The sequence below is a fragment of the Varroa jacobsoni genome, unplaced genomic scaffold (assembly GCF_002532875.2).
Source record: "Varroa jacobsoni isolate VJ856 unplaced genomic scaffold, vjacob_1.0 scaffold_1282, whole genome shotgun sequence".
NCBI classification, from domain to species: Eukaryota; Metazoa; Arthropoda; class Arachnida; order Mesostigmata; family Varroidae; genus Varroa; species Varroa jacobsoni.
Genome location: NW_019214184.1, coordinates 1 through 129,292, shown reverse-complemented (window position 1 = coordinate 129,292; position 129,292 = coordinate 1). Strand labels below are relative to the sequence as shown.

Genomic DNA, 129,292 nt, shown 5'->3' with positions numbered 1-129,292 from the left:
ATATATATATATATATATATAGCGTGCGTGCTTCCACTCAATGCATTTTCTAATGGACAATATAGGTATTCGATCCAATGCAGCAACAGTTTACTCTTCTGTGCGGAGATAACTTCACAGCAAGAATGAGCGACGCTGTCTGCCAAGAAATGGGATTTCAAAGAGCTGCTAATTACGAACAGGTACATTTTTGGGAAACCTATTTTCACTTTTTATGGGGCTAATGATTAAAGCTAGATGAGGCATTCCGACAATTATCAATTAGCATTTAGTTTTGCTTCTAAGCAAGTAGTGTCTGCCGGTCTCAATTCAAATGCTCTCGCCAGTCACCAGCTAGCCATCAGTCATTATCTCGCTTTGCTATCTTTGGCAAAAAGTGTATAAATGTGTACTTCGAAGTTTGTGGCTTGGTTTGTCACAACTGCGTTACCCAATAGCAGTTCTCTTAAATAAACACTTTTATCGAACCTTTTATGAACTAAAACGTGTTTATCCAGGTCAAATTGGAACTCAATGGCACGCAGTGGGCATCGTGGGATGAAAGTAAGACAGCTTCATCGGCACTATTTTCTGCTGGAGTCCAAGGAAACTCGTCCTGTAGTGGCTTAGCGGTTCGTCTGCAGTGCCAAGAAATCGGTAAATAGAAGCCACTTTGTTTTTTAAAGTGTGTAATTCTTAGGTTTTTGCTGCTTTTAGGGGGCGGGAGGATGAAAAGGCGGGGCGTAAGTTCTATTTCCTATATTTATTACACCTGTGTTATAGTGCAGCGCATGTCGTCCATAAAAGAATGGCGTGGGTACATGACCGAGCACATGCATATCATGGCTTTTACAGAAATTCCCTAAAAAAGTTAACCGAATCAGCAGCTTTGAGATAACCTAGGCCAAGGATCAGCCAGATGTAAATACAGATAAACCAAAGACTGTTAGTCTTAAAGACACGTTTTGGTCTAGGTTCATGCTGGGAGCATGCTGGGAGAATAGCTAACGGCGATACCGGACATAAAACCTGAAACATAGAGAGACAGACCAATTTATAGTATAGGAATTTGTTGATTGCGTAGCTTGAACATGGCTTAAGCGGAATATTGTAAGTTGAATATAATGAAATCTATCGTGTCACGCTGCAGCTTCAATACTTTAACTAACCTAATATAACTTACCACAGATATATATATTTGTGATCTAAGTCTATCTGATATGTTTTAGTTATACACTAGGTTCACGAACAACTGGACCTAAATTAGACAACAAGACATCGATTACGTTCCTGTGACATTCTACTTATATGATGATACTGTAACCTATTTGTATTATTTTCGATCTTTCAGAGTGCACGCATAAAGGTCAAATTGAATTCCTTCGCCGTAGGCGTGAGACAGGTGCTGTGGACAGTGACACTGACGAAACTCCCTGGTCATACCTCGTGCTTGTAGTAGGACCAAACAATTCGACTGCGTGCCATGGGCAGGTTATCACACCGCAACACCTTATTACATCGGCACTCTGCCTTAAAAGTATGTCTCATTCGTGGCGAATTTTCTAGTACCTTGTGTACCAAAGTGATTGATTGTTGGCAAATATTACACATGAATCCTACATAATACCTAGTATCAGTTCCTGAAACGTCAGTTATGCAATCAGCGAACTTACTATTTCAGTAACCAACAACTCTTCTGATCATGCCATAGGTCTAGAAGTAACAAATCCTGATCAGCTGAAAATCTATTCATCGCACTCGGGAGACAGACGACGCCAGGAGTTCACGGCCCGCAGTGCCTTCTATCATCCGCATTTCTCGCAATTTCGATCTAAGATCTTACCAGATTACGACGTTGCTGTGGTACGCTTAGGTCCCTTATAGCATTTTAGAACACGCGCGCGATTGCCGATAGCTTTGTGGTAACTTCTGCCACTAAATGCTTTGTTTAATATTCTACCTACGGAGCACCTGAAAACGACTTTAGTTATTTCTGTCACTGTTGTAAAGAGACTTCGACGACCTATTAGTACCGCGGTGATGTTCATCTTATCTCATCAGTTCTCACGAAATTTGCCACATATTGCTGGCCCTTACAAATTATAATATTATTAACATTGGAATTTTGGACAAAGTGAAGTACTATATAAGCACACCTGCTTTGCGGTATCAGATATTCATAAGCTTCCAGCACATAGATAGACGCTTCAATATCATTTCTGGCTACACATGCAATTGCGATAGGTTTGCGATCAAAAAATCTAACTTTGCTTTGAAATGATTGCTGTAGATTCGCGCTAAAATACCGATGACCATAGCTGACAAAAGAATTCGTCCCGTTTGCATCTATAAGGACGTCCTCGTTCCCGGAATAACGTGTTTCGTTGACTCATATGGTACGTCAATAGCGTGACATGCCTCATACCATCGGCATAATCGTACTGAATTTTTAAGGAGTCCTTATATTCAGCTATGCATCGTGCGTGCAAGTATTTATTTATCGAAAATTTCATTCACGATAAAGATATGGGAGCTGTGCAATTTGAGAGCACGAATCAGGCAGAATGTTTGTACGCGGCCGGTCAGAATGACCTTTTACATTTCGGTAAATTTATTAAAAATTAATGCATTATTAAAAATATCGGTACGCTTTGATTTAATGCTACCCACTTGTTTATAGGCAATGGAGTGGCTCGTTCACATAACTACACCACAACAGTCTCGAAAATGCCACTAGTTATTAACGATTCTGCGCAGTGCAATCAAGAGATGATCTACGATAAGCAAGTGTCCCAGCAGATGATTTGTGCCTCTGCCGACCTTAGCGGAAACGCAAACCGTCAGCCCTGCGATGTTCGTTGCGACCATTTGCTTAACATTTTAATTATTTGTTGTTTAGTGCACGGATTTACACCTTTCCTGTCTCATGTCCTATAAGCACTAAAAAATTTGACCCACAATGGTCACTGATAGACACTGAATACACTTGCTATTTATTGATACTAATTGATACGATTTCCAAGCATAAAAAAACGTAATGCGTGCTACTGATAATGCTAAGCGGTATATTGAACATTTGTCAACAGTACTTAGAACCCCAATTACAATGTAAAGGTATATTATCTTTAGAGAATAAAACTGGTCCTGACTTCTCGTTCTTATTCCCAATCTTTATGCACTGCAATGTCTTCGTCGACGCTTTACAGACTGATATTGGAGCGCCCTTAATGTGCCTATCTGCGGTCGACAAATGGAAGCTGGCGGGCCTACTCTCGTACCAAAGGTACTGTGGGCGATTTAATAAACAGCCAACGATCTTTGCCAGTGTTCATTCCATGCAGCCCTGGATCAATAAGGTAAGTAGCTTGCATTTTGTGCGGTGTTAATATTCCGCCGAAAAATAGGCGATGTAAAAGCTTTTCAATCGACACGACGTTTCAGTATAGCCCTAGGGCAGAGAAACAAAAAAAACGGGTATTTGATTTAATGATTTTCTAGGAGCTTTTCTCTTTCTTATTCTCGTATGATTATTTTATCAATAAAGAACTTGAATCGTTAATGCATTAAATATTTAAATAGACCAAAGGATTTCCGGTCACTGCTTAACTGGATGTAAAATAAATGCGAAGTGAAAATTCAAGAGCTAATTTAATTATTAGTTCTGGAATAAAAATTAACTTTCCGATCGTATGTCTTCAGCGCTACTTCATTGTTTAATAGACATTATTCGCGTATCGGTTAACTGACTTAATTTTGTTCAGGTTACGGGAATGTCTTTCTACAATGTGACCAAGTCACACGTGAAATATTATTTGCCTGCTGAACCCGAGACCACAATGGCGCCATCTACACCCCCCCCTGTCGAAGACAGATCAGACGGGGCACATTCGACGTTGTCGCCCCCGGCTGCAGACAGCGATGGGAGCGAAACAACGACTCTTAAACTGGTGGTTCGTATCAGATGTCTGATATAGTCTGCATTCGTGTTGAAAGACAGTTGCTCTGTTAATAGTAATTCTATTCGTTATCACTATTGGTTATTAGAATTTATAGTATATAAACAATTTTCATCTCCACAGACACCAACTTATATTCAAGCACGATACAAGTTTTGTCTGAAGTGAGAAAGTTAACTATTTGCTAATACTTTCAAAGGAAAGTGAACTAGGACGTGAGGACCAATCGAGGGATGGTGGAGAAATAACCACAGAGTCCGTACCAACCGTGATTCCGACAGAACAAGCAGCCGCGGTCGAAGACACAAGTGCCCCACCTAGTACGACGACGATAGCCCCACCCCAGCTGTATGCCGCTCAGACAGAGCCGCCCGTTATCGAAGTCCGAAAAGAAGGTGCCTCGGAGCGTCGAGTTGCTTTGAGTCGGTTTTCAACAGAATCCACCCAAGAACAGCCTTATCCTGCACTTGTTAGTAAGCCCTCCTCCACTACCGAGGCACCGGCGGCAAATAAAACAAATTTGTCTTCAGATGAAGTTTCGTCTGAGGTGACAGCTACCGTAACGACCTCAGACGTAAATCCATTACCGTCTTCATTGACTATCAACACTTCATTTGATACAAAGCCAATTGCACGGGCAGATGAAACTGCTACAGAATCAAATCAGTCTGTCGAACTAGATGTTACGGCCCACAGCGGAGCAACGAGCTCTGATGTGCCTGACGTGTCGGCAACAACCACGATATCGCTAACCTCCCCCGGAAACGTTTTGACACTACAATCGCTACGGTCCTCAACATCATCCGACGTTTCGCCTACCTCGACCGAAGTTTCACAGACCACGCAGCAGCAGCAGCAAGACACTCCAACAGCAGCAGGGGTAACAATGGTGGAATCTCCAACCTCGTTACCTTCTAACGCTGCGGAAATTACTAGCGTCAGTAGTACGACTGATGCCCTTATGGAACCAGTTAGTCTGTAGGCAAAACACAAACTAACAGCTTGAAAATAACAAAAATGTACTGCCTAAAAGCAATACGCGGGAGTTGGATGTAACAACGACTCTGCCGATGGATAAATTCGACATTTAGGTAACCGATTTGCAAATAATGTCTTTGTAGCGCACTTAATATTATGCGGAAATGCATTTACTTGTACAGCGAAAGGGAACATCGCTGAAAAACACAGGGAATCTAACAGTAGATATTGTGAGAATGAAGCCCTTCCAGTTAGAAAACGAAGGCTAGACAAGCGTCACCGAACTGAGCGGTGCTGTGCCAACTAGAACGGTAGATAAAAGTAGTCGAGTGATTATTTTAGTTCGCTTAAGGTAAATTCAGACGACCCACATGCAGGTGATATAAATGTTTGTGTGCGATCGTGAGTGTGTTCATAGTAAAAAAAAAAACAATTATCAACCTAATAATAATAAAGTAATTATACGTATAATTAGATAGTGTTACGTATAGATGATATTTACTCGGCACTTAGAAAACAAATGTGAGAGAAATTATATGTATCTATATACATATGATTATTATTTATGATGACTTTTCTGCTCGATTGGAGACAGCTATATCTGTACTGCATTTACTATATGGCTGTGTATAGAATAATTTGTTTTCTTCAACCCCCTGGAGAAATAGTGAGCCTCTTCCATAAGCCGCAGTGATACCTCGGTGACAATAAGGTAATTACTGAAGCTCAAGCGAGCCTCAGTACCGCATTGATATAAGTAGAATCAGTCTGCAGTTAAACGTAAAACATATTCGAGTCCTGAGTGTATGCATAGAATGAAACGCATCTTAATGCTTAATTCGATTTTTTTTTATGTGCCGCGAGAGAATTTCCCATGTATTCTAAGTACCAACAGTGTGAAAACTTAATGTAATCATAATAACAATAGTTAAACTGTATTTATAACTGTAGTACAACCAGCCCTAATAGGCTTTTAAGTTATAACAACATAACAATTATGTATCTAGTTAAACGTGATTCCGTTGCTCATTGGTTATGATCAGCCAATCAACGCCGCTGGATTCACCAAAAAGTTAATAAAAAAAAAATACATAGTTATTACGAACACGTTTTAGACCGCGCATGTCAAAAATGAAAATATAAGTGAACATATTATAGGGTATATTCAATACGTAGGCTATGAACGAGCAACAATTGATACGTGTCGACGAAGCTAAGCAGTATTTGATCTTGGTGCAACGACCCGGAGAGAATCGTTTTAAAAAATTCAAGGAGATGGCCGTTTCAACCCACATTACCATCGCCCGTGCCACATGGGGTTTAATGCCATCAGTGCGGAATAAACTGGGAACATGGTAGATCATTGATAGCTATTCGGCAATGAGCCGAGCTCATATGGACGATTTCTAGAGGTATCAACTATTACTGACTGACATTGGCAACGTGTGTATAATTACTCGGTACGGAAGGGCTAAAAATCTTGCGAATGTATAATAGATGAGTTATGTGCCTTACTTAGGTGAGATGGCTTAGGAGAATACTACTCATAATGATGGCAGTAATGATTAAAAAACGATATGATGATGATGATGATGCCGAAGTGTAAAAACTTCTTTTGTAACTATGTAGGTATCGTTATTTAATAATAAAAATAACATTAATAAATTACATATCTCCTCAAAGTGTATAGTTATTGACTTTCTTTTTTCTGATGTGACAGATGTCCAAGTGGATTCACAGTCGTCTTTGATCGGCAGTAACATGAACGTTTACGTTTATGATTTAGTGCAAACTCACGTATATAAGAAAATTATTTGGAAAGGGACGCGACAAAAAACGTACGAAGCTTATTTTCTATGTAAAGTCATATGCGTCGGTTTGAGAGTTGTTATGTTCGCGATGTGTTATTTCAGTGAATTTGTAAAATATGATCGTTCAAGCAAGATTGTGACAAGCGTTCACCTATTTTTCTGTCTGTTTCAACTACCTAGCTAATCAGATATATATATAGTCGCTAGATTTAGACAACCTATTTTTAAAATAGTACTTTAGAAGTAAAGAACTGTATTCAAGATTAGTAGCGGCTAACCTAACCTCACAATCACTCCACCTTTACCTCAGATCCTTTACCCTCAGTTCGTGCTCAGAACGCTGAGTACGTTTATGGCATCTAAAAGTAGCCATACATTATAGCTCATAGATAAGTGAAAGCTAAGCTTGAAAATATCGTAGAGCTTAACTAGCCGACCTTTTTTCCTTTATTAGAAACACGGTTTTTCATAAATTCGCCTTTTGCATAACCTAAACGCCTTAAACGTCTAGCCTGACAATTCTATATCGCCTCGGTTGGTATTCTAATGCAAACATCATTTTTAACGAATGAAAATATCAGACCAATTAAATTACATTTTTTCTATTTCACGCCGGCTGGCGCTAATAAAACTTGAAAAATACTACTTCAATAAAGTCAACTTATTGCTCCATTTTCGTTTATACGGTTTAATAGATGAAGCTTCAGGCTAGCGGCAAACGCCACAGGATGACATTTAGGTTAGCGTCGACAACTGCTAATGTTTTTTTTTAAATAATTTTTAATAAATTTCGTATTTGTTGTAAAAAAAGATTTAATTTTTTAAACAATACCTTACTGCAACTTAATCAGCTGAAGTGATCGAGCAGGTTGTGGTGAGAGATACAGGTAGCAAAAGGTTAAGCCAACGTTCAAATTCGCTAGGAAAACTCAATAGGTAGCAGTGGGCGTGTGTGCAAATAGATTAGAAGGAGAACAGCATATGCAGCAGGGTTGTATGTTATGTAAGATGTTACTGACCACCGATGTACGTTGCTGACTTCGGAGTGTGCAGCACGGGCAAACCGTCGTGTTGCGGATTTCGAGATGCCGCAGCTATGCCAGGCCGCTCTCACCAAGACCAAATTAGCAATACGATGATATGTTTTTGCTGAATTGGCCGTCACCAAACTGGACGAAGATCCCACCGACCGTACGAAACAGAACAGGTCCGTTTGAATCCCGTCCCGAAAGAGTGACCGCCGAAAAGATGACTCTGTATGACCACCCGTCAAGGTTATCCTCCGTAATTCGTCGAACTTGAGAAACACAACTGAAAAGCCAAAAACGATGGAGTACATAAAAATTATGTTATATATATATATATATGTATATATATATATATATATATATATATACACTGTGACTACCGCATATTACGAAATTATGATATTTAAAACGTATATGTGCCTGGACGTTGGACGGAACGCTTGATAATGATACAGGAATATAGGTCAGGATAGGATAGGATAGGATAGAGAAATACGGTCACTGTACTCTAAGACGAACGAAGAATAACATACAAGGATCAGTCTATGAATATTCCTCTGGACTATAATTATAACAGATGTTGCATTCGATAAATCACTATTAAGTAAATTGGGTCGTAGTGCCAGAGAGCCAAATGTAACAGGCGGATTTTAATAACCACTGGGCTACATGGGTACACATGATAAAAAATATATAGCAATAGCGATCGATTCTCTGATAAAGCACTTCACATGTAATTGACTGGAGGGCCATTATAGTTATCGTTATCAAAACCCTTAGAACAGCCACAGCCGTTCGTGATTTAAACGGAAAAAAAAGTTCAAGCAAACGTTTAACCGACAAAAACGATGATGCTCAATGTTCACCATCGGAACGCAATCTAAGGCATCTATGACGCTATCAAGATAATACGTCCATTCTAGCTTGATCGAACCCTGTTACTGCATAGGTATGCTGACCTACAATCACTCCCTAATCAGCCCATGGACTATTAAATGTAGCTATACAGTGATTACTGCTGTTTATTTTGAATACAGTCAAATTGAGGAAGAAAGGGACACGAGGGCCGGAATTTGTTACTGAACTCGTCCTGCTTTTTGCCGTTTCGAATACCTTTGAGGGGATAGGTAGCTAAACAGCCTTTATTCGTCTTGGATGAATTTTCTCTAAGTTGATGTTTTTTTTTAGCTTACTATGTCTTTCTAGTTGCGCATTTTCTGTTAAAAATTAAAATTCATTTTTCGAACCCCGACTACGATTATTACTATTATCGCAATAAAATTTCAAAATGTACCCGTTTCGCAGCGTTAGGTGCATTTAATAGCTTTTTGTATGTGTGTCTCGGAGTGGAAAAATCCTATGAGATTACTCGTAAGGGAAACAGATACTTTTTTCTGTTCCGTTTTATATATACGAAGGCCAATTGACAACACACTTGGCGTTCAAGAGCATTAATTTGCAACAACTGGAGTATTACGGTTATTCTGAATAATCTCTGTTTGTCTAGATACACATTTTATCGTCTAACATTTCTACATTGAGCAAAAAATTTTTCGAAGCTTAAAAAAATGTTTTTAAAGACATTCATAACAATATTACATACGTAACGTTACATGCCCCCGCCCCCCTCCCATTCTGCAGGCTAGATACCTACTTCGTATATAGATCTGTATTCACGAATTCCGGCATACGTCATTTTCTGGGCCTCCATCAACATAGCACAGCGTAAGCGTATTTTTACGTCAATAATATTAAAAATATCTTATTTACCTTCAAAATTTCCCTTGACGAGAACTCGAAAGAGCCTTTGTATCTATACAGTATTACAGAAAGTGACAAGTGCGATGAAAAACATCAGACCTCTGCGTAAATGTTTTCAGTATGCGTTTCAACGACAACGGTACGACAGCTCTACCTACCTATTTGGTTCTTGTCAAATAAATGTTACGCGTTTCCTAAGCAGACGATGATGATTCGGTGGAACGACACGTACAGGTAACAGGTGTTCCGCGTAATTTTTACGTCTAGCCGTGAAAGGCTTTTTGTGGAACAAAGCTGATCAATCTAATAGATATCGAAAGCATCTCGTTAGATAATATGTCGCTGTGTCGTTTGTATAATCGCGGCGGGCCATTCTTGACGAGAAGCGCCGCAGAATTTAAAAGTGGCCATGAGAGAGAAAAAAATAGACGTCTAGATATGAAATAACTTAAGGGTTACTAGCATAAAGCTTGACGGCTACAGAGCAAACCGAAAGGCAAATCTCGATTCAGCGTTGTTACGCAGTCGTCCGCTGTCTATGCTATAGTAGACATAACGGGTTGACTATACGGCAACACACGAGGTCGTATTATACCCATACACGCTCGCATAACGTTACGTGATGATTATTACATGATGGTGCCACTAGCTGCCATTGTTATCGCGACGCTTGTTGTTGTTTTATTACATTTATTAGACGATGAGTTGAATGGCCTTCGAAAGCCGACGGTGAATTGACTCGAGCTGATGGGCCCGAATGACTAAGACACTTTCTCATCAGTGTATCAATGGGTTGAAAACTGCAGGCAGGTATCTTTCAGTCGCACTCGGTGGCCGGCACAAGAACAACTCGTGTTAGATGGACCGCTCAAATTTGTAGGGCCGGCGAGCTACCCGCGCATGCATCTGCCTTTTTACCCAGTCGATCATTTAGCAAATTATCTGGGGGGGGGGGGGGGGGGGCAGAGCAGACAACGTTCAACGGCATAGTGTGCGGCTAGTCTTTGTTGATAACTGTCTGGATATCGATGAGTCTACGACAAAGCTCTTCGCGATGCGGCTTCGTATGTAACGCTGGCTTAGATCGAAATTCTGCTATTTAATCAAACAATATAAATATACAGGGATGAATTTGCATAACTAAAAATTCTGAGCGACGACTGACGCGGCCATCTATGATCATCAGTATAATAGGAAAACGGGCGGGACGGGGTAAGATCGCGTCCTGAATGTGTAGCCCTACGTCGGACGCGTTGTTATTGCGCAGAAATTCCGATTATCTATGGTATTTTTCATATAGACGACAAACTTCACAGGAGTGGTAGTATCAGTCACCGACGCTCTGTTTACGCGTATGCGTGCGCGTGTCTGTGTTTATCTATGCGTTTACATTGTATTTTGATTAGTTGGTTTGGGCAAATCGTAGGCGGATTTGAGTGCGACAGTAGAAGAGCAGGGAAGTTTTTGCTCCATTTTGTAAACATAGCGCATTGGTTTACTGCTTGATTACTTTGATTGGTTGTATTCACTGTAAAAGAAAACGATGATGGCATTATTATTGCTTTTACTAGTGGCGCAGCGGTAAAGATATTCTGAGATAGGCACAGATATTAAGTAGGGGGATGAGTAAAGAAAAAGCCACTGATGTAGCGTAATCAGTGGGATTCTTTAGATATATCTTTACACACTTAGATAACGATAGAGCAACGCAAAGTTTTTCTGCTCATTGCAAACTGTAATATACTATTGGACGTAGAAATAACGGCGTCGGTGTTCGATGAGGTGGGTCTTGTGAACGATTTACTCGCATTGTTCGATATAAAAAATGAGCAAAGTAACATCAACGTTGTGCCAATCTGTGCCTAAGTTTTATTTAGAGATATGAACTTTAAACGACTTGAAACAAATTATTGTGGAATATGTACAGAGAAACCCCTAGCCCTTTTAGGCAAGCGTTTTACTATAACATACACAACTGTGTACACCTCCCATTAGAGAAATCACTTATGCTACATTGTCATCTGTTAGTACGGGCGCTACTGACTAGCAGCACAATAGCAGGGTGGTGTCGCGTAAAAATCGAACACGAAGGTGCACAATCGAATCTCTGAAATTGTCAACCAAATTAAAATAAACTGTATAGTATAAGTTATTGTATGAAAGGTCCAGTACTTCGCACCTAGCTAGTAATAGTGCTCGACCTTTACTAACCCTTTGACGTAAATCCTACGTAACAACGACAATTGCCGTGTAAATCAAAGTTCGTATAGAGACTCGTAAGTTATGGATCAGCGTTTCCTCTGCGTTTCCCATCGCTCTTGTAAACTACGGGCCGTAAACTGTACTCTTATAGGCTATTTATATGTATCCGTAAGAGTCTCGTTTATGCTAACTCAAATAGTGAGATGTTCTGTGGTTATGACAATAGCAGATGAACATGATTCAAGGAACACTAAGAGCACTGCTTAGGGCACCTTATAGTATCACACATGAGCGTAGCGACATGTTTGATCGAATCGCAGGCCGTCACTTAAGTGGTAAATGTCTGGAACCGAAACGATCCAATGGTAACTAAAAGTAGCTTGCAGTAATTTTCTCACGATCCAGTAAAGCGGCGACGGCAGCGTTAGCATCACTGACTTAACGGACTCATTAGTAAAGAAGGGCTATTTACTGAATCCAATGAGGCCGACGGTTCCCTAGAGTCTTTGCAAGCACAGGCTATCAGAAGGCGTCAGTGACAGCTGATCTGGTCTTCTTGACCAGCAGCTCTGTTTTGCCATGTATATATTAGAACTTTCTACAGACAGTCATTATCGGGTCGCACTTATCGCTTTCGCCTTTCACTAACATTTTTTATGGGTGACGAGAAAAAAAATCCCAGTTTTGGAAACAGGTAATGCGTAGTTGCTGTATCATGTCTGATCTTGGAACATCGAAAGCTGACAACGCTCAGATTTGTCTCGAGCGTTTACCTGAATTGAAAACGGAAGCTTTTGAGTGAGTTTCCACAATATCTCATATAAAACAAGTATTGTGGTATCATAACGACTTTGCCAGACTTTCCAACTATCGGTCATTTTCTTCCCTTTCAAGCTTACATGACGGACGACACACGTCGCAAGTCGAAGGATTCACTGCATACGGATATGATGTATGCACTATTTTTGGTTTCAACGTTGTCGAACAGTGAACAACCTTCGCTAGCTCTGATCAAATAAAGATTACGTGAAGATTAAGCGCATATCTATTGACTAGCACCTGCTAATATCAGTACAAAACATTTTGAAGCCTAAATGACAAACAACATTTCTAAATTACTCGATAGACAAAGTAAATGAGTTCAGCGAGAAATTTCGCTAAGGCTTTATCAACACTACCCTGTCGGCCTTCATACCCTATACTAGAACCCCATCGCTATAAACATTAGATCCATTTAATGACAAAACGCAGCTGTGCCCTTCGAGATCGTCGTTGAACTTCTACTCCGACACAATGAGTCACATATTATCATTACTGTTATCAACAGTATTCTTATATGGTTTCATCCGTTTAGTGAATCTTATTTGCTATCAACCCCGCTGCTGTCTTCAAGTGAGTATGCCAATGAGTCGACGGAACCTGACAGTAACAAACGAGAAGCAATCGCTCTCGCCGGCAGCAGTACGTTTCGAAAGAGGCTAACAGTGCAAAATCACCCATAAAGTTGTGTGCGACACTTGAAATGATGGCAGCGTCGACGCCCAGACCCAGAGGCAAGATCGTGTTGGGTCCACTTGGACTCTGCGCGGAAGGTGAGAACTACTCCAACATGCAAACAGAGACTACTGGATGATGGCCTCGGACGGGTGTCCTCTTTCACTCGGCACTTTACGCTGCTGATCGTGTTATGGAGTTGGCTCTAGCAGAGGATGAGCCTCAGCTTAGATTAGATGATCACTGCTGTTATATAGAGTCATCTCGGACAAACAGCGGACGGTGATGTATCACTTAGTGCGTGTGGCTGCTGTGTGTATGCCAGCAAACCAGGCGAAAGGTCGAAGGCGGCGATCGTGGACAAAGCCAGCAAAAATATAACTCCTGCGACCTGAGTAGATTACTCGGCTGGGTAAAGGACGCAACCGCAGACGCTTCGAGACAACGAATATTGTCGTATGAGTACGCGTATGAACGAACTGTCATGCAATTATCAATGCTCTGTTTGAAAAACCTTATTTTTATTGACTAACCCTAAAAACCGGTCCACACATCAGATTCGGAAACATCTTTTTCTTTAGAAAAGCACGGCGATTCACGCGGCTTTTTCGCAGCTGAATTTCATTCTGTGCAAGTTTAATTTTACTGCACTGCCGATCTAATGAAGTATCCATAAATTAGCAAGTTTTTTTTTGTTATTTTTTATAAATTCGAAAAGAGGCGAGCGTTAATGCAATGCGATGTGTGACACGCCGTCTCCAAGTCTAACTATCGTGCGTCGTCACGGTTACCGGTAAAAAGGTCGTAGGTCTTTCCGCGGTCTTGGGCGTAGTGGCCGTGCTCGTGACCATCATATTCTGATATTGTATTCGTCGTAGCTAAGGTATCAGATTAGACTATAGTATCAGAGCCTTGGTTTAAGAGCAGAAATAAAAACCAGGCAGCGCCCAGCTCACGCGGCCACAAAAATACGTAAAAATGCACGCCACAAAAAACAAGAGCATGCGACAACCAAGAAATTCCATGCGGAGCACGGAGATCGCTCTTGATGGCTTGCTCCTTGGCTCGTTTGACGGTTGGTTAGTGGATAGTCGTACGGTCTTGACGGCAGACTCCTACTGCTGCCGCCGCCGTCGCTGCCGCCTCCGTCTCCCTATGATCTAGTCGCGCGACCGACTAGCGCGAAACTAGTTGTCGCCCACAAAGAACGAAACAGAGTGTGACCAACCGCACGAAGTTAGCCACATTCGTAAACTCATAGACGCTCACGCGCACATCGAGGCACAGCGACAACAGTATAAAAACGTCGTGCCATAGCGATACCAGCAACAGACACAGCCATTGCTGGCGCTGCCCCCATGGCCCCTTTAGAGATCAAAATACGACGTAGCGACCAACATCATCTATCCAATCCTCTGGCCAATGGTAAACTGAACTTGTCACCCTCAGACGGAAAAAGAAATCTTGGTGCTGCCAACTGATGGAGGCCATAGAACGACGTGCGAAACGCCTTGGTGTCGCACAGTGCCAGATTAGAGATACACTGCTGCGTCTACAGAAATACGCTAGATGCCGGTAATCGTTCACCGCTCTTGGTGGCATGACTGGGCAATATTATATTACTACAATTATGTCGTTATTATAATGGTAGTATAATAATGTTGGTATTAACGGCATGTATTATTGTTATCGAAATGATTAAGTAAAATCATCTAAAAGAAAGAAGAGACAGAGAGAGAGGGGGAGAGAGAGAGGGGGGGGATAGGCAACACGGCTCAAAAGGACCGTGTCGATGTTTAATGAGACTGTGATTGTTGGCAGAAACGACATTAATCACTCCACATTTGTCATAATTTTCGCTCACGCCGCTGTTTGTCATACTAAGGGACCTGCTAGTGTAAAACAAATAAACAACGAAAGGTAAATGACTTGTGGATTTGTAATTTCCAAAGTTTCCAAACCTGAATTAATTTTGTTCTTTTTATGAAGATCTATCTGCTCTTAAAAGGGGAAGCTCGACTTTTAGCGTCTCCTGTTTAGCCTCGCTCTCACTCTGTTAATCACTTCGAATTCATGAAAAATGAATTATAATCTAAGATAACCGTCAACATCTTAAGGAGCCATCACAAAACTAATGATTAGAAGTATCCTGTTCAAGTATCGTATAATCAAATTTCCTGCTGTTTTTTTTTCCAGAAAAGATAGCGTTAGATTTCCTACGAAGCGGCCTGAATGTCAAAAAAGAGAACGATGTAGGACAACATAGGACAGTGCTAGCTCGATACTTAAGTCGTTTTTGGCATGTCGGGCTTTTTCCTTGAATCGAAGTTGACCATTGTGTTCAAGCATAAACGTACCCGTCGACTGAAGCAAGCAGATCGAAAAGAGAACAAAATATTAGAAATCTTTAAGACTAATTCGTGTGGACTATATAGATGTTTTTTTTTGTTTTTTTTTTTCTAAACGGAACCATAGCATTACGGCTGTCAAAAGCTATAGCGTAATTTAGTGACAAACGGAACACGAATTCTATGAAAAAAATATTTGTGCATTTTTTCTAAGGGTACTTGAAGGGTGGCCATGCTTGAAGCAGTCACGAAAGGGCTCATCGACCCAGGCCAATCCCCTTTGTCTAGGGATTCGTAAGGAAAGCAGAATCATTGATTCTTTTCTATCTACAAGCGCAGTAGTTGACTGAAATGCCACTTCTCTATTGAAACTGATTCTAGCCCTTGATTGCACATCAGTGCATTGTGTTCGACAACTTTCAGGCCGTCTGTAGTGCGCTCTCGAGTTCATTCCAGGGTTTTATATTCATCATCATAATACGCATTATGAGTTTTCACCCCGTTAGGTACCCATTAGGCCTTCCATCAAACGGCTGGCCCTGCACCTATCCTCGGCGAAGCTAGACGTTCAGACATAAGATTAGCAGGTAAATACGCTACTCACTAAGCTATTACGGGGATTCAATAATGTTGTATATATCCGACAAACTATTCAAATGGGAAAACTTTAAGGTCTTGTAACAGTTTACAAAGAAAACAGACAACCATAGAGGAACTAAATGTGATGACCGTTGTACCAGATGAAGATGTTTATATTCATTTGAATTGTGGTCAAATATGCTGATAATATATACTTCTTCTTAGTTTAGCTGTACAAGTTTCAGACACTTGATTTAGGACATTTTGTTTCTAAGATTCAAAATATAGTTTACCATTACGATTATGTCCTGCCACTTTTTTAGATAAAGGCGAACGAAACAAAAAGATCTATGCGTTCAAGTTGGACGTTTCCCCCCTGTTCTTACGCTCAAATAGTACCAAACACACCCTCTTTATCGTCGACCATATCGCCCGGTATTCCGCCTCTGCGGCATTGGGGTTTTCAGCCCGAACGATTCATAAATTAACAATGGTGGAATATTGCATGTGTCTGGCTGTCAAAAACATTTCAATTAAATTGTTTTCACAGTCAAGTAAAACATTCTTAGAAGAAAGACCTTCTCCCTAGAAAGCTCGCATACTACAACATAATTGGCGTCGGCATCCAGACAAAGATGGATCTGTTTCCCTAAGCTGTTGGCCTTTGAAGACATTTTGGCTAGCCCTGATCAATGTTGCCTCAGACTATTGACCTATTCACTTACGAACATACTGATAATATGTAGAGTTTCTAAAATATAGTAATATCAATTTAAGGTTAAGTAATGTCAATTGAGACCAATGTTATGGCATCAAATATTGTTATGTATAAATGGGTTCTACTTAACAAATCTGACATAATATGAATGCAACATTGGGTAGATTTATTTTTCATCAAACGCACCCTTTTTTTATCGGTTATATATGCAAATATACAGGTCATATACAGGACAGCTATCTTCTATATGAGACATCTCACTTTTACCTGATTTAAAGGGACATTGTGAAAGAGTACGCTATTTCATGGTGATCCAGGAAACAAAAACACGACAAAATTCTGCTCTGCCACCCATTTTGTCAGTGGTTTAGCGTTTGGAAACTTTTGTATATACAGCACAGAATTTCGATACCAGCGACTTTTCATGTCATTCTCTGAGATTTGTCGAAACAAAACAGAACTATGCCAAATTAACTGCTCAAACATGAGGTGTACGAAAGTAAATCGCAGACTTACCCAACACTATCAGGCATTCTCTAAATGAAAAGCCGCATCGGTTATGAGGTTGCGCCCTATGCTGAACGATAGGCCATTTCGACGCCGATGTCGGAGAAGACCGATACTGGGCAGCAGAAAAGTCGATAACTCACGGTTTCTACTTTTAGACTGTTTTCAGTTTGCGTTCACTGATCGATGCTCTCCTTCATTTTCTTTCTGTGCACAGGGCAGCAGTGGATCTTTGACTTCAAGTATGGCCATCGCCACCGCCGCGACTCCGCTCCATTCACCCGGCCATCGTTACCATTTGTAGAGCGCACTGCTCGTTTTCTGACAGGAAAAGCTCGTCGACGCATACCGTGTATAGGGGATCCAACAATAATAATAATAGCGAGTAGCCGATGCAGTGAACTATAAGCGTGGCCAGGAGCACGAGTTGTAACCCATGGTGGGCCATCTGATGTCCACGAATTACGGTGGTTGTGGTCATCACCCCTACCAGGCCAGGCCGTTAGCGCCTCGAACACGCGGAGGAACAGGCCAACTGCGCGGACAGATACGGTATACCATCCTATTTTGTTTAGTGTGTAAGGAATATGTAAGGTCAGTTAATCGGACGCGTCAACTTCATCAGGGCAGATGTGATGGCTGTCACTACACCATCACACGAAACGATACGAGAACCACCGAGAGCTATGACATTATAAAGCGGTTTGGATGAGCACGCCATTCCGTCGTTCTCACTGACAGCCTCACAAGCTTGCTAGCTAGCTGGCTGGCTTCCTAATGAGGCATACTGCTGCGACACTCCATCTTGTTGCCAGTCGAAATAAAACGAACAAGAAAGAAAGATAGATAGTTCATAGGCCATATTGGAGATGCGACTAACCCCGACGCCCAAGGTTCGCTAAGGGCGACATTGTTAGTTGTTTGCAAAAGACAGCTGAGCTGCTTACTTTCGCGTTCACTTATCTAGCACGAGGCACGGCGCTGCCTCTCTCCCTGTTCCTCTGCACTTAACGCTGAGAAGAAGCTGCACGCGCGACTACCCTCAAAGACGCTTTTACGGCGTCGTTCCACTATAGAGATCTCAAGCTGTTGTTGTTACAAGCGTTGTAGTAAGATCACTCTAATCTATACCGGTACTATCTCCTCCGTTGCATCGACTTAGGCGTCTTGCTCCGACTGCGTGTTACTACGTAGAGACACGATGAAGAGGGTAGGTGCGCGTCGAGGAGCGTGAGCATTGCTAAACAGTGTTTCGCGAAAGCCGATGCAGGCAATGGTGGCTTGCCGTTCGTTGCTCGGTCATCTGGGGTTCAAAGGCGACAAGTGTCTGTGAATGTCGATGTATATTAGGAACAAGACATTCACCGAGATGCGCAACTGAAATGCTTCTTAGCAACAAACGCACTGATCATATGCGAGAGGAGACGTTAGGTGCTACCAAAACAATGGTGTTTTATAGAAGCTGCACGACGATTCTGCTGACTGGTAGCGGAGCACTGGCTGGCCAGCCATTTAGCTAGCCAGTGGAGTGCGGAAACAGCGAGACAGTTAGTCCGTTGTCGACAGTCGGCCCGGCAGTGGCAGTTTTTGTGTTGGTGTGTTGTGCTGGACTCCATCACTCGAGAGAACTTTCGCGCTCTCCGCGCCGCCTTTTCAGGGAGCTGCGAATTGTCCCTGATGGCGCACTCTTCCCGCTCGGTAGTTGCTTCCGAGGCTCTTCTCCACACTGGCCGCTGCAGCCCCCGTTGTAGATAAGATACCTGAACCGGCAATCAGCATTTCACCGGCATGGCTGGCAGCGACCATGTCGTCGTCGGCACTCTTCATTCGCCAGAGAGGCATAGTTACACAGACAAACTCAATACAGCCGCATAGGCTACCAGCAATAGATGAGTGCAAATGGGAACTAAGCTCGTTACAGTTCCCTCCATCCATCCATCCATAAACCACAAATTCACCATCCAACGCACGCTGATATCACTGAGACTGCAGCTCTCTTAAGAAGGAAAGAACTTTTTTTCTTGGTCTTACCTTTTGTTTCTCGTTGCCGCGAATACTCGTGCGGTAATGAACGAGATGGACTTGGCGAGCATAATACACAAGCTACCCGCAACGTGCCTTATGATCAACCTCCGTGCACGGTGTTAATAAATACTTTATAATGGATCAAAAAACAGATATTGCATAGCTAGCTATTGCCAGCAGAGCTATTATATGTGGTTGTTTTCGTCGCTCGTACACCGGGCCGTTCGTTTCATTCTCTATAAACTAGCTTTGATAAGCTTTCAGAAGAGCACAATTACCCGTGGATAGTGGTAATAGTATACGAATCACTGGTGTCATCTAATCATGAATAATTAACACATTAGAATAATACAGCAATGTGATATGAGGTGCATTTGATGGACTGCCAGCTTAACTTTTAGTCGGTTAGTTTTTTGCTCCGTTCAACAGGTCCACGGGTTCACGTAAGGTCCTTTCACGCGGACATTTAACTAGTCCACCGCATGGGCCAGTATAATTATCAATTTTCATAGTCGCAAGCTTATTTGTCACCATTTTATGCTCTCCCTAATATCTGCTGGTTATCGTCGGAGGCAAGGGGCATGTTCAAAAGGAGCTTCTGGCCGACGTCCTTTAGAAGACGTAGAAGGCATGAGCCAAAACACCATAGGTACACCAATTCACCAACGTGTTTTGAAATAACCACGCTACTGCGTTATCACTAGACAGGGTACACTGCCTCCACATGTAACTAACCCCTATACAAAATTCTTCGAAAAGATTTGCTTTTTTAATAGAAGTGCCATGGCTCCACGCGGGATTCGGTTCGTGAATTCGCATACAAGAGTTCAGTATCACGCGTATCTCCATTTGAAGAGTTCTATAGCCGCAGGATAAGTCCTGGTTTTGACACACATTTTACACCAAGACAGTAGGGTTTTCCTAGCTGAAAAATGAGAATCTGAACTAGAACTGGGCATAATTCGGTAGAAGGAATCGTTCTGAGTCTTTGGAGAATTCTCCCCTTGCCCCTCGATTTGCTACCTTCTACTCATTGTGTGTTTATTTTATAGTGATGCCCGCGTTTATAGCAGGCTTTTTAAAGTACCACATGGTCGAAATGGACATGCTCCGTTCGGTAGCAAAGTCTTTCTAATCGTATACATCGTCGCGTTACCATAGCTAAATATAGCACTGGATGGCAATGATAAAGAGACATTTTTGTTTAGTTGGTTAGTTCGAGCACTATGGTCGAAGGAGACCAGGGGGGTCGTTACTTCAATTCTCCCCAACAACATATGCCATACAACCTGTCTAAATAAAGACGGTCATTCTTTTATATAGGATGGCGCAAGTATGGAAAGTTATTATTGTGCGCTGAAGTCAATTTTAGTCAAAGGTCATAATCGTTGCCATTCCTTTTCTGGAATGCATAATTTGAGTAAAAGTTAATCATATAATTCTTCTCACTTCTCTCAAAGTTTATTATATCAAATTAGAAAAGAGACAATGTTACCTATTCACATTGTATCAGATTGTTACATCAACTTTTTACGTCCATGACTCAACGTAACGAAATAAAGCCAACGCTAGCAAACAACGAAGTCCCTGTTAAGCCTTATTTTTGTCAGTAGAATGCACAGTAGGTAGGTAGGACGTTGATATGGCTAACCCGAAGGACAGGGCTCGTTAGTTTTACATTTTATTTGGTGCAACATCCGGACATTTTAATTTATCTACATAACCGCTATAATTCAATTTATTCTTCAGTACTCTTTCCGGAAATTTCGCTTTCTTTAATAAAGCAGAACAAGAACCGCATGCCACCATTTCGCTTGGTCAGACATTTCTACATATCAAACTGATACGTTGATGGAAAGCTGAGACTCTATTATTTCCAGGTATGAAATCATGACGCTACATTTACAAGCTATTTATGTTGTCTCATCGATTGCAACGAAGAACACTATTCTCGAACCATCAATGAAATGGATCCAATAGGCAATGTTCCATATAGACATTTGTTTTTCTAACGATTTAGTAGTAATTATAGGTCGGCGTCGGAACAATTAACATTAGCTACATGTACCAAACGGATATAAGCACTGTGATAAATGCAAATGTCACCACTTTACGCCACGTAGATTGATCTTTTCTTCGGCCTATTTAGGTGGCTATCCATAATGAGTCAGGTTGGCATTAGTCACAGATGTCACGGGGCGCGCTAAGAATGCCAATGGAAGGATGAAAAAGGGAACCAAGTCACCCCAAGAAGGACTTCCTTTTCCTGTTGGCCGCATTGGCCCACCCATGCATAAAGGCTGCTATGCCGGTCGAATCGGAGCCGGTGCACCCGTGTACCTCGCCGCAACACCTTATGGCTGAGGGTGCGAAGCTTGCGAGTCAACAAAAAAGGTCCTGCAATTGCTAGTACGCAACGATGATCAGTTGAGCCAGTTGCTGACAGGGGTAACCACAGCACAGGGTGGTGTAATGTCAAATATCCATGCACAGCTCCTGTCGAAACGGCTACGACGGCAATGAGGAAATTAACAGCAATCCCAGTTAAAACGAAAATTTCATTGTTTGTATTTGAGTTTGTAGTGTACGTGCTTTAAGGGTTTGTGTTATCTTAATCAGTTTTCAATAAAGAAAATGTTGCAAACGAATATAACTAATGAGAGAGACATAAGAATGTGTTCAATCACTTTGAAACAAATCTAAAAAATAACATAATTATTGGACCTCTTGTAGTTTTACTCGTTCTTACCGACCAATATGCTTATTTGCAACTGCTATGCACCCAATATCGAGAGACCCAACAAGCCGATTCTCTCTTTGGCCGTAGAAATGGACAAAAACAGAGCAAATCGTATGCCCGAAATGCTCCTAGCTTTTGCGTACGATCTCTCATTTATTGGCGACAGTGATCATTGGCAGGTGTTCTTTCGGCGCACACGTATTAGATTTTTACTAATTTACTTTACACCTAATTTTTTAATACATTATGACTGACGCCTCGGTAATTTCGAGAGTCTACACATTTTTCTTGCGTGTATTGGATGGAACAATTAATCTAACAGTAATCAATAACTCGAGAAGATTAGTTGTCCATGTGCGTATAATCCTGTCGTTGTTTTTTAAGTCGTTGATATTCGCTAGGAAAACAATGGGCAATAGCGGGTTTTGCTGAATACAGGAAAGTTCAAATGCGGACGATTGGGCACCAAATGTCATGATACTTTAAAAAAAAGACCAGTTAGTGGTCAGACTCGGAAGGATGTCGCAGATCTAATCAGCCTATGAATTTTGGATACACACAGTTTGGACATAACGCAGAAACGATACACGATTACTATTGTTGATGTCGGCGATTCGTTACGCATAGCATCCGCTAAGCTAGCTGACAGGTGTGTTGGTGTAGGTTCGAATCCTGCTGCAGGCTTATTTCGTTTAATGTTGTCGTTGTAATTGTAGTTCTTCTCTTTTTCATTAGGATATTTTTATACCACTTGTTACTTTTAGCTCTAATACGATCCGCATAAAGATGCTGTTCATTGGCAGTTAGTGACTAATTGACCAAGCTATTTTTTGTAACTTAGTGGCATGCATTACGGATGATTCTTCAGTGAGTAGATTCAGCACTCATCTAAGGATCATCGGTAGGCTTTTCAAGTACTTTCTGCACATATTCCCCGGAAGTGAGATCATTGATTTTGCGCTTGAAATCGCTGAGACTAATATAGATACCACAAGATCTGCCAATGTTAATAAGCACACATTCAGCTTATAAAGAGAGGTTACGATAATCGGTGAATTTATTTTTTCACACCGTAAACACCAGGTAATCGGTAAACGCCGAATACTTTTTATGTTGAGCATTCAAAATGAGCGCCGTTCTTGCCCATTACGGTAACATTTACAGAATGACCCATTCACACCTGTAATTTGCTATTGATTTGTCCCGCCATCTCAGGGGTAACGGCAACGTGAGACGTGTACGAAGTTTTCGTTCATACTGTACGCCTTTCCACTAAAATAGAAAATGCATGCGGATCGCCAGATGCTCAAATAGCTTGGCAATTCTATATATAAGCAACTTTGTATAGGTCGTTCAGATAACGAGTGTTTTGGCGAGTGAATATTTTGTGAGCCGGCTTCTTTCCGGGAAAAGAAAAATCTATTTTTGTCAAAGTTCTCGATATTAATTCTGTCAGTCTAACGTCTGTAAGTTAAATTAGAAGTTAAGAATGTATTAGAAATTGTCTTAATGTTAAACAACTAAACAGGAATGACTCGATGGAATACCGGAGCTGTGAATCTATTGAACATAGAGAAGTTAGTAACGTTATACGAGATATGAAATTATGAATCATATTTTATTGCCAGTGTGCTCTAGACAAACCTGACCTAGTCCTGAGCACGTGTCCCCGTGATGGTGCGGTTGTAGGGCCTACAAGATTTGAGGACACGTAAGGTGGTCTAAGCTCAAAACTGGGCTTAGACATAGTTGTCCCCGTGCTGGAGGCTAACCATTTGGTACAATGCCAAACGGTTCTACCGGACGTCAAATTCAGAATATATGTCAGTAGCACGTTTCTGAACTGTTATATTGCGGTAATCATATCAGCAATTTTGTAAATGATTTTTACGCGCTTGATATATATCAGGCAGGCAGGCAGGCAGGCAGTTTGTTGCGGATCGGACGGGTTAGTCTATGGAGCAGAAATTGGAGATTTAACATTTGCGCCTCAATAAAATTATCTCTCAAGATTGGTCTAACGATGAGACAGTCAAGGTCTGATCCAGTGGGCATCATATCAACATTTTGCATCATTATGGTGCTATCAGTTTTGTCTAGTTATTGTTGTATCATTTGATGGGGTTTCGCAGAACACAGAAATACTTTACCATCTAGGTTCTGGTGGCAAAACAACAATACGCTTGGGTCAAGGTCGATAACACTCGAATTGGTTCGGTGTCAAACTGTACATAATATCCCACTTTATGTTGGAAAGTAAGATTTTTATAGAAACATTTCTAACAACCAGTTACCTAAATGCAGCCGTCTGTTACGCTTGGGAAGCTCTGTAAATTCATGAAAAAAAAATGTCTGTGCTTCATAAGCGGTTAACGTTTGGGCAGCCTTATTTCGGGTGCATGTATACGTTATGGTCACGTAAAGATCATGTATAATTTTTTCACTGGGATGACTCCGATATATAGTTCTAGAAGTTATCTATATTAGTAGCCTTTGTTTTACACCCAGGTGGGATCATACAGTATCAGGTGACGACTAGCCGTCGTCCTTTCAAACGTAAGGCTCCCTATGCGCTTCCCGTCGTTATTGTTCCTTTCGTCGTTTGTTTCCTGCTAAAAACTACGTTGCTGCCAACGCGATGAACGCACCCTGCAGAAAATTCTGTCGATATTTAATATACAGAAAGATTATAGAAAATAAAAGTATTCGTTCTATAAGACTGTTGCCATACTTTCATCTGTTTTATTTACAAGGAACGGGCGGCCAACGGGATAGAACCAGTGGACACATATGCCACTTTCGAGCGTCGTATCTCTGACACAAATCAAATTCAAATGGCGACGTTTCTTCCGTTCAAAGCGGAACCACACTGTCCATAATCAGCATTTAGCAACGTAAGTGTAAGAGCCTGAGGGGGATTCGATGAAAGTCCGACATATACTTTCCTTAGCCCCAGCAGGATCGAAACCTGTAACTGTACGCGTGCCCCACAGTTCCGCTTTCGGCTTTCATAGAATCTCTTTTAATAAGCACATTATAGCTGGGATGTACATAGACACAACATTTATAGCTTTAACATCTTTGCAGTATTTGATACCACGTGTATATTCATATTATTAAGCGTTACTAGATTAGAATAGGATTACTAAGTTCTGTACAAACGCAGCTTGTGGCTGGGTATGTGTACTATTTGAAAAATATGAGCTAATATAAATTAGTTAGTAGATTAACTTATTTGCCATTGATGGGTTATGGCCGCTGCTGTTATTATGATTATATCATTGTGCTCAGAGGGTCCTAATAGGACGATTTGATAATTTTATCGAAGACTTGCAGAAACATTTAAGGAGAACAAGGAAAATGGCATGCCAGATCAAGGGGCAAGCGAAGATAAAAAGGTAGTTAAATGATATCAATTGATTTATGAGCGCCCTGAATTGGTGGAATGAGAAGCCCTGATTAGGTGGTAAACCGTTAATCTTCTGTACGCTGTACGTAATGGCAATCTGGCTTGAGCAATATCTCTGGTTCAAGACCAGCTAACAAAGAGAATTTTTCTATCTAGTTCCAGTGTTGTCTCTAAGCATTATTGTAAAATGATGCAACTAGATGAATAACTTAATAGAACGACCCTGTTCAAATTGAAGTTCAGTTATTTCAAAAAGGAATATGGGCGTACTTTTGACTCACTTGCAATGTCCTGACAATGGTAAAAACGTTCCCAAGATCACTGTTCCAACAGCAAGTTGACATTGCTAAAGTTTGACGACGTCTGTTTACCTTCGCTGTTGGCTGATTCATAGAATAGAGCTTTTTTTATTCTACTATTCAAAAAAGCATAGCCTATTGGCATGATCTCGTGAGAAATCTAACATTCATAAGCCAGCATTGTATCCCTGCTTAGATTCATATCCTGCCCTCGGGAAGGTGATGCGATGGTGGTTGGCAGAAAAATCTGATGAAAATGGCTTCTGGATAAAAGAATTATGAAAAAAAGAAACATTTGGAATATTAATCAACTCATATATCTTATTAACAAATGTGAGCTCAATTAGGCCTGCTATTCCGAGATCATGAAAGGCTCACGAAAGCAGCAGCAGCAGCAACAACAGAGAGCAGATGTTCATGCATATAGACTGTTCCCCCTATCATAAACCATTCGAATTTTTCTTTCTTTTCCCTTATCTCCTATCTGAGATTATTCGTTATCCATTTCCTTGTTTTGCACTTGTTACCTCCATATCTGATCATCCAGGCGTACGAACTGGCACCGATGATCTTATCAGAGGCAATATTTACTGAAAAGAACGAGCGTTACACGGCATGGCCTTTTCCTTAACATGGAGGAAGTCATGCGTTAGGGGGAGGTTTTATTTGCTTGGCGAATCTTGTTGGACGCCTTAACTCATAAATTATATGTCAGCCATCTTTAAACGTATCCTATCGTTTAACGCTGTGCAGTGTATATTGAACAATGTCAGTTGTTTAGCTAGCTTAAAGATGTATTTTATACATATATAAAATGCGGCGTATAAGTTCGGAGCTTTTCTTCTAGCCCATCTATAAGACTGTAACTAAAAAAAAGGAAACCTTTTAACGATTTTTTTTTTCTAAAATTGATGGTCGTAACTATTTAGCATAATCGCCATTCACAGCTCCAATTTGGAGCCGAAACCACTTGCTAATAATTTTCGAAATAATTCTTTCTTGTATGACAAGTAACTTTGATATCGACAGGTGTAATCTCATTAAAGTATTGCTATATACAAAAACTTCAGCGGACTTGCTTTCGGCCGACAGCAAGCCGAATCTCCCAAAGATGTTAAAAGTGCAAGAGTCTTAAAGAACGGCCCTTAAATTCTGTAAACAAAATGGCTTTAATCGAACCCCCGTTGAGTGTCTTCTGGTTTACTTCATGGAAATCTTTAGTTTCGCCCATATTCTAAAAACAAGGTGCTGTTTGAAAAAACAGCCTTTGATACAAGGAGTTATGGATGAACGTAGGCCCGTTAAAAAAGCCAATCTGCTAAAACTTACTAGGATTTAAACAGCACATTATATACATCACAAAACACACATCACATGTGCCATAGATTTACAGCCATAAGAGTTTAATTGATGCAATAATTTGGGATCACTTGTATTACACACAACCAAAGACGCCCGGCTCATGATGTTAATTGTCTCTGACCGAATGATCCTTGCCTGGCCAAACTAGTCCCTGCTTCTGGGATCGCTTAACACTGTTAACAATTACAGCTATTTATGTCGCTAGGTCAGGATAGGATCTTAACGAGTTAACGTTAGATCAAAGACTCAACCGGTGACGATGGTCGCCGGCTTCAACAAAAACGGCTGAGGTAAGTGACACTGAACAGAATGGCGGTCAGTCGCATCGGAACGGTTTCTCTTCGATCCAATTGTTTGTACTATAAACGCGTCACAGGAACACTGTTCAAAGAGGGGTTGACGACGAACGTTCAACAAAACACCACTTCTTTCTTCATTCAGCTAAAGTAGTCGTTGCTACACACGGCTGGTGAGAGTTCGGATATCCTAATCCGGTGACGTTGACTAACAGAACCTTGTTCAATTTATTCTTGAGTTCGGATTCACTTGCCTACCGCGTCATTCTTGATACCGAAGGCCAGCTAAGGATATCAAGCTCCAATTAACCTCGCTGGCTTTACTAAAAGCATAGGATACTAATAGATAGTGAATATATGGAACATTTAGTTCGATGATAGCTGGTCGTATAGTGATTTCAAGTAATTACTTTCGCTCTCCAAGAATGTATGAAAAAGAGGCACATACGTCTGTTCTTTAGGATTCCTAGACGAGGTCTAAATATCGTGAGAAGAAATACGTAATGTTTCCTTATGTATCTCTTGAAACTGTCGTAGAATTAGCGGGTGACAACAATGAGCGTAATGCGCTAGATGGTAACAAATTGATTTTGCATTAAACAAAGCCGACCGATCTAGGTGCACTTCGCCTACGCGTTGTCGTATAAAACGAATAGACTCCACCGCATGAGAAAAAGATTACTTTTCGCAAACATCACCATCACGGCATCATATATAATTTAATAATATTTAATATTATATATCATCATATATAATTTAATAATAAAACGTATCACAACTTTACTGGTGTGAAGGCAGACTTGAGACTTTGGTGCGGTTAATTTTACCTGCTCGTATTTCTCTACTATTTTTTTCCGCGTCTTGTTCAGAACACGCTCAACATCTGTCGAGATCGTATATCGTAGTAGTCTACGCGATTTATGTAAATAAAAAAACAATTGATATCCAAATGGTCTTTCAAAAGGTCGCCTAGGGCACTGTACGCTAATCAGATATATATGTAACCAGCCGTATGAGTAATGATGTTACAGTAGCTAGGGGTTTAAGAAGGAATTTTTTGTCTCGATTATAAAGCGCCATCGGGACTTTAAGCGTTCCCGGATTAGAATTCAAAGCCTATCCGCTAATTAATTTATGGCGCCTCGCCAGACGCTTTCATGGAAAACATGAAGGACGTAAAAATCCAGAATAAACGTGCGCTTAATGAGCCGCAAAGACAGGTACTCTATTACACCACACTCGCTTGTCTATGTCGACTACGACGTTTTCCCTATCAAACTGAAGTCCTGATGCACCTAAATCGCAAACTGGTATATATGGCCATTCCGTATAGGAGCAGATATAATCATAATTACGCTGCCAAATACCACTCAGAGCAAAATCAGTCTATTAATTAGTGTAATTAGATATATCGGTCTCTGATCACGCCACGATGCCCCAAATGACGCATGGAGCTCAAAGGAAGGCGGACAGCGTTATACGACCTTCGAACGTTATCTCCAACGAAACAGGACAAGTCACCAAGTTACTCGACATATACATTCCTTACGATAATATTGTGTACTGCGAGACGCCCCTTTCGCTTCTGTCTATCAGACGGGCGGGCAGAATCTTAATATAGCTTGTGCGATTTTTACACTGTGCGATGTAACCATAGTGGGAGTTGATGTGAAGCCAGCACTGACAACGACGTCAGCGTCGACGGCAACAACAAAGACAACCACATCGCCGCTCTCTGATATAAGATATATGAGAAAGTGGCGGAATCCTTGCTGTTGAAAAGACGATGGTTCAGATAGAGTTTGTAAATTGCCCAACCATCGTATCTATTCCTCCTCCTTTTTGTATCCGACGTTCGTTCAGTACCACAAACGTGGCTGTCGTCAAAATCACCTAGCGACCCCGCTACCCCCTCCTCCCCAGCCACCTCTGTCCTTTTTCTTAGCTTTACTATCTACAATTGTGTCTTCGATTCGGCTATGTTGGTGTGGTTTTCGCATCTGTTAGTCAGATTCGCTCCATATAGTAGTAGCGGTAGCGGTATCACTTAACAAAAACGGTAGCATACTAAACTACATGCGTTGCCGACGGGGCTTTTCTAAGTAAAACATGCGTGTCATAGAAGCTAGCTGCTATGAAGTTTCCTCGTAAAGTTAATCTAATCGTATCGAGAATTCATCTTTTTTAGATGATGAATCCGTTAACGATGGTAATGCGGCAGCTAGAATGGGAAAACTACTGTGACATGAATAGAGGCGATGGCTGATAAAGAAGACAGGCAGAAACAGAAAGTGCAGATAGACGAGCCACCATAGTGGAAGACAGAGGACGAAACGAAACTGAAAGTTTGAAACAACAAATACAAAGCGTTCAGCAAACCACAACGGAGGCACCGCGTGAGCCGCGATAGCGACGGTGACAGCTCTCAGAAGCGTTACACTTAACGGCGTTAGTAGCAGCAGCGGCAGTTTCAAGTGTTACAATTCAATGTGAAAATTATTTATCGTGCGAGTTTTTTTGCTTTGGCTTATCATTTACCTGTCGGTTCATCTTCTGGAACAATCAAGAGGCTCTTTCCAGGACGGCAACGGTACCGCTTCAAATGAATCATAAAGGAACGACAAGAAGCTAGTGAGCAGTGTAAGCATAGAAAAAGATTGGTCATCGCACGCCAGTCGTCGTATACAGTTGACTTAGTGAGTCGGTCGATCTTTCAGACCGCGGCGTAACCCAGCGTTATGAGTTCTCTTCAGAATTACTTTGCCCGCTAGCACGTCCATGAAGATGACGCTAATAACAGCCTTTGCATTCTCAGCGTCGTCCAGCATCTTTCGAACTGCTTTCCAATGTAATCGCCATCATATGCCAAATCGCCTGATGTTAACTAAAACATTTGCCCGTTGCAAAGCATCTATCGCTGAGGTCCTGTATCAAGATAGGGTGGGCGGTCAAGCGACACTGAAAACATCAGATCTCGGTCGGAATTTTCACAAGATCGTATCGTATGGCATTGCGTTTTATAATTGATTCAAAAAACTACTTCACGACTACTGCCTGTACAATTCTTCATACCATCGGTATTAGGCCGGGGTAGAATGTTAATCATTGTTGATTCTGAGCTTCGTCTTTCAGCAATGCTCGTCGACGCTTAGAAAAATCTCCGAGACATACTACTACGCATTTGGCTTATTTTCTCTCGGTAAATTCGCATTGGTAACAGCTGCTATGCATATTGTATATTGAGACTGCTGTTTCGGCCTTTTGGTGCCTGTTTGAACGTAGTGTGACGCTTTATTGATTATACTCATAAATGAAATAGTGTCCTATGTCCTGCCCTTTGACTACATAGTATATTTAAGAACAGATGATGTTTGACGAAGCGTTCAGTGTCAGACTATTTGCTTTACTGTTTGTTTCAAAATAAATTTTCAATCAATAAATTATAATCGACTCAATATTAGCTCGTACTAATAAAAATTCTACCCTTTACCAGTCTCTACCGAGTTCCAGAATCAGTCTTTCACGCAAAACAGCCAAGAATACTGATACCCAAGGGCATTTTTAAAAAGTTCGTTCCAATAACCAGGCGTTATCTAACATTCTGTCCATTGATAAATACAAACAACTAAAGTATGGCCACGAATATTTCGAGATGCTCACATATATTTTAATATATATATTTCAAACAGTAGCTATTAGTAGTGTCACCGTATCATTAGGCCGTTATGAAAATTACCGATGACGCGATACGGTAACATTTAATGACCCGTTTGTCGAAATTTGGTCCGGTAATTATTTTGATGAAATAAGAAGCTAGGTTTCAGCGGTTGGGTTCAGGGCATTTTTTAGTTGAATGGCATACTGCTGTCGTGCATCGTGCAATCATATTCATGAGCAATGCAGATGATGGAATTGCACGTGGCAAGTGACCTCGCTTGAGTACGCATATATTTTTATGCATATATATATATATGTGTGTGTAAGTATGTGTGGCTGAATAAGCGGTAGGTTGAAGTGAAGCGATTTGCTCAAGCATTTTGACGTTCGACGCTCTGCTGCCGCCACTACCATTGGCGATAAGGGGACTGTACGCGAAATGGTGGTTCTTCGTTTACCAGAGTTGCCGCCCAACGTCCAAGCCATTGGAATTGCTCTGTCTCTTCTTTCCGCTGTATCCTCTCAGGAGTTTTTTTTCCGCTAGGATAAACTACGACTGTATCTTACTAGTCACGTCTGTGCTAATCAGGCAAAGCGCATTTAGAGTCTGACGATGTCCTGAACAAATTATTGCTCGTTGATCAAAGTCATCTCGATCATGGTGTACATTAATTCGTTGCCTCTGTCGCTGTCGTTAGGCGAAGCTGCCTGCCTGCAACGGCTCCACAAGCTACCGTGTGGTATTTTCTGGGCCTTATCTTCTGCTGGGCTGTATTCCTGTTGAGATTAGCTCTTGAGGTTCTGCTTGAAGAAGGCTGCCATAGTCCATTCTCACCTGCCACTATTCGTCGTAGATTTGCTCGGTGAATTGGTAAAAAGGGTATATTAAACATAGATACGGCTACAGACTGGCCATTACCGATAATAATAACGTTATTTCTTCGTCATCGACATTATGATTACTATGGGAAGTTCGTTGTATAAACGAATCCAACAGCGGGGCTAACGAATCTTTCAGCGACAGCTGTTCTTGGTTAGTGTTGTCGAGCTTGTGACTCGTGGGGCCTGCGACTCAATGGTGCCTGCATTTGAGATCTCTTGGAAACAACGCGCTTTTCGACAAAAATAATATCGGAAGGTTAATCGCTATATTGAACACAACCTGTGCGATACATCATGCACCAGACGCTTGTTGATGTATTAAAAAAGAACCGAGCTTTATCTAAATAGCGTGAACTTTGATCTATCAATTTAATCCAAAGTGGATTCGTTGACGACCAAAAATCATGTAACTTAATAGTGTTTAATGAACAATCACTTTTAGTCAAAATAGCAATGAATATAGAAAAATACGCCAGCTTCGTCAAAAGACGTCGTATGCATTTCAACACGCAGGGCTTTGTCTCACAAGCTGTTTTTATTGGCTTATATGTGGTTTCTCGCTAAAGAAAAAACTCACAGAAATTTTGGATACACGTGCTTCAGTGCTGCTAATCTCTAAAAACGTAATTAGGGAAATTTAGCTTTTTTTTTGCTAAAAAGAACAGGAAGGCTGGCACCGTTCAGCGCTATCAATTTTCTAGATAAATTATGAGGCATTAATTTGTAAAGGCCGAAAGACATATGATCTGTTTTATGTGGCCTTGTATAAACTTCTTGTTGGCGAAAGTTTTTTCGTCCTTCACAAGCTACTCCTAATTGTCGTGAGGCATTGTTATACGATTACGTTATCCAGTTTCACATTACTGCACAAGAAGACAAGAACCATTGCCGTAGCAGTAACGCCTGATTGTGCAGAGTGCACACCATTGTAATTCGTCCGAGATGTTTCAAGTTATGCAACTTGCTTTAAATGATCATCAACTGCTGTACTGTCCGCGTCTGCCTGACACCCCTATAGGAAACTTTATGCATTGCAAGTTAAATTTGCACACTTTGATACTCCACATCGTCTACCATCTCTGCCTGCTTCCGTTCGTTTTACAGCTGGAAGATAATCCTGCGCCCGCTTTTCTACTAGCGTTACTGTCTGACTACTACCCGTGCGTTTCTCTTAGAACAATTCAAATAATGCCTTTTTCCTATTCTATATATGGTAGCAGTACCTATATAGGTAGTACAACAGCCACCGTTTGCGTGAAGCGCTTTGGCTGTCCGTGGGACGCTAAGCGCTGAGGCGATGCCGCCTCTAAAGCCCTCCTACAAAATCAAGACTAGCAGCGTTACAACGATGGTTCAATTTCACTTATGAATGAACTTAGTTCTAATGGCGGTTACTTGAGTAAGGAAGGGCCGTGCTATGGACAGTTAGTACAAGTTAACTATAATTGATTCGACTACTGGAAAAGTTAGGTTTAGGGTTTGTTTCGTTTCCGTTGGCGTGTCTATAAGCCGTTAGTCGTTAAATTAATTATCGCCATGATAACGAACACGTATGCATGCAAGTGGAACTTTCGCGACGTTATAGGGCGATCAAACAATGGGTTCGTATAGAGCCAGTAACTTAAGTATACTCGCGTCTGTATGTGTATATGGCTTCTGCAAGTGCAGGTAGATGATATTTGTATATCGTCGTAAGGAAGGATTTATAATTTTTTTTTCTTTCAGCATGAACGCTGTAGTCTGTCAGGTAATATGTCCTATAGATTGTGTTAAACAACCGAGTATTCAACGTTTGGTGCAAAAAATCACGTTTGTAGTCTTTCACTTCTTTCTATTTCGACCGATATTAGAATCGTGTGTTAGACGAGCCAGCTCAGGAATATTTTTAATTCTAGACACCCGCAGTTATCATTCATGTTGGAACAAGTCGCCGCCAGAGTTACGTCTTTCGATAAAACATCGAGGGATTGCCTCTGTTGGAAGATAGGGTTAGCTAGGGTTGTGTCTCATCGAGAACGTATCTCGGGCTCGTCCAAGAGACCTATAAGCCTGCGCGGTAACGCTTAGATTTTTTTAAAACGCAATTTTACGCATATGAGCCCATCTATCACGAGGTAATAGGTACTTATGTTGTTTTGTGTATTACAATCGTTTTTAGCAAAATCAAAGTCAGAAACATCGATCGAAAAACGCTTCAGGGGTTCGATGGTTCCGTATCTCCTGTTCACAACAGTACTAAAGTTGTAAATAATTGACTTGAGTCGTTTGAGATCTCAACTGTAGACCGTTAAAGGCGAGTGCGAGCAGACTTGAGTCACAGGTTCAATTACATCAATGACTCATTTGCTCTTCATTGAACTACGTATTGACAGAATAGATCAGGTCAAGCAGTAGATGCGGAACGAGTTACGACTGTTCTTCAATACGTCCCAGCAAAAGGTCTTCCAGCAAAGGATAACCTTCTGCAAAGACTCTATCAGGAGAACAGTTGTTGATATTTTACGGTTAGGTCAAAAGTGCCCGCTCAATACTACTATGAGTAAGTGAATACGAGTTCACCACAGCCAACCGCAGATACCTCTCGGTAGTGACGAGGACGCATTATCAGAATTAAGATCGTATTCGATTTTTCAAAAAGTCAATATGTCGGATAAACTTAAAGGCATTTAGCCATTACGAAAATATCGTTAACTAACGTAAGAAAATATTCTTAGACGTTCTAAAAACCGTATGATCTACTATAGTCGGTTGTTACGATAGATCGATGCCACTACGAGTAACAGGTGTCTGATGCATAGCCTTCAATAAATGTCGCATCTATAAGCCATCGTTCTCAAAAGAATATACCTATAATACAGGAACTAGATAATGATACTGTCAAGTAGATCACTGCAGAATAACCTGTGTTTGGTAATGTTTAAAACTGTGCTGCGGCTGATTTAGGAACTAGTATCGTCCGCCACGAATTCAAGCGGGCTAAATCGCTTCTTTTGCCTTAAATAAAACGTCCATCAATTTGATCAAGCGTTAAGTTGACCACATAAGTGGTAACACGTCACAAGTAAATCATTCAAATTATTATAACGTGCATTGACAGACAACTTGTTCTTATTACCATACTTACTATAGTTTATACGCCATGGCGCACATAACAGGACTAATTTAATTTCGATCATATGAGCAATCATCATGTGCCATTGTTGTACGTTGACATCACCAGGGTGAACAGAAGCAAGAGATAAACGATCCGTTATTCAAAATGTACGTTACAGCTACAAGGCCGTTACGCAATAGACACGTGCGTGTTATTAAGCAAGCGACAAGCCTGAAACCATATGCTTCTCAGTAATAATTAAGGCTAGTTCTCAGCAGCTACCGAATGATGCTTGATTTCTCATTTGGTGATTTATAGATCTAGTTGGATACGCCAAGCTACTTGCCCCAGTCGAAGCATCAGCAGAGGCGGTGGCACATAAACAATTATGTTTCTTCCTTTTCAGCCCTTTCTTTTTTTCTTATTTGGAGGTCACCCCGTACGGATCCCCTATGATAAACGCGACGTCTTTACCACATCACAGAGATATTGGACGAACTCATTCTTTTTAGCTGTAGCAAGCAAAAATCCACACAACGAATGAGCAGGCAACAACAGTCGTGATTTGGGCCACACCATGAACATCATCGTGGCGTTAAAAAGGGTACCTGTTCTATGGCCGAAAAAAAAGGCCATTGACCTGCTCACCGTTGAACCACGATTAGCTGTTTGTGGTTTTGGGGGGCACAGATACTCTTGTCAACACCCCCTTTAACTAATTGTTGGAGTTTCGCTGCTATCTCTGTTTCCAGTGACCAGACGAATTGTGTTCGACCACAACAAAACACGTGTCAACTACCACAGCGGACGGGGCCCTGACGTACGAGGCTAATGTTGTGGCAGCAGCACACGCGTCAGTACTGCCGGGACTATCGTCGACGAAGACAATTTTGTGGACGTTATAGATGTACTACTGGTACCTCCGGTTGACCCTGTGACCTCCCGCCATCAGCACTGCTGCTTGCGGTAGTAAGCGCTGGGGGCCAGGCCAGTTGACAAAAGCTATTAAATAGTGACGCCCGTTCATGATCCCCCTTTGTTCCCCCTTGTCCCCCCCCCCCCCCCCCCCCTGAAAGAATCGTAAGAACAAGGCAACGATGCTGAGGAGTAAAAATAATGATACAAGTATTAGAAAATGACGGGGCGCGCATAGTTTCAGTACCTGGGTATCCATGAGTTCGCTTCACTCCCAGCATAGAGGCAAAAGAAACGGAGATATTGTGTGGTGAAAAAAAAGACGTCCACTCTTCGGTTCATTCACCTACCCGTTGTATTTATCCCCTTTTGGAAAACTGTAGGCGCTCATGTTGCCAGTAAGGCCGTATGTGGTACGCATATAATACTGTATTAACGAACTACGTATACAATTACTAGTGACCATTTGCTTACTAAAATCGCTATTGGCCGTAGTAGACCGCTATAGAACAGCGAACAGTAGAATCAGACGGAACACTGATCAGGCTGACCATTGTCGGCATGCAGCGTCGGACGCAGTTAATAACATTACATAGCGTGCCGTTGATGAGTGAGTGAATGAATATATGTGAGCTCATTATTGGGGAAAAAATGGGTAGGAATGCCTGCGTAAAACGGGCTCGTGACATCGAATTTGATCGTCTCGATCACTACGCTACTTGTTCGCGTCTTCTGATAGAAAAATCAATGTACTGGACAAATTGTTACCCGGTAGCCACGTTGCATTCGAAACTGAAATAATAACAACAATGTATAATATAAGGCAGTCGTTGCATGTTTGCGCATCATATTATTATATTTCAACCATTTACCTATATTACCAGTGTTATTATGATTGTGTACAAAGGGTCCTATGGTCCCCAGACAAAATGATCATTTCGACTTGTACTGATAGCAGTAAGTGTTTAATAAAAGTTCCCAATATTGCTTGTTTTACTTTAATTACTTACAACCTTTCAGGCCTATATGGCCAATGATGAATCTAAGTTTCTGCATAAAATTTCTCTGATATCCCTTATTACCACCTATGTGAAGGAAAGGTGAATGTAAATTTAAATTTTCTGATCTCTGGCTGTAGCGGGTGACGTAAACAGTGAAAGATAATTAAATCATATCTATTTACGCGACTAACTATAAGGCTGTCCCATACTTCCTCCGCTTGAGTTGTCCGCCGTTCAATATTCTGATCTTTATACTATTACTCTATGAAAGCTGGCTATTTTATTTAATTTCGTATATGATAATCAAGAACTGGTGTTAATATCGTTGTGTTGATGAAATGATATCAGAAACAGCGACCTAAATAATAAGTTCATACGTAAATATTGAAAATTGAACCTCTCTCCACAAGCTCATGATAATTCCCCAATCTCCCAAAGCTATCTTAACGGTCTCGTCCTTCTTAAGTTTTAATGGGCAGCAAAAACGAAAACAGTTGAAGGAAATTTACATTCGAGCTAAATCAATATCCAGTTTGGTGTTACACAGATAACTTATTAACTTATTCCCAACACTGGACCACTGCCACAAATAAGCTGACGGCCATGATCGGTGAACGATCGTCGTCAAACAGAAGTCAACATCGTTAGCAATAATAGCTCTATTCGAAAATATTACTGAAATGTTTTAAAGATCACACCGATGCTGTTCACTGAATACTACCGTGGAATAGTTCTCGCGACCTTACCTCACGGGTTAGGTTATCACATACCGGCTTCGCTGTAGCAATCTTATCGTAATAAGTCAAGACGACGGTGTTTGAAATAAATTCCCAAATCTTCTAGTAAACTAGATAATAATACAAGAAAAAAACGATTAAGGAATTACCTTCAGTGTCCATCAATTACTATGTTTTTACGACGTACCGGTAGTAATAAGCGCTTTTGAGAGTGTAGTAATTCAAACTCGATCTCGATGACGAAATTCTGAATCTGGAAAAATCTATAAACGTAGTAGAAAAACGTTATACTTATCCGCGGTTAAATATACGTGTTAAAATTACATACGCGATGAGTAAAGTCGCGCGCAACTTTCTTTGCTTAAGCTTACGTTTCTATCGCTTCTGGTAATCTGAATGAACGTTTGTCCTAGTCGAAAAACTGCCCTATTAGCAGATAATTAGCGTCGCCGTTGACGTTTTCAGTATACCAATTTTCTTAAGTGCATAGCCTCATTCATTTAGGCTAACCCTTAGAGCACTTACGAACTTGACCATTAACAATATAACAGATGACAATACACCCACATTACGATGCTGAATCTATTTACGTCCTATAATTAACTGGTGAACATTTATTTTCAATTATGACTCGTATAGGGGAAATAAGAAGAAAGGTTTTTCAAACTAGGTAAGTATATGTTAACAGAAAACGCGAACTTGTGCGTCAGGGCAAGTTGAAGAATGAAGCGGACATTTATCTTTGTCATCGCGTTTCCCGCAGATACCAAAAACTATTTCAGAATTGAATTCCAGTAAATTTAACTCTGACCCTTGGCCACATTAATTTTAATGATAAACTAGATACAGAATAATTTATTTATGCAAAATGGCCGGCTATCTGACCTGGACATGTACGTCTTTGTATCCACTAGCGTACAGCACGATTAAGAGTTGCGCCCAATCTGCACCTTCTAGCTCTGCGTAACGAAATTCGTATTCGTTAGAAACAATTGCGGTGCGCACATTATCCGTAGTAAGCCATGAGTAACATGTCCCCAAAAAGTAGGAATGGGAACACACGATATTTCCTACGTTCCGCCCAATTGCAAATCACAAATCGTTGTCTTTCAGTAAAAATTTACACTTGCACACTTTCAGTTGACATCGTAGCTGGCACCGTTCTGACGTAACGAACCTTTTCTTTTGAATAACCCGAAAAGGACGCTTCTGATTTAGGAGGAAACCGTGCACAGTCGAGCTAATATTTGACGTGTCAGAGGAAATTGCCAACGCATCAGCCAGACAGCCTTGAGATAAACGGCGTAACAAAAAGGCTCATTTCCCCGTCAATTTGCAAACCTACCACGTACGCGCTCCTATAAGGCCTAATCTTTATACATGCATCTGCTTACGAAAAAAACGCGTACACAAACCTAGATTGTGTATCTATGATAAGATATTTGATATTAAGAAATATCAACCAGTTTAAATTTTAAGTCAGAATCTTCGCCGTTTAGTATCCCTTGGCACTTGCATATAATATTTTCCAAGGAAAATTCATCGCTATAAATTGTTATAAATACCTACTTCGGAACTTAGATACAACATTTTCGCTCTTAGATAGATACAGACACATAGACAGATATAGCAATGAGAGCGTCACTAACAAAAATCGATCATAATGAAACTAGTAAGCATATTCTCTTTCATAGCAGACAGTTGCCTACCGTCTAAGTAGAGGCGGCTCCAAAAAACATTAATCTAATTTTGGTGAACGACTCTTCTTCCTTTCTTCGAATATTTGCATCTAAACAGCTCGTCAAGAGGGTTCGATAGAGATTAGAAAAAAAAACTGTCTTTTCCAAAAAAAAAACGATCTACAGTCGAACAAGGTCGTTAGCTATAAGAGAAAACAAAAACGTTATACATAGAGGATTCGAACCTAAATATTGAAAGAAATTTTAAGCTGTACAGCCTTAGCTTTCCCAAAAATTCTATGCAGATCTAACTACGATAAAACTCAATTTCGAGTTTTTTTTCGGCCTGTACATTAGTACTTTACGTTGGTTCACCTTGAATTCCATCAAACACGAAGCGACCCATATAATCAGCTAGTTAACAAATTCGCCGTGTATTCCCTTACAGTAATCCATAAACAATCATAGAAATACTGGCCAACATTCGAAAAACATCGTTCGCGCTACCATGATCTTACTCATTAATAAACCTCGAAGAACCAACGCGTGCGGGCTTTTATTCAAAATGGCGCAGGCCTAACTAGTATGATATTTTGTTGCTTACCTTTCTGGCTAACAATGTTCATCCTGAATGATAGACTACTCAGTTGGTCATTGCCTTCACATCTTCAAGAAGTCAATGGGAAAAAAACGTCTACAAAGCTCTAGATTCACAATATCAGTGAACATGCAATGATAATGCTAACTCAACAATACAAATACAAAAAGCCCATCGCTATGTCTAGTGGCGGGTTCGGTCTGTTGTCGTTAATCGGTGTGTCCAACGCACGGGTACTTTTACCGCTTGTACTGCTGTAAACAGTATTCTTCTTCTTTCAATTAGCTGGTTGCCGCTAATTCAGATTTGGTCCGCGATTGAACATTACTTATAACTAGACAATTGTCAAAGCGCACCCTACTTCCATACTTACATCTAGTAAAATTACAGTTGTTATCAATATACACTACACACGTTTGTGTATAAGCAACTGCACAGTTAGGTAGAATTCATATCGTACGCGACGGTACGGACGTGCGGGACAAACAGTGTCACGTGCACGAGAAAACAGATGCACGCATACACACGATCAGATTGGGATAACGGGGAGCAAAGATACACAATGCCATTATATTAGCTAGTCTTACGTGTCACAAGCTTATCGGCCCTTTTGGCCTTACGATGAACGCACGCAATGCACTGACTAACTGATAAACGTTACTGCTCGTAATGTGCGTTTCATAGTTAAAGCTATGTCAGAATTTATCTTCTCCTGCAAAACGGAACAAACTACAGCCATAGTCGCATATATATACCATAATAGCAATAAAGACATCGCAAGCGACTAGCAACAACAATATATGAGTAGAAAAGAAAATTTCATTATTTATCTGCCTATTTATCTCTGTTTGTGTTATGTGCTCGTTAAATATACATACTAGTAAAAGTACTTTTTCTTATATACGTGCATATAACCATAAATAACTAAATGATCAACCAATATCGGCACTTATATATATCTGAATACAAAGATGATTTCGTTGACCAGTAAGCTGTTCTGGTTTGCTCGTGATGAACCCGACTACTGTGCAATTGGTCTTCGCTGACGGTCTGCGTTTCCTTCGTTGTGCTACTAATAATTGACTTTCTTCCGCTGGTCAACGCGAACTAGTGCCGGGAACATGAATAACGGTGGCGGTGTTGACGGTTTAAGTGACAACGCAACGCGTCGCAATAAATCCGATTACCCCCAACGTCATAATTCCCGTCGCTCCCTCCTTTGCCCACACAACGCTAGGGCATAGACGAAGCAACTGTGAGCTGTGCGCTCGTGTCTGCGCCGTGTAATTCTGAATCTACGAACACACAACAGGCCTGTGCCATAATGCGTCGTGTTCGTAGCAGCTTATTATGGCCATCGACGTCTTCTTCGTCCACAGCGAAGCCACTGTCGTTATCGTCATGGCTGCGGCCGTACGCATGGTAACAACAACAACAGCAGCCGTCTCATTAAATTGGACCCCTGAAGTCCACTCCAGCACAAACCAGCCTGTCTGGCAAGCTTTTCATGTCCACCCGAGGGCTTCCAGGAGATGCCCCAGTAACAGCGATGCCGAAGCAATATGTCTTCTGCATTGTTGTTCAGAGGCATTTTTTAGCAAGGCGCGCGACATGGATCAGTATTGGTCGCTCAAGGAGCGGCGGACGCAGCTTGACTCGAATACGACAGCCACCGCAACGCCAACAGCTGATGCTGCTGAAAGGTTTTAGCGCTGCACTTAGATCCTGGTATCTAGCTAGATTGAGCAATAAGAGAACCACTGAGTAAAATAAAATAAAGTTCAGCTTCTTTAAACTTACTTTCCCATATACCACGTCCTTTTAGCTTATTCAAGCCATGAAATACGATTTAATCTGTTCGATCGGACTTGCTTCGAAGTTTAGTCATCTCGCTATATTTCTGGTGATAAGACGTGAGCGACGCATGATTATGCGATAGGCTGGAAATTCCGTGGATTAGGACAACAATTAAATGATAATAATCAAATATAAAGAATGATAAGCTCCTAGTTGAATTTCGTTGGCTTTACACTTCCTAATAATGAAAGGAGACTGACATTCTGCCAGAATGAAAGACACAATAGGCTATATGTGTACGTTATTATTTTTAGGTTCCTGAACGAAAGCCTCTAAAGATCTTCAAGGTCAGCGCCATCTGCAAGAGATAAACTGCGCAGAGTTAGATATCTGGTATAAGATAAACGTAATTAAATATATAAATTCGACGCAGCTAAATGATCGCATGAGCTTTCTGAATAGGGGAACGATTAACCTACAAACTAATTAAAACAGGACATTTTATCGCCCTGTTTTACAGTGCCATTGTTTTTTAAAATCCGCCACTTCGAACAGTAAATCGATGTGTCAGCAATAGTTTCGATATCTTATTCATCGATGCCGCTCTATCTGGTCTAAAAACCCCTCGAAAAAAGCCATTGACCTTTGATGAACAGGCCTTATTATTTATCGACAAGCGTCCGTTAGCTTAAACTATGCGTTATCTCCACGATACAACTGACGCCAAGGCCGACTCTGTTGTTGTTACATTAGGTTCCCCTGATCAAAGGTACCGAGTCGCTATCATTCAATGCGTTATGTCACGAAAATATGCCCGCTGCAACCAGAGAAAAATATATTTGTACAGCGAAAAAAAAAAATATTCAATATGTTTTACCTACCTTTTAACTCCCTGATTCATTCCAGCCATTAATTTAAACACGACGCTATCAACAATGCATTGTTGGCGAAGGCACCCCACGTTCGCGGACCACATGCACGGACATATATACGTATATATGAGAAACGCAGCGCAACTTGACGAGGCACGACCCGCAACACAGCTACGACCATCCGATCGACGACGGGAATAGTAAAGGAAATTTATGCCCACCTTTTCATCTACTATCTCACTTTTCATCAGTAGCTCAACTATTACTTAAAAACGAGGATATCGTCGTTGTAATGTTTACTACACGGATTTCCTTTTTCTTTTCAACAAGCCAGTTCACTGTACCAGCAGCTCGACATGCTGGCAACACTTGCCTTTTTCCCTTAAAATACATGTAGATAGTCAAGTAGTATAGCAGCATTGGCAGTGTACCGCGTAATAAACAATAAATTCAACATCTGGTTATCATCGTTGAAAGCTGTAACTGTGGGTAGTAGCTTGTCGTCCATGGCCTGAGCTCAGAAACTAGTGACCGTGTGGATAGAGCATGTTTCCCGTACGCTAAATGGAAATTCTGCTGACTCTGCAATGAATCTCAAAAACGGCCAACTACTGAAAAGCTGGGTAAGGTATTTATTATTATATATCGAATGAAAGCTAGGAAATGAGACTGGCGGAGAGGCGAGGCAACGGTTAAATATCGCGGTAATGAATGCATATTTTTCGTCTGATGACGAACCGAGCGATTCTTATTAATATGGTTAGTGTTATATAATTTACCAAACAGGCGGGCATTGGGGTTGCGGCAAGGGTGAAAACTAACTGCTGGTGGACGCTCGATTACACAAGGAAACTTTATGGATCATGAGCCTATGTTATATTGTAATATAGTGAATGCCGTAACCACTACCCCCTCCCCTCCCCCTCCCCCTCGCCCCTAAAATTGCATCAATGTTTGCGACAAATTTGACGGCTGAACATTTCAGTTACGGCGTAGTGCCACAACCTAGCGGACAATGACACATTTAAGAAATGTTTTTCTCCGCTTTGGCCTTCATCTATTTACCTTTTTTTTTCTCTAACGGCTTGATGGTCAGGTGGAGCTGATTTTCATGTCTGGGCCTTGAATTGACCCTAGTCATACGGAAAACCGATTGCGGCTATTGAGCAGCTTTAAATGACAACAAGATTGTGACGGAATTACAAATTACTAGTGCAGAATTGGATCAGGGGGTCACTGTTGCAGGTCCCGTCAACGCTACATACTACACAACCTCTCATATTTGGTATTAAGATGTGGATTAGCGAAAACTGAGTGCTTGTTCGGAAAGATTCTATTTTGTGATGAAATTTCTATGATGACATGGTAATTACGATTTTTCTGCAAGTCTTACAGCAGTACATCACTCTTTTGTGAACTGTGAGATTAACGCTATTAAACTATTCATTCATTAATTCGTTTCTATTCATTCATAACTGTCTGAATAAATCATCGGTTAGTTAATAAATTATTATCTTTTTGGTATTTTTGGATATTAATAACGACGTGTATCCATTACACACTATTCGATACTATAAAAAAAAAAAAAAAAACCGGAGTTCTTGAGATTGTCGACTACTTAAATTCGGAACCTTTGCGTCATGCTTCGTTGGGGTCTGTTTGGTCTGGCATCGGCAACCATATGTTCTTCGGTTATTCTAATTTGTTATAATTATCCTAATAGACACGTAGACAGGTCAAAGCTTTTGAGGACCCTTGTTTCTCACAACTATCTACATGCATTCCTCCAAAACAATATGTGATGATTTCGACAAAAAACCAGTGCAAGTGCCAACGTCTCCGCGAGATTTAAATTGAAACAGATTAAGATGTTAAAGAATATTCGTCCTATCAAAATATAGTATGAGTAAAGTTACATAAAAAATAAGTAAGAATGTGTTTGGTACAATTAAGTCAGGCCAATAAATACACCTTGCTGAATCTCGTTCAAAAGTGACAATTTCTCGGAGTATCCATATTTGACCTTGTAAAAATTATACTCCGTGTGTGTATAGCCAGGGGGTGAATACTGAAAGTGAAGTTTTTCTGGGAACAACGTTCTCCTATTTACAAAGCCCCGAGTACCTAGGGGGTATGGAAACCCTTTTGACAAGGCTATAACGAGCTCTCATAATACTTCTCAGACTCATTCACCTACGCGTTTGATGCCTAAGCGTATACCAGCCTGATCAGATATTAGTATATATGAATTGCGAGTTTATCACAGTACGCGCGTGCTGCAATGAAGCGATCGTGGAACTTGTGGGGCGACGGAACCAAAGTAAGGTGTCGGACCGACACAGGCCAATAAATATTAAGCTTAAAAAACTACCCGCAAAAAAATTAACGATGACTCTCGTCATGGCAGTAGTCAACGCACTCATAACGTCCGTGACTAGGGAGCAGTAGGCGTATCCAGCATAATAATGAACACCTCGTTGGAACATGACGAATGTGTTTTGCCGTAGTCGATTAGAAGGAAATTACACAAAATCTAGAATATACCTATTGTATTAATGAGCCTACTGGTTAATCTCTACTTTGGTGTTTACAGTGGATAGATCCGATGTCTTCAATGGCCAGGCTTTTGATTAAAAGTGCCCAGAAGAAGCTGTTTCAAGTCTGGCTAACAACACATATTATAGAACTTACGCGAATAAAGAAAGTTATATATTTGTGTTTGATCTTCATTTATTCAACTGACTAGTGCCTGACCATAAAAGTCGCTATTCTATAAAATGCAATGAAACCTTACTTCACCAAGCTTGAATCCATTTACGTCAGATGCTGAGAGAAGCGTCAATGCTCTGAGCTTAAGCAAAACATTGTCGTCTATCTTTCCTTATACGCGTATACATTACCGACAAAGGGTGCTTTCGATTGCTCGATCATGCTTCGATAGTTATTATAACAATGGTTATTGCCATGGCCTGTTCCCATGGTTGACTATGCGACACACAACTAGAATTCCCAGTGGAAGCTTCAAGTGACATAAGTCATACAGAGAACTAGTTTATTCACTAACTCTGGCAGTGAAGCAAAGGGAAGGCAAGAACTCTGCCATCGCCACTGATTTTCTGGGCTCGTTTCCCCAAGCCAGGGAGCTATGCATCGGCTATCATTTCAGATGCATACCATCTAGCGGAAGAGTCGCCGCCGCTGCTAGTACAAAAACAAGAAGAACAAAATTCAGAATCTTACCCCAGCATAATAGGGGGAACATCATTTGCTGAAGCGAGTCGACCTTCGCTGCTCCACCACAGTCAATGGTACCGCCGCCTTTGGGACTTCGACGACAGCCATCCGCAAACGAATTACAGTCAACTTTAGTACTGTCACTTGGCACCCCAGCGGGACACAATGGCATCGACAATGCAAACAAGCAACGACAGTTAGAAATGCAATTACAGATAGGGGTTCACAGCTGCAAGCAGTTATACAGATAGCATTAAAGCTTGAAATGTATGTATGAGCATATTACCATAGGAAATCCAACACGGTACTTCAGAAAATCAATACTAATTCGAATCTTGCTTCGCTGCTCTATTCATCTATGTATGAGTTGCCGATTACAGGTAACTTTAGTCACATGATAACTCAAAGATGACCAGTGTGGAGTGTAACTTACCCAGACGAATGCATTTTTTCAACTATCTGTAACACTGTTTCGCAGTTAAAGAAGAACTCGGTAAGTGGAGGAACGAACCCGCTTGCTGGGAAGTGACTGTTACCACCAGTCGCTTAGCTGCAGAAAGATAAAAAAAAAATGCGTAATTAATGTTGGACGTTAGAAAAAATTGTCCGATTTGACTATATAATATAACGTAATAAATATAACTTCTGTGGCCATGAAAAGCCTTAAGGGTGTCTGCCGTATATTGCAGATGGAAATGTGGATCACGAATAAGCCTACGAAGTTTAAATCATTTGTTCGAGATCAAGGATTTGACGGCGGTTTAGCCTTCCATGTATACTATGCACGCCATACGCAGGGTCAGATATATGTACTGCGAAAAGCACTTAATTAGTAGACTTCACTATGACAAAGTCGCAAATCTTAGCGATGCTTCAGTAGAAGCGGCAAACCACTGGTGCAACGTGTATAGTGCCGGCTGAAAATTCGATGACCATATGGGTATTTGACGCCGACTTTTCTTTTAAAGAACAAATTATGTTGGTATTTTCAAGAGATGTAAAGTATGTAGACACTGTTCTGCATTGTGCAATCTGGAATACACATATACATCTGTCCTGAATAGTAACGCATCTATTCGTTGCATAATTAATTAATACTCACAATTCATGGGTGAAGTTACATAATCATTTGGTTGGTCATATAGTTTAGGTAGGTAAAAACTAATTGAGGCTCATTTGGTTAGATTTTTACCTTCATAAGCCCGCAAGAATGAAGCTTTATGAAAGTTAAAATGACTGAGCGAATATTTCTACCTGTACTGAATATGCTGAGATCTTTTCGGAATTAATTGTTTTTTAGGATATTTTTTTATATGTCTCCAATCACCACATACTTAGGAGATACATTATTAGTATCTTACAAGTAATGGCACTCAAAGGCGGTAAACTTCGCATACGACCAGAGGTGACTGAAGAGGTCATAAACACCCAAATTTATCATATAGTTTGAATTGACAGACAAATGCGATAGAAGAATATTGTACACGAGTCCACTGTCCATGCCATAGGCCATTGTTGATTGTTGTCTGGTGTTCACCGTCGTTCTAAAGGTTCGCTGCAAAACTATCTAATACGCAGAAATTAAATTCTTTTGTTTTTTAGCGGTCGCAAACAAAAAGGAACTAGTAGCAAAACTTAAACGTATACATGTTCGTACGTTAGACCATTATATATTGTCAATAGTAATGTTACGCAGATCTGATCCAAAATATAGCATTATCTTGCTTATTCTAAGACTCTTATCAGTAAAGCGAACACCTTCTCTCTCATATCTCTTGCGATAATGACGGCTACTCTCGCCGTGAACATCCTAAAGCTATAAAGAACAGTTCTATGACAATTTTCGTTATAACTGCGACGGGCACCCGTGGTGGAAATCTCCTGTTGAATTTTTTTCTTATACTCCCTTTCTAGGTAACGAAGGATTTATAGAACACCGATATTAATACCTTTGAAGTCGTTTGATTAGTACGTGTAGGCAGGTTCTGCTGTCTGCCCCGGTTCAAAGATACGCCACATCAAGGATTGCATTTGTAAAACTCTAACTTAGACACAGAAAGCATAGAATATATAAAAATGTTTAAATTTACACAATTAATAATGATAATAGTTGAGGCGCTCATCTAATTAATAGGGGCCTTTTTACTTAAAATCACCCGCACATAAGGGACAGGGATCCTGCGATTAGGCAATATAACTTCAGTGGTTCATGGCTGAACCTAGGCAGAAACAAAAAGCTGGATAGATGAGTCCAAATAATAACTGACACACGAAACATTTACCATGCGTCTCTGACGCCCTTTGTTATTATGACAGCCTCTACCAACATCTTGGGTAAAGCAAACAAATGATAGCCGTCGCGCCTATGGAAATTATTAGAATAACTATAGGGTTCCGCTGTAATGTACAGTGTAATTATGTTTTCGGTTCGTACAAGACCGCTGGTGATGTACAAAACATGTGCATAGGTGATAACGCTCGATAAAAATAAGTTCATCCTTTTAATAGTTATTTGCCAAAACCAAATTCAATGATCGATTGCATGCATACAAGCACACCGTCATGCAATCGCACGCAGATCTGTCCCTCACTTTAATTGCGTCCATTTTTTATATAGAGAGAGATAGATAGCCAACCGAATCGAATCAGTCTGTAACTGTAATAATCGCTTTAAACGGAAAAAGAACAAATACTTTAAAGAAACCTCTCAACTACTCAGTTACGACAAAACCGTATATTATAGAAAAAAAAAAAAAATCGAACCCGCGTACGTTATCAAACGCGAAATGTCCGGCTATTTCACCAGTCGGTCATCGAAACACCCGCCAGACACATCGGCGCAGCTTCGCTACCCTTTTATTGATCCTCGCAGTATATCATTGAGATTTACACCGTCACCCGTAGAGGGAAGATTTTAACCGATCGACAATAGGGTTCTAATTATGATAACAATTGGGCAGCAAAATTCGGCAGCCGTCGCTCTTCTACCGCAGTGGCGGCCGGCGGGAAACTCGACCGACATAAGTAAGTTCGTTTACCTTTAAGTTTCCTTAATGGCTTGTGGTCATTTGATTCGCAGTTGAACTAGTCCATTTGTGTTCGTCGTTGTCGTTATCGTGTGCTATTATGATGTATCGACGATCCATTAGTAGCAGCATCAGATTAACTGGTACCGGTCGCATCGATCTGGTCGCGCGCTTGCCAGTGCCAACCCAACTGTAAAGATGATGTTCAATCGGTATTGCGTCTGCTTGGGACGATGTTATAACAACGAAATATGCTGGTGTGTCTTTACCCCCGCGGAGATGTACACGTCCATGCATTTGGCGTGAAGAACTTCAGTACAATGTAACTTTAGCTTCGTTTGGCGCATGCTGCTATTGTAGCCCTTCGCTGTTTGCCGTTACCTTCACAGAGGTCAAATGTAAAGTTAGAAGATGAGGAAAGGGCGCTCTTTCCGTTTTTGGCAAGGGCAATTTTACCATGCGGTACGGTATAAGTTGCACGTGCAGGGACTGAGAACTCAGAGTCCGAACAGCGTTAGAAGCGATACTAACACACGTTATCGGCGTAAACACAAAGGACATCGTTTTGAGTAGACGATTCGATTGAAGTTTAAAGTCTTCAAGTTAAGAAGAACTGCGCCTTGAATTTCGTCATCGGCTGATTGTTTCTGGATAATCCTCCCGTACTGCCAAAGATGGTAGAGTCGAATCTTCTTTGACTCGATCCCGTTCGGATTCAACCGATTCCAACTGGATAAACCGTATTGCTAAATGCGTGCACTTATGCCGGAGTAGCAAAGGACGTTGCCGCAAACGTTACGATGTCATAGTGTCGAGTCAGGGGAACGTGTGGTATCGATAGGTTCATGCGTATCTTTGAAATGCCGTGAATGTCGTGATTTGTACAGCTAACCCTGTCCCCTTGTTGATGGCATAGTGACCGATGGATAATTATGCACTCCCGTACAAATCAGTACAGCGTTATATAGTTCCGCTTAAACTTACGCTTGGCATCGGATAAAATTTGAAACAAACCCACTTTTTACCAAGTGTACAACAGAGAATGTGTGTTCAATGGAGTATCTAAAAACCGAGGCCGAACAAAGCATTGAGTAAACAACCTTTCCATTACATCGTTTCCACCTACGCTTCATGTGAAGGAACTTGCTACCTTAATGTGGACTCTTCTAATTCTTATATTATTGTCTATTTAGGTGAAAGTACATGGTGTCAAAACCAATTCCTCTTGTTTTCAATTTTCCTTGGAGCTTGATAACTGTTGCAACCTCGTTCCTGAAAGTGTGCTCGTCACGTCAATTTCTCTTTGTTGCTTTTCTCTATAGAAGACATGACAACAAAATGTTTTCGTAGAGCCTAATCTGCTAATACGGGGTTTCACTAATCGCGTTTCGCCGAGAGCGCGAGATCTGCCGTACGATTCGCTCAAACAAGCTAAAAGTCGTTTGCCTGCTAGAGAGAAGCCTTTTGCTTGTCAGATTGACGTCTCTGTGATTACCATTAGACAGAACAAGCATGTTAGGATTGCGTACAGATTTTACTTTTACATCATCGCTTCAATTATACTAAATGCAAATGTGTTAGGCAGATTGAGAGATCCTGATTCTACATATGATATTAGATTTTCATCTCTGTGTTATTTGTATTACATATATATATATATATATATATATATATATATATATAATCCATCACCAGCTAACAAAGTTTTGTTTTATTGCATTTATTCATCCAATCTCAACTACAGCGGGTGTTCCTCTTGATTCCGTTATTGCCTATGGCGACATACGCTGCTTACCCTCAACCTGGTGGCTCGGAAGACTACGAGGACGACGGCAATTTTGTTTCAGGAAGTTATGGTAGCGGGCCTTCGAAGCCTTCAGATGCACATCATGAGCGAGGTGAACCATCTTTCGGCGGTATAGGAAACACCGGTGGTGCTAGTCCACGTGACGGAAGCGATTCCAGAGGTGCTGGACCTGGCGCCCTCCATGGACATGGGGATTATGAACAACATCATGGCGACGAAGTGGGTGGAGGCGAGAACTATGATGTGGCCGAAGAGTGGAGACCATACGCTTTTTCGTACAGCGCACACGACGCTGAAGGCAGCCATTTACATCAACAACAAGCCGATTCGAAGAATCGCGTAACCGGGCAGTACTCGATAATGATGGCTGACGGACGTATGCGTGTTGTGAAGTATATTGCAGATGAAAATGGTTTCCGTGCTGAGATTGTTACCAACGAGCAGGGTACCGAATCTAAAAATCCCGCTGATGTCACAATTCAATCTACCGCGCCCACAGGGGAGGAGGCGTCCAAACAGTTTGGCTCTGCTGGACCGAACAACCGTTTTGACCAGCGCCCACAATCCCCTCAGCAAGGCGGTCACCATCAAACAGGTGAAAACTCAGGACTTGTTGACACCTCTGAACCGGGTCATCACAGGGGTCATTATGGAGACACCCAGGACTTTAATAGCCACTCCGGCAAACAGGTACCTATTTATGTTTCTCATAGAAATACTATGCTATTTTAAACGCTTCGCGCAGCCACTCGGTTAGGAATTCTCAACAACGGAAACCGTTCGTTACTCCAGTCGTATCAGAAAAATAAAAGTAGAGTGTTATCGTGATATAACATACGTGGCCCTGCGCGTTTAATTGGACCAGCACATGAACCAGTCGTAAACTTCAATGAAGTATTATTTTCCCCCCTTTTGTTGCGATATATTGAAAAGTATATATTTAACAAAAAATATTATTATGTGTAATAATTCCGTGCCCGTTTTATTCAAGCAGATGATTATTTACAATGAGCACATGCTTAAGAGTATCCAAATTGTCGATGAGATATACATAATCTGTTTCATCATCTCTCCATCAACCAGGCGGGAGGTCATGGCGGATATAACCAAGGCAAACATGACAGTTATTCGGACATGCAAAGTTATTTGAAAGACAACAGTCAAAGATATGTGGACCACGACGGGCAGGCAGGTTACTCAAAAGGCCAAAGTGAATTCCAGTCGTCAGGGTACTCCAGCCAGTCCTCTAGTGAATACTCGTCCCAGCAGGACTATAGCCAGCCTTCACCAGCGGATTACGGAGGTGCACCACTTAGTGGCACAGCCGGTGATGGCTCTGGAAGCTTTGGGAACGATATCTCCGATTTTGAAGGTTATAGCCACCACACAGATACTGGTTACTATTCAGGAACTGGCTCGAGGCCCAGTGAAGGTTCAAAGGGATCTCGCCAGAAAAACAAGGCCTCATACGGTTAAATAACGCCGATTCTGACATTATATCTCAGTATATTATCCATTAAGAGAAATCTTGTCTCATCCACTGCTATTGGAACAATGTCTTAGCCCCACTCTAGCCATTGGTCAACGTTCACTTTCCCTACTGTTAAAAATATTGTTGAGGCCAGGATTGCCTGATACTATCAAATGTTGTCACTGATGGCGACCGTCTCAATCGTTGTGAGCAACTCGAACCTCGGATCGCGCAGAACATAAACAGCGCTCGTCTGCCGTATCCATGATGTGTTATAGTGTTCTGACCACTCCTTTGATCATTTCATCGCTGGATGAAATGCTGTTAATCATCTAATCTACGTATTTATTCGTGTACACAGTTTTCCCTATATCAATGTAAACAATGTGTAAATGCATTTGATACCGAATAAAGTAATGTTGAACCGTTATATACCGTGTAACTACAGGCATCCTGACTCCTAGGATAATCTAGTATCTATCATTTACAAGCAATGTACCTATTGCCTATGAGAAAGTGACGTCGAAATTCTGTCAAGAAACGATGAACTAACTTCATGACAAAACGTGTTATTACCACGTGTTGCTGATTCTGTCGTTAGTAATCGAATTGGCTTGCGATAGAGGAAGAAACTTAGTGACGATATAGGTAGCAGTTATGAAATTCTCGCACTTAACCTCCTTATATACTAATCAACTAGTTATCTCCTGCATACAGCAACTATATGACACCGATATATGATGTAGAATTCAGCAGACCTCCTATCATGAACATATTTGATGTTTCCATGAAATTTGGCAGTGTCATAGCCTCATCATAGATCACTAAGGGTATTGATTCACCTGACCATAAACGTGGTTTTTCATTACTGTCTACTATCAGCTCGGGCTGCTTTGCGGTTATGCAAATGCCATCCACTTATCGTATTTGCGAGCTCTCAAACTTGCCGAAGTCCGCCCAAGTATCCCGAATTTCATGTTTAATTACATACTAGTATTTTAACTGCTGGTCTAACCGTTATGAGTTTCTGACGATGGCTATGATTGAGTGAGGAACAGTTGATGTATCAGACACTCCACCGTCGGCATATCGAACTCTACTCTACGAAACACTTCCTACCAATTTGTTTGAATTGTGTCGTTAGGTTACGACATGATACGCCTGTTTAACAGCTGCAAGCAACATGTCAACTACGATAGCTAGAAATTACCTTCGAGTACGGAAACGCCATTAGACACTGGAACGCGCACTTGTAACGTGGGACATTTTTACTTTGTATACAGTCTATCTGCTTCAAGCGGTAAATGCGCTCATTCTGTTTTCTTTTGTTGTTGTTGTTATGGGTCCACGCAACTTGTCCCTGCTACTGCCTCAATGGGTAGTTCGCGTTTTCTACAGTCTTGGAAGTAAATACGAATAGTATCGATGCTACTTATATTGACCTAGATTATCTACATATAACCTACGATTGGACCAAAATATTTAAAACAGTTTCATGGAAAGTAAAAATAATTTAAGACAAGTTCACGGTTACATCACTGCTTTATTTCTCTTATTCGGTCTACTATCTATTTAGATTCGACTAGATATCCTATATTCCTTTACTACTAAATGTTTTTTCAAAAATTCGAAGAGTTCATATTCGATTAAAACCTTGTTCTTTGGCGAAAAAATTATGTTAACTGATTTCTTTGAACTACCAATAAAGAAAAACGGATGTACTAGAAATTTTAAAAGCTTTATGCTCAAACCTAAAAGAGTTGATATTGCAGTGTCTAATTATCTCTATCTAATCATTGGAAGTTGTAATAGAACTCTTCAACTTCTAACGATTTGTCGGAACCTGGTTCCGACAACTGAAAAGTGTACAAAAAACCTAAATATTGCTTGTATCTCGATCAACGGACAAGGATTGTTGTGGCTGTGGCCTCTGAGAAAATGTCTTTACCATTGACGCTTTCAGTCCTTACAGCAGCAGTAGCAGCGGCGACAGCGGCAAATCCGGAGTACAGCTATCGGGAAGACAAGATTTATTTGGCCTGCATCGTGTGCATCATGGCGTGCAGTAAAACCTGTACATCAATGTTATTGGTGGTTATTGTCGAAGACTTACTTCTGATGTGCACTGATATAGATATCGGTTTATTTAGTAACAAGAATATTTGTCTAGGATATAACATTAGATTGAGAAATGCGAAGCCTACGTTTAAATTCGAGGCTTCTCATGAAATTTATAAGTTATTCATTTTACAAATATGTCACACTGGTTGAAGGCTTAATTTACGAAAAATTTGATTTCCAGTATGCACAATGATGCCACATTGGCCCATATTTCCGCGAATCGTGGACATTGCTGATATTAGTTTGTGCCAGTCTCCAGTATTAGCGAGATCACCGTACAGCGATACAAAAGCGTGCGCATTTTGTGAACCCGATTATTAGAAACAAGCTTATCTAGTTATATTAGCCGTTTCTTTCATCCGAATCTTTATCCACGTTTAAGCAAATGTCAAACAAACCTTGTCGAACGATCTTTGTGTTTGTGGTCCGGAAAAATGAGTGATATCAAAATAGCATACAAATATTAGAATTATGTACATCTTGGTCCTCATCTGAGTCGTTACACTCAACTGCTTGATCTCTCTTGTCGACAACTATTTCCTACGAAAAATGGCTGAAAACATGACTTCTATTTTTTATCCGTCATTTACCTCACTCATGATCAGCTAACCGGAACAGTATGTCGATAGTTGCAAAATAGCTAATCGAGCTAAACTTTTTTTTAGACAAAATTTTTTTTTTTACTGGCAGCTGATTCTGGACGTGACATTGTTTTTTTTTTTTTTTAATTTCCCGAGAGAGAAAAACTGCGTTATCGATAAGACAAGGTTTCTCTAATAAGGAAAATCGTTACCAATTAAATATGATTAATGTTGAGACATCAAATGGTTCCAGAAACTTCAAGCCAAAGCTTCAAACAACGCCTGTTAAAACAGTTACGCTGGCAAAATGTGGATGTCACATTTTCCCTGTCCTGTTGTAGATTTCTTTCATTATTTTTTAATTGTATTTTATATACGATCCTCACTGTGTACGGATGTCATTTTCCTAGAACGTAGAGCTATTTACCTTGGACGTGCGCATCTGTTAAGGAGATGCCGCGATTTAATGCATATTGCTTTCAATAGACCAAATGTAGATGGTAACTGGTTACCGCAGCAAGCCCGGCTGCCTGCTTTCTCTATCACTGAATGCAGTGTCATTATGTGGCGATAACATCGCGTTTGAGATACCCTGTATTTTGACACACTGATATACAATATCTCTATTTTTAACTTTCTCGGTCCTTACGTGGTTCTTCGTATCGATTGATTGAACTTACAGATTTACGGAAAACCAATTACAGACTAGCGATTTTTTGATTACCAACAATGAGATGAAATACGCGTTGCGGTAGTCCAGATAAGCCCACCTGGCTTCTGGCCCTTCAGATAATAATTGCCTAACATAGCTTTGGCTCAAAAACACGTTCAAATCGGTCGATGACCTCTTGCGCTTCCGGCTTCACGGGAGGCGGCACACATTTGAATTTCCAGCTACTTTCCAAGCGTATTGTCACCGGATTGCACTCGAATATTGTCGGTTCTTCAAAAAGAACGCGAACCGGATAGCAAAATTTAGGGGATTTGGCTTCATGATAACCGTCACCTCCTACTCTAGGAAATGGTTCTAACGTAACTTCGACGTCAGAAAGCGGATTTATCGGCATCGATCTTTTATCACAGATCCACGATTGGACCATGTTGTTAAGGATACTGCCTATACACTTCAGGGATGTTGAGGCATGCCGCAGTGTTAAAATATACTCGCCTGGTAAAAGTGACTCCTGGCAACGAACTTCAACACTTTTTATACCGATGGCAAAGTCTGTCATCGTGCGATTTAATGCCAACAGAACTTGAGCGTCATCATACATCGACATAGTTCCCCTAACACCTGCAGCGATTTGATTTATTAGGCGATTCTTCATCGTTCGGATTTCGTCGAGCTTTTTGCAACAAGCGGCAGCTAACGTCAGAGGAATCATACGGTTGAGAATACGGTTTCTGTCATCATTCGACCTAGCAGTTGCCATTGACGCACAATTATAAAACAAGGCGTTCTCGAGATCTGACTGCAGCGTAGGAAGATCTTGTATAGTACTTTCATATTCCATAGTAGCTTCGTTTTTTCGTATATCTAGAGACAGTTTTTATTTTAGACCATTTTTAACTCTAGAACCTTGGCAGTAGCGTCTTGTGGAAGTATATATGAAAAACTATATGTTGAGCTTTCAATGGAGGTTATCGTGTTATAAATACGGATAGTTAAAAATACAGCAGTAAAGGTCACCAAGAAGCATCAAACAAGAGCGCAAATATATATCATTTACATAGAAGTTATCTGCAGCTAGTGAAAGACATACATATATATGTATATTGGAAACAATAAAATATAAGTTGAAACAAAATAGATCGTGATAGAAAAATAATTTTACTCAAATAAGAGATCTTTCGTCAGGAGAGTGTCAGGTTTTTTCATTCATCATGAATGTGTCAGATACACAAGACATCAACCTGTAGTTACTTTTTTGTTCAGTATCAAATATGAAGAGTAAATCATTTTATGACTGGATGCTATCAGGAACTAATCAAATGCAACACACAGTTTCGTTACCTTTGATACAACCAGACTGTCGATTTTGAAAACTTTAAGACTTCATCTCTGCCGAGGACATCAGATCTGACAAACTTCAGAAAGCATTTCTCCAAGTAAACTAACAGTATCAGCGCAGTGAGTTGTGCTCAAACGGTGCTCCCTAGGTTAAGTTCGCTTTATCGTTTGTACGATGGTTGATCAGTAGGTCGCAATACCGTGTAGTCGACTTAGGAAGCGGACAAAATCGACCGGAAAATTCCTTTAGCGGGTTTCAAATTTACGCTGTTCACCACTGTTCGTTCAAGCCCTGCTAAATCATATTCTAAAAGTTAACGGAATAAGTTTATTTTTAACAGTAACATTTTTTAGTAAAATTATAAGTGAAAATTCACTTTAATATTCAACTGAAAGATCATTGTAAAACATACTAAAGTGTTCTATATCTATAGTATATGTATTTCTTTAGTATATTTGTAGAAACGGTCCAAATGTCTCTGATATTTATTAGATACTGCCTAATAAGCTTGCTTTATTGAGCGCCTGTAAACTATACTTTTTTTGCCTTCATTACGCCTTCGCTTCACCAGACATAGACCTGTGTGCCCCTAGATATATAGCAAGATGTATTATAGAAAATTTGTTCCTTGTTTTGATCTCAGTCTTACCGCTCGTGTCCCTATTTGACTAGCGCTGCATGGAAAGTCAATTCAGATGGTAGTTGAGCTCTTGAGAGTACAGCTAATGGTGCTGGGTGGATGGATGGTGGTTCCTACCAAAATTAAGTGATGCCACATATGAAAAGATTTCTGCAGGTTATACGTCACACTTATTTGCCATTCTGTTGGATGCCAAACATGCCCTTCGCGGATGGACTGTGCATCTACCACTAATCTAACATTCCCATGGATGCGTCAAACTAGTTTAGAGGCCGTAATGCTTAGTCTGAACGTATCCAAAGTCGACAAAATATGATGATTAGAACAGGAAAGCTCGTTCATTGAAACACCTGCACGATAAACAGTTGAAATCGACCGTTGTGTTTGTGGCCGACAAAATTAAACGAAAGAAGTTAAAAGGAAGAAACAAGTAAATAATCACTTTAAGAGAGATGGTAGGTTACAAGAAAACAAAATTCGATTAGTTGGGCAAATAGTGCTTCGTATATTTTTCCATACAGATATTCCATTTGTACGTAAATGGAACTACTGTAAGCGGAACTAGCCGGCACGCGGGCGACATTCGCTAAGCCATATAAGTAAGATATCAGCTTAAAACTGTTTTTTTTTCACCTAACATATGTAGGAGGTATGTACTTTCGCCAATTGTTATTCTGATTAATAGAGTTTGAGGTCAAGAGGTGCCATGTGGCCTATATATACAACTAATAATAGACGTGGAAGCCTCACTTAGAGAAAAATCAGTTAAACAAAGTTTGCGCGTCTGACACCAAGGTTACAACCGAGTATGAGTTTCATAGTATTTTCTAGAAGATGTTTCCAAATTCAATCTGGCAAGGAAAGCAGTTCCCAAAGAATATGCTTCTAAAGTGTTGATGTCCGCAACAACGCTTCAAAGCTATCGGCGCGTGTCGGACATGAATTTTCGTAACTATTATTATTAGCTCATTAAACAGTAGAAGATAATTATGATAAGATTTTTTGCAATGCCATAATGTCTGTCAAACTCTTTACAAAGATCCGTGTAAAAATCACTTGTTTCGTCACAACCAGATAAATCGCTCAGAATGACTTATAGTTACCATTTCACAGTTTCCTTTTTTATAGATCGCCATTGACAATTTGTGAGTGCTCTAAAACTGTCTCCGTAAACAGAAGAGGTAACTCGATTCGAACCTGTCGCGCAAAGCTCTGCTTGAATAGAATTCCGTTAAATGGCAAAAAAGGCTGCCCAAATAGGAACGAATAGAGCGAAAGGCGCTTCTTCTAACAAAAGTAGTAAGTCAAAAGAAACCCTGCAATTAGTTAAAACATAGATCTGCAACTGGCAAATTATAGGCTCCCAGTCAGGTAGAGAATTATTGTTAATTTTAGAACCAATGCTGCTTAAACAATATGTTTACCTTTTTCTACTGTAAGCCAATCCTAATCAAGTTATGTATATGTGTTTTACCTCACATTGTATTTGTAACACTTTTCGCTTTATGAAAGTGCGGCCAAAACTATAACATACTTCGTAAATAAAAATACCTCTTAACTTAAAATTATGGCAGGGCGTTTAAAGCCTGCTTGTTTCCTAAAAAATATAAATTGTATATATATTTTTATAGAATTAGATATCTAGAAGCCTAGACCGGCGGCTCAAGCCTCTCTTCAAAAGCTATTTTCTTATAATGTTTACATCCGTAAATACATTCAAATTGATTTGCACTGGGAGCATTACTATAATAAATCTCTTTTCGAATTGTACTTGAGCTGTACGCAAGAACACGGAGCGCCAATAAATATATTACGTTTTATCTAGTAGACAAACTTTATCTCTGCCAGCGAAAATCTCATTTTTTTATACGTTACCAGAAGCCAGCACAAATACTGATAGTATATAGGTAATCCTAGTTTTACAAGATGCTTAAATTTTGTAGTAGAGATATATAAGCTTTTGGAATCCATTCGATTTCGAACTTTTTTCGTCAAAAAATCTACACACTCTCCAAATGGGACATTGTCATGAAAGTAAATAACGACAGTCGTCCTTAACTTTCATTCGAACCTTGAATTATTCGTCAATTTAAACAACTCGCTCCACACTCTATTTATTCAGGCGGGCTCCTTAGGAGCCCGCCACAATGTTTTGACTGGTGCGTATCGTTCCGCTATGCGCGCCTCGATCGTGATCTAGGTCGCTGCGTCACGTGTAAACCGGTTGTTTTCGCGCCAAACGCCGACTCCTGCTGGCCACCACATAGACAAAGGCGGCTGGTGAGGTTGTGGTGACCGAGACCAGAATTGTTATTACTTTCGAGCAACAGCAGTAGCCCCGCAAGTGTTTTTTGAGCCGCCAGCGACCGTAACTCGTTGTCATAGGTACTGTGTGTAGTGTAAACTGTGTACTGCAGTCCGCTTAATACGCCCCCTATATCGTGCAGCGGCTCTGTGTTGTCCGGGTGCACACATATTACATCCACCCGCTGTGTATTCCGTTTTTCCTATACGTTGTAACGGAGCATCTCACCATCTATAAAATGTTTGTTATTGTGAAAGTGTAATGGTACTTATGCCTCATCAAGTGAATGCGCTAGGAAGGTCCTCCTAATAGGGAGGATCTTAGTGTTATTATTACGGTTAACGTTGTTACACTGTGCAAACACCAAACGACCGATCCGCAGCTAGAATCACTGGGTCTAATCCGTCTTTGTCTGAGTCGCTTTGTATTGATGGGATGTCCTGCAACACCGAATAGTGCTAAGGAAGTGGACATAGTTGCCGTACAAGACACACTCTACTTTGTGTCGACCAGTGCTTTCTGTACAGACAAGATAAGCAGCTAACACCAGAAGACTGTCTATCTGGGTAATCCTAGCTCTATTTGATTTTTATGTTGACTTGTGTTGGCGTAATTGCGCCTGACATTAGACGGGTGACGGCCACGATTTCATAGTAGCGACAATGGGTGTCTCATCCGACGCGGACCAAGCGATTCAGGAGCGTCTCAAGTCAGTATGCCTGGCCCTCAACATGGACCGGCAGAGTTCGCAGGAAGCGCTGCAGACCTTCGACGCAATCGGCAGGAATTACACACTCGAGGTAATCAATTAGGCAAATCAATTACATCTTAATCTCTGTTCGTGTATCTTTATCTGGTTGCGGGTATGTTACTAGAACCAAAGGACTACAGACAGTTACGTTTGCGTACGCATCGCCCGCGTTAATTTCCCGCGCATTTCGCAGATCTTACGTTGCGATGAATGCAACGCGAGGGTGATCATGTCGAATATGCTGGTACATCAAGTGTGCGTCTTAATAGGACGTCGCCAACTATGGGGAGAGTAATTGACATCGGGCAGCTGATGCATGCGTCAGTCTGTATGTGTGTCTCTGGACGATCGAAGCTCTGTGCGCGACACTTCGCCTTAAGGTTGGGCTATCGTCGCCGGCTTTGACCCTGATCCCGACTTCGACTTCAGCCGCTCTTCGTCTATGCCTCCCATATGTCTTTGGCACAAATCCGCAGCTGTTCGGATTCGGGGTCGCCTGGACCTTTAAATCCCGTAGGGAAAGATCTATAATTTGAATGTTCATACGCACACGCGCTCTGAATCATAAGGTCGTACTTTGCGACACTCCGTGAATTGAAAATAATTTGAGATAATACTATAGGCCAAAATGGGTACATGTGCATATTTATGTTTTAGCTAAAAACGTGGAATTAATGGTAGTCCTTTTTAGGATAAAGGCAACACTGTGGAAAAATTTGTGACTAGGTTTTTTTGATGAATTAACTCATGACTATCGTATAAACAAAAATATAAGTAATAAATCGAACGAAATCTGTTTACATGCTTATTGTAATAGTCAATACTAATTCAAAAAACTATTTGCCAGTTGTCCGAATAAACCAAAGTCTGCATTTATTGTACATTATTATATTTTCCATGGCCAACGCGCTGTTACTTATCGATTGTCAATACCTCTACCATTAATGAACAACAAATGCTGACTAGTTGAGTTAAAGATGAGTTGTTTTGCGTAATCGAAAATTAGGATACTTGTGAGCTAAATGATATTGATCTGCGAAATCATTTTGATTTACAGATGTATACACCTGTAATATTTTGAATATTTTTTTTATCAAAAAAATAATAATCTATTGTGAATCCCTTATGTTTTCAATTGAATTAGCTTCGTTATTGATATGCACATGGTGATGCACATCTTGCTGGAGGGCGTCGCTCACCTTGCCAGTTAGATTTACGGGGTTTGATTACGACCACGAAGTGGAAGGAGAAGACAAATAAATGCCTATCCTTAAGTAACATCATTTAATCAATTGGCCGAAAAATTCTTCGCAGGCTTCGCAAAGGAACTTTGGCACAAATAAATAGATCGAAACTATTATTCCATGCAGTCCATTTTAGATGAACAAGCGGGGATCGATCTTTATTAACAGGAGGTAAATTCTTGTTTCTGCGAAGTACAGTTTTTGTAAAATTCTTGTAAAGTAAAAACTAGAAAGTTTCATCAGTTTTTAAGATCAAGACGTTAGTTCTTTAACTGACTTCTTTCATTTTAACAAACCTATAATATAGGCTCTACGATGGGAATATACATCATGGTGACATAGAATCATTCGAAAACTGCATATAATTATGCTCCATGATTAAAAAGTCGGAAAATATTTCTGTATCGTTGCAACAATTTTAGTTAAAAATGCAATAGAGATCCATAAGGAGGTGAGCAGCAACTTTTTGGTGTTTACGTGCATTATTTGTCAAGCTCACTTAATCTCCAATTAAATCATGTATAGTAGACTCGATCAGACAAGGATCAGACAACATCTCACAAAGGACACAGATAAAGATGTATGAAATTGATGGGTGAAAACATGTCATATGTCGTTGCTGAAAGCAGGTACATCTGCCCTAAATTGGCAGATTAGTAGTTTTTGAACAGCAAAACCATTTTCATACAAAAATTCCTATTAGTGTGTGTGTCTTTATGCAGATAAGTATAGTTGTGACAATGCTGTTTTGTTATGAGTTGTTGATGCGTTTGTTACGGAAGTGTAGGTGGGGCGGTTGACATTATTGTTATTTGAATGCCTCGTACTCACGATAGGAAATAGGAATGAAGTCATTCCTGTAATGTTTTCATAGCAATGTCGGGTACCTAAGTATGTCTTAGGCTCCACTTTTTCCCTGGGTATCTAGTGTGAAGGTTTTGTGTAGTATAAAATTGGTCGAGTAGGAATGGCTCGTGATAGAAAGACACATAATGTCATAACTTTGTTTCGCTTGAGACTATTTTGCTTCGGCTCCGCCAGATGCTATGCGTATGGCGGAGTACTAATATGAATATTGAGCAATTTTTGCAAAGACTTGTCTTAAATACACCTTTTAATTGAATATGCAGCACACTATAAGGTAAGTGACAATACAACGGTTCTGTTTATAAAGAATGAAATCTTCCAGTTTCCATAGTTTTCCCGAAGGCTCGTTGCCCGTAATGCATTCATCGTACACGAAGATATATAATTATTATTGCTGTAATTGCATGATGGAGTGATACTGTGAACTTAATTTAGTGTAACGTGAACATACTAGCTTTAGGTCTCTTTCACATACAGTTGCTCAAGGTGTGGCATCTACATAGACGGTTTTTTAGTTATAACAGCGGTAATAACAATAATAATCATTACTGTAAAAATATACAAAAATACTTATATAAATATATAAAGATAAAAATATGTATAAAAAATACGAGCATGCCGTATGTGTAGTTAGAGGGTGAGAAAGAAGGGACCTTAGAGTTCTATATAAATTATATGCTGTTAAACACGTTTACTATTTTTGGTTACAGGGCGATTGCCGTCATTGGCTAGCTTGTAGTTTGTACGTCGCATGCCGTCTCGGTTCGATGCCTACCGTGGGCGCTACATCAAATTTGCAGGGTAACTGCGTCTCCCTACGTGGACTTCTATCAACCTGTGAACTCGAGTAAGTTTTACAAACTCCTTGTTAATACGAGATGTTTGGTATTAAGTGCATGTCTGCGCAGCTACAGAAAAACGGAAATCATATAAAAGATTATGTGCAAGTTTGAAGGGGTGCACGCCTGAATAAAGCCTAGAGTGGACGTTGATATATTTGGAAATTTTTACAATTTAGAATGAGTGATTTCACTTCCGCTCACGGTGACAATTTCGGATAATCATTGAGGATGAGGAACTATTTGTATTGGTTTCACAGTAGTCGGTTCACAGACTTAAATTAGTTTTACATGCGCAAATACTTAGTGACAAATTGATTTTGAAATGTATCATGGCATCAGCTCCTTTCTCTTATATATCAGTTGGATTGTAGGTCGCTTATGTATTCGGTATAAACAAATAAAATCATATACGCTCTTTCTTGTAGCCTATTAGAGTTCTTTCGCAAAATGGAGCAGTGGTCTGATATGGTTAATCTAGACAGCAACATGCGGAGACGATTAAGCTCATTACGGGAGTCGTTCAACGTGACCACGATCGTCTTTTCAAAGTTTCATCAAGTGTTCGGTCAGATATTCAAAGGGCCACCGGAGCTCGAACGAAGTGGCGCGGCCAACCGCGGAAAGCGACATAGAGGGCCTACCACAGTAATGGGTATGTCTAAAAATAATAGGTGCATTGATTTATTAACATAATTATGTTGTGTACTGTTCCCTATAACATGATGATCTTGTTGTCCGAAATAAAAATAAACTACTGTTACTATATGAAAGATTTTAGCTGCAACGTCTTTATAAACGTACAAGAATGAACGATTGCTAAACCGAATCTTGACGACTCTGTTACTTGAAGAAAATAGCACAATGGTATTTCATGAAGAGAAATTTTGCAATGATACATTTATCGTTTATTTATTATTTAGTGTGCTCATGATGTTCATTAACTCACCCCAAAAGCATTGCTAGTTGGGCTAGCTGAATTATGTCTTGCAATTGAATCTAGAAAAATAATGACTAATTCATGTATAAGTAAGTAATTATTATGAAAATATTGATATATTGAATATATTGATTTGGCAAGGAGAGGGTGATACAAAGAATATTAAGTTCGTTTCTCCAGGCATTTCATTTTATTTATTACCATGCAGTTTTATTACTGAAACAAACCTGTGGTGGTTGACATTTCAGATCTTTATAGACTATGCTGGTTATTGTACATCGCTCTGAAAAGCCGAATTAACACGGAAACGGTGTCATGTTTTCACCTACTTCTATGTTGCCTTGACTTTGTCTACGTGTCGTGCCTGCATGCGGATAGGACCGACCTGCTTAATCAGGACTTCTATCAGGGTGGGTACTATACAGCTAATTCTTAATTGCAGCAGCTGGTAATCTTAAAGTAAAACGAATTTTATGCGAATAGGTCGTGAACATTCTTCTTATTGATTATAGTGAGCAAGAGCGATTATCTAATAGGAGCATTCTGTATCTTTTATTTCTATTGCAGAGCAACTAGGAAAATGCACCGCAGACGGTTCTGATCTGAAGGTTGTCGGTTTGCTTCGATCATTGTGTGAGACGCACAAGGCAGTGTTTTCGGACGCAAACATACTACGAATTTACTATTTGCAAAAGCCAATCAAAGAGCTTGTACAAATGGGAACTTTGAAAGGAAGCACGTCTTCACTCAGTCTCTCAATCGAATTTAAAGATGTCGAGCATAACATCAAATGTGAGTAGGCTTATAAAGAGTTTAAGTAATGAATATAAGGCAGTGCTTATGTAAAGACAAATAATTAATCAAGCCTTGTGGTCTTTATAACTCCTGGACGAGTATTTGTCAGCTCTTTACTTTGACAAATCCGTTAACGTTTTATTCGTCTCTGAACAGCCTTAAAACAGTCATACGAGCTGTCCGTGCTGCGTGCGGGGGAGCTTGATGAACAAGTATTCCTCGCCGAGGATGCGTGTCAGCAAATCGGTGTGGAGCCTGTTTCCGAGTCGGAAGCTCATGACACCCTCTGTCGCTCGCTGGTCGAGTACATGAGACGCCAAGGTGCGCTTGGTGCCGGCGTAGGACTCCAAACACCATTGACTGGCCGCGGCCTTCTGACAAATAGAGAACCAGCTATTAACCTCAGCCCCGTGTCGACTGCCACTCAAGGCGCATCGAAGCTTCATAGCCTACTGATCGGACGCAATCACATGCCGTCCGAGACACTCAGTCACATGTTCGCGCAGATTGTTCCGAATCCGGCCGAAACAATCGATCAAACAATCAAGGAAATGGGAGAAATATTTTGTAAAGCTTATGCGGCTCAAAGGGTGAGTTAGAATATGATAGGTAGCCTTGTGCGTTTTCGATGCAGTATTTTATTAATAACACTAAAAGACATACTTTGAAAATAGGAACGGTACGTTAATTAGTAAGGTTATGAAGTTGATAAGTATATTATATTCAATTACTTCGAAACGCGCGAAATCTGCATTTGAAGAAAACGTGATGGCATCGACAAATATAGAAAGAAATTATAATGGTGCCAAGTAATCCTTTATTATTTCTCTGCTTGATACCTTAGATAACAGATGTAAGTATTATAAATGTATTGTTGAGACGCATATTTAGCCCATATGCCGCATATATTGCGCTCTTCGATTTTGTCATTTAAGGACGACGACAGGGATCTACCAGCTAATCCAGATTTATTCGATTTCGCGAAGAAACGTTTAGCGTTAGGCGAAGCGCTCTTCTACAAAATTCTCGAAGCCATTCTCACATTGGAGCATAATACAACGAGCAAACCGTTAAATAATTTTAGTGTTTCTCTGCGACAAGAACAATTTCAACGCTCGTTATTTGCCAGCTGTCTAGAGATTGTTATGTTGTCGTACAACTCGAAAGAGACGCTCTTTCCTTGGATACTAAACGTGTTTGGACTCAAGGGTTACGACTATTATCGCATCATAGAACCAGTGATTCGCTCCGAGCAGCAGCTTTCACGGGATGTGGTTAAGCATTTTAACAGGGTAGGTCTCGCAATCTTCATAATGCCGCAGATTATGAAAGGCAAAGAAATTTCTTGCACGAGCATTAAAGTCCAATTCAGCTTCAAATCCATATCCTTAACCGACAAAAGAAAATTATTTTCTTTAATCACACAGGTTGCGTAGCATGCATCGTTGGCGAGTCTTAAAGTAGCCACCCCTTAACTTCCATTACTAATTTCAAGTTCTAATACATTACGTATAGCAACAACTGTGATTTTCATCGGCATGATAAATATTCGTTTCTGATGAAACGAGACCTAACAATAAAAAACGAGCCAAATTGCCGTATCTTATATCTTATTATAAACACACATGCAGATCGAGGAACAGATTTTGGAATGTATCGCGTGGCGTTCTGACTCGCCAGTTTGGGAACAACTCGGATCGAAGCAGGTTCCGCAGGCTCAACAGGTCCTACTACCGAGTCAGTTGCAGGTTAACTGTCAGGAAGCAGCCAACGCTCCCCAACGTACAGGTATGGAAAAAACAAATATAGCTTTTCAATACTTTCAGCTTGCGCACATTAAATCCTATTCTTGCTTTCCACGGTCTCATCGGATCCAGCACTTGTTTCGAAAACGGTTATGAAAAACTTTTGAACAATTACTATGCTCGTAAAAATGTGTTTTAACTGTCTTAACCTCGACTAGAAATAGTCGTCTGTTTCAATATAATCTATATGAGTTAACGCTTTGTAAATTGCGGTGTTCTGTGCATATATGCATGCCTTGTCTGTTGTTTGTTTTTTAATTTTTGGATCCGCGGTTGCTTCTATCGATCTTTATTTGGCTCTTCATGTTTAAGCATAAAGCAATCGCACTGATGGAGCACCTGCCATTCGCAATTTTGGTTGTTTTCCGTGTTATTATTCTTTTTTTGGTCGTTTTTTTCATCTGTTTTATGTCTGTGCGTTCGTATCGTCTTTGTGCCCTGTGCTGATCCCGTTTTGTCGTTATTGCTTCCCTGTTCTACAAACACCAACACAACAACAACAACAACTGACGCTACTTACTTCTGCTGCTGCTACTACTGCTACTTCACCCCATTCCTACTACTCTGCAGAGGTATTCCGTCTGCTTAATCGCGCGGAGCTGGCCTCACCAACAGTGGCCAGTGTTGCCCGGCGAAAGCTTTTTGGAGCTACGACCAACGATAACTCCAGTACCAACGGTAACACAACAATATGCACAACGCGATGCGGTGATTCTTACGAGGGACCTGATTTCCGCAAATATACAATACGCTATCATGATTTATGCAATTTCGGCAAAACGATTTAAAATAATGTGCATGATAGGGTATGGGAAGTGGTAATACAAAATGATTTATCATCATATTATTATTGAGCATCTTTAAAACATGGTTCATTTGAAGACGATGTAGTAAAAGAGACGTTCACGCATCTCCAACCACTCAGTACCAGAGGTTTTGCAGTTCACGCTAGGTGCTTCCTTGCGCGACACTGAACAACAAGGATCAAGTACCACTAAAATTGCACCTAATATGTTCATTTACCGCATGCTGTATCTGATTTGAGTCAAAATACGGAAAACAAATGATTACCGTGTTTTGTCACATTGACTTATCAGTTTCTTCTGACATTCTTATATAATATGATTAGGTTACAAGCGTTAATATGTTATTGAAACATATCATTGGAATGTTTTTTTAGCTTACGGTGCTGTCTCGAGTTATAATTTTCAGTTGTTCCTCTGATTTTTGAGTGCAGGTCCAGTTCGTCTCATGATGACTGCTCCGGGACAGTTTATGGAGATGATTCCCGCGATAGAGATTTCCGCTGCTCCTGCGGGACCAGCTGGAACACCTGTTGAGGCCGTAAAAGGCAGTTGGGGTCTGTTCTTCAGAAAAGTTTACTTCTTGGCTTCAGTGCGACTACGCCACCTATGCGCAAGTCTTCAGATACCCGACGAGCATCTGGCCAAAGCCTGGACGATGCTTGAACACGTGATGGTGCACGAGACGTCGATCTTTAAAGATCGACACCTTGACCAAGTTATACTCTGCTGCGTATATGCGCTATGCAAATTATTCCGGATCGAAAACACGTTTTTGGACATCACCCAGAGTTATAAGTATGTTTATGTTATTATATATTACCTAAGATTCAGGCTATTTTTGTGTCGCTTACGCAAATGTGAGGTAGCTACTCGTAGCTTATTGCAGTCATCGACGTTATATCAGTGTAAGGTTCTGACGCCAGAACGAACATTGACTACTATATCTATACACCTGTGCTTTTTTGCAGGAGCCAGCCGAACTCGCAGAGTCATGTTTACCGTAGTGTTCTCATTACACCAGCCCAGTCTTCGACATCGGGAGAATCTCCGCCTTCATCGGTTGTCACAGAAGTTGCTGGGCAGCCAACGAGTGGCACTGCCCCACCGCCGACTCCTGGCGGTATGGCAGGGACCTCTCAATCGTTTGAGGATGGCCAGCGTGGAGACATAATCAAATTTTACAACTGTGTCTTCGTGCCTCGCGTACGACCATTCTTGCTAAGTTTCAGAAGTAACGAGACCTCGGGCGGTTTGGCGGGAACAAGCAACCCGTTACTTAGTCCCCTACCGCGGGCACATGGCGGCCTCGGATCACCAAAGCCTTTGCAGGTCACTAATGATCTGAAGGTGTTTGTCAGTTCATACAAAGGCAATAACATGCCGGCGACGTTTAACGCAAAAACGTTCCGTATTCAGCAAAGTCCGGCAAAGGTCAGTAAATGTTTGAACGCTGCGGTTAGCCTCGTTCTTCCACTTTTTTTCCCTTATTGTAGGCCTGATTCCAGTATTTAATAAGTCCAGGATATTAGAAATTCATAACAGCAAGTTTATTTGTTGCTAACGTCATCTCTGCATCGTGTAAAATTGTAGTTAGTGTTTGAATTTCCATCTCCTTTCTGTGCTGTGTGTTTTAGGATCTTGTCGATATCAACAAAATGGTCCAACGTCGAGGGGAAGAAATGGCAGCTGTACGCGGTACAAAGCGTTCACTAGACATGGATGGCGCCACTGAAGGTATTCCCAAGCGGCTTCAGAATCGTTTCCAAACGATGTTTGTACAACAGGCCAGTCCCCAGCACGGCGCGCAATCTGCAACGGTTCAGCAGTCAAGATAGATTTCAATCTAATATGAAGACTAATCTTCACCTGGTTGTAAAGCAAGGAAAAGGAACAAAATAAAGTAGAAGATAAACGACTGCATAAAAGATAATCGAAAACGACAAACCCGTCATCCTTACGTCAGAGATAAGAGTAGCCAAGACCTGCATTCGCTCAGCAGCTATCAATTGTAATAGCATAACGTCATAATTATCTTCGTGATCATTGTCTTTACGGATAAGAAAGATCACTAGACTGGAAATGCTGCTTTTTGATGGAGTGCTGGCGATTGCCAGACCGATCAGTGCCGGGATGTGATGATGTGCGGCGCACAAGCAAAAAACTAAGACTAACTAATATTTCATCATCTTCATCCATTTATTATATATGTTAAGGGAAAAGTCTAAGGCTGCTGAGATACTATCGATGTAATAGATCAATATCTTCAAGTAAGTGATAGGATAGTCGAAAGATGCGTAAAGATATTATATACATATAGAAAATTTCTGAGAATGGTAATGATGTAACTCTGTCTTAGGCACACCTGTATAGCCGCATGACGAGCATGGGGAAGACGAAACAAAAGAGACACAAGAAACTACAAGAAATAGTAATATTAGGTTGTTTACTAGGTTCTTCGCCTTTTTGTTCATTGCTTATCTTTTGGAATTGTTCATCTGCGAGTTATATGCCATGGAATGTTTTTTGCTCTACAGGGTTGTTGTCATATCATGAACTTCATACTCACGGTAAAATTGCGACAATAGCTTTGTAAAACAAAGAGTAAGTTTTTCAACGGCATGTAACATTGGACTATCAGCAAAGGCAAAATAGAAAAGAAAAGCAAGAAATCAACGCGTGACAGACTTACCCAACAACATTCTAATAACGCTGGGTAAAGAAGATGTTTATGAATGAACGCAAATACAATTACACACATTCTTATAAAGATTTTCGCAGACACAAGCACGAATAAACGGCGCGTACATTACGGCGGAGAGTATTAAGCAACGGCCCATTGTCCTTTTATGGGATGCTAATTGTGCATAAAATGAACGAAGATTGTAATTACTGTAGCATCTGAATTACTGGATGCCTGCTCTGATCTGCCAACATAACAGCTGCTTGTAGAATAGTTAAGACTAATTCTATATATATATACTATGCTTACCTACAAAAATTATTATTATTATCATTACTCTTAATATTACAATTATTGCATATTTTTTCATTACCTATTTTTTCAAGAGCGATTGCGACCTGGGACTGAGAGATTCGCTGATGTCGCTGTGAAATCTATCGTTTAGGGGAAGGGGACTGGGTGTTTCGCTTTGCTTTCCTTTTTTTCGGATATTGGCACTAAAGTTAAGGCTAACTAAGACGTTGGAAAATTATTATTTTTATTTTTTCAATTATTTTGGCGTTTGTCATAGAGTGCACTTGCGCGATCAATAGAGTCTTAAGACGGAACGAAAAGTAACGGACCGGTGGGGCAGAATTGAAGGTACAAACACATGCCAAATTAAATTTCTTCGTTTTATTCTATGTGATACATATCGTCAAACAAATCGGTGTTTTAGAATGGACGCAGCAATTTTGAATTTGAATAACACTATTATTGTATTATATTGGTAAGAGTTCTCTCTTGAGATGGTTTTTGTCCTAAGAGCCGTAGTTCAATCATTGTGATCCAGACCTAGGCATCTTAACGTGATCAAAATGAGGCTGGAGATGCATAGATTATGGCTGTATAGTCGATATGTTCTAAGTTTGAACCGGTTCGTAAGCTCTTTAAAATAAAAATCGAGCTCCTAGTGAATGTATACATATTAAAATAAACTGTTTACTCTAGGTAACCAGTTACGTATTATACTGACGGCGATATTGAGGTAAAAGGTTTAGGTGTCTTAAAGTCGACCCAACAACCACCCATTTTAAATACTAGGGAGAATGTTCCCAGCTTTAATGTCAATTTAAACCATTTTGTCACTGACAGAGTTGATTTGGAGAGCTAATGTAACTAGCGTCACTATGATGAGAGAGGTCTTAGCAAGTCACTCTAATGATTATGGTAATTTCGAAAAAATTTTTTAAGTGGTACTATAGGGCTGAAGACGTACATCCACTTTAGCGATTAAACAGCTTATAAAAAGGCGAATGAGCAAAATATATGGAAAATCAAGTTAAGTGCAACTCGTCTACAGTGTTTCTCTGGGGTTCGTATAAACAAACATCGATTTTAGAAATCAACTGAAAACCGAGGAACTTCTTCCTAAAATTTCATTAATAATATTTTATTTCTTTATATTCATACAAATCGCGTGATATGTATGGGATGTGACATTATCATTCGTTCAGTTGTTAGCATTAATTAGGTTGGGCTAATATCTTAATTTAGATCGTTGGTAGGTGGATTTTTTTAAACTCTTCACGTAAACTATGAATTTCTTTAAAATTTGTTATTATCTCTAGATCGGCGTTGCCTATTCTTCTTTTCACTAAATTACCTCGGAATAATATCTTACATATATACTACTTTAGGCTTTTTTTGGGTACGTAAGGTATATGTAAGAATAAGCATAAGAATAATCAAAGAGTAACTCTGTAACTATTAGTTACAATAAGAATAACTAATGGTATTAGCTGTGCATAAAAGGCGCTTGCCATTTTTCATCATAGGTGGTCTATGATCCGGTTTCATTACCTTCGCAGTAGTCTCTTGGCATTTTATGTTACAACTCCGGACATACAGTTTTTTTAACCTACTACTGGCAGATTAAGAAAATATTCCTTAAGTTTTTTTAATTTGCAGCTGTTTTCTGTGTGTGATTTAAACTGTGAAGTATTACTGTGGGAGTCATCCAGTGGGAGGCTTAGGGGATAATTAGACCCAATTCAGTTTTTACTCTTAGCCCAACCCAGGCTTACGTCGCGGAGTCCCGGCTTCAATACGAAACACTGTATGTTATGATGCTTTCTGTGCGGTGTGGGGTATTCAGTGTGGGTTTTGCGACGCTCATTTACGTTTTTTCAAAGAACCTACGAAACGGCACGTTAATAAGATGTCATTTGCCAAGCATGAAACTTTGAGCAGCGATGGTCACATGATTATGATCAGCATGGCAAGGTACTGAAAGAGATGTGTATTAGTCGCTCAGGCCACGCCGTTCTTTCTTTCGATATCTGCCCCAAATCATATTAGGTAATGTAGATTGACAACGATCTTGCAGCTCCATTTTAAGCAAAATAAACCTCTTTTCTCTTCCAAAACTGAAGTATTGTTTACAAAACATGCCAAAATTTGTGGACGCATTCTGAAAAAATTTAATGAATAGCTATTAATATTTATGTACTGCATTTGTCTGAATATGAAGCTGTGTACTTAATTCATTTAAACATGTTATAATACTTGAACTACGGATACTAATTATTTTCCAGTTATAAAGTGACTTTCAAACCCTGTGCTATCATTAGCAGACAGGTGATATCAGTAGAAATATAATTCCAGAAATAATCATATAAATTATATCATGTCGCACAGTTCTGTTGGCAGTTGTCATTTGGGCATTTCCCTCCGCTGAGCACAGTCTGATGGGTGGTTCCAAGCCCTTCGTATATCTTGTCGCCGTAAAACTCATAATTATTAACTTAGATATCTAAATGTATGCTATCGGACATCAATATGACTGCACGCTACGACTATATTTGTAGCGACTAGCCGCTGCGCATCAACAGGTTACAATGATAAGAGGAATGACTGGGAAAAAGTTAAGGTGACGCCAGCATTATCTTGTTAAGTTCGTGAATCGATATCAGCAACGATAAATGGCGTTGTCAGTAGCTAGGGATTAGCTTGAGCATTGTATTGATTTTCAGATGACGCAGTTCGGTAGTGTTCGCCTCCTTTGATGAGTCGTAACGGTTGAAACGTCTGAGAAAAAACATGACGACTTCTGTTGATCGGTTGGTCTATTTGTTCAGAAGAAGCACGCGTTAACTGCTTTGTGATCGATCGCAAGCCAAGTAAACACTGCCGTTTGAGGGCGAGGGCAAAAAGTGTGACAACAAGTGAAGGCCTAATAGAGGACACCAGTGCAAGTTACAGCTCATACTTTCATAACTCCAAATGTTAGCCACAAAAGCCTGTAGATGGAAGCAAAAGCAGTGATTGCGGACACGAAGACCCTGACGATTTTCGTCGTAAATAAATCGTAGAGGAAAGTGCTACCCATTCGACGCTTGAATTCGGCTTGTTGAGGAATTGCTGCACGTAGTGCATGTCGAATTAAACATACGTGAAACGTATCCGATAGCATGTAGTGGCTACTCTGTCATTTATTCGAATGTGACTTAACTGACTTATGGTTTTAATGGGCCAGTATTGATATACGCAACGTTCGGGTTTATCGTGTACACGTATCATGGATACAATGTGCGCACGATAAAATGCGTTTGCGTATTTATAAAAAGGCCCATCAGCTCGGTAGTTTAGACGGTTCGACCTTTGGCTGAGTATCACAGGCCGCTGGTTCAAGCCCTGCCCTCAATATGTATTATACGGCAAGTGTATTTAAATAAAGAAACGAACATTTCAAGAAGATAGGTAGACCGATGCAGCTTCGATACTTGTGATCCAGATAAACGTGGATATACTATATTGCCACTTACTGTCATGCATATATATGCATTGATATTGGTGGGTATAAGAGATATTTTTCGTAGTCTCCAGTGTGGTTTTACATTTTCACCACGCTAGCTGTGTGTAGAGTACGATAAAGAACTTGCAAGTAATCTATTTCATGTTTCTCGTACGACAGCAGCCATACATAGGTGCAGTATGGAATACAAATTTGCAGATCAGTAATTAATGTTGGAATAATAATAATATTATTTAGTTTATTCTAAATAAAATGAGCAAGGAAAAGGCGTTTGTTTAAACCGGCCACCGTTTCTCGTATTACCGCCTACTTAATCTATAGCACTCTGCTCGTCATAACATTCCGATTATATATTTCACAATAAAAAATACTAAAATACCAAGAATTAAGCCCTAAAAACCTTCGTTAAGATGCTGATGGAAATTATGTTAACCTAGAAAAACATCGAACGTCACCTATAACTGTTTTAAAATGTACGTTTAATGAACAAACATATTTGTATGCAATTAGTGGAATTTTCTAAAATTATATTCAATTAAGACTCCAACTTCAATTAAAAGTAATAAAGGTTATAGTTAACCTTATCTAAATAAGTTGGATTGAAAGGACTTGAATATATAACACAGGAAATTCACTACCAGTTAAGAAACATTTTGATATATTTGTTAATACAACTCTTAAAGGGCGATATGCCGATGGCGTATAGAAGTGTCATAATAAAAGTACAATCCTAAAAAGGGTATGCGCTGCTATCGAATAGAGTTTGACGTAGTAACTGACCTTGCGTTAAAAAACAATTGTCTTTGATGTTAATAAATAGTGTATATTAACTTAAGCAGGTATATATCGTTGGTATAAAATTTACTACATTCGAAAATTTCAACCAAACAGGCTGGACGGGGTGTATCTCGTCTAGTGGTTATAGTAGAATTTAAATTATTATAAGCGTAAGTCTATTAGCTAACTGAAAGAGTTAACATACCAGAAAATTGGTATGACGAATTAATAATAATTTCATCATCGATTCTTTCAATGATGTTAGGTAAATTCTATGCCAATACTGCCAACGAACCTGATGGATGCGCCGAGTCACGAGACATTTTATGCAGATTCATACACTTATAATAATGAAAATATCGTTGGTGGTTTATCGTATCACACTATTCGATAACTACAACAAAATATGTATATCTGTGGTGTCGTGTAAAAATTCATCGCGGAGGAAGAAAAAATAGTTACGTGTTTTGCAACAGACGTTAGTTGTCTTTCGGTAAACATTTGGTGCTCAGCATGATACATTATATCGCTTTCGATCTTTACTTCTTAAGGTTCCTGAGGAAACATAAAAATTGTGTATTTATTATTTGTTTATATTTGCATAACACACTTTCGTAGCTTCTGATCTCTGTGCGGTTGTAAGCATACATCGTTGTTACTTTACTTGCTCGAACGACTATCTGCAAAATGAAGCAATACAATATATGTTTAAAAAATCGTTCTATGATATTACAATAAACGCTTTTATCATCAGTGTCACAGCTGATACAGTAATATAGACTAGGCTTTGCTTCAAAAGATCAGAATATATTGAGGTATTTCGCGCATGTGTCAAAAGTGACCAGACTGTGGGTGTGGACGCAACATTATTAGTACACACATATTGCTGCTGTAATGTTATCTGGAGCATTTCAATTAGCGAGCACAAAGGTACTTGCTGAATGATTTTAAGTAGATAAAAGAAAACAGTTTATGTGATACTATAGTTACCTATAAGTGAGGATCAGGTGGTAGAAACGACTCCGGGCAAATTCAAAATACTATCAGATAATCACAGACGAAAGATTTTCTTCAGAAATATATGTTTCGTTAGAAAACGCATGATAACTTATTACGTCTTACTGTTTGGTACAAATGGCGTAGAAGCCGTTATGATAGTCGCCAGATTTTAGGCGTTTATTAATCATCAATAGTACTTTCCTGTGGCAGCGGGCTAGCTCTCGTGCTCACAGTGTTTAATATGCGCATTTAGCCATAAACAAAAACATGTACTTGACGTTAGCGTAATGTATCTGTTACATTTCTGAAGATGATCCATTTAGCTAGATAAGCTTTTTATCGATCCTGTTGAAGAAAGTCAAAAACAAGTTAGAGACTGATCGTAGTTTGAACTGATTATGCTAATAGTAATAAGTGGGCTGAAAAGCAAAATACGAGGTATAAAGTTAGTACTAGAACTGAAAGTATTCGATGTTTTCATGGTATAGTTTGAAAGAACGCATATAAAACGATTACGCTATAGAGACAGAAGGTGACATCACCATTTGGGTATGGCAAATATTTCGTTAAGATTAACATACATTTTTTGACAGTTTTATACAATATTTATTTAGTTACCAAAAGCTTCTAAAATGTTAGCCGAGATGTTCTGTGATACCTGTTAGCAGTATATGAATTTTCGCGTGCAACTCTTGAAGATTCGAAGCTAACACTGCTCTCCAATGTAAATCGAGCGAAACGTTTTGTGACCGTAATCATAATCATTCTGTACGACGCCTGGGTTCCGATATTGTATATTTACGGTTTAGGTTAGCGCGAAACATTTCGCGTGACGCTCGTCATTGAAAGGTACATGAAAAATTATTCATCAACTTCGCAATCTACATACACGTAGTCTTCTTTACACAATAACCGTCGACAATAACCATCAGATGTTCCATGCTGAACCCCCGTATTGTTGTCCACAACTATCTTCTCTTCAATATACGAAAGGTTGTTATGTAAACATGTCGGCGAGCTTTCTACAGCTGCAGTTTGCCTGGATGTATAAACAATAACATATCTGAATGCACAACACTTCCGCTTTGTTTGTATGAAAGTTTTCATTCAGTAAGTAAATTTCCCTTTCTCATTTCGGCTCGGTAAATGACCCCCGACAGCAAATCATCGGCCATTAAACGAACATACCCGTTTCTTTCTATAATGTAACAGCTGGAGATGCAACTGGTGAACCCAAAATAGGTTGATCCATCAACGGTAATGTCATACGCAAATAGAGAAAAACTAGAAGAAAAGGTCTAGCGTCAAATCTGACGCAAGCGACAAAAGTGATATACACCTACTTTCAAACCCTACTACGATCTAGGGATTGGGAGCTTTTCTTATACTCTGTCAACGTTCCACGGAGGTAGAACGGGCGGTTGATGAGTCTTCTGCTGGCGCTGGATCAGTGCTACCCGCGGTTAGGTGACGGAAAACCAAAAAGACAGAAAATCTCTGGTTCGGGTTAGTCTCTTGTTTATTCTCCTGCCCTGTTTCTTCCCTTGCATCGATGTTTGCGACTTATCTAGTGCGACTCCCGTGGACGCTGACTGGACTCGATTGTGCCTAACGATTAAAATAAACGCGATCGAACTACTGAAGGTCAACTAATAATAGAGTGATGAAAGCATCATGCAACAATTTATAGTTCTATTCTGGTGCAATCTGTGTATACCCAATACACACGTAAAATAATAACAACAAAAGGATTGATGATGCAATTAGCTCGATGTGAGGGAGCTGTAATTGATGACAACGAATTGCTATTACAATAACGGAACAAGACACACACAGTTCCCAATGTCCTAGACCATGAATTGCGATGACTATAAAAACACTTGACCTCGAAGTATCGAAGGTCCCTTTCAATGATACAGCGCTACGAAAATATACAACGAGGACAATAGATGGTTTTTGCGGAACATCTAGATTGTAACAGCAATGTGACCAGTCAAGCTAACAATCACCCTCTCTTGTTTGAATCCACTGAGGAACGTGCAATCCAAATACATGAGTGCACTAGTAAAGTGTCATACTGTTCGACTTAATGAATAGGAAGCCTGTCGCGTTCGAACCTATAGGAGCCTACAGGAGAGCTGACACTTCAGCTGGATTTAAATTAGTTGCTGGGCTTAATTAGGACATAATTACAGATTATATAATTTCCATAGATGATAAAATTTCAATGGTTTTTTCATACTTATTTAGGAAGTATGAAAATTTACACTTGTCTATGGGCCCATATGTTGTTAAGCGTGGCAGAGTGTTTGGATCTGGGTTTAAATATAATATACGATCTTTTTAGAGAGATCTGCTCATCACTACCGAATGAGTCGCCCCAAGAAATTCAAGCAAAAGGATTCTACAACACCATGCCTCTTCTGACCATACAATCATAACATTGGTATCCGATTGTTGCTCTCACCTGCACAATATGACAACAACAAATCCTTACTGTTCAGGCTGGACTCCACACCGCTTACGCTACTGTTTCACTCTCTTAATCATTACATGTGCAATAGGCCTATTATGGTCGTTAGCCGGCTAACCAATGCCATATAAAATTATAGTTATCGTTGTTTCTTAGTGGATAGAACAATCGCAGTCTCTCATCCTCTGCTTAAAAGCAAAACAAAACTGTAGTTCCATCTCTCAAAATCCATACTGTAGATAACTAGTGGTATCTACCCATTCATTTGACCGGCGAAAACTTTTCTATTCGTTTGTGTCTTGAATTAACATTATAATGTTACTATGATAAATATTATTATTTTTATTATTATTGTCTATTATTTATCAAATAACTCTCGTTTGGATTTTTCTTAACGTTTTAGTAGACGACGGTTTCGTTCAAGTTCTCGTACGTCCTCCATTTGCGGAGATTTTTTCAATGTGGATTTGACTTACGAGAACCCCTATTTAAGGGAGCGCCTCAGTTTAACCAGCTTTATCTGATGTTATAGGAAAGTGCGGCGTTTTCTGAAATTAGCCTTGTTAATCGACAGTCGGCGGATCGACTTCAAAACTAAGGCATGAATATCTTTTGCTGACAGAAGTCATCAATGTACGTGAGAGAGTATTGGGAGAGTAGCTCAGAGCAACGAGAAATTCCGAGGTTTCTTTCTCTCCGAATGGACCAAAGCGATATTTGAACAGAATGCACAATCACATGAAGCCAGCTGATTCGACTTAGAATAGCTTGGCCAGAGTTAATTTACTTAATTAGCATCTAGTTTGTGAATCCATGAATATCAAAGTACCCTTCTGGTCTTTTGTAATGTCCATTTATTCCCGAATTATGTTGTGCGATCCGTCCCAGTGTTCACGTGCAGCGCGAAGATTTCGTATTAGCTATGTCAGAAAAGCCTTATATTGGAGGTGAGTGCACAAAAATTCATTATGTTTTTTGTGTAGTAGTTTTCAGCGGCGTCCATTTCATCATGATCTTACAATGCCGAATAAATTGCCGCTGTCAGTATTCGCTGATTCGGTAATGGTAAACGTAAATGGTAGAATCTGACCCTGAAACGCTAGCTAAAAGCTGATAAAGTTTGAGTAAGTTGTTAGTAAATAGGGAATTTTTTCTTATATAATAACATCATTATTTAATGAGTTTTCTTATTTGTGCTTATCAATAACTGTACAAGGGTATCTAGCAAATTTTCCTTAACGTAAATATATCGTTGAAATTATCACATTGAAATATCGGCAATGTTGTATTCATGGAGACATTTAACATGAGTTTTGTGATGTCTTAAAAACAATCACAAAATACTTGCACTTGTTGGCTTGGTCATTTTATAAGCACCATGTCACTGGCATCGAATTCATAGCTCACATGAAAGATCTGCTACATTTTCTTCCGAGAAATGTATTTTCCCAAAACTCAAGTTCGTCTATTCAAGCCTAAGTTGCGCTTTCTCTTATGCCATATACATTGGCAAATCATTCAGATTACGACTAGTTGTCATATCAGACAGAAGCGGCATTCTCCATTCGCAGTCGCTGGTAAGCCCTTGTCAATACAAGGCTTAATTGCAGACTCTGACATATGGCATGTTTGGCCCCTGCGCTCATTTGTCCCGTCAGTTTAGTACAAAGTAGATCTGTGTCACAAAAAGCATGTGCTAGCCATGCTGTTTTCCATTCATCTGGCCAACATCATTACATCGGTTGAATTTTTCTGTTCGTATATAGTATCAAATACATTGGGTGCATAGCTGTTGCTTTTACCTATTCGCAGACTAAGCACGAAAGTTAGAAGTTCTTGTGAAGTCTAAAAACGATGTTTCTAAGCTTCCTTTTAGTTAAAGTAACATCTTGATTGACAATGCTTTCCCTACGGAGCCATGCTACGCCTTTGTACCGCGGTTATCAGCACCTTCGATCGTTTTTTTTGCATTATGATTGAATCGCCCTGATATGACACGACAGGGCGGTGTGTATAAGTTATGGTCAAACTATCTCTAATACTATACAAGCCGTAATAAATTCGTCTGAACAGGGATCAGGGTAAGAAGGAGATCCGGAATAGCTATCATGATTCTCAAAAGAAAAAAGTCGATTCTGTAATCATTTTTGCAACAACCTAACTAATAGAAACACTCTATTAGCTCTATTAACAATCGATCAGCGAGTTTTTAGGATTCTAGAATTAATTAAACACATCCGGCTCTGAACAAAACATCAAAAAGTATTCCTTTTAAAATGCTTTGCAGAAGGCCTTGGAGGGCACGAAGGCGTAAACAAATTCTTGCTTCATTTATAGTGTGCGGAAATTATATTTGAATTACAGTACGCAAGCATATTTCCGGTAAGTACTTTTCTAACGCTAACTTTTTATAAACATATGGAAGGGAGAGGTTTTATCAAGGAAATTTTAACCTTGCAAAAGGGATAGTCTGTTTCACCTGAATAATTGTTTTCCTTTTCGAACGTTTCCTAGCGGGCTGTGTCAAATTTAAGACTTAAGGAAAGATATCAATAATTAATTCAGTGCTGCTTTGTCCAGTATAGCATATACATTTTTGGTTTAACGTTTATATTGACATAAACATACAACGAATGTCAAAAATCAATGAAACGCTATTTATAAATACTATACGGACAAAACCAGCTTATCTATGCTGTAAACACGCAAGTAGAACGACATCAGCGTACGATGGTTTCTGGTGAAGGAAAATGCTACGGATCGAAACGCTACGAAAAGATTCATCGCTTAGTTTTTCCACTCGTTCTTCATTAAGTCAGACGGTTCCTCGTTGACAAACAAACGACAAAATTACGTTGTGTTACCCGCCGGCATGATGCTGCAAAAATAATTAATGCGGGCGTATATACATATATGTATGTATATAGCAAGCCCCTACTTATTTCCTGTATAGTAGGGGTCATTGTCGATACAAGGCTTTTATCGGTCTGAAATAGCTACGATTTTGCTGGTAAATGTGGCTTGTTTTGTTGTTGTTGTTAATGGGATATCATTACAACTACGTAACATGATGTCATCGATCGTGATAAGAGCAGCACCTTGTGCGAAGCAGGTATCGTTCGCACTTGTTCAATCAATGATCATCGACTAGCGGACCTTACGTGGCCCACAACGGATCGGCAGATAGGGGTTGGTAGAGGAAACGCTTTTCACTACTACTAATCTGGTGATACAGATATGTATTTGTTAAATCCTTTTAGTTAGCGTTAGGCGTAGAACAAATTGAACAGAAACACAAATCCGTTTTTCAGAGCTTTGAAGTGGACAAAAATGGCGTGATGACGCTGAAAAACGTCAGCGGAAAATGGGCTATAATAATAAAATTGCCTGTAACTATTATTTTTTTATCTCATGTATTTCTTGAATGGTTGTTTTTGAATACAAAGACAGGTCACTTTGCGCTTATACACTTGGCTAGTAGCTTTGTTCTCAGTATTTCCGTGAGTCTTGAGGATCATCAGAGGCCTTCTTCCTAGGGAGGTATAGCGTCACAGTTACACAGTACATAACTATTATCTTCTTTATTTTCAAGTTCTTAAGCTTCAGATTTGTTGATGACAATTCTGAAGTGCTAGTTTACTTTTATGAAAATCGACTATCAAGATTTGCAGATCTTCATAGTCGACTTGAGCGCGTCCCGATATAATCTTACTTTTGACGTACGTTAGATTTTTTAGTGTTAACTAAATGGGTGCTCCTTTTTCTACAACGTGTTGGCCTCCTCCTAAGAGCCAACACCATGTAAACTAGTATACAAATTCTAATATGAATAGCTGGTAATATTAGAGTTCAGGTATCTTTATCTAAAATTAATTAGGGGATATCATAAGTTAAACGTAATTATTAGGTAATTAATCAAAGCATAGTGTGTGGAGTCAAAACTGTTTGCAGTGAAGTAATTTTTAAACTTATCCGACCGATACAATCGTTGGGCTTGTTTTGGGGTGCGTCATTGCCGTATTGCACGTCCACTTCTCTTAAAAGGACCAACTTAGGTAAAAATAGTGGCTTTTGGTGTGTTATAGCTTGCTTGGCGGTGAAATTATTACATGAACTGCCTGTCGCATCTCTTTTTTCTTCTAACGAAAGGCGGTGCTGTTGGCAATTGATTAATAATTTGATTCTCTATAAATTATTGAAGTGTTTTTGTATGCGTCTCATTTGTTACCTCTTAATTTGTAGTCAGATGCTGTTTAAGGGAAGCTTCAGCATACGATCTGTAGTTTAGGATAACTCGATTACAACATATTTGAGTAACTTTGCTTCATTGGTACTGCAACGTGTTTTTCTGTCATCGACACAGCACGTTTAACTTTGGACGTATTAAGGCCGAAGCTGTCGTGGGCCTTGGGAGGAAATCTGTGTGTCAAAATTCCATCGTCAGCACAATAAACGCTAATCGATCCCTGATTCTAGTTGTAAAACAAGCATTTATGAAGCAAATTTTCTGAAAAGCTTCCGTATATTATCGTACCGTGATCATATCGTTGATGCATCCAAAAAATCAATATTCAAATCTTTCTACTTAAAGATGAGAAGCAATATATTTTGTTACTTTGTTACGGTGCTTTTTACTTTTAAGCAGGTTGCATCCTACCAAATCTATGTTTTCAATTTTCTAGATTGAAACATCCGTATCCGTATAGAAAGGGGTACCGTATTTTACAACAAGTGTATTGTTATCGCCAGCAAACTTATTGAATAACCAAGTATCTGTCGAAATAGGCGCATTTCGGTTTCCGGATGCTGACTACGAGGCAACAACCTATGCCTTTACAAATTGTGGTCACCTTGCGCCTAGATGAACATACTTGCTCGATATTTGATCGGCACTTTTTTGTTTCAGCTGAATTTTGAGGTGCAAATTTTCTGACACTTTTGTTGTAATTGTTGAGGTTGGTGTGTGTTATGCTGATATTTCTATACTGTCATGGCCAAACGTTGGTCACGCAAGTGTACATTAGATGTTCTGTTTAGCCCTACCGACGTCCGCGAAGAGACCACGCTATAAAACAAGTTCCGACTAGAAAATTTCACAGGTAGTCTATCATCTGCTGCAGCCTGTAAACAAGAGAGAAGTAGCAAACATCGAGCCGACATACTTACAATGCATAGAAGCTACCGCCTATAATTATGTTATCTCAAAAGAAGGCTTCAACTTTTAGATGAAACAAGTGGTATTATAATATTGTATCTATGTGACAGAGATGTAAGTAGCACGATGAAAAATAAGAATACAGCTTACTAAATATTTAGAGGCTATAGAAAATGTTGAAAAGTTCTAGTCGTTGAACTTCATTTACCAAGAAAGATATTTCTGACCCCGATATGTCTACGATGCGGTCGTGCATATGCACATAGGATATTTAAATAATGATAGGTAAAAGGTAGATCCCTAGCACGTTCAAAAGGCAGCTTGAGTTTTGTAGAGTTTTTGTATTTATTTCTTGGAAACAGCTCAGAATCAGAAACTAGGGAACCAGCGGTACCTCTAAAGTCAATATACGATACCGTTTGTAAAAAGCTCGGTGAAAAGTAAGCATTTAAGTGCATTTTTTTAGTATATTGTGGTAGGCGTCTTTGATTAAGCATTTTATCGAATACAAGCATGCAATTCGACACGACAGGATATATTAAAATGTTGGAACAATTTGACTGTTCATGCTTGTTTATATATATATATATATATATATATATATTACGCCGATTCGATATAGTGTATTTAGTCAAACCATCGCTAAAACGATTTATTAACACTTTTATAATTTTAGCTACACTACATAAGACGTGAGTGAAACCATATTAATAATAACCGTTCAATTTATTTTCATAGGCATGAGTCAAAAACGCACATATAGTTAAAAACAGAATCTTCTGTTTTGTCGAAGTCATTAATCAGAAAAGTCTTTTTTAAGAATAAGCAGATGTAGGTGAGAATCTGCACTGACGAACATCATAAGCAAGAACTGGCAGAAATAGAGATTTTACAGTTCGCTTACAAATATTTATTCTAATGTTGAGTATGGGGTAGTCGAAAAGATTAACGGTTTACCTAGCTAGATGGAGATAGATCTCAAGTAAAGTGGGTCACGTTGGGTCAGCGTTGGCGTCGTTCAAAAGTTGAGATTTGACAATAGTAGATATGCTAACATTGTTGGAATGCCCTTGGAAAAATGAGTCAGATTTTTGCAAAAACTCGTTTTACTTTACAATTTTATTAGACCGCCCAATGAAATCCCGCAGGCTTGAAACTGACTAACCTTTAAACTACGCGCCGCTAGCAGACGAAATTTGACCGAAATTTGGCGTAATATGAATTATGCTTAGTAATTTGTGAGTGGATACCGACTGAGTTTTTTGCTTCTGAAGAAATAAGTTTAAACAGAAAAACACCTTTGGGCTCCACAAATCAACGTTCAGTGGTCATATTTCCATCTCTCGAACGCTACAGCGTTGCAGAAATTCATTACGAGTTGGTGATCGCATTAGGCAAGCGGGTTTTAAACGAAAATATACTACGCGAATAGCGCAAACGTTTCGAGAACGGAAATTGAAGCGTTGAAGAGCGCCGATAAGATGACCAGATGGTGGGACCCAAAAGACAAGAACGCACTGTCGGAATCAAAGAGGCTTTTCACGCAGCTTCGAGCATAAGTGCTGTATTGGCCAAAAATATAATTTTACATGTTATATGTTACAGAATTATCACCTAATTGTAAGGTACAAAAACCAAGTAAAAAATGGTTTCCCGTGAATGGGATGGCTTCGGATCAATTGAAAGTACGTAGGGCGTACACCGCGTGTAATTCGTGGAATTTGAATCAACACGAAGACCGCTTGCAGCACACGCTCACCATAGAAAAGGCATTGTTTTAATCTCTATCGCTAGTCGGAAAAGGACTTGGGCAGAGAATGGCGTCTCCCTAGAGAAAGATCAAGTTCTGCGGCACTGTCGGGTAGGATCGGGCATAAGCTGATGGTAGTACTTGCAATAGACATTAGAGGCATTAACTACTGTCAGATACTCGCCGAGAATAAAACACTACCTTAAGAGATTCATGGGCCGTTCGCGTGGCAATCGAAAGCACGCTGCCTGGTTACTTGAGGACAACGCCAGGCCTCATTGCCATGCCTTAATTGTGTTTTGTATTGAGCAGATGGAATATTTAATGTTGGCTTCAACCTGCTTATTTTTTTTTTATCTAAGGCCGTGTGATTACGGGGCTTTCCATGTCCTTAAAAGGACAACTTATAGGCAAGCATACACCACTATCAATTGATTTTGAAAAATCATAGATAGGGAAATTACATATTCGAACTCGAATAATAGATATATGGCCGCTCAAGAGCTGTCAGAGCTTTGGAATACATGTGTAAAAAATACAAGAAAATGCTTTTAAAACATCTTAAAAAGTTACCTTCGAGCCCAGAACGATAAAATCATAAATGCTACCCATAAAAAACCATAAAAATGTGTGCTATTTATAGTCAGGATATGTCATCAGAAAAAAAAACGGCCCAAAGATTGAAATGATTCGATGTGAAGGACAGTCATCGCGGTGGTCTACTAATTTGGAAAAAAGCGGATGAAATTATTTCGAAAAGCGAGAAAGACCGACGCGTGAGAAGCCATGACATCGCCATGGAACTAAATATCGTAACCAAACTGTTTCAAGCTATTTGAAGAGAGCTGGCTGCAAAAAAGAAGCTCGATGTTTGGGTATCACGCGAATGAACAAAGAAGAGTGTACTCTTTTGGGACATAACCCTATCTGCGAAACCCAACAAAAACCGAAAATGAAATTAAGTCATTTTCAAAGCTGCTAATTACGGATAATAACAGATAGATTATATATAACAATAAGGAGCAAATGGAAAGAAAACAAAAAAAAATCTATGGCAAAATCCAGACTGACGCCAAAAAACATGGTAGAAATGGAAAGGAATCGTGCATTATAAATCTGCCATATAGCTAAAGGATTGATCTGGTGTTAATAGCTAACAGGACTAGAGGAAGCAATGGAAAATCGACCCGAACTAGCGAACAGAAAGATTATCGTCTTATTATGAAAATGACAAACCACATATTTATTGAACTATCCGCCAAAAATTGAGAGACTCAGACATAAAATTTCGATGCATGTACTCGCGCCCTAGGCTACCATTTATGTCGATCAATGTCATCTATACCGTATTAATTTAGACTGAATGGAGGAATACAAAAATCATTGATTACAATTTTTCGCCCAGACAACACAGAAGTTCTGCAGTGATAAGGTGTACCCAGAAAAATGGCAGAAGGTTACCAATTAAAATGATAATATTATTTGAAAACGAATTGTCTTTAAAATTTTGGTTAAAAAACAGTTAGTAGTTTTGTGAAAACTCTGTCTTAAAGCATAGAGCCCGCTATTGCTAATACTTGAAACACCTGTTCAGTTTGCTCCTATTAGCTAGGGAGATAGTCAATATAGACACCAAGCTAGCTTTAGTTTTTCCGAAACAAACGACTAAGTGGGCATTTCTTCGTAGCAAGCATTTTAATGAGCCCATCGTCCACTTGAAGATAACGAGCCGTCAGCAAGTTGGTAACCTTTGCACAAGCCACCTGAGTTCGACGACATCTATCAGTGAATAACTTATATATTTGTATTGAAATTATGTTAAATTATATTATTCAATTAGACTGCAAAAGTAAACTAAAAACGAGATTCCAACAGCAGTACTCTTTCAAGTAATAAATGATTTTCGAGAAGAGCCTTTGGGTTACGTGAGGTCGGTTTGCCCAGAACGGCATTAGAGAACTGAAAAATGACCGTTCAAAAAATTCAACAGATTCAAATCAGATCTGAGGGAAGGCTAGAACTTTTAAAAGTCGAAAATCCGAAAATGTTCAAGATCTAAAAAGTTTCTAAGTTTAAGAGCAGATAAACTTTTACCTTTACTGAGCATCGTTAAAGGCAAATGGCTCCTAGCACTAAACAGGGTGTGTTTGCAACCGGTTTCAGGGTGTACTCATCCTTAAGCATGGTATGGAACTCTTCCCAGGTTTCCTAAAACTAATGTCGTAATGAACGATATCGTTCAACATCGACCAGGATTATTAGCGAAAGGACACCGTCTCTCTCTCTGTTATTTTGCTATTTGCTGTTTCACTTCATTTTTAGGTCAGATCAGGCGGTGATGTCTGCATGTATTCGATAGACCAGATTTATTATCGGTTGATTTAACGAAGATGAAGTGATCATTTTACTGTCTCCATACCAGCGCAGTTGTATACAATTCTACAGTACCCATGATCGTGTATATGCTATACGATTTGTTGAAAGCTATAGGACAGATGCAAGATCCATATGAAATACTACAACTGTCTAATAGTCTAATACGTGAAGAGTTAGCTTCGTATTGACCGTCAAGGTTCTGCACACGACCCAAAACGATCGCCGTCTGCCAGTGCTGCAAGTAGTTACTGGGTAAACGGCCCCTCTCGGAATATTATAGTCTGCGACACATCAATTTAACGTCACGAATCATTCGTTTAAAACATTTCTCGCTTGCAATATGCTTTTGTTTGCAGGAGAAACAAAACTGGCTTCTCTATGGGCTGCACGATTTCCAATTTGAGCCTTAACCCATGAACAATAATCATTTCCTTAATTCACATATATCAGGAACTATTGGAAATTACGCAATTAAGCAACAACATTTTTTATAATTTATTCTAACACCATTATCTGCATTATCCTACAGTCAATTAAATGACTGCCTTTTGCGTATCTTCGCCTACGCAGCCCTGTATCCCCAAGAGCAGCCCTGCCCTGTATATAGCAGTCTATGGACGACTACTTATCAGATCCGGATCAACAGGTAGATGAGCAAACAGACAATTAAGTAAATGAATACCATCAATAGTTAGATAAGCAAACGTTTTCCACTTACAAGTACTCGTAGTGAGAAGCTGACAACATCGGTACCGTGATTGCCCATCTGCATTGACAGCGACGTGTCTATTCGTGTAAATCTCAGTATAGCTTATACTTGCATGGTCACCTTGTTGCACGGATTTTTTGAAAAAGATCCTTTTGCTAAGTCTCGCTATGTCTCATATAGCTCTATACCTAACTATAGCCCATCAATATTTTATCAAGCATCAGCAATTTGTGTCCTACAAAATGTTCAAGCAAAGTTAAGACAGCAGCACGAAGCTCGTACGGATAAGAGGCCAATAGAAAAAAAATCAGCCACGTCGTCCTCTATATATTAAAGTCACTGGGCCTTTACATATTATACTCGACTTTTTCGACGAAAACCTGCAACGACCTGGACGGAGTTGAAAGAAGCCGTTGCCAAAGTTACCTGCAAACTCGGGACCTGTTCTCATGTAATGGCATGCAGTTGGATTTCCAGTCTTTTTGAACGCTTATTTATTTCCTCATTTACTTCAATGATCCGAACGATAATATGCGCTAACTTCAGATGGCGAAGCATGCAGAAGCAGTCGCTCTAAAATATAACTTCATAGAAGCTAAGCTATTTTTTTAATCTAAATTAGTATTATATAGTATATACTTGGAGACAGTTATCGCACGACCTATATAACTCCTCATAAAGGTGGAAACTTTTAATTTTGAAAGGTTGGCTACTGCGGAGTTCAGCTAAAGGTATTTATTTCTATTATCAGTAGTCTATGAAAAGCTAGACAATTGCTTTTTACCATTCTTGATCTGTTATGCAATACACAAAACGCATTGATTGAGCCATTCATGTAAAATATTTTAATAGTAGACTAAATAATCTTTACAAGATTTTGTTACCATAAAAAATCTACAAAATCAAAAAAACAACACGTTAATAAGTTTATATTCAAGTACAAGGCTATGTTTGTATATATGCGTCAAATGCAAACCACTAGTTACTATAGAGAAACGAAAACTCAAGAGTTAAGTCAGAGTCCGGATACTCATACTGCCATAAACTTGCTGTTTGTTCCCGTGGTTTTCAGGTAAAAACGAAAAAAGGGGGCGGATTTACGACAATGATAGCATCAACAAAATGCAACAATGCAATGCTAAACATAGCATTGTCTCTCATAGTAGCAAATAGTGGTCTCGTAGCTGTGATCCTTTATAACATGGCTGTTACTTCTCGCTGCCTTGCAGTCGCGGCTCAACCATCGTGAAATGAACATCTTCAGGAGAACTCATAAAAAGGAAGTGAGTGATATCATTATAATCACGCGTAGTCGGCAAGGAACGCCCTTAACCGGAGCGCTAAAATATATACCACCACTAGCTTATCTTCACAAGGCTCAACTGCATCATAATAATTTTATCGGCTTATATTAAACAAACATACACTAGGTCTAAGCTCGTCTTTTTAGTAGCGAAAAAAGAAAAGCTGTTGTTGTACTCTATGAGGGTGAGTCAGCTGAATTCTCTTATGTGACGTTTTGCAGAAGTAAACTTCTAGCAGCTCATAACCACTGTTGTTAGGTATGACTTGCGTTTGTTGTTTTCCGTTTTGAATCGGCAGTTTTAATCGTAGCTGCGCTTGAGAAAGTTATTCTCACTGATTCAGAGACATAGAACGCGATTCACATTAGCCAACTTACAAGTTACACGTTCTTGAGGCAATTGCAAGTTTCGCCGTCACCGTGCCACCGGAAGAAAAACAGCGTGACAATAAAATAGATAAACAAGTTCGCAGCTAATTATCCTATTATAATAGTAACACTTTTTTCACCCACTGCCGTCAATCGTCTAAACTAAATACAGTTGACAAAACGTTTGTCTATAACATCTTCCAATCGAGCCTGACAAGTAAAAGCGTCATCAGTAATTACCAGTACCCTTTACGGTGTGAAAAACTATAAGCTAACAGTAAGCCAAATACAGCAGGACGTAATTGCGGGCAGTGTATGAGCAATGGGGCAATCCCGTACGGTTTTGGCTGAAATCCAAACAAGAACACAAAATGGCCGCGGCTTCGTACCGCTCGTTCCGGGGAGTGAAAAATTCCGCTGTTTGCCACACGGTTGGTATCAAACGGTGCGTATTTGAACGGGCTTTGAATGACAGGCTCACAATTTGACGGTGGACATTTCTGCAATAGACATACGGCAAGCCCTGCTGGTGGGTCGGGTCCGTGCTCAGAACTGCTATTTAGCAGCAGGTGCGTCGTTATAGCAGCGGTATCATAGTGTTTCCCTACAACTATGAAAACTGCTGTTTCTCACTGTCGAATACTGATAATTGCGCTCATGTGACGACGTTGGCAACCAAGCTCTATTATAATAATATCGAACAATCACAGCCACGGGTAGCAAAATTTTAACCGCCCATAAACCAGTTATTCTGATATAAAGATAAAGTATAAAACAGATTTAGTGTACGAAAAAATAATGGTAAAAAATCGAAAATGATAATTGAAAACGTTTTTCGTTGACGCCGCGCGCAAAATTTGGAAGGATTAGCTGAAAGTGATATAGGGAAGTTCGTGAGTTTATCTGACTATGTACGGCGTAAATGCTTAAGTTGGTCCGGCATTATGTGATAGATCAGAAAGACAATAATATGAGGTAGCTATATCGTTGGAGATGTATTTATGCTATATAGTTACGTGAAGGTAAAGGCCTAACATCGTCCCTCATGTCATGCAATAAATGAAGAGGATGTCAAAGACTATTAAACTTGTCATAGAATAGTGCAACAAAAATCAAGTCTTTGTCTGCATGATGTGGCCCGGCACAGACAGCAAATCCGTATTCACGTTTCTTAATGCGTTGCAGATACATGCACAGTCGTTCAATAGAAATCTTCAATATCTGCATCATCATCAACAACAGCACACATAAGAGTAATGATGGTAAATTCATAATAAGAGACTAACTGTATGCTGCATCTCGGAGCATCCTTATAATACACACGCGCACAGAGCAATCGTACGACTTCGATCCGACATAGGAAAAGCTGATCAGTCGCTACCGAAGCTAACGGCTGATGACCCAGCTACAATCGTCGATGTCCGACATAAAGGTAACGGAGAGTAAAATTAAGCAGCGTTCTCGCAGGAGTTAATCTTGAAACAACTTGTCGCTCATACTTAGACCAATGCAGGCACACGTATATATATATATGTGTATGTATGTATATGAGAAATGCGTGTTTACGTATGGGGACGTGCCCATGTATCTACGCCAATTAGTGGCGCCTAACGAGTATAGCGGTACGGACACGGCGGTATGTAACCTGGTGGCGACGAAAATATGAAATCAATTTTATGATTGTGTTCGATCTACATCCATGATCGGAAACGTATGACGTATTCGGCCGTATACGTTATAACGAACATTGATAGCGTCGCAACGCTTGTTCAGTCTCTCAACGAATCGACTAAATACATTTGATTAAACACTCGTCACGCCACCAAAATGTAGACGTATCTAACAGTTGCCTGTTTCGTTCTCACACAGGACCTTTTCTTTCTAAGTCAATCAGTAGTCTCCTCCAAAGGCTATAGACAGTGCCAGTTCCCTAATTACTGTTGTTCAGGCGATCAATTGGTTGCAAACTGCACGCCTTTCGATGATATAACGCTCCGTGGTACTTGATAAACCGTAGCATCCAAGGCTGAACCGATTTCTTAGACGCTTGTCAATCATCGAGTGTGCGGCACATCTTAAGTATGACAGGGATAAGTCTCTGTGCCCGTGACAACTGAATGGATAACGTATTTCGTCTGCAGGGCCTGATTCGAACTCTGGCATAGACACACTTGGTTTCGTGCTGGGAGTCAGCCACCTCGTGAGATGCCGTGTGACGGCAATACCGGACGTAATATTCGAAACATAGAGGAACAAGTCCGTGCTGTATAATTAGACTGACTGATTCGAAGCAGACATCAGCTTGATTAGTCCTGGGTCCTTCTCGCCAAATTGCTCGACTCGAGTCCAGCGAGTATTCTAAACGAAGGCTCCCTGTCAGCACTGTGAGCTACCGTATTCAAGCTACAATTCTCAAGGCGGATGCATTTGTGCAGAGTTAATGAAGTCATCTTGATAGCCCTGTAAACTCGATCGGTTTTTATTTAACAGGAAGGATAATTTCAAACTCGTACAATGTAAACGTTCAAAATCGATTCATTAAAGTTGATCTGCCGGACTAAAAAGCGTAAAAGATTTTCTGATTAATTTAAGTTTTAATGACCGGGCAGTTGGCTTGAGTGACTATTTTTCTCGGCATAGATGAACAAGTACCGAATCAGGACATATTACAGTCAATCTTCGCCGCTATTTCACTAGTTTTTGATCCAACTTGAAAAGTGTGAATTTATAGATGCATCCACCGTCCAGGCAGTAGAACGTCCTGACGTTGGAAAGCTATAACCGACATCGCCAGGTCACAAATACTGGGTTACTGAATATCGTTGTGATACTGATATCTGTAGAAGTAGCGGACTTCAAGCAAATAAATTATGTAAACTAGATTATTGTTCAGCATATGAACGAAAGGGTCACTTGCTTGATATTTCATACAAACTTATGTTGAAAAATCTCTAACTTCCTATCCTGATAATATCAAACAGCAGTACAGTAAGCCTAAATAAAACATAACAACTTCCGGCCGTGTTTTAGGCACCAGAACAAAATGTTGACAGCTTTACTTACACTGCTAATATTATCGGTGCAGGTTTAATTGGAAGGTGGCGATGAACGATAATCGTTTGTAGACATTAAAAAAACATCGAAAATAACCAAAGTAGTCTCATTCAGTTCAAAGGAAGACCAGTATCGTTCGTGATAAAACGCTTTCATCACACTTCTAAGGACCAACTAGCGTTTTTAGGAGCGCCTATATTATTTACTTATTATTAGTACTATTACTTATTTATATATATAGAATTGCCAATGCAGGTACTCGAGTATTTAGATAAATTTTGTATGCCGATTGTGTTGTTATATTCCGCCACATTTTAGGACCTAATATATATATAATGGTTGTGAAATGACTCTGAATGAATTATACGATCGATTAAAATAACGCGAGGTACAGATGGTCCAGGTTTGCAACAAAGGAGGTTGAAGATATACGCAAACAGAAGTAATATATGACTTTAGTATATGCGGTGACATATCTACGTGAGTGGACGTGCAAATAAATAACTTGGATATCCACTCTTCTAGCTATATAAAAAAGAGGACCGTCAATTTTAATTAAACAAACGTAAGATAAATTTATGCATGTAACCATTAGGAAACACTTAAGATTGCTTGAATGACTGTTGTGCTATTTACAGCCTACACTCGGGACAAAGCACTAACAAAAAAAAACTCCTTATTTCCCGACACTAGCTAATAAGAACTGGCTAAGAAGTTTTCATCATGATGTGTTCCGAAGTTCTCCAGGGCCTTAAATATATACTCCACTAGAGTTCGTTCAATTTTACTGTGATATTAGTCATTGGGCAAATGGAAAACCATCGGGTACAGTTACGTATCACAAATAGACTTCGTTTACTGTTGAGTGGTGTTATGGAAGATTGCTTGTGTCTAGACTCACGTTAGTCCCTAAGGCGTAGATGAGAATAATTTTTTGAGCTCGTGGCGTCATACGATTTCTTGAAAGTGCCATATCCGATTCAAGGTCATCAAGTGCCAGAGGATCTAACAATGAAGAACAGCGGTCAATACGGCAGGTTACGGTTGAGCCCGAAATCTTGCATAATATATGTATATGAGAGTCGAATGTTGCAGTCGCCAGCTGTTTACACGAATGTCACCGTAAGACGTAAATAATAGTACAACCGGACTAATTCGGAGCGACTGTTAGTAATTCTTCCAGATATCTTTAACTCGATTCCTTTTCTATCTGAAATAATTTGTTGTATTTCTTTGTTTTAAGGCACCGAGACATGAAGTTTTTTTCAGAGCTCGACGCTACGAACAGTCGTAAGTTAAGGAGAGATGGGGATAGGCAACTAATTATTGCGTTTGACAATCGCTACGGCATGAAGGTGAGCCAAATATTGGTTCGCTGCTGCTGATAATGATGACGTCGGTCTTGATGATACGTTGACTGGTCGCCTTGCCTATCTGGTGTGTTTCTTAGTCTTGCGGCGAGGGTAAGTGGGTCTTGGAAGGCTTCTTTTTTGGTCTTGGAATTTCCTCCGCGGGTTGCGCTGCCGTTGCAATCGCTTAGCGGCGGGCGGCAGCAACGTTCGATAGAGAGGCAAAGAGATGCCGTGGCTATCCGACTTCTTTGCGTGTGATTGCCAGTGTTGCCGTCGAAGGGCTGAATGCCCAATCGGCAGCAGCGGCGGCATTGGCGGCAGTTGCCGCAGCAGCGGTAGCAGGTTGGTCTTGTCTTCTTGTCTTGCTGAAGACAACAGCTGGATGGATCTATTATCCGTCGTCGATGATCGCTACAACGATACCGTAGCACCGCAGACCAACGTTAATATCACATTTGTTGTCGTTGTTATCCCATTCATCGTCTTCGTATTCGTCTTCGTTTGCTGCCTGTTCCTGTGTGGCAGCCAATTACGTACGGCGGTCGGTCGGTCCGTCCATGTTTGTGTGAGCATCTAGCTGGTCTTGCTGATCCGGCTGATGTGCCTCTTCGGTCTTGGTTGACGCCGCCGGTGCGGTCTTGGTTGCGCGCGACGCTGCGAAGGAAAGAGCGCATCGATTCCCCTCGCGTTGAGCTAATTCAGGTGACGCGCAACGCCGACGCTACAAGGACTCCGATCTCCAGGCAAGACGCAGAGTGCGCCATAAGGAACGAATCGGAGACTGAATGCATGTTCCGATCGTCTCAGACTAGTCGAGATACCCGACAGAAGGAGCGCCCGGCTCCGCATTTCGAGACTTCACGCAGGGATACGTATTAGCTTAGCCACACCGGTCGGCTGCTTATCCTAGCCGAAGTAAGGTAAGTTGATTTTTAGAACAATGAAAAATTACGTTGGACCATGCATTGCTAAAACGTCCCAAATTTGCCACTCATAAAAGGTGACGTGTGGTTTTCATTGATGACGTCATGTCACGTTGGCTTCATGCACCAACAGAGTCATACAAATTTCGTTTTCTTGTTCTGTCCCGTCAGCTATCGGATAGCTGCCCTAATCTAGTGGGTCGGTATCACGTTTTTGCGGATGCCACTATTGTGGATTTGGTAAACAAGCGTTGATTATTTGAGGCGTGTTTCTGCTGTATCGCAGTCTAAATGGTTAGTTGTAAAAAAGCTAACTCAAGTATCTAATCTTTACCCACTGGGCAGATTCAACAATCGAAAACCTTTGTCCATGTTAAAAAGTTTTGTATATGAATAAAGTTATAACTCCAAATTGTTTAAGCCAAACTCAATTATGAAGTCAAAGGACCTTGTCCGCTATTTAAGGGCGCGCAATGCTGCCTATCAATGTATTTCATTGAACGCAAATAGTATTTCATCACTTAGTAACTCGGATAGCTTTAGGTAAGTCACTCTAACGATTGCGATTTAGTCGAACTGTACAAGCTTAAAGCCGAGACCAGGTTATTTCTCTACAATGATTTAAGTTGTTATACGAAAATATAGTAACCGTTGCCCCTGGTGCTCCAATCAGGCGAAATAGTGCTTATTTTTCATTGACTTCACGAAAAGACGAGCACACGCTGATCATTTTGGGTAGATAGCATGCTGATGGAGTGCTAGGTATTATAGATTAATTCACAGAACACAATTACAGACAAGTACGCGGACGAAGATTTTATAAAAATCTTCGTTTAAATAGCGATAATTAGCTTGATCCGACGCTATATATGTCCAACCCATGACTCATACGCAATCTGCTCTCGATTACTGAATTATAGCTCGGTTTTGCGTGCGCTTGTCATCAACTAGATCGTTACCTGCCGATTCATCATCAGATGGCGAAATTCGTCACTGTCTCTGTTTATATCTCCCAAAAAAATGTCTTCAATGAAGTCTGTTTACCTTTTCCTACTACTACTACTACTACTACTACTACTACTACTACTACTACTACTACTACTACTACTACTACTACTACTACTACTACTGTCACATACAAGATACGATAATCGTATGAAAATATACACAGATATCATTATCTCTGCTTTTGCCTCCCTAAGAAAAAAGTGTCATCAATGATGTTTATTTGTCGTTTCATACTATATAAGATACTTTAAAAATACGATCTATTTATGAGTGAATGATCTCAGATCTTCCGATATCCGAGTGCAAAGCAAATCTGAGTTCGGCGAATCAGATCTGTAGACCCGATGTTCGGAGCATAGGGACGATCGGTAATCTTGGAAAAGGATATGTAACTCGAATAGAATTTAGAAATCATCTTGTTGCTGGGAATGATGCGGGCATCCCCTCAGAATGCTTGCTTCTGCATGCATACGTAACGTAATTAGCATTGGGAATATAGGTAGGGGGGTGAATCGGAACCGAGTGTTCGTAGACGTATCGTATAGTTTGTAGCAGTTAGACAGTAATGAATTAGTCGCCAGTTAAAGCTAGCTATTGTGTCACGCCAAATAGGCTGTACTACCAGAAAAGCTTGCGGTTAGCTGATGTCTTTAGCTAACGCTCCCAGTTTATGAACGGTAATTTTCAGTACTTAGTTGTTTGTCCTTGGTGGGATACGTCGACGTAACTGCTCGCTAGGACCTCTCCAAATTGGTTATTGGATTTGTTTTCTCTGGTGGCGTTTGTGTGTAGAGGTGGTCAATAATATGTGGAAGGCTTGAAGATATTTTTTACTATTTAAATTAGCTTTGTCTTTTTAAGACCAACTAGTATACTGTGCCATTTAGAATTTATCGGGGCGGCAATAAAATGTATCCATAAATTGGTCTGGTTAATTTCAGTTATATAATGGAAATATTAGAAGCAGTGAGTGGTACGCAGAAGATACTTTAGAAAAGGTATCTTAAATGCATAAGTAAACGCTGACGAATACACTTCTAGCTGTTATTTACACAACTATACGGTCGACATTCGACGGCTAAGAGTAATAAAAGTTCCGAATAAGGACCATTATATAGTATAAAATATGACAAGTCTGTGATTGCTCCAGGTCTTACCAAAACTTTTTTCTATAAGTCTATAAGGGACGGAAGTGGCCAGAAAATAGGATCCAATCACTGATGCCGTTTACTCGATGTAAGATCCATTTAAAGGGGAAGACCATCGAGAAGAACTAAGGGAAGCCTAAGCAGTTCATGCACGTAAGTTGTGATCTCAATACAAGTTGGGGTTTCTTGTTGTACGTGTTGCTTTCATAATTAAATCACGCATTTTCGCCGCCTCAACGACTTTTCCTTCACCTTTGCTACCTGCTTTACACGTTTTTGGTTGTAAGCCAAATATCTGCGAAACGCATTTTTCTAAACACCAACGACAAGAATCACCCAAGTGTTACATGTGGTAAGAAGTTTGGTACTTGTTTACTAACGTCCACAGTCAACTTTGATAGCGACTCGTTAGACGGCCCTTTTCTCAGAACGCACAGGCGTTAAGCACAGCTTATCTTTCCGCACACGTAGAGATCTGTCTATTGGGTCTTAAGCATCAAATAGCAAGATATAGTGGAGATGGGACCGTGGCATCGGTATCGTGTTAACCATCGTCTATTGTACCTTATCATATTGTACCCTGTTTACATTGAGTCTCCACAACATATCTTTCCGTATCTACTAATAATACATTAGAATTAATAGTGTAACAGTGCTGGTGAAATGGGTCCGTAGTTAGCTTAGTTATTTTGTTTGCCAAACGGAAAGAGTTTGTAGTCTGTTAATTAGATCTACTATAGAGATTACCCTGGATCGATTTGTATTGAACCATCTTTTTCCCGATATAGATTGTGACGCATCTAGCTTTTCAACTCGTATAAACGGGTAAGAGAGAATCTAGGGCCAAACTCGAACCGAAGAGAGTACCTTTTTAGCCAGCCAAGTTTTTACATATGTGGAAGTATTAGCACCTTGAAGTTGTTAGTAGAAATCGAAATGTACGGCGGCCAAATTCGATCTCGTTCGACTGATGAATTTTTCTACAGGACGACATACCGAACAACGAAAATTAGCGAGATGACGTTCGAGAGTATTTCGTGTACGTCAGACGTCGGTGACTACGCGCGTGAGATCGTGCGATCTAAATCTCCCCTGGATTCCCGGGGATTCTATATCGTCAATCTCAAAGACGTTTTATATAAGATTCGTCTCTGGAAAGAGTCCTGCCCTCGCATTCAGCCATTTTACGGTTCGTTGTTAACGTATCAACTAATGATGTACTAACTAAAATGGCGTTCGTTGTTTGTTCTTTTTTTCTTAGCTAGCTTTCAGTTTTTCCTCAGAGCTGCCGTACGGCTCCCAGCTTTAGTCATAGATTAGATCTAGACCTTTCAGAATGTATTTCGGCTTAGTTCGGCACTCTTGGCCAGCTGTCCTACGGCAATAAAACGTATTGTCTTATTATAGAATAGTTTAAACAATTTCCGCTACCGTCCGCTACATTTACATGCTCATGCGTATGCGTTCATATTGATTATAGCCGTAAAATGCAACGATGATCCACTCGTGTTGACGCTGCTGGCCAGTTCGCGTGTGAACTTCGATTGTGCTTCAATGCAGGAAATGACTAAGGTTTTATCACTTGACATTGATCCGTCCCGAATCGTCTATGCACATCCCGTCAAAACCGTTCAGTATTTACAATTTGCTCGTCAGAATAGAGTGACGCAAATGACATTCGACTCATTTGACGAACTCCAGAAGGTAGGTCGTGGTGTTTTTCCGGTTCAGAATGGACAGCTCATTAGAAGCAGTCTGTTTAGTAAAGGCACACTTTGGATTTGATCATTCGTACGAAGCGTATAGCAGGCACGTGCAGTATTGCTCTTATCATGCGATTGCCTCTTATAAGGTCATTTATATCTAGAAATGATATAGTTTTACTAAATTTATCTAAATTGATAGATTCGTGAATTCTACCCCGAAGCGGCTCTAATCATAAGACTAAAGGTTGATGATGGTGGATGTGTCTTCAAATTGTCTAAGAAATTCGGTTCTACGGAAAAGACGTCGGAGTATTTAATGGAGGAAGCTCACAAGATGGGACTAAACGTCATCGGAGTGTCCTTCCATGTCGGGTGCTCTAAGAAATCCTGTGCTATCTTCACCAACGCCATCGAATCTGCACGAAGACTCTTTGATTATGGTGAGTTATTTGCTTGATTCATTCAGAGAGCGTTTCACTGTCGTACGTTACAGCTAAGCTACTACTCATATCCACGACGAGCAAGCACAACAACGTAAAGTACTTTACTTTTAGGTGAACGACTAGGCTTCAACATGAAGCTACTTGATATCGGCGGCGGATTTCCTGGATATCGAGGATGCGAAAACGAATTTTGCGAACTCGCCAAAGCTATTAATATGGCTGTGGATAAGCTCTTCCCGAAAGGTCGAAACTATGAAATTATTTCCGAACCTGGAACATTCTTCGTCGCTTCGGCGTTTACTCTATTTTCCCGCATTATTGGCAAAAAGGTAAGTTAATAGTGACTTTGGTTTGCCTAAATATTTAATAGCGTTCTCGAATGGAAACACGTTTTAATGGCAACTGAATAAAACACACTTGAAGTAAATAGAAAATGCATCAAGGACGTGTTTTTTTACATGGTCTTGGTCGAAATAAACCAAATCCTTCAAAAGCCAGACACAATACCCAAAGTAGTGGTGGTTATAACTTGAAGCGTTATTTACGTACGTATACAGATAGCTATTTTCCTTTAATGTTCAATTGATTTGATTAGTTGAGTAAAAATTATTGTCAATATGATGTCCTTGTTATAAATTAACTTGGGTAGAAGCCCTAATGGTTTGATGGTTCTCTCTCAGGTATTTAATGAGAGGTGCGCCGGCATCTTTAAGCGCAATTATACACTACATCAGAACAGCAATGGACATCGGACAACGAATGAATCGGGAAGTAACGTCGAAGCTCGAGCGGAGGACTCGTGTTCATCGGATAACGACTCAGACGCACCACCTGCGAAAAATAAGTGCAATCTTCAATGTGCCGAAAACCACGATGCGACGGAGGTGATAGCCTGCAAACGTTGCGAATACTATATCAATGATTCAGTATATATGAGCTTCAATATGTGCTTCTTCAATGAAGACCTTATCCGTCCAGAACCCCTTCATCTTAAGGAGGTAGGCAAGTTTCTCAAGTTACTTAGGCTTTGGCTTAACTTACCCATTGAACGAAAATGCATAAAGGAAAAGAAAACATTGATGGGAGCGAATTTGTGGAGGTGGGGAGCAACTAAAGCTATAGTCTTACTTCTTAGAGATTGAAATCTGCGATACTATACAGTTTTTTTTTTTTCCATTATAACCACAATGGGCATAATTTGTATTTCTCCGTCAGTGCTTGTATATAGAACGAAAATCTAAGATCATCCACAAATTGGCAACTACCTGCACCAGTTTCATGAAAATATTATTTTGTCTTAATTTCGGCGAAAGAAATATGCTCAATTACTCAAAAGTGTTTATAGAACGAAAAATCACTAATATTCGAGCAAACCATGATCATTATCACGAACTATGCACATGTACACAATTCCAGAGAAAGTGTTATGCAGGAACATTTGGTTCGGCGTTAGCATTAGCGATATAGAAAAATATACAGATAGCTTCATAAAATGGGTGTGCATCTAATTGCTAGTCTCGGGTTAAATAATTACGACAGGCTGACGTGGGCTTTACATCGGCTACTAACCGTTTGTGTATTGTAATAACAATCACCGTATACTTGTTTCTTTCAGCGTTTGGATTGTCCTCGAGTAAAAACCGTTCTATGGGGAAACACCTGCGACGGAGTCGACAAGGTACACAGATTAACGGGGACTGAAACATAAGTAATATGTGCATTTGGTTGACTGGTAAAGCCGCCATATCTGAGTAGAGAAATATGCTATTCTCTCACAATTGCAGGTAAAAACGCAGTGTTTACTCCCAGAAATGAACACTGGCGATTGGCTGCGTTTTGATTCGCTTGGCGCCTACTCTGTTGTCCTTGAGACAGCCTTCAACGGAATGGACGTACCCGAACGTTTCTACATCAAATAAGTCGGAGTTCTACCTCGAAATACGCTCTTCGTTAAGTATAGGAGGCGTAAGATGTTCAGTTCCTTTGTGCATCAAAAGAAAAAGCTGATAATATACAATTGTGATTGCTCATGTTTTTTGTTCCTACTTAGTGGAGTAAATAGAATTTAGTCGGCACCAAGAATTAGGACACAAGTATTTAATAAACCGATCTATATGGCGTAATCCTTGCAAATGCAGGAGAGGACGAAATACCGTGGTAGTAGCGGTTGTGTGATGTGAAGGTATATAGCCCCGGAGCTGATTTGGTTGTGAAGTAACCTTTGATTCTGAAAACGGATAATTTAATAGGAAGCCGACAAAGTCCACATGATTGATAATACTCGTAAAAAAATAAAACTTGTGATGTGGCAGAACCTCAAGATGGCGTCGATTAGACCTGCCAAACAGACTTTATATGGAATAAGCACATTTCAGATGACGTAGAAAGAAGCAAATACACAGATATCGTTGCTCGATAATCCGTATGGGTATTTGAGTATCATCCGATAATACAATAGCTAAACAATTCATTTCTTGTACTTCGCGAAGAGAAGCTCTATCTATGACCATTTCTGAATTGTACTTATTTTTCAGTTAAGTTGACAATTAAGTGCGACGCTGCATATATTCGAGACTGTATACCCTCTGTTATTAATTGTTGTTATTATTACTCTAATTACATGCCATTAGCGCGTAGTTATGATTTATACGAGTCGTTACCGGTTGCGCAATGTAATATCAATTTCGAAAAGTGAATAAATACATATTTATAACTTATATATATGAACTGCTTCCTTCTAGTCAGCTTAAGAGATTACCTACGATCAATACTAGGCATAGTGTATAGGGCATTTCCTCCGACTTGGATAATTTTTTTTGGTGAAAGTGGGTGGTATTATAATATAAATTCATGCTCAGACGCGGATAAGCTCAAATTAGGAACACAAATAATTCGGGAAAAGCACGAAATCTCTACGGAAACCTTTGATACGCCAATGTACATAGACGGGTAAACAAAACCTCTTTACATATTAACATTGGTTCTTTTTACCGGTTAGTTTGCGCAGATGCACGGCGCAGTGCCATATCATTTATTTTCGCTTGTCGGCCATCGCCTTTCTATCTAAAAATCTGGCTAGATAAGCGGTCAAACGTAAAAATGGTTTTTCGTGGTTAGAACCAGCTAACACGAGCATTTGTCGCGTTCGTACGACTTCTACTGCTGCGAGTACATACCAGTTGCCTGATATTAGTGTACACGCATACTCTTATCCTACATACTTCTACTTTCTTCGTCGCCTTCTGCAGAGTGTTGGTTGGGGGTTGTCAGGTTGGGCATCACGTCGGGTAGACGACAATGATGGCAAGAGCCTTTAGCTTGGCCGAAGCAACCGACATTGCCGGCCCGCGTATGGCCCATCCGACGTCGCCGGTCGGTCGCTTGTTGCCTGTGGGGAAAGTCATTCGCTTATGGGGACAAGGGGAACAAAGCCAAGTAATAAGAAGTGGATGTCCTTGTCTACGCGACAGAGGTAGAAGCAGCATGTAGAAGCGTCGGAGCGAAGACACGTCTTTGCTGGTCTTCTCCAGTTTGCCTACGGAGTGCTGCTAACGGTCCAGCGTGAGAGGTCATGCCATATGAAAGCGGCGGCGGTGTAGTTGGGGGCAGGGGGAGTTCCTCGTGGTCCGCGGCGCCTGCACGAGAGGCCTAAACCAGCAATAAGTGTCAGCACAGTCGGGATGTCAGTGAGTAAGCCTCCGGTGCTGCTGACTGTGAAGAACGTCTTGGGGTCTTCGTTCTTCTGAGTGCTGGTGGTGGGTCGGTTAGATTGTGGGCAGCTTCTGTTCCGTGGACAGCGAGTGGCGTACCGGTGGCAATAATACTTTTACCTACCGCGCGACTCTCAATATCTTCGTTCTTCCGTGCCGCAGCAGAAGCAGTGTGAAGCTTGAAGACTACAGTTTGCAAATCGCTAGCTTGGTAGAGTACTCACACGCAGCTGGTAATAGTAGTCGTGCTGCTGCACTGAACTGGTTGGAAGAAAAGACAAAAGTGGCCCTCCGCAGCAGTCCGAAACGAGCTCGGCGACAACTGCGCGAGTGGAATAGAAGAAAACCCTTCGTGGTGCTAGCTCAGCTCAAGGAGTCCAAAGGGTGTCTAACGGAATCTAGGGATTCACCACTCATAGAGTGTCCTGTCAACAGGAAGATGCTGTGATGGCTGAACCAAACTAGGACATCGGTATTAAAACTGAACATACAAGTACGACGCTTTTAGGAGGGATATAACGATGAAGGGGGTAGTGCCACGTAGAAACGCTATCATATTGTACAACACTACATACAGATTTTCATCCAACATGACGATATGACAGCAGACGATTCAAGCGGAACATCATTGCTATGCAGACAAAGAGGAAATGCGTCTGAGTCAAAGCTACGATACTACACCAATGAACCTTGTATAAGAGACACAAATTTCGTGGCCAGTTCAGCTATCGAAGTTTAGCGCTTGTTGACTGAGGGGAGGGTACTGGACGCGTTCCTCCTACAGGCGACGCGAAAGCGACTATATACCGAAATGAAAATTCGAAGTCAACACATTAGAACAGATTCTATGACATTGCACGGGTACTAAGTCATTAAAATGGCAGCTCCGGTAGCGGATGGTGAAAAAAACTGGCCGAGAAGTGAAACGCTTTGACTTTAATTTTAAAGTACAAATAGTGCTATAGGAGAGATTGCTGAGTGACGAAAAGATAGCATCACAGAATTTGGCTGTACAGGCCCAAGGTAATAAGCAAATCAAGTATGACTCACGGTATTTTCACCTACGCCCAATAAAATCTAGATTCTATGCCTATATGGAAAAGGAAAACAATGGGACTACTCAGCATTGCCTTTACAGACTATGATATTGTAGCTTTAATAAAGCGTGGTTCAAAACGGCGTTTAGACTCTAGCCCAAGTTTGTAATGGATATGGTGAAGTAATATGCCGGTACACATTTAGCAAGGAACAGTACGATAGATACCTATTGTACAATCAACATTGATTTGATTAAATCCAATGATTGAATATTAACATTTAGTTTTTACTTTCAAGTGCTAACTTGAAACTTCTTCGACTATAGTGCACTTACTATACTATTACAGTAGTAGTATAGCAAGTGTAAATATCAGCTTCTATTTAAGTGGCTTATATTGCTCGCAACGTTGAGAATTTATCCGAATTACGTTACTTGTGGATACTCATATCCGTACTTAAAAATAGCTGGCTGTAAATACCAGACTGTGCTTTGAGTTTTGCACCTGAGACCATTGTCAGGTTTTATATCAGGCCGCCCCTAGCAGAAGGCGAATTGTGCTTACTCCATAGAATCTAATATATGCGTTACTGTGCACCTAAGGCAGGTGTCCTACTGCCGAACCTTCATAGGGATCTTCTGTTTTGTGACAATATCAAGGTGACATTCAGCGTTTTGAATCCTGAGTGCCGGTTTCTGCACCAATAAAGAATTCAGATTTTTCAGCAAACCTCTGATGCGGCGGATCGCATAAAGTATTATAGCAAGATTTAGCTCGTAATCCGTAACATAATCCGGACAAAACGATCAGTACAAATCACAGATGATGGATCGAATCCTCGTGAGGGTTATGCACATTTTATTTGAGCCAAATACCGATTGTATAGCTAAAATATAATAATAGTAACAATAATCCTAGACATATTGCTAGTTATTCTGATATAAATATACTCTGATAAAGCAGAAAGTTATCATTTCTTGCTCACAAGTTATAGCTATGTTCCAATGGAATCGATAAGTAGATCAGGAATAAAGAGGCATTCTAATATAACTACATCCCTGACAAACATAGCCTCTGGCAGCTTATTTAATACCTGTCTAAGAATAAAGTTTGTGTCACCTTGTTGAACAATTGGAGAATCGTCGAAATAACAATAGCTTTTTCAAAGGGGATCCAAAGATGCCCAAAAAAGTTTGGGTGACACTGCAGAGATAATCTTGGTCCATTGCGTGATACTATACGAAAAGTCGTCGACGATTAGGCTGTCAGAAATCAACTAAGTGTTCCCCATCGTAAGCCGATACGACATATGCGTAGCACAGGTTAGTAGCTTTTTTGCGCATGTTGACGCCATATTGACGACTTCACGTGTCATCAGCAACGTGGGTTATCTGTGATAAACGCGATGAAGGTGTCTCGATACGAACCTATGCGAAGTATCTGCAAATTTGAAATGTATTTTGTTCATTCATGTTTATAGATATCTCACTAAACGTTATGCTAGACCACAACATAGGGTTCTAATCTCTTAGCCGCATTCAAATGTTAGCTGCATGTTAACGCGTCAAAAATTTTCTTAAACCGTCGAATGTTATTTATAGTCGGTGGTACACTTAGAACTAATACCGTATATAAGCAAGGTGATTTTTATTTCAATTTTTGGAAAGCCGAAGTCGTCTAAGTGTCAAAAAGGTCAAACGCGGGTTAAAGCCGAGTACTTTATGATCTGATTGGCATAATGTATGTTAGGCGTGATCTCTGATTTTTCTACCATCAACGAGATCTTTAAGCATAATGATTTTCACCTGCTGGTAGACTTTGATAAGCAGTTAAAAATCACAAGACCATCATACAAGTTCGGTTTTTTTTGTCCTGAAATAATAACTAATGATGTTTACTTTTGACGAAAGTACCCGTTCGCTAGTGTTAAACTTACTCGGCACTTTTCTACTACTTTTAGGATCAATATTTTCATTGGTCTCTCATCTTAGGTGGCCATTGAAATCAGATCTATATTTTTCTGATACATATAGCAAACAGACAACAAGAAGGATATCTCTGTCCAGTCCGCTTAAGTTTAAATGTGGGTGGTTTGCAGTCACTCCCGTTGAGCTGGCGGAACCGTAGGCTTTTGGTATTGCCTAATCAAGCTGACGGACATTTTTCGTTTAATGTAACCTCTAAGGCGCGCTTATATGGAAACGAAACTGATATCCTAGACCTATTTTTTATCATTATCGTTGTAGGCTACCAGTCGGTTCCATTACAGTCTGTTGTGTTATTTAGATAGTTTAAAGGACCGTTATCTACGTTGCTGTTACTACTACTACTAATCATGGTAACGGGAATTTTCTATTAATAGGGTTCATCGAGAGTTCTTGCGACATCTAGGGGATGTCTTCGTTGGGGGCGTCGATGTCGTTCGTGTTCCTCCCGTAAAATGTCTCTGCCTCGTTGGTAACGCCGTGAGCCGTCGTTAGACGCGGATGCACCTGACAGATGACTGACAAAGCCGAATGAGCTGCGCAGCTGCTTGGCAACACTGCGAGAGAGCAGCTGCAGGTTGCCGTGAAACGAACTAGGTGACGAAGGCACTTTCATAGAGATCGCTGTCGATTCGGCCTTGAAGATTGAAAAAGGTCGAGGCGAAACCGGTCGCCCTTGCAGTTATTGTTGTTGGTGCACTATCTGGTGGCGGTGCACTGTTGTTCCCGTACACTGTTGATCTTCGTATACAGGTGAGGTCCCCCGTAGTGCAGCTGGTTACCGAACTCGATGACGATGGGCACCTGCTGAGGCCGAGATGCGGACCTTGCTGCAGGTGGAAGACTCAGCGAAGGCGGCACAAGCAGAGAAAACCCCGGTGCGTGCAGCGGCAGCCTGTCAGCGAACAAAAGCAAAAAAGATGGCCCAACGTCAGCAGATGTACATATGGATGCGTCTAACGCGATAGCAAATACGGATATAAGCAAGCGACAGCGAGAGAAGTGCTGGTAGAACGGGGGCGAAATAGGGTGGATGGTGAAAATGATAGACGGCAAAGAATATGTAATATTTTGGTCAAGGAACGAAGCGGCGACGCGAAGGAACGGCGAGGAGAAAGAGGGAATAGGTTAGGGGGGACGCGAAGACCCTAGCTTCTGGGTATCATATATCACGGCGGCAGAAGATGTATGTCATTGTATTCCAACCTAGGACGGCGAAGGCAGATCAGGTTTCACGCTGCCAACCGTTGCAAGGATGCCGGAGAACGTCTAAGGAGGCCTAGAGGACTAGGGCAAGATCGGGCGTTACCTACTACGTACGCGGATAGCAAGTTCTGGGTAGTAGTCGCTGTTAGAAGAAACCTCAACGCCGCGACCAACATCCGCAACAATGGCGACACGTATATGTGACGATCGGAGCTTTCCCTTCGCTGCGTGGTGATGTTCGAGCAGTAGCAGGACCAGAAACAACAGCAGATTCTGCCTGTGCTGCTGATACAGAGGCAAAAAATACTTTCTTTGCATCAGCTGGGTAGGGTAACGAAATATGAGTGCGTGTAGGTCGTCCCCTTTACCTTTTGCGTCATTATATAACAAGTAAATCATATTTAGGAAGCATTAGATGTACGAATCTGTTCTGTACTACTATTAAACCAGACCTAAAAAAGCACGCGTGAGTGTCTAGATTGTAGTTTATAGAAATGCAACACATGCTAACTGATTGTTCCTCGTTGAATAAATCTTAATGAGCATGACACAGTCTCCTTTAGGTTGGTCACTCTGAATCATGTTTGAAGATGTACGTAGATATTATTAAACTTCATAGTCCATTTACCGCTATTGCACAGGCGGTTGGGGACGCGCTTAAGTGGTACCCCACTTGCGCCGACAGATATGATCCGCACAGCTACCCTTCAAGAACTTTGCGACATGGTCATTTCTACTTCGTTGCGCTATACTCGCCACTACATCCGTTACTTTCTACGTAATTGAGGCTGAAAAATCTGAACTGAAAAAAGGCCGAAATGAGGATGCAAGCAAAAGACAATTGGGCTTTTCGGCGCACTCGGTGATTACTATTATTAAAAAAAGCCAAATAAATATGGTATTTCTATATGGTCAATCGTTACTTGTGCGGTACAGATGCTGTTAGCAAGTCCAAGGTCAAATAAGACAAGAAAATAATATCTGGTCTTAACTCGTCTGGCAGAGATCTGGGCAATTATTATAAAATGAGTTTGATGACCTCCTAGCCGAGAAGAAGGTTCGTAAGTCCCAAAAGCATCCAGCTGCTTCCATGAGTCGTAAGACTCATTTACATTGAAACATTTATAGCGTTCGCAGGCTTTGAGTCGTTCAGTAAGGAGGCCAACGTCAAAGAAAATCGGCATTAGTTTATTATACGTTGGACAGAGCTATCAATTAATGATAAAGGATATTCACATTTGAAAACTGAACAATTAATGGGTTCGGTAGAATCCCGTCCATTTCATCCTCGGATCAGCAGGTAGCAGGTCAGTAAAACCGAAACCCAGTGCAATGAATTAGATTCCACTAATGTTGAGACCCAGGGAAGACTACCAATTAACACAGGAATGCGGCCTCCTCGACTGCTTTGAAGCGATGAACCACGCAGTCGTGTCGAAAATCATTGCAACAGTTTATGGGCAGCACTTTCTGGTTTACCCGTCACGCAATAGCTGGCCACACCAGTTGGTCATCGGCTTCACGACCGGTTCCGGCCAATAACGCCATGGTGATACAATGTGGACAATAAGCAGCCATAATTTCATAATTTGCGGTAAAGAGAAGTACTCGAGCTTAATAGCTCTTACAAAACGCAGAATAATATTAATCATGTTGGTGGCCAAGTCTCATTTTGGGCAGAGGTAAACGTATAAAAACGCTATGTCTTTCCTATATGTCCCGTACGAAAAGTTGAATATGAAGGATTTCTCCATTTTGTTAAGTATGGCACCAGGCATACGAAAATGCTCATTGCTCGGACTGTGCAGTGGGAACAGACAGCGTGTTGGCCCTGGCCTATTTATTCACAGGTTTTAACGAGTTTTAAACGAGAAAGCTAATGTACTATTCAGGTTGTAGGCTTCAATGGGATAATTGAGCATATGGCTTTTGCAATCACTATCGCTGACTTCAAATTTTTCACACATAATTCTTCGATTTGACTTTCGTGCAAACGATTCACTCCACTAGCAAAGACTCATCATAAAAACAACCGAGAGCTGATGAAAACTGCTGATGTTGCATTGAAATAATAAGTGACGTCAGCGTAAGCCAAATGATTGATGTCTGCGGTTTCGAATGGAGTTACTAATCAGAAAATAGATATAACAAACTATCGATTGGTAATTTTGACTTGTATATGTACTGAGGGCCATATTTGTTTACAGGAGAGTGTTGATTAAAAAAAAAGTAGTGCGTCAAAGCGACCAGTCCGAAGAAAGGAGATAATAATTAAAGCGGTTCCCCGGCTAGGCAAAAGCCCCTGATGCTGTTTTCAAGCTATATTGGCATACTTTTCGCATCGTAAGTAGCGTCACCTATATATTTCTGCCCCAAACATACGTCTATATTTAAAACCAGAACGAATGACTGAAAAAGCGAAAACTCTATAAGACACTCTAAAAAAAGGTTATTGCCTTTTATACGAAATGAATGCCATCTATTCCCGTTTAATAAATTCGTGCATCGTTCTAAGTTAATATTGCGCAGCAGATAGATAAATCAAACCAACGTTGTTATTCATACGCACTGATGTAATACGCAATTAAGTTTATACTTATTTTTCTCCTGTGAAAGACTAATAAAAACACTGTTTTTAACGCCCGCAAGAAGTAATTTCACCTCATAGATGAACTCATTATAAAAAAAGGTATGTATGTCATCTCTATTTCTCAGTCTCTTGACGTCAAGACTAACTTCAGCTTCACCTCGCCTGTACCAGTTCGATCTATACGAATGTTTCCGCTCGCGAACACTGGAGTTGAATGGCAGAAAGGGCAAATGCACAACACTCTGACTGCACGGCCGAAGAAGCAAGCCGATAGGTGCATATGCGCGACCCATTGCCCTTGCGTTTTTACAAACGACTTTTCCGTTGTTCAACGCTGAGGTTTAAGCACAGACACACATTTAGAATAGTACAATGCCTGTACATGTACTTTTTGTTAAAGTTTCGATAAAACGATATTAAACGTTACTGTTACTAAGTCGTTGTATATTTCTAAAAGCTATTGTTTTCCGTCTAGGCAGGGCTTTTAAGGTTCACCCATTAATTGTTACTAGTTCATAAAGCTACCGTTAGTAAAATCCTTTATAGTCTCCCTATCTCTGTAATCTTTTTGTAAGCGTAAGCTTCTGAGCTGCATTGTTTAGAAAATTACAGCAAGTTTAACATTATACCTTTCAAGTCGTCATTATGACTCATCGTTTTTTCTGCTTGATATCATCTACAGATAAAGCTGATAATACCGAAATCGTCGTTACTTGACAAATGTATGACAATAACCTGTGAAAGCTTCGAGGAGTCGCATGATTCCCCAGTTCCCGCTTCGCCGGCCCCTATATGGTCACTGAAAATTTTTCATCCACGATTACAATTCAAGGCTAGATTTTTATTTTACTATTTTAGTTATACTGCATGATTCATTTTTTTTTTTATTTAAACAAATACGCTTGCTCCGATTTTAAAAGTACGTCATACAGAGCAAGACGCAGAGAAATAGGTGTGGGTTTTTTGAAAACTACATTGCTGAAAATATGCTTACACCGGCACCAACATTAAACAGAGATTGTCTACTTGGGACCAATATAGTCAACGTCAGTAATATATCTCGATACGCCTCTAGTGTCTTTTCCTGTGCATTTAATACTAATCAATCCAATAGATTCCAAATCTCCTATCTGATTCACATCCCAAATGCTTTAAAGGCTCCTGGGTTGGCGGGCCTGACGCTATAAAATATTAGAGTGAATTTGCTTTTCGATTCATAAATTTCGTTCAATTACGGTGATAATGTTAGCTTCAGACTTCAGATAAAGATACTTCCGACAAGAGATAATGTCTCCGATTCCATACAACCTTTGCTTAGTCTCGAAATGTCAACATCTAATTGGTCCCTCGAGGAAGGGGAGGAAACCTTTTGCCTTTTGTTTATTGTGAATTTTATAGATCCAATGTAGTTACGAACAGTAAGATTCATATGATAATTTTTGATGTCCACTTAGATTAAATCGATTAAAAAGATGAAAACATGTGACACATTTAAGTAGGTGTTAAATTGAGTAGTTATACAAAAGTAAACCATGAAAATAATATAGCAAACAACTGCATTTCAAATAAAGTCTTTAAGCGCACGTTTAGAAAAAAACCGCCAAAAATATAATTTTCTTTCCATTATCATTAAGTTTGCTTTATTTTGTAATACATTTTCAGCATTCGACAAAAAAAAAACATAAAAGTATTTATAAAGTGTGAGAAAGTGACAGCGTACAGCCATGCATTTTAGAGTTGCCCATAGCATTAAATATACATTTTTCATTAAGGATATTAATTCGTTAAAGCAAAGATCCGGGAAAAGGAGAGGACAAGCTAAATGTCAATCTTACGGAGTTACCTTTTCTTCGAATATCACCGCAGTATGACCCCCCTGTTCTATATTTAGGAATGTTAGCGTAATACGTCTTCAGCTTTTCAAAGGAAGCGATACGTAAGAGTTCTCTAAACTCTTGTTTAATTTTTCTTCATAATCAATCCACTTGGCTGTCTACGATGTACACGATATCTACTACTCGAACTAAGTTTTATGGATCAAAAAGCCGTAAGCGCAAAGCTAACTTGCGTTGGCAGCCGTTAAGAATAACAGTAACGAAAACAGTAACCAAACGTGGCGCACCAAACATCTTCTGAAATGCTACATTTCGGTAATCACTTCTGCATTGCCCCGGGTCATCCACACCGGGCATCATTGACCACATTCGGGCCGTATTTCCTTTTCACCTACTTCCTTCTTATACTTTCTCGTACACAGAATTCAGTTCTCTCAATCAACCCATCATCGCTCATCACTATCATGGTCATGACCTACCTATCTGCAAGCGTTCTACAGTGGGCCGAAGAAGTTCATGTAGTAGTTGTTGTCCAGGTCGAGTGTTAGCAATATTCAGGCAGGAAGTCGCCACACCCACCAGCGCAACCAGGTAATCGCCGTGGCGTGCGAGAATCTGAAGGCCCGCAGGGCGCCTTCTGCCAGTTCCGATATTTCTACGAGTGTGTTGGTTATCCCACTGCATCAGCAGTGTAACCGTAGAAATTGCGGCTATGGCAGTGGGAACATTTCTTTTTCGTGGCGCTACCGGTACGACCATCGTCGTAGCCCCATGTCCCCATCCCATTCCAGTCAACCCACGCCAGCCTTGCGCCTAACCCGTCGTGTACTCTCCTACCATCACCCTTGTCAGAGAGTGGCGAGCTCGAGTTTAGATCGAAATCGATGTTTGTTTGAGTTTCCATTCGTAGTGTCCCGCCTGCCAACTGCCTGACCTAACCGCTGGCTCAGACCATTCCAAGCCTGCACTATTCTCTGGCTTCCTCGCTCGTTGGGTTCGGTCCGCCTTCTCTCAAACTTCAATTGAACCAACAACACTCATAACCGTGATAACAATAACAAAAATCACAACAATAGCCGCCAGGATAAGGGCCTCAACAACAGCGACAGTGAGATATATGCACTGATTGTCCAACAAAGCACTCTGTTCTCGGTTTGTTTCGTGTTTTTTTGTCCCTAACCCGCGGCATTTGTGAATCGGTCGTTCCCGTCGCCGACTGAGTTTCGCCCTGTCGAAGTCCCGTTTTTCTGAACAAAACTAGGGAAAGACAGCAGGATCTGAGTGGAGAGAGAATTCGTATTGAGACATCAAGCGGAAGAAACGGACGGAGGCTAGAGGGCTCACGGGGTTCGGGGGGAACGCGGAGTTCCCGTAAACAAATTCAAATAACAATGAAACAATAATAACGACAGCAGCTTCAATAACGTACAGCCAAAATCGCACCGTCAATTATTGCTCTGTCGACTTTCTGTCAATATAGACAGAATAATTGCGACAAGAGGAAAGCAAGAATCTGCTGAGTAATCGAGGCCGATGTGCGAAAAATTCAAAAAATCACTTAAATCGTTTTGAAATTTCCAGCCTAGTCCTCAAATGTGAGACAACTAAGTCTCTCTTTATTCGATTCTAAATTCGTGTATATCAACTGCGAAATTCCTAGCGATAATGCTCTGCTTGATGATCAGCGAGTTTGATATCTGGGCCGATGCAGCCAATTAGATACTGCTTAAATGACTCGATGTCCCGGACAGGAAAACATGCTTTTATTTGTATCCTGCGATCTTAAGTTCTTCAATAGCAACAGTTTTCCGAAGGAAAAACAGATGAATAGGTTTTCGTGAAGTTTTGAAAATACATAGGCATCAAATATTACGTGGAATTCAGCCAACGAAATATCCGTTCTGTAGCTTCTGCGGAAAATATACATTGCCAATATTTAGTATTGCAATCTTACTAGTAACTGGTTACCTGTATAGTAATATAAATGATATCTGCTATAGTGGTAGGTTTGTTTTATAGAAACTTAATAGAGAGTCTGAGCAGCGATCATAAATAGCCGCTCAGAAATCTTCAAGAATAAAATAAAACTATTTTAATATTCATTGGCACTATCTAATGTACTCGGCACTTCAGCTAAACGTGTTGAAGTTAACTGTAGCAGGTAAATGCTGTGGTCTTATGGGGTCATGTAACCCAAAACTGGGACTGGGTTCGATATTTTGGCTCGATGTTTTCACTTCTTTTGGCGAACTTTATTTTTTGAATTCGATATGCAGATTATCTGAAGTGGTTCTGATTCAATACTGTGGTGAGTCCCACACGATCAGGCATGAGGGTTAAATGACGTCCGGCGAGGCAGCGTAGGCGAGTTAAAATTTGTTGAGATCGTTAGGTCGTTAATGGAGCACTAGCTGCCAACCTCAACGTCTCGGATTCAATTGGCAGTTAGAACCAGAATCAGCTTTAAGACAGAGGTAATTCGTCATGAACTGAATCAGGCGGTGTTGAACGCCCATGTTGAAAGCAAAATCCGCTACAAATTAGATTGGGCCAAGCTTTTATACTAATCTCAACATAGAGTAACTGACGCTTAAATAAAGCTATACGAACCGAATTTTATAATGTTTTTAAACGGAATATGTTTATACAAACCATGTGAATTAAGCGAAATCAAGTGAAAATTAAAATTAAGCTTTATTGGTGTCTGGCAGGAATTTCAAATTAACGCACCCTATAAATATGCGACTATGGAGAAACCCTAAGCGAAAAAGGTATTTATAGGACAAGTAAACGGAATTAATACATTTGTGAAAAAGATGACAAAGATAAAACAATTGATCGTCTTCAGTAATGTACTACAAAATCTCTACACAGTAAAATATAAAAAGATTCATTTTAAAAAATCATGCTTTTTATTGCAGTTGTCGTATCTGAACGTATGCTTAATAATTACACAAAGCTAATGCTAATTTGTAAGTAGTAGGTATAGAAAACACGTCCTGTGTCAATTGTTCTCATCTGTGGTAAAATGAATAAGCAGGGAGATAGGCTTATCTAGAGGTAGATCCATAGGCTTCTTATTCGTCCCTTCTTTCCATTAGGGAGAAACGATTTTAACATTATAGAGCCATGATTGATAGTCGACCACGTCGACACAGGCCTCCTGCCAAATCTGTCCGTGTATAATAGACACCTCCACGTGGGCCGAATTCCGCGTGTTCTCCGAGCATCTCCACTGCGTATTTGTAAAATCCGTGCCTCGTCACCTCCCCGTTGACCTTTATCGTACCCGCCTCTCTTATGCTCCATCACTTCAGCACACGTACCTCCCCAACACGCCGGTTCTGGTCGTAACATTATGGTTGTTTCATCCTATTTAATGCGGAAGCGCGATGTAGTCTGTCCTTCCATCAACTTTCCAATTCAAGCCTCTTCTGCCTTTCACTTCAGCAACTGTATCAAAGAGATGCAGAAGGAGGTGACTGGGGTGCAGCTCTGGCCTAGAAATATCTTCTTTTCACCTGCAACTAACCCGCCAGTGTTTCGTGCAACGCCGCCGCTTTTACATACGAAAAATTTATGTCTCCCAAATCGATTCTTTCGCGAACTCGAAGCCTCACTCTACATTTCTTTCTATCGTGTGCTGTCTGTCTTCTGTTCTATCTGGGCATTGGTACGCCGCTGTTACGGGATGGCTCGCCGCTTTCGTAATCTGAAACACTTGGCTGATACATTATAGGTCCCGCATTGCGTAAAATCTTGTGACAAAGCGCCTCGTTGGTGGCATGTCAGTCCACTACTTACGGCTGCCCCCGAGAAGCTCATCGTAGAGCAGGGGCAGAGCCAAAGTGAACGGTATGAAGTGTAGAATTGGAAACGGGCTGCCATGATGAAGCGCTTATTGGCCGAACCGAATCATAGCCCACCCCAGAACAGAGACTAGCGCTGGAATGGGATATGATTGTAGATGCATCATTCTCGATCTGCGAATGATTGATCGCAAACCGCCAATGTGCTGTGGCCCGTCAGCAGCAAATAGATATGTTATCTTTTTCTCAGTTTGCCCCGCGGAGACGGCCTCGAGCTAGCGGGGGCTAGTGGTTGCACTGGCGCCTATAGCGTCGCAGCATTTGAGTCGTTCTAGTCTTCCTCGTTTTCTATGTAGCATAAATTCTAAATTGTAAAGGACTCTTGCCCTTTTTTGAGCTCAACAGAATTCGGTGGCTGCAGCAGTAGAAAAGAAAGGATTTAGCCTCCATGAATTTTACCATGTGCATTTAAGACATTGGTCATATTTGATAGAGATGGATAGTTTTATTGCCGAACGTGCAGGTTTCTGCAATATCGCTTTTTACTTTTTTCATGAACCAGAAGTTTCTGAATGTTTGATACTTCAAAACTTGGTAGGATATTAACAAACTTTGTGTATCAGAATTTTGACTACAAAGTTTGAGTGGAGACTCATTTATAAATCGATGACTATCAGGTAACTATAAGTGAACGCATTAGTGGCTCCATTAAAGTCTTAAGTTTACTCAGTCACTTGCAGGATCATCTATGCTATTTTTCTTATTTGAACTATGTATTGGTACGTAAGATGTATTGAGTTCCTAAGATAATCACTGGTTGGTAAAATAAAACAAAAAAGTTAAAAATTAGGTAAAAACATTACCATTGTGGTCATCAACTGTCAGACAGTAACCATAGAAATTATCGTTTCTTTGGAGTCTTGAGTTTTTAACAACAAGGGCGCAAAATTGATACCAATTCTTGGTGCGTAACTTACTAAGACAATAAGAGCGGAGCGATGCCCGGGTGAAGACGCCGACCGGGTTCGGACTAAAATAGGTGGCAAAACGACTGATCACGGGATGGGCACACAAACGCACCTCGAAAGTGAATCCATCGTCCATCCCAATCATATGTACCTGCTATGATCGGCCTTACGATCATCTGACTTAATATCTACCTCAGGTGATATCTAGTGTGGGCCATTATGAGACCTACATTGGCAATGTAGGCAAGACACATGGGGCCGCATGCATATTATGTGAACTGGGCAAGGATGATAATGTGAAGCATACGATTTTCCACCGCGAAACAGTAGAGTGACAAGGGCGGCCCTGGCAAGCTAAATGTCATAAAGGTGTGCAGCTATTAAAAAAAACTAAAGACTGCACCGTCTGTTATGAGAATTTTGCTACAGGCCTTTCTGAAAAGTATTATGAGGAAAAGCTGAACGTTTGAGCAAAAACAGAAATTTGAAAAAGCTTAGCTAGTTCCTAAAAATAGAAAGACGTAATAGAAGAATTTCAGGATCTTCACTTCGTAAAGTTGCAAGATAATATAAGCAGTCTTCCTAACCTTCTCCGAATATTCAGTAGGTATTCTTGGAAATACAAGAAGCAACTCCCACATTTACGCACCACACAATAACTATTTAAAGAAACAAGTGTCCCAGTGCATAAGGGCATTCGCGCGTATACACAATAAGGGCTGACTAGCAAAATAATTCTCAACTTGATTTTTTATTTGTTTTTCTTCAAAAGGTTGACGGTTGCACCTGGTTCACGTGCACTGGGCTTTACACCTGGGTATTTGCAATACAATTATAGCCGGAAAAAAAATTGCGTTTTCCTCTGAACTTGGTTCTTATTTTAATACTTCTTTAATTCCATGAATGAATTATCAAATCTTGAAATTGAAAGCGCTTGCTTAACTGGAGATCGGTGAATTAATTCCTGTGTTTTGGGTTCAGTTTCTACCTCTAACTTTTCCGCAATGATATAATGTCATATCACTGCATTCTTATGTTATAATTTGTGCAAAATATGATTAATTTTAGGTTTCCTTGTAGGAAATTTCAGATGTAGTTTTTTCGTCAACTGAATAATTTGCAATCTCCAAATCCAAAAGCATAAATCTATCAATCACTTTATTAATGAGTAGGTTGCAAGGCCACGGTATCCGCAGGAAAAGTAACATTGATATTATCACTTTAGGCATTTATATTAATATTGCTGGGTTTGTATTTCTGTTTCTTAGTTGCAGAGTTCAGTTAATGGAATCGCTGGAATAACTCGAGTGAGGCAGAATGTAACACGGAAAAAGACTTTTGAACCAGGAGTAGCCGCAACAGCCCCTTGAAGCACTAGTCATGCCCGGAGGGTCTACCAGCTGCGCGCAAAAAGGGCACAACATCTACGCAATAGTCAACTGTATCGTCGTTTCAGCCACACTTGTCCGATTCAGAGGGTTTCGCCAAGAAATGTGTTGTGGAAATGAAGCACAAACTAAGCCAAATATCGAAAGGTTCTTGTAACTTGTGCGGTCGTGTCAAAAACCTATCTATAGCATAGTTTCGCTGCTGCAAAATTCAGGTACCACTGTTGTTAGGGTTAAAGTACGAAGTGGCAAGCCAAATAACGCTGCCATTGCCAGAGTGTCAAAGCAATGAAAAAAGGAATTATTCTACGCAGAAGGAGCGGCAACTTGTAAGTACTGCGGAATGTCCTAGTGTGATTTATCCTTGTAGATATTTCCCCAAACCCAGCACCCAGGATATGACTCGGATATTCGGATACAGACAATATGATGGCTCAACGGGAAATTGCATCTCCACACAGCTGGCTAATTACGCCAGCTATATGCGTATCTCTTAGCGCTCTTATCATTGTGCTGCTCAAGCCGACTTCGAAATGCCTGCTAGCATCCTCACAATGGTGACATTGGTTACAATGGGCGTAACTCAGATATGCGCGATGATTAGCATAAATGCAACGTCCCCGGTAGAGGTCGGTTTCGGGCGACATATTCAACTACGCCACTTGTCGGTAGCAAACTCATGTGGTGTGTGTATTTAGTATGAGAACCGGATGTACCTTGTAGATCTTCGCTGACATCCGGCAAGGGCACCACCTTTGGGCCGAATCCGCCATAGCGGTATGTATGGGTGGTGTTGGGACAATAGCAACGTTCTGTGTCGTCGTAGTTTCTTTTGCCGTGATCGGGATAGCTGTCGCCAGCGCTGTTCTCATAATCCGCTATGCTTCTCCATCTGACAATGGCACATTTTCCGATATCCAAACCTGGGTGTTGATACCCGAATGGGCTTGTCCAGCATTTATAAAACAGAGTCGCATTCACGCTATACTTCGTGGGATCGCAAATATACAGGTAGTGCTTCAGACGAGGGTTCATCAGCCTTTGAGGGGTCGAAGAGTATCATCATTCAAGATGCCACAGGACCAGGACCTGCCACCAGCCTTTCCAGCTTTTGCAAAAAAAATCCTCTTTCTCCTCTATCGGCGTTTCAAAGATGCACCACAGAATTATGTCCGAATTTTTACCAGAGCCACCTTGGGCAATTTCACGTCCACTGGGCCAAGCAGCATCACCGCCGCTGCCACTCATTCCGCCGAAATAGTATTTATTTCAAACGCAACAATGTTCGAGGCGATCAAGACACTAATGGCACGCGTACAACACAAATTTAAAAGCCTTAATTTACGTATGTTAGTATGATGATAAGTCTGTTTAGTAGAAAGTCCATGTTGATGCTCACGCAATAAGCAAACACCACGAAGAAACGAAAAGAAACATTGAGACAACGTAGTTTGTATGGCGTAAATTCGCTTGAAGATTCTTTGGATTTCAATTTCGCATGGAGAGTTAAGTTGTCTTTGTCAATGAATGAATTTCGGGGAGGGACCGTGGCACCATATGTGCAGTTCAACGCGCTATATTATATTTGTTTAAGGCAAAACCTCCTTTATAATTTTAGTAGAAGTTCTTGTTTGTTGTGACCAATTGAAAGCTTTTAAATAGTCTTTTCTCGAATTGTAGTTAGTACTGCAATGTTATCTACTAGGAAATCATGCAATAGCTTATACTTGATCAGTAACTTAATAGCCATTGAAAACCTTAACAATCACGACGACACTTTGAAGATTTGCCATGGTTTAGAAAAACACTCATATACCACATGTTTTACTTTTAGTAATATATATATATATATATATATATATATATATATATATATATATATACCTAAAGTGTACACTTCACACCATTTCCTAGCTTCACATTTTTTTATCGCAGTTTTCAGCCTAAATAGCCATGATCTACTAGCTGGAACAGTACAAACATTCGTGAAGTACATGTAGGTCTACTACGTAATTGAAATAAATAAATATATTGAATTTATGATAGATCACATGTGTTGTCTAGCCTTGTTAGAGCTACTCCTATATATTCACACTAAATAGAAGAACAAATATATAACAACGAACAAAACAGAGTATCCAGTCATCGCTAACGACTATTTGCGGAAATAACAAGTCTGACATTAAATCTGAAACTGAAAGAAGAAGCAAGAATGGCAAAAAATACGCAGAGGTTCATCGTGGGGCGACCCCAACCTATGCAAATTTAAGCAATACTGACCTAACGGCTGATATTTAAAAAAAGCGTTCAACAAACACTACGACCATCAACCTACTATGGTCACCTGGGGCGTTCTATTAAGCTCAAGTGCAACGACTTTTCCGCATAGTTAGCTTTTTTTATGCATCGAAACACCCAAGTCTCGGTCAATCCTTACGACCCATACAGACGCAGGCATTTTTCCATGTTCTCGGTCACGTTGAAAGCATCTTTCCAGCTGAAAGTTTCTTAAAAGATCGCTCTAATGATAACGGCCACGATCACGACTTCTACGATGCGACAGAGGCTTCTACCGTCATCACATGCTTGTTCCAGCCCCGTCGGAGCTGTCGCATTATATTGAGATGGTAACAAGCTACAAGGGCGGCAGTAACGGTATCATTTAGAAGTGATTATAGCGTCCACTCGATGTTGGTCTATTTATCATTTGCCGGTTTAGGAAGTCCTCCGGTGCAGCACCTTTGCCCCTGATCAACGCAAAGACAGAGCACTTCGGACCAAGCCAACAACAACAGCAATCATCACAAACGCAACGGGAATAACACAACGGCTGGCATTACAATCGATCTTAATAGTAAAGGCAATGATTTTTATCGATATTAGCTATCATCGATCGTTACTCGTGGTTCTATGGGCTATTCGAATCAACGATTGATACATACAGAGAATAAATAGTAGCTGTACATTCTCTATATTAGCCTCCATCGCTGTTGCTATAGGTTGAAACGAAACTATCCAGTGACCCAACTTAGCACACACATGATCATCTTCTGATTAGTTAATCTAGTTAAATACTACTACATCTATAATTGCGAAATATATCATATTTGTATCTTCTGCAGTTTGGTTAGAAAAAAAGCAATATGAAGTAACTTTAAGTTGAGGCAGTTTATTTGAAACGGACCGAGCAGTTGCAATAAGTAACTCAATTAGAAAAACAGCGTCCACATGGATAAACGGCGTGCGCACGAGGAAAAATATTATAATCGTATAGAGAGAACTTTGACTTTGCATTGATGGACGCTTACTTTCAACTCAATATGTCTCTTATTGCTAACATGTTTCCCAATATGTTAACTGTGGTACGTTAATAAAGACCAAAATATAATTTATTGTATAGAGATCATCCCCTGTATGAAATGTTTGCAGGCTTCATAAACTGAATTCTGTTTATTTCCATATATTTAACGAACAACAAGCATTGACTTAGAATTGAGCATACTAATATGAAGATCAACTGCAACCTATATAAATAATAAATGTACATTATAATCATATCAAAAATGTATTCTATCAGGGCTTCTATATCAGATAAAACGCAGAAGATCGTTCTGCTTACGATTGTATTCAAATAATGTTTCTCTGTCAAATTTTGACATCTCAAAACATACAAAAAAACTACATACATACACATCAGTGGCACACAATTTACAAAATAGAACAAAGCAGTCCTTGCTTGAGTTTCGGTAGTAAGGTACACTGTAGTTTATCAAATGTATCCGATATGAGGGACTGTTACTAAGAGTAGTTCTTAATATGAAAAGTACTTATGTAAAACCCATTAGTTCTCCTCGTACGATTTCGGCTTCCAGAATTTTTTAATGCTATTAGAATATTTTAAAGTTGCATCCTTCGCGTCAGCCCATAGCTATCGATGATTACGTGACAGTATGGTTCCCCGTCCGAACACTCGTATCGAGTTGTTGCTGACAGATTTCGACGCCCTGAGCCCCTACTCGCTACCTCAAATGAGGTGCAGGATACGAAGCGCAAACTAGTAATCTTAATAAAGAAGACCCGTTGTCGGTTTTTTTCCTTGACTAATTCGCTGTTTTTTAATTCCTGGAATATATAATAGTCAGTTTTGTGTGTAAATGACCCGCGTAGTTTATTACCAGTCTGGCTGTAGTAATATCATTGTCGGCGCTAGACAATTCGACCCTGATTTACCAAAGTCGGTCGTGAAATTTCCTAAAATCAGATCCGTTCAAGAAGCAATTTTTTCCTTATGAAAGACCCCGTTTCATAACGAGTACTGCCATCGATGCTCTTTGAAAGCTGCTCCGGCAGAATTTGTGGCACTCTGATAGGCGCTCGAAAAGTTGAAAAGTGAAGCTATGTTTATGAACTGAGAGTAAAGAAAGAGTCGATCAGATCATAATCGCTGATGCGTGGACCACTGCTACTACTGCCTATACCATGTTTGATCCCTGAAAGGGAGAGTGGCAAGTTTTTGGTTTCAAGTTTAAATAACATACGACGTTAGTGGCCGCAGTTCAAGAGGGAAGAACTCATTTCAAAAGAAGTAAGTTATCGTTAAACGTTAGCCGTAGGCTGGCCTCAGCGTGCTGCTCGGTCCTGTTTTCCCACAGTGAATATGTGTTCAGTGCTTCGTAAAGTATCCTTACCCTTGAGGATAATATATAATTACGTCCTGAACTATCCACACTAATCTCTGTGAGAGTTTGTTTCAGTGTAGTTTGGATATAGTTTGCAAGCGGATATCCGAATCGAGTTACACTTATCTAATTTCAATTCTGGCTATTTACCTGACGCAATATGTCACCCAGAAGCTTGTTAGACATAAAAAAACACACAATTATGATCTTATCTTGATCCGTGTACAGACATGATAATGGCGATATGCGTGCAATACAAAACTGCAGTTCAAACATCGTTATGCAATCAAGGTTTAAGTTGAACACTCGAGAGCTCGAGCAGACATTGCATAATCTGTTGAAAATTAAAGTTCTTACGTAGTGTAAGGTTTCCTGGGGGGTCTATCAATATACGTACGAACACTGAATAACACTACGGCGTAAGCTGCCTAAACAACTAGGCCTGTCAGAGTGACTAACAGTTTGGGTCCTTGTAAGGCATCAATGACCTCCGACAATAGATTTATTCTAACTAACTTGATTTATATCAGCCCTGATCATGCGCCAACACCGAAGTACATTCTAACAAAACTGGTATTAAAAAACGAATAGCTAATACTTCATTAATATTAACTGCTATCCTTCTGCGTGACTTCTCGATAATTGAGGTAAACTAATGTGGATATCTGGGATTTCATACCCGTGCTCCAGTGTTTGCCAGTAGCCGCTTGCGGGCATCATAAATAAGACGTCCACAATGTTCTAACCCTGTTTACATCTGTCGGTATGTATTGTTTCACCTGCTGGTGTTCGATGCTGCAAAATCTGCTCATTTCAACACAACTGAGATCTTTAGAACGTGTACACAATGCGTTCGATGCACACCCATACCCTATGCGAAACTAAGCACTAATATTGACATAACTACCAGGCGGAATGGCGCGTACCACTTCTGCTACGAACGCTTATAGAGAGATGAGCAGTAAATATAGAACGGATTAATATAAAAAGATAAGTGCATAGCGCCTGCAATAACACCAAATCACCGTTCCGTACATTTGGGGGTGGTTGGTAGTGAATCGCTGTGCCTGATATTGGCGTGGACTTCTGAGGCCCTTTAGGCTTCATCGGGAAAAGATAGAAAACCGCAGGTGGAGTATAAAAGGCAGCCTAGCAGCATAAAGGATGTCTGGCCACTTTCCATTCTTAGATTTATAGGTTCAGTCCCACTTGTTTACCAGGGGGAAGCGGGCTAGCCGAACGCCTGCTACTCGGTTCACTTAGATCGTCATTTAGTCCCTTAAAAGCTTATCCTGTTCTCCGGTATTAGGGCAACGCTGAAGGGAACTAAAAGGGCGCGATCGGAGCGTACATTCTAGTCTGGTCGTCTCCCTCTAGATGAATATGCACCGTTAAAGGAAGGGGACAAGGTGATCGCGAGCGTTTCCAGAGTCATATGTTTATCCCTGCACTCATTCATTCGCGGTAACATGGGTCGAAACTTTACAGGTTAGGCCAGATAGCGTCAATCTGGACCTTCGCCTATCATCTAACTTACGCGGTGTTTATTAATACATTCAAAAGTGCCGACCACTACTCATGTCGAATTTGGTAGACGAAGAAAGTTTATGCAATTTCATTGACGTTGGAACATTCGGCTGCTGTAGAAGTACCGAACGAACATTTAGCACACAAATAACAATAAAAATTCTCTAGATTTCATATCATTGCTTAAGCACATTGCCGTATAGCGAGAAAGGACTACAATGTAAAATAGTCGTTTGCGCTCACGAGAATGAGATCATATATACGGTGTTTGAATTGAAGTTATGTTAGCAGGTGCCTAGCTGCAGGTACCGTACAACTAGTTGACCTGTTCGAATATGTGTATACGAATGGAATAACTGGATTATATTTTTTTGGCTGCCTATCGCCGATTTTTATTGATGTTTTCAATCTGTAAAAAAACCTTTGTAAAAACCCTTGATGATCGTTTTCCTTTTCACGAATATAAGAAAGATTCGCGTGGCGTGTTTTATCTGGCACATGTCTTGGTTAAAACCTAGATGAGGATATGCATCTTCGCTTATAAAATAGTTACAATTTTTTATTTTAGTTATAAAATAGCCACAATTTTTAAAAGACGTAACACAAACGTTGGTTTCCTATCAGAGGAATAAGCAGTTTAATATACGGCTGCGGTTTCTGTCAGTAAGTACACAACGACATCGCAATTTTCCTACATTCCGCTAATTATTTACTACATGCTATATTACTAGCTAATAAATTCATGTGTTTGGCATACCTTAGGGGTTACTGTCGCTTCTCCCCATATAATGTAGGAGCGCCGTACTCTGGGAGGGTAATGCGAATTTTTTAAGGGCATTGTCATAGTCACCATGTAAGACAAGCACGCAGTCACGCTGGTTCAAATCTTAGCATTGTTACACCTAAGACCTATAAAATACCACATATAATCATTATAAAATAACAAGAAATTGGACTAATCGGTGGTTACCATGCTATTTCAGAGGTTTGTTCCAGGAAGATTCACGCTGGCTAGCTCTACTAGTGCGGCAAAAAATGGCGAAAAAATGGTAATTTCGGTTACGGATGATATAGCTCGAGAAGATGAAACAACTTGCAACACAGTCGCTTATTCTCGGTATTGATCAGGACGGCAACTTTATATTTCCCAGACCACATCTACGGCTCCCATAATAATTAGATGATGTCCTAGCCGTATGGACTGTGTGATAATTCAGCAAGCCCTAGAGGAACTTCGATTTTTTTTCAATGATAGTGTTTCTATGGAGAGAAACACGTTTTTTTTTGGCACGCAGTTATTAAGCTTATCTGACTAGTTACAAAAATATGCTGCACCTGCTTTTCTGATAGCCATTAAAACTTGTTTATTTAATTGAGATATTTATGTATATTAAGAAACAATCTAGAAATCGTCACATTACTATGGCTTCAAGAAAAAACAAAGTCTCTCGTAGCAGATAAAACCGCGCTACTTCTGTTTGGACGAGAAAGATCTGTTTTTCCAGAAACGAGTCCTGGTTTAAGCATTCTAGTTCGAGCATTGGCCTGTAGCTGACGAAAAATGGTTGACCATTACATTTCTTTACATTCTGATTTTATTGAAAAGCGTAAAGTCAGCTAGTTTACGTAACGGGCGCGGGAAGCTGAGAACAGCTGTATAACAGAATAACCCTCTAGTAATGTTTTTTTTTCCTTCTGCTATCTTTCTTGGCTTGGTCAACAAAGTAAGTAAGTAAGTTAATTGCACAATTAGGCGGAAGAAGGTTCCAAGGCGAAACAAAATTTGGTAGGAATAAGACGTATTTACTGTTAGGACTGCATTTATATAAGTTATAAATTACTGTGCTTTTTCCCTTACGATATAGCTCTGTCATGAGCAACTGTAGATCTGCGTTAATTTTCAGCCCCCAACATTTAATATTTTTTTTAATTCATTCATACATATCGTGACGTCATAGCGACGTATCGTATATAGTAATTATACTACTTACTTAATAAACGTGCAATATTGCAGAGAACCATATTTCTCAACTATAGTGCGTTTACGAACCACGACTACTATAAACAGTTTTTTATCGAAGAATTAGCTTAACCATCAAAACAGACAATGTCTGCTCGTTTCAAGAAACTTACGTTCTAAACCACACCATACGTAGGATACAACTTTAAGCTTTTTGTGCGCCTGCGCCATAATATATCCACTCACCAGCAAGCTACGTTGTGTTTTAAGAACTTTACAGGGACCGCAAATTTGCTTAAACTAGCACTAATTATCTGTAGAGGATATACCTGTTGACTATCTAGCCATTGTATGAACCTTTGAAAAGTATTCTACTACCGACAACAGGCTGTTTATATTTATATACACTGTTTGTAACATTAGTAATTTCGGGAAATGAACATTTCTTTAATAACATGTTTGTAAGGGCTGTCGAGACGATCCAGTTTAGATTTCGCACGTTCCTGAAGTACTTATTCATTGTACCCGTAGTCCAAAGGCATCATGAACAACATCGAACTGTTATGTTTTATTCGAGCTCGCTATTTTTAGTTCCGAACTTTGTTCCTATGGACTTAAAATGGTCGGCTTTGTTTCGATAATATTGTCGCACTTTACGAACAAAGGGGTGTGCGCTCTTTTTTTCGGCATTGTTCAGATCGTTTTGTAAATATGGAACCGGTACCAGGGTATAATTGAACGATAATATTTGACAGTCAGCTGTTTTCTGTGATGAACTACTGCTTGTTCTGTGTGAATGTAGAAAAAGTAAAGTTTAGGCAAAGAAGGCTTTTTGAACGCCAACATCTAAAAAAAGCCAGCAATTAAAACCAGAAAATCTAGTATTCTATATATAAACACTCACCATCTAACGATTTTCAAAGGCATTTTGACGTTTAAGACCTAAAAACAAGCGGGCAGACATAATAGCTTATACCTCATTTATATTCTACTAGCTTTATCATCTCGTAACACGTAATAAACTGACTCTGAAGAGCTTCATTAAAAGCTCACGTATTTATCTTCGTCAAGTGGCATTCCAAGCAGTTGAAATATATAAAACATGGAGCACTTGGTTTTGTACGTTGTTCTATACCGTTCATATGATGAACTCACGAGCCTGGTTAGAGCTAATCTCATTCGATTTAGAATTCATGGAGTTATTTTCGACCAACCAATGATTTCATTATACGCTATGGTAGTGTCACTCTTCGGCTAGATACCGGGGTGTCCAGCGACTGAATTTGTACGCAGCGAAAAAGGATGATACAAACTGCAAGGTCGTTTGCACCTAGTATAAACACAATATTCGTCAGGTTCATAGAACTCCCATATTCTGCATAGACGATGGTGAGAACCGTGCACAGCATAGCGTGTCGCTACGTGTCTGTTAGACCAGTTGAGTGCTTTCGAGGGTCAGTTATGGCCCTTTCTTTGATAGAATCTGGCATTGACCTTATTAAAATTTCGATCCCATTTTACGAAACTTTCTTAGAGTACTAGCGATAGATTAAAAGCATGATGCAACCCCAGGGCTCCTTTGAGGAACAAGGTCTTTGTTCAGTTTAATGGATCGAATTTCTCCACTGTGAGGTCACCCCAGATGAAACTCATCCCGTATGCGGCAACTGGCGCAACTATAGGACTGAAAAGTCGTAAAATCGTTGGCTGAAACAACCGGTGAGGCCAGGTATTGAGGATGAAGCTATTAAGGGCCTTTTGCATCTTTTTGTAATATACTAAAAGAAACTTTAACCGTTATGCGACCCTATCAGCAAGCGTAAGAACGTGGATCAATTAACATATGTCAACGGTCAGCTAGAAAGGTATAACGCGTCACGGGCCGCAACTCCACTACCTTTCCTAAACATCGTTGACACGATTTTGGTTAGGCTGATAAGCAGTCCCCAATTCCAAGACGGCAGAAAGTAACCTAGCTAGGGCCTGTTGCACCTTGAAACGACTGGTCCTGGAGTTATTCACATTGTCTACGTAGAGGAGAAGTTTCATCATTTTTCCGGGGCCACATATATTGTTGGAAAGATTATTAAATCAAGTGAAAGGGGTCAAGTTATTACCCCAGGCCATACTTGTATTCCCTATCATCGTTGTAACTCTGCTCTCCCTATAGCTGCTTTTATACACACTTTACATTATTAGTTATTTGATATTATCAGTATCGTTCCTACTGTCAAAAAAATGTGATAGTCTGTGGCTAGTATTTTAGGTATGTGGGAAGTATTTTAGGCATTCTGCGATAATCCTTCATTAGGTTTCGTTGTTTGCAATAACTATTTTAAGTAGGTATATGTATAACTCACCTAATTTTTATACCTTCTCCAACCATCGCTGATTGCTTATAAAATGAAATTAGAGCTACTTCACATATAAAATATTCGTACTCGTACGTTCGTCTGATCATTTGCATTTCCAAAGCAATTTTTCCTTTAAAACTCCGCCGAAAAGTTAACATGACTATACTGAAGGTTTTACTATATATAACCCCATTTTGATTAAATGCGTCGTTGTTCACGAGTCTTTAGTCTCATCCATTTATCTCCTCCCCCCCC

At 40.2% G+C, this 129,292-nt stretch overlaps 5 protein-coding genes and 2 long non-coding RNA genes across 24 annotated transcripts in view; 6 read left to right on the top strand and 1 right to left on the bottom strand.

Moving 5' to 3' along the window:
- The window catches only part of LOC111268412 (uncharacterized), a 59,020-nt gene extending 52,420 nt beyond the window's left edge, over positions 1-6,600 (top strand). For both annotated transcript variants that reach the window (XM_022847394.2, XM_022847395.2), the window contains 9 exons: positions 66-182; positions 498-636; positions 1,331-1,516; positions 1,691-1,842; positions 2,270-2,375; positions 2,660-2,832; positions 3,186-3,335; positions 3,741-3,929; positions 4,135-6,600. In XM_022847394.2, coding sequence (XP_022703129.1) covers positions 66-182; positions 498-636; positions 1,331-1,516; positions 1,691-1,842; positions 2,270-2,375; positions 2,660-2,832; positions 3,186-3,335; positions 3,741-3,929; positions 4,135-4,917 — 1,995 coding nt within the window. In that variant the 3' untranslated portion in view covers positions 4,918-6,600. The remainder of the gene's footprint in view (positions 1-65; positions 183-497; positions 637-1,330; positions 1,517-1,690; positions 1,843-2,269; positions 2,376-2,659; positions 2,833-3,185; positions 3,336-3,740; positions 3,930-4,134) is intronic.
- A 710-nt stretch (positions 6,601-7,310) lies between these two features.
- Positions 7,311-54,331, bottom strand: LOC111268414 (uncharacterized). Of its 10 annotated transcripts, none has more exons than XR_015314204.1 (6): positions 53,473-54,331; positions 46,392-46,508; positions 45,965-46,101; positions 42,734-42,895; positions 40,062-41,995; positions 7,311-8,035 (listed from the first exon to the last, which is right to left on the bottom strand). It is a non-coding gene; the product is annotated as an uncharacterized LOC111268414 (long non-coding RNA). The 10 variants fall into 10 exon arrangements; XR_002685209.2 differs by lacking the exon at positions 7,311-8,035 and having other exon boundaries at positions 41,644-41,751; positions 41,856-41,995; XR_002685210.2 differs by lacking the exon at positions 7,311-8,035 and having other exon boundaries at positions 41,664-41,748; positions 41,856-41,995.
- On the top strand, positions 15,138-22,054 carry LOC111268416 (uncharacterized). Its single transcript, XR_015314208.1, has 3 exons — positions 15,138-16,144; positions 17,579-21,266; positions 21,536-22,054. It is a non-coding gene; the product is annotated as an uncharacterized LOC111268416 (long non-coding RNA).
- Positions 41,406-42,842, top strand: LOC147752384 (uncharacterized). Its single transcript, XM_086971692.1, has 2 exons — positions 41,406-41,758; positions 42,759-42,842. Exons 1-2 carry the CDS (start codon positions 41,406-41,408, stop codon positions 42,763-42,765), a joined length of 360 nt encoding a protein of 119 aa, XP_086827818.1. The 3' UTR covers positions 42,766-42,842.
- LOC111268413 (uncharacterized) lies at positions 49,493-52,704 on the top strand. The gene is made up of 3 exons (XM_022847396.2): positions 49,493-49,661; positions 50,729-51,481; positions 51,875-52,704. The coding sequence occupies exons 1-3, from the start codon at positions 49,659-49,661 to the stop codon at positions 52,265-52,267; spliced, it is 1,149 nt and encodes a 382-aa protein (XP_022703131.1). The 5' UTR covers positions 49,493-49,658; the 3' UTR covers positions 52,268-52,704.
- Positions 54,332-59,879: 5,548 nt separating the features above from the next.
- Positions 59,880-71,625, top strand: LOC111268418 (retinoblastoma-like protein 1). 2 transcript variants are annotated; one of them, XM_022847397.2, is made up of 12 exons: positions 59,880-60,721; positions 63,494-63,630; positions 64,051-64,277; positions 64,811-64,972; positions 65,130-65,354; positions 65,514-65,947; positions 66,293-66,649; positions 66,989-67,145; positions 67,733-67,840; positions 68,400-68,763; positions 68,937-69,399; positions 69,603-71,625. In XM_022847397.2, the coding sequence occupies exons 1-12, from the start codon at positions 60,584-60,586 to the stop codon at positions 69,801-69,803; spliced, it is 2,973 nt and encodes a 990-aa protein (XP_022703132.1). In that variant the 5' UTR covers positions 59,880-60,583; the 3' UTR covers positions 69,804-71,625. The 2 variants fall into 2 exon arrangements, with proteins under 2 accessions (XP_022703132.1, XP_022703134.1); XM_022847399.2 differs by lacking the exon at positions 67,733-67,840.
- Positions 71,626-79,423: 7,798 nt separating this feature from the next.
- On the top strand, positions 79,424-102,706 carry LOC111268419 (ornithine decarboxylase). Of its 7 annotated transcripts, none has more exons than XM_086971691.1 (13): positions 79,424-79,640; positions 80,984-81,075; positions 89,756-89,966; positions 91,541-91,787; positions 94,653-95,681; positions 97,869-97,993; positions 98,827-99,029; positions 99,321-99,544; positions 99,746-99,986; positions 100,101-100,318; positions 100,670-100,987; positions 101,605-101,667; positions 101,774-102,706. In XM_086971691.1, exons 7-13 carry the CDS (start codon positions 98,858-98,860, stop codon positions 101,906-101,908), a joined length of 1,371 nt encoding a protein of 456 aa, XP_086827817.1. In that variant the 5' UTR covers positions 79,424-79,640; positions 80,984-81,075; positions 89,756-89,966; positions 91,541-91,787; positions 94,653-95,681; positions 97,869-97,993; positions 98,827-98,857; the 3' UTR covers positions 101,909-102,706. The 7 variants fall into 7 exon arrangements, with proteins under 7 accessions (XP_086827817.1, XP_022703135.1, XP_022703136.1 ...); XM_022847400.2 differs by having other exon boundaries at positions 80,981-81,075; XM_022847401.2 differs by lacking the exon at positions 91,541-91,787 and having other exon boundaries at positions 80,981-81,075.
- Positions 102,707-129,292: the final 26,586 nt, after the last annotated feature.

Bases quoted from the DNA above. Each gene is read 5' to 3' on its own strand.
- LOC111268413 (XM_022847396.2), top strand. The intron at 51,482-51,874 runs GTACCTATTTAT...TCCATCAACCAG, and splicing joins ATAGCCACTCCGGCAAACAG to GCGGGAGGTCATGGCGGATA.
- LOC147752384 (XM_086971692.1), top strand. From the start codon at position 41,406: ATGGCCATCGACGTCTTCTTCGTCCACAGCGAAGCCACTGTCGTTATC.
- LOC111268418 (XM_022847397.2), top strand. From the start codon at position 60,584: ATGGGTGTCTCATCCGACGCGGACCAAGCGATTCAGGAGCGTCTCAAG. The intron at 64,278-64,810 runs GTATGTCTAAAA...TTGACATTTCAG, and splicing joins AGGGCCTACCACAGTAATGG to ATCTTTATAGACTATGCTGG. The intron at 64,973-65,129 runs GTGGGTACTATA...TTTCTATTGCAG, and splicing joins TAATCAGGACTTCTATCAGG to AGCAACTAGGAAAATGCACC.
- LOC111268419 (XM_086971690.1), top strand. From the start codon at position 98,777: ATGTACGGCGGCCAAATTCGATCTCGTTCGACTGATGAATTTTTCTAC. The intron at 99,545-99,745 runs GTAGGTCGTGGT...CTAAATTGATAG, and splicing joins CATTTGACGAACTCCAGAAG to ATTCGTGAATTCTACCCCGA. The intron at 101,668-101,773 runs GTACACAGATTA...TCACAATTGCAG, and splicing joins CCTGCGACGGAGTCGACAAG to GTAAAAACGCAGTGTTTACT.